This window comes from Lemur catta, chromosome 15, assembly GCF_020740605.2.
Source record: "Lemur catta isolate mLemCat1 chromosome 15, mLemCat1.pri, whole genome shotgun sequence".
Classification (NCBI taxonomy): Eukaryota; Metazoa; Chordata; class Mammalia; order Primates; family Lemuridae; genus Lemur; species Lemur catta.
Genome location: NC_059142.1, coordinates 37,803,120 through 37,933,588, shown reverse-complemented (window position 1 = coordinate 37,933,588; position 130,469 = coordinate 37,803,120). Strand labels below are relative to the sequence as shown.

The 130,469-nt window shown below is 53.4% G+C and overlaps 8 protein-coding genes, 1 long non-coding RNA gene and 1 other non-coding gene across 18 annotated transcripts; 4 read left to right on the top strand and 6 right to left on the bottom strand.

Annotated features, from left to right (window-relative positions):
- Positions 1–10,829: 10,829 nt before the first annotated feature.
- NR1D1 (nuclear receptor subfamily 1 group D member 1) lies at positions 10,830–18,404 on the top strand. Its single transcript, XM_045526411.1, has 8 exons — positions 10,830–11,484; positions 14,140–14,475; positions 14,745–14,833; positions 14,937–15,081; positions 15,442–16,082; positions 16,390–16,575; positions 17,096–17,306; positions 17,908–18,404. Exons 1-8 carry the CDS (start codon positions 11,454–11,456, stop codon positions 18,105–18,107), a joined length of 1,839 nt encoding a protein of 612 aa, XP_045382367.1. The 5' UTR covers positions 10,830–11,453; the 3' UTR covers positions 18,108–18,404.
- A 163-nt stretch (positions 18,405–18,567) lies between these two features.
- THRA (thyroid hormone receptor alpha) lies at positions 18,568–41,328 on the bottom strand. Its single transcript, XM_045526412.1, has 9 exons — positions 41,127–41,328; positions 30,351–30,704; positions 27,890–27,957; positions 27,200–27,300; positions 25,094–25,241; positions 24,279–24,484; positions 23,194–23,340; positions 22,332–22,590; positions 18,568–21,880 (listed from the first exon to the last, which is right to left on the bottom strand). Exons 2-9 carry the CDS (start codon positions 30,401–30,403, stop codon positions 21,630–21,632), a joined length of 1,233 nt encoding a protein of 410 aa, XP_045382368.1. The 5' UTR covers positions 30,404–30,704; positions 41,127–41,328; the 3' UTR covers positions 18,568–21,629.
- Positions 41,329–48,781: 7,453 nt separating this feature from the next.
- MED24 (mediator complex subunit 24) lies at positions 48,782–70,087 on the top strand. 5 transcript variants are annotated; one of them, XM_045526408.1, is made up of 27 exons: positions 48,783–48,848; positions 49,235–49,445; positions 49,538–49,620; positions 55,417–55,455; positions 55,777–55,850; positions 56,215–56,447; positions 56,592–56,648; positions 58,076–58,187; positions 58,327–58,477; positions 58,718–58,831; positions 59,396–59,443; positions 59,845–59,927; positions 60,220–60,306; positions 60,955–61,066; positions 61,531–61,673; positions 62,524–62,561; positions 62,993–63,075; positions 63,470–63,648; positions 63,934–64,033; positions 64,349–64,524; positions 66,504–66,768; positions 67,131–67,312; positions 67,486–67,576; positions 67,933–68,032; positions 69,032–69,112; positions 69,365–69,513; positions 69,609–70,087. In XM_045526408.1, exons 2-27 carry the CDS (start codon positions 49,316–49,318, stop codon positions 69,723–69,725), a joined length of 3,027 nt encoding a protein of 1,008 aa, XP_045382364.1. In that variant the 5' UTR covers positions 48,783–48,848; positions 49,235–49,315; the 3' UTR covers positions 69,726–70,087. The 5 variants fall into 5 exon arrangements, with proteins under 5 accessions (XP_045382366.1, XP_045382364.1, XP_045382362.1 ...); XM_045526406.1 differs by having other exon boundaries at positions 68,936–69,112; XM_045526410.1 differs by lacking the exons at positions 69,365–69,513; positions 69,609–70,087 and adding an exon at positions 68,265–68,289 and having other exon boundaries at positions 48,782–48,848.
- LOC123621433 lies at positions 62,818–62,921 on the top strand. Its single transcript, XR_006729154.1, has one exon. It is a non-coding gene; the product is annotated as a small nucleolar RNA SNORD124 (small nucleolar RNA).
- Positions 70,088–71,376: 1,289 nt separating the features above from the next.
- CSF3 (colony stimulating factor 3) lies at positions 71,377–73,885 on the bottom strand. Its single transcript, XM_045526405.1, has 5 exons — positions 73,665–73,885; positions 73,353–73,507; positions 72,903–73,010; positions 72,666–72,812; positions 71,377–72,317 (listed from the first exon to the last, which is right to left on the bottom strand). Exons 1-5 carry the CDS (start codon positions 73,756–73,758, stop codon positions 72,153–72,155), a joined length of 669 nt encoding a protein of 222 aa, XP_045382361.1. The 5' UTR covers positions 73,759–73,885; the 3' UTR covers positions 71,377–72,152.
- Positions 73,886–79,363: 5,478 nt separating this feature from the next.
- PSMD3 (proteasome 26S subunit, non-ATPase 3) lies at positions 79,364–90,458 on the bottom strand. Its single transcript, XM_045526404.1, has 12 exons — positions 89,899–90,458; positions 86,852–87,042; positions 86,228–86,365; positions 85,020–85,156; positions 83,878–84,068; positions 83,622–83,725; positions 81,880–81,994; positions 81,659–81,778; positions 81,424–81,527; positions 80,985–81,140; positions 79,942–79,992; positions 79,364–79,819 (listed from the first exon to the last, which is right to left on the bottom strand). Exons 1-12 carry the CDS (start codon positions 90,116–90,118, stop codon positions 79,742–79,744), a joined length of 1,605 nt encoding a protein of 534 aa, XP_045382360.1. The 5' UTR covers positions 90,119–90,458; the 3' UTR covers positions 79,364–79,741.
- A 2,190-nt stretch (positions 90,459–92,648) lies between these two features.
- On the bottom strand, positions 92,649–103,267 carry GSDMA (gasdermin A). 2 transcript variants are annotated; one of them, XM_045526402.1, is made up of 12 exons: positions 103,180–103,267; positions 101,488–101,704; positions 101,120–101,300; positions 98,383–98,548; positions 97,491–97,587; positions 96,943–96,990; positions 96,513–96,539; positions 96,018–96,038; positions 95,229–95,383; positions 94,661–94,775; positions 93,688–93,761; positions 92,649–93,209 (listed from the first exon to the last, which is right to left on the bottom strand). In XM_045526402.1, the coding sequence occupies exons 2-12, from the start codon at positions 101,699–101,701 to the stop codon at positions 92,967–92,969; spliced, it is 1,341 nt and encodes a 446-aa protein (XP_045382358.1). In that variant the 5' UTR covers positions 101,702–101,704; positions 103,180–103,267; the 3' UTR covers positions 92,649–92,966. The 2 variants fall into 2 exon arrangements, with proteins under 2 accessions (XP_045382358.1, XP_045382359.1); XM_045526403.1 differs by lacking the exon at positions 103,180–103,267 and adding an exon at positions 101,887–102,141.
- A 1,053-nt stretch (positions 103,268–104,320) lies between these two features.
- LOC123620849 lies at positions 104,321–106,471 on the bottom strand. The gene is made up of 2 exons (XR_006728969.1): positions 106,271–106,471; positions 104,321–105,855 (listed from the first exon to the last, which is right to left on the bottom strand). It is a non-coding gene; the product is annotated as an uncharacterized LOC123620849 (long non-coding RNA).
- Positions 106,472–111,163: 4,692 nt separating this feature from the next.
- Positions 111,164–115,009, bottom strand: LRRC3C (leucine rich repeat containing 3C). The gene is made up of 2 exons (XM_045527012.1): positions 114,990–115,009; positions 111,164–111,980 (listed from the first exon to the last, which is right to left on the bottom strand). The coding sequence occupies exons 1-2, from the start codon at positions 115,007–115,009 to the stop codon at positions 111,164–111,166; spliced, it is 837 nt and encodes a 278-aa protein (XP_045382968.1).
- An 8,627-nt stretch (positions 115,010–123,636) lies between these two features.
- Positions 123,637–130,161, top strand: ORMDL3 (ORMDL sphingolipid biosynthesis regulator 3). Of its 4 annotated transcripts, none has more exons than XM_045526401.1 (4): positions 123,637–123,766; positions 127,035–127,225; positions 127,944–128,095; positions 128,520–130,161. In XM_045526401.1, the coding sequence occupies exons 2-4, from the start codon at positions 127,052–127,054 to the stop codon at positions 128,653–128,655; spliced, it is 462 nt and encodes a 153-aa protein (XP_045382357.1). In that variant the 5' UTR covers positions 123,637–123,766; positions 127,035–127,051; the 3' UTR covers positions 128,656–130,161. The 4 variants fall into 4 exon arrangements, with proteins under 4 accessions (XP_045382357.1, XP_045382354.1, XP_045382356.1 ...); XM_045526398.1 differs by having other exon boundaries at positions 123,638–123,766; positions 127,030–127,225; XM_045526400.1 differs by lacking the exon at positions 123,637–123,766 and adding an exon at positions 124,295–124,315.
- The last annotated feature ends 308 nt before the right edge of the window (positions 130,162–130,469 follow it).

Sequence of the window (130,469 nt, the reverse complement as noted above, 5' to 3'; positions counted from 1 at the left end):
TCCCCTCTCAGCATTGGGAACATTTGCCCTGGATGGGAAGAGCCCCAGGAGATCATGTTGGAGGAAGGAGTGGGCAGGGCAGCAAAAAATGAGTCCAGTGGGAAGGCTTGGTGCACAGAAAAAGGGAACTAACAAGGAAAAGCTAGAAAATAGGTCAAGTGAAGCCAAACAGAGGCAACTAATTTCCTTGGGAAAAATTCTAACGTGGGCTTTGTCCAGTTTTCACCTTACACCTTTCCCCCACATATGTGGGGTGGAGGGATTGGTAGGGAGTTGGGGTGATGGAATGTATGAGGTTGGAGGCCAATTGGGGAAAGGAGTTGTGAGCAATGCTCAGAGAAGGAAGGGTAGGACTAAGTAGTGCAGGCAGAGAAGGGTAAATTTAAAATCAGAATTATCGTGGGGCCATTTGTCCCTCCAAGGTCACAGGGGTCATTACTAGTTAATGGCCCAAGAGCTACCATCCTTGGAGCCCAAGTAGGGAGACCATCGTAGCCAAGAAACGCACTACCCAGGGACGCGTTAAGGAGCAATATGTGGAAGAGAATGGGAGGAGTCCTAGGGCACTGCTTTCAAGGGAAACAGTCCAAAAAGCGATCAAACTAAAATGTTGAGGACTGTGGCCAGGACACTTGCTCTCCTATAACTCAATATCTGTCAGCGCTCCCGTTACCAGGTGCTATTTCCAGAGTCCCAGGCTAAAGGGGAGGAAAAGGGAGAGGCAGGGGGAGACCCGATGGGCTCCTCCCCCAGCGCAACTGCAGTACCAGTTTTTAGCCACTCGGGGGCTCCCAAGCTCAACCACAGCCGCAGAGTAAGGGCGAAAGAGCGCTAACGAGCCTCCAGAGGACAGCTTGCGACGTCAGGGATGACCCTGAGCAGCGAGGTGACCCAGGGGTCATCTGCTCTGAGGCAGCAGACTCTTCGCATAGCCAATGGGAGGGCATCCAGCCTCAGCCCTTCTCTCTAAAAGAGACTTATGGCACTGAGAACTAACTCACCACCTCTTACCCTCACCGCTTTCTCTTTGTTCACCCCTACCCCCGCCCGCGCCTTTCCTTCCCTCCCCCATCCTCATGGTGGGAACCATCCCCCAGCCTATCAGAGTCCCGAGGAATGCTCGCCGCACCCTGGCTGGCCGCCAAGCTATGGACTTCCTGGGCTTTGGGGTGGGGCTTGGCGGAGGGGAAGCCCGTGTGACAGGAGAGCCACTCAGTTCTGCAGAGCCTGCCCATTTTCTCTCTCTCTGCTAAGCAAAAGGCTCATCTATCATTCTCTATCACCATCACCTAATTTCCTCCCCCTACAATAGGATTTCCTTGCCAGGGCAAAACATCCACAATCTGGAGGCAGCGGTCATCCTAAGCATGTGGTTTACAGTGGGAGAGAAGGGAAAGCACCTATTTCAGAAAATGCCTTCCCTGTTCCAGAAGGCCTGTAGCTGGAAGGAGGGAGTCAGTTGCCAGGGTTCTTAGGAAAGGAGTTTGTAAATGGTAATTCACATCTGGGAATCCTTCTGGATCCTTCTCAGAACCCTTGGGTCTAAAGAAGTACAGGGTCTCTATATAGTTAAGCCTGGGAGTAAGTGGATTTCTGCATATGTGACCTCTACTCAGCCTTCATTTCCCTGATATAAATCAGCTGAAATCTGAGCTCACTCTTCCACATCATCTCCCCAGCCCACTGCAGCAGACTGGGGTAAGTTCAGCAAGAACTGAGAGCAGACAGAAACTCCTCCCAGATCTCACACATAGAGTCCAGGCCTGTCAGGGACCTCTGGCTCCGATCCAAGGGGTCACTGCTCAGAAATATTTTTGCCTTTAGGGGAGAAAAGTCTTCTGATATTATCCACAAAAAAAGCCCTTAAATAACAAGGTGAGAATTCAGTCCTGTGGTGCCCCCTGCCTCACGGTCTCTCAATGCCACTTTTGCAGCCTGTCTGCCTGATGTCATCATCGGTAGACCTGTGCCAGATTCCCAAGTTCCTATCTTGAAATCTCAGCCCCCACACCCAGGGCCTAGGGGAGAGCTGATGTAGGTCACTGCAGCTGAGCTGCAGGGCTGTCTGCTCCTTGAGCCCAGAGCCTTTCAGGCACAGAAAGGAAGCCTTGCAGAGAAGCAAAAGAAAGGGCTCTATGAGAATCAGAGGAAAGCTTATTCCTCAAAAACTGAAGCAGGGAGAGGCCAAGAGTCAAATGCTCAGACTCGAGACAGTAACAGGATCTCTGGTAAGAGCTGCCTGTGATGGAAAGAAGGCCAGAGGAGAGGGGCTGGGCATAGCTTCCATCCCTCCTCCTCACCCCACATTTGCCTGTGTAAGGAAACCCTTTGGATCTGGTGTCCATTCCTCGTTCTCCACTCACTTTGCAACCTCAGGTTTCATCCTCAGGAGCCTTTGTGATTTGCCTTAGAGACCCTCTGCTTCCTCTGGCCACAGTTTCTGGGGCTCCCAAAGCTGGAATAGGCCAGGGTGTCCCCGCCCTCCCCTATTGAAAGACTTTTCCTGCTTGTTATCTGCTAAACTCATTTTGTCCAGGGAACTTCCAACCCTCTAGGACTGCATTCCTTTTCTTGGCTCTCCCTACCCTTGCCCCTGAGATCCAAAGGACTGTGTATTTGTGTGTGGGTATGTGTGTATGAGTGTGTATGTGTATGGTCCTCATATCCTTTTAGATAGGCATGGGGGGTCAAGGGCCTATGGCTGTAACTAGCTTGGGTCCTCATGGCCAGCAAAAACCGACAAGGGACCAATTTCTACCTCCAGCCTCAAAACAATTTAAACCACAATGAATTCTTCTAATAGGCGGTAAGATAGAGGAAGGGTAAACAATTACACTTCTATCCTTCTCTTTCCCTCATTTCTGCCCCCCCCATACCTTCCAATCCCCTTTGAGATCTCAGCTAGTCATTATTCCACTACTGTTGTGCCTTTTGCCCTCATTTCTGGAATCCTTGCACACAGGAGGCACTCAATAAATGCTTTTTACACTAAGTCAGACTAAATCTGGTTATGCTCTCTGGCCAACTTTGAGATGCAGCAGCACAAAGGGGGAAGGTAGATACATCCCCAGATCCTGGACTAGATCCTCCTAGAGGACTCATTTCAAGGCAACAAAGACCTAGAGCAGTGGTTCTCAGACTTTACTGTGCATCAGAATCACCCAGAGTTTCTGATCCAATCAGTCTGGAAATTTATGTTTTTGTTTTTTTTTTTTTGTTTTTTTTTTTAAGATATAGGAGTCTTGCTGTGTTGCCCAGGCTGGTCTTGAACTCCTGGCCTCCAGCTATCCTTCCATCTCAGCTTCCCAAAGTGCTGGGATTACAGGTGCCACTGTGCCCAGCCAGAAATTTACATTTCCTTTTTTTTTTTTTTTCCTTTTGGAGACAGGGTCTCACTCTATTGCCCACTGGCTCTTGCTCAGGCTGGTCTTGAACTTCTGACCTCAAGGGATCCTCCCACCTTGACCTCCCAAAGTGTTAGGATTAAATTTACATTTCTAACAGATTCCCACGTGGTGCTGACCCCTCTGCTGATCCTGAGAACTGTCTTCTTAGAGAATCCCAGCCCTTGCCCCAGCGTTCACCAGGAGGACCTGGTTGGTTCTAAGTGAGGAAGGAACAAGTGAGAATTGTGAGCACGTGACTCCTGCTCAGCCCTCTACCCTAACGTGTACCCGGATCTTAGAAAGATAGGCTAAGGGCAAACAGAGTTAGTCTCAGACTGATTATTCGTTCTATCTCTTTTTAAATAGTCCATTGACTCTATCCTTATTGAATGTCACTTCCCAAAAACATGTTTTGCAGGAGCACTAGGAATTTCCTGTGGCAAGGCTGCGCCAGTGCCAGGGAGGGGTGGAGGCAGTGCTGAGCGAGCGCCTTCCCTTGGCTCGAGCAGGGCCACGTGCCCCACCCCCTCGCTTGCACATGTCTCCGCCGCCACCGCCGCAGCAGCCGGGCTGTTTATGAGCGAGTTGTTGTGGTAGAAATGGAGCAGGCTGCACATGCCCAGGCCATGTGACCCCAGCAGCCCGCGTGAGCCTCAAGCCGGCACAAACACACTGGTCCCCTTCCTCCACCGGCCAGAGAAACAGGAGGCAAGATGGGGAAGGAGTGAAAGGGCACTGGGCTCCCTTCTTGCCTCCTTGTTCTTTATCCTGCTTTTGTCTCCTTTTGTCACTCCTGAGCCACCAGGGGAGCAAACACCCAGGAAAGAAACATGATTTCCCCAGGCATATTGTCCTCCCAGGCAGCCCCTTGGTGTTAACACCACCCAGAGCCCTAAACCCCAAAAGAACAAAGGGCCTCCCCAAGCCACAAGCACAGAATGGCCCACCCAGCCTCACATTGACGTGCTAATGTCAGCCCAGAGCCAAAACTTGGTTTTCCTGCACCCTGGGCTCCCCAAATGAGGCTACCCTGTCCCTTCTTTCTAGGAAGAAGGATGCCCTCCTACCTGTCCCCCAACACACACACACACACACACACACACACACACACACACGAAGCAAGTGTGCACTCCCGGATTAGAAAAAGGAGGATTCAGGGATTTATGGGCTTGGGGACATGAAGCAAAGGTTCTGCAGCAGTGGTCTGCAAGGGAAAGTCCCTCTGCCAGTAGGGGATGGAGAAGAGCTGAGGGTGACCTGGAAGGGCTTTCACACTAACCCCGGTGCAGCTGGAGAACAAATGTGGGTGTGCAAGGCAAATTCAGCTTCCACCTCTCATGGAAGCGTCCCGTCCCATCCGTCTGGCCCTCCCAGCCCCGTGGATCCTTTGTGGCACTCTAACTTCAGACCCCGATTTCCAGCCCTCTGCTTCCGCCCCCTACCCGTGACCCTGATTCTGAGCAGCAGCGCCTCTTGCTGGGATGTGAGACTATACTGGAGTCAGGGGGACAGTAGGTTAGCAGGAACAAGCAAATGAAATGAGCACGACCCACATTTCCTCATCGCACCAAAACTTCGCAGATCCTGCATTGCAGAGCTAGCGATTTTTTTTTTAATCTCCACTGGGCCCCTACACACGTCTGCATTTTTGCAACCAGCACAGATTTTCTTTTTCCAGGGTGCAAACTGCGCATTCTAATGAGCCAAAGCTCCTTCCTGCGGCATCGGCATCGAAAATCTCTTTGGCAAATTGCTTCTTCCCCCCTCGCCCCCCCAATTTAGAAGCGGGGGAGGGATCCCAAATTTGCAAAGTCGCATCCTCTCTCTCTCTCTCTCTCTCTCTCTCTCCTTCCACTTCCCCCCTCCCCCAAGATACCGCAGTCTTTCCAGCCCAACTAACAGCTGCAGACCAGGGGAGAGGAGTGGGAGGAGGGAAAGTGAGCCTTGTTCCTTCTTTCCACCCAGGCTGAGCTGGCGGGGCGGGGGTTGCTTTTTTTCCTGGGCAGCCCATTGCAACCCCCCTTCCCTCCTCATCCCAGCCAGTGTTTATGTAAGCCTCCCAGAAACTACACACGGGCCCCTAATGCCTGCCCAGCCACAGCGCCTCCAAGGTCCATTCTGTTCACGAGGACTGTCATGAGCCTTTGGCCTCCCCAGGCAGCTGCATGGAGATCTGCAGAGGCCCAAGGAATGGGGAGATGCTGGATAAGAGGAGGGTTTGAGATGGAGCTTGGGGTAAGGGGTGGAGACGGAGGTAGGCACACACATTCCCCTGCATCTTAGTTCTGCAGCTCAAGGACAGCCAATGGGCAGGTGCAGGAGCCTGAAGATAATACCGCTGTGGGCTCCGGCAGCAGCATGGCAAAGATTGGACAGGAAGCCTTGTGGCATAGCATGTACTGGATGTCACTGCCCTGCAACCCAGAAAGAGGAACCCCATGCCTGAAAAATGGTCATCTAGGGCTTAATCTTCCACTGCCAAGGACAGTCCATGCCATCTCTAGGATCCTGTGATGTGAACTGGATCCTGGGCTCTGAGAGGGGGACCATCCTAAGCACTGGCCCAGGATGGTGGCTTTAGGAAGCGTTGGTTTTAGAGGTGCACATCGCTCAAGCAGGTAAATAGGGAAGCGGGATGTTGTTTTCTTAGAGCTTTTTATACAAAATTTGTCTATCTTTGGTGGCCTTCTACATTCTCTTTTTCTTTCTTCTTTATTTTATTTTAAAGGCTAGTCAAGTGAAACAGTGGGAGTAGAGAGGGAACAAAGAAATCTGTAATTGGTTTTGATCAATTAGTTGTAAACACCATTGCACGGGGACCAGCTCACACTCTCTTTTAACCAATCCATTCTTAATACATCCCCTGGAGGGAAGCATCATGGGGTTTTAATGGGCCCTGACCCACCAGCCCCACTCCCTTCATCACTAGCCGCAGACCCCAAAGTCAGGAGTGCGGGTAGAGGAGAGAGTTCAGATGCCCACTTCAGTTAGTCATCTCTATTGCAGTCTATGTGGAATTTTCTTTCAGTGGTTGGTTTGGTTTTTGCACCCTACTCCAGACCCCTTCTACCTTTAGAACCCAGATAAGGGGAATGTAGTATGGAGAGAGGGAAGAGTTTAGAGGAAGAGGAAATATGGGGTTAAAAGAGAGGTTCTGGGAAGCTGAGGTACTTGTCGGGGTGGGAAAAAGTGGTGCTTCAGGCTTCTGTTCTTGGTGCTACACCTCACTTCCAAGAACCATCATTGCTTGGGAAATACCAGGATCAGTTTGCTGCTCAGAAATTCCCCCCAGAGTAATCATTCTCTCTAGGAAGAACAGTCTTGCTAGTAGAAAAAGTTTCCTCTTCAGGCCTGGGGTTGAAGCCCCAGCGCTGCCATTTTTATTGTGACAATGATGGTGGTAGTTCTAAGAGGTGGCTAGGGGAGCTTTAGCCCATCCAGTAATCTCCGTCATTCTTTGATGTGACATCTTCTCAGTCGTCAGTAAAGTGCTATGCAAATACAGCTTCAAGATAAATTACCTAGTCCCTCTGGCACCCTGGGCAAGTTAATAATCATCTCTAAGTCTCAGTTTCCCCACCTCTAAAATAATAATGAGACCTACAGCATAGGATTGTTGTGAACATTAAATGAGATAATGTGTGTAAAGCACTTAGCACAGTGCCTAGTATATAGTTGGTACTTAATACATACTTATGATTTCCTTTCCTTGGAAAAAGTAGTAGTGAGGTAAAGATAGAATTTAAGACAAAGCACAGGCTGGGCGCGGTGGCTCACGCCTGTAATCCTAGCACTCTGGAAGGCCAAGGCGGAAGGATTGCATGAGGTCAGGAGTTCGCGACCAGCTTAAGCAAGAGGCCCCGTCTCTACTAAAAAAATAGAAAGAAATTAACTGGACAACTAAAAATATATATAGAAAAAATTAGCTGGGCATGGTGGCACATGCCTGTAGTCCCAGCTACTCAGGAGGCTGAGGCAGTAGGATTGCTTGAGCCCAAGAATTTGAGGTTGCTGTGAGCTAGGCTGACACCACGGCACTCTAGCCTGGGCAACAGAGTGAGACTCTGTCTCAAAAAAAAAAAAAAAAAAAGACAGAGCACACCTTGGTTTATGCCTCTCCCTCTCTTTCTTCATCTCCCCCAAAAGCAAGTTAGCTCAGACTTTGTACCTCCTGTGGCATGTTCTTAAAGTTCTCCCCAAGACATGGAGGCTTTGGGTGGGGTAGGAAAAGCTACCTGGCCTTTTAGAGACAAGGAAAAGGATGTAGGAGGTCAGGGAATGAGTCTTTCCTAGGTACATGGCTGGTTCCCTGATTCAGGGGCATCCCCAGTGTTTCTGGGCCAGGTTTGCCTCACCCGGGCAGACAGGTTTTTACCCTGGGCAATGGTTCCTTGGTGAGAAAGCAGGGGGATGGGAAGGCACCTACTGAAGCCTGACCTGTTTTTAGCAAGGACCCACCCTCAGTCAGTCAGTCAGTCAAGCAGTCAGCCCAAGATTTAGGCCACCCAGAATTTGCACAGGGCGTTGCCTTATTACCCGGAACAACCTACTGGCAAGGAGAACAGACCTTAGATCAAACACACACACATATATACGTTCACAGCATTCACACTCACACTCAAACAAGCAGTCTCACACTCGCAATCATACAATCACACACACTTACTCTGACCAGCACTTAGAGCTCTCAATCCCTTTCCTTCCTCTATTCTATCTTTGCTGTTCTCCCCAGTCCAAAGAAATCAAGGAGAATTAAATACAGGATCCAAAGCTGGCCCTAATGGTGAGGTCAGTCCCCAGAATCCCAGACTCTGAGGAATCCAAGTGGAAGGGTATACAACATGGAACCAGGGCTGTGCCTTGCTGTGCCAGGTCTTGGATATGCATCTATCCTCCTGGATCCAATCTGAGCCCTGTTTTTTAAAAGCCCAGCCCTTTCTTGTGCTTAATTTGGCTATGGGAGGAATGGTGTATTTGTGTGTGTGTGTGTGTGTGTGTGTGTATGTCTGTGTGTGTTTAGAAATGAACTGGACTGCCCAGCTAGTGGGTGGGGGAGGGAAGTTGTGCTGAGATGCACCTGTTGTCTTAAAGTCAAGGTTGAGGTCAAAGAGAAGCCAAGATTCTACTCCAGGTTCCCAAGGGCCAGACAACCCAGCCTTTTCCCCCCTCCCTTTGGTGGCTCTGGGTCTCATAGCCTCTGCCCTTCACCCAGCAGCTGCTGGTAGAGAAGGAAACAGGGTAGACAGACTAGAAGCTTCTAGAGCCAAGGGAGAGCACTGCCTTTTCATTCTGTATCCTTCTCACCAGTTGTAGAAGAAAGACCCCAACATAACTTCTTTCTCGGGGGGAAAAGGTGGAGCCCTATAAACAGCACAGAGGAAGGAGGAAGCAGAGGTAAGCCCCCTCCTCTGCCTCCTCCCTCCCAGCCTTTGCCTTCATACCACACACAGGCTGCAAAACAACCCAGCTTGCCAAGAGCAGTTAGGCTGACTGAATTTCAGCTCCCGCTGCCTCCTCCCCCCTCCTTCTCACTGGCTGCAAACTCAGGGAGGGATCCTGACCCCTGGCCCTCCTCCTGTAGGGACAAACACCCAGCGAATAGACAGGGGGTGGGCAGGACCCCCATAGCAGCAAATGGAGCTGTAGGACACGGGGAGGACCCCGGGTAAGTACCAGGAGTGTGCCAATGGTGATGTTGGGGCCGGTGGGGAGCCAGATGTCATGCCAGGGGCTCTGATTTTGGGTCCAACCCTGACAGATACCTGGGCTCTGGCCTTGGCTCTGATGAAGAGTCAAGAAGGTCGCACAGAGCAGGCCAGAGCAGGACATGGCAACTCACCTCCCACCTTTCCCTCTGGAGCCCAGTGGGGAGAGGGAGGGAGTAGAGGGTGACCTCAGAACCAAGTTTTCCTGAAAAGCCTCTTTCCTTGTCTGTCCTAGTCCCTCCCAGCCCCTCCCACGCTCTGCTGCATCTTCCCAGCTCTGGGCCACAGGGCCTGGGCAGGCTAGGGAAGAGCCCACTCTCTTCTCTCTCCCACCTTTCTTTGGGGCAGGGGAAGAAAGCTGAAGCCTAGCCCGCTCTAGCCAGGCCATCTTCTGCAAGGAGTCAGAAGGCCCATGGTCAAGCCAGCTGCCCTGCCACCTTCACTGCAGCCAACCTCACTGTCCTCACTAGTCAGTTTACTCCTTCCTTGGGGCCCATATTCCTTTTCTCTACCTCTTTGGTGGCTGTTGTGTTTCCAGGCATCCATCAATACTGTCCCAGTGGCTGCCTGTGAACAAGCCAAGAAGGGCTTCTCGTGTGAAGAAAATCCTCCCTAGAATCCCTGGGGCAGAGGGGGGAATTAGCAAGGACAGTAAGTGGGTCAGGCTCATTTGGCTGCTTGAAGAAGCTTCCATCTCTCCTTAGAACCCAAGCCTTCAAACAGGATAGACCTCTACTTTAGATGTGTTATTACTCACGGGACAATTGCTGCTCTGAAGTGAGATGCTGGCTGTTTCTAACCCTGTTCAGTGTTTCACTTGCTCATCTACCCATCTCCCTGATGTTCAGGGTGGGCAGATGAAACTAGCAATGGGTATCTGACCTTGGGCCAGTCACTTCTTCTAAGCCTTATTTTCCCCACCAAAAGGAGGGAGGCTTAAGATGATCCTCATGTTCCCCTCTGAGCAGTTACCTTCCGTGGAATCCACATACTACCCTCAAGCATGGGGGGGGGGGGTGTCGCTCTGCCCCAGACCCCTGCCTCACCTCTGCCCTCCTATTTTAGGACCTCAAAGCACTTTCACCATCAAGTTCCCTCTGTTGTCCTTTTTATTTCCCACACAAAGGGAAATGACTCACTCCAAAGTCACCTCCAGTGGGTGGGATGGTGTCATACAAGCAAACAGGGAGTCCCTAGGGATATCCCCACCTCCACAGCAACTCCTTTCCCTAGAGGTGTTCTCCCTAAGGGGAGTAGAAGGGAAAGGGGGTCAGTTCTTCAGTTCTTTTGAGTTTCAGGACTTGGCCCCGAAGCAAAAGGCAGCCTAAGCTCCTGACTCCCGGGAAATCTCCCTCTCCTGTTTGTCTCTCTCTGGTCACCAGTAACCTCAGGGTGAGGTCAGTCCTGCAATCACGTGAAGCCCTCACGTTTGCAAGGTTTGCAGAAAGGGCCTCTCAGCTTTGATCTCCCGGGGAGCAGCCAACCTCTGTAGTCCCTCCCCAGGAATTCACATGCCTCTGCCATACAGACTTTCCGAACACGCCACCCTGACTCTTCAGCGCACTCCACCCCACCTCACTTAGCTCCTCCCGAGTCCCAGCAAGCGCTTTGCAAGGCAGAAAGAGGAAATATACACAGTCCACCCACTTTGTCCATGGACTACAAATCCCGACAGTCTAGTCGTTGCGCAGGCGCACGGAGCTCAACGTGCCGGCTGCTGGAAAAGTGTGTCACTGGGGCACGAGGCGCTCCCTGGGATCACATGGTACCTGCTCCAGTGCCGCGTGCGGCCCGGGAACCCTGGGCTGCTGGCGCCTGCGCAGAGCTCTCTGTCCCAGGGAAAGGCTCGGGCAAAAGGCGGCTGAGATTGGCAGAGTGAAATATTACTGCCGAGGGAACGTAGCAGGGCACACGTCTCGCCTCTTGGCGTCTGGGTGCCCCGCTTCTCCCCATCAGCTGCTTACTTCCTGGTTGCAACCTCTCTCCCTCTGGGACTTTTGCACAGGAGCTCCAGATTTGCTACCCTGCAGCGCTGCGGAGCCGGCAGGCAGTGGCAACCCGAACGCTGCAGAGACCGGACACTCCTTGCTACCTTCTAGCCAAAACTGCAGGCTGATCCCTCCACACACTCTCTCTGCTCTTCCCATGCAAAGCAGAACTCTGCTGCCTCAACGTCCTACCCTTCTGCAGGGCTGCAGTCCGGCCACCCCAAGACCTTGCTGCAGGGTGCCTCGGATCCTGACCGTGAGCCGCGGGATCCGCTCCTCGCCCTCAGCCAGTGCCCAGGGGGCAACAGCGGCAATCGCAACCTCTAGTTTCTGTCAAGGTCCAGTTTGAATGACCGCTGTCAGCTGGTGAAGACATGACGACCCTGGACTCCAACAACAACACAGGTACTGAGATTCCTTTACTATCATCTTCCCTCCTCTGTCACTGTCTCCCCACCTTCATTTAGGCCTTACGACAAGAGGAACTTTGTAAGGGACTGGGGGACTCCCTCTGCCCGGAGATTTGCTAGCATGCTGAGGGGCTTTAGGGTGGGATTTCCAGAGCGGGTTGTTAGGGCTGGGAATGCGCCCAGAAACGCCCCCCCACACACACACCTAGCGTCCCAAAGCTCCCTTGAGCCTGAGGGACTCGGATCCCGGGCGGGAGGAAATGGGAGGCGGGTGCGAATGGTGAGATGAAGAGTTTAGGGGGACTGAGAGTTTTGGAACAGTGCTGTGAAAAGCCTCCATCTGTTCACCCCCTGCAGTTGTGGTATGCTTGGCCTCGGAAAAAGGACCCCCTGCTTCCCGTCTTCCCCTTCCTGTACTTCCCGCAGGCTCTGGGGAATCTGAGAAGCGGTGGCGCGATCGGGGCTCTGGGCAGGAGGGGCTGGGCCGGGAATGGGTCGGATCTCACTGGGGAATCCTCAGTGACAGGAAGGAGCGGCACTTGAGCAGTCCGGAGCGTGGTGCCCGGCCCGAGGGAGGGCACCTACAGCGCCCCGGCCGCCGGCAGGGCTCACATGGCTGCAGAGCCGGGCCCACGTGCTGCGTTTGTTTTCATTCAGTTGGAGCCGTGGCCGCCACCCCATTGGTCGGTGCCTCCCGGCCCCGTTACATAATGAGCTCCGCCCCCCGGTCGCCCCGGCAACGCGTGTTCCCTTCTCTCCTCCCCTCGGTTGTCCCGGCCCAGCTCGCGTTTTGGGCCCAGCCCACCACCCGGTCGCCGGGGAAGGGCGGGGCGGGGGCGGGGCTGCTGCTCCCGATTGACGGGAAGCGGAGAGGGTGGGGCCTAGAGTTCCGGGGTTCCTCGTTGGGGAGCCACGTGCGAGAAGCACACGTGGAGCGGGGACGTGAGGCCGGCTGAGGGCCCGGCTCCCGCCCCGCCCCGCAGAGATCTGGGTGAAGCTGGGCTGACTCACGGCCCCCGCCTGCCTCCTTTTCCTGTCTGCCTGCCGGCTCCCCTCCCCCCATCACCGAATCAGAGTAAAGTGGAGCCATCCCTGACCTCTCATGGCCTTATGTTTACACTCCCCAAAAGACCTCACACCTAACCACCCTTCTCGTCACTTCTTTCCTCTTTATTCTTTTTGCACCTATTGCACCATACTGCATTTAGAGTCAGCCAATCCACATTCCAAACTCTCTGTGCCTTAGTTCTGCAAGCACTATCTTCCTTCCACCTCCGCCAAATGAGCAGCAGTTCGCCTCCTAAGGACTTCCCCAAAACCACTATCCCGGAATCATTGCTGAAACCATTATCGTCTTTCTAGATCCCTTTCTGCCCCTGCCCCCTTTTCTCACTGAAAGGAAAACGGAAATCCAAAGAGTGGAGTTGATCTCCTCTAGGTCACAAGTCGGTGGCAATGGATCTAGACCTAGAACTAGACTCTTTTGAGCATGCTCCTCACTTTCAGGTTGGAAGTCTCTTTGGATGAAGGTTTCACTCCCCTTTTGGGGATGGGTGAACTAGGTCAAGTTCATTTACCACCAACTAAGTATTCCATCCCCCACCTCAGTCCTCAAACTGTAGGAGCTGATCTGTTGTGCAACTATTTTACAAGCAGCTGGGTTCACCCTGACCAACATTGAGCTATTTTAGGGCTGCCCTGCCCAATTTAGTGTGTGTCAGTGGGTGAGGAAGACATGTGCCTCTGTAGTGGCATGGCATATGTCAGCTCACACGTGTCCTGGGATCCTCCCTTCTCCCACCCCGCCCATGGCAGGCCAAGCTAGGTGCTTGGCAGAGGTGTGGCAGCCAGGTCACCTTTTAATCCTGCTAATACCACGGCAGCACAGTCACCTGGTTGGCAATGTAACCAGAGGGCCAAAGTCCCTGAGTGGCCAGAAAGCCAAGGTCGTTTTTACCAGGCTGAGATCTGAAGGGGGAATTCCAGAGTCCTGGGCTGGACAATTTGTACTTTACTTCCACCTCCTGCAGCTTGCGCTGCTAAGTCCTTCCTGGACTCAAAGATAGAGTCCACTGTGAGTCACTATTGGAGGCCAGGAGAACCAGGCTGGGCAAGTTCTTTCCCTTCAGTTCCTTTAGAGAATATGTCTCCCAGTTTGGGGAAAATGTAACTGGCTTACATTCTCTTCATGGCTAGCTGTCCCCCCGTGGTCCATAGAATCGTCTTGGTGCCAAAATCAGCAGCTGGTTTGGGGGTTTTTTGTAGCACTGGGCACTGTGATGTGCTCGGCTGGTAATCTCATCCCCAGTTCTGCCACTCACAACTAAGTCATTAACTGCAGTCAGTATTACCAAGGGAGGTGTATAGGGAAGGGGGACAGGTGTGTGAGATGCCCACAGGGGTCATGCCTCACACTTAAAGCAGATTCTGAATGTATCCTGCAAAGAGTCATGTGTGTTGGTTGGCCATGCCACATCTAGTATGTGTTGGGAAGTTGTTTATTAACTCCAAGATTAGGGGCTCCACATGGTTAACTTCTGTGTGACCAGCGGGCGGTGTTTTGGGGAGACAAGTGGAGGATGAGCATGGTGGTCCCCTGGGTCCAGACACTTGGTGGCTGAGACCTCCTTCCCTTTTGTTCTCCCACCAGGTGGTGTCATCACCTACATTGGCTCCAGTGGCTCCTCCCCAAGCCGCACCAGCCCTGAGTCCCTCTACAGTGACAGCTCCAATGGCAGCTTCCAGTCCCTAACCCAAGGCTGCCCCACCTACTTCCCACCATCGCCCACTGGCTCCCTTACCCAGGACCCAGCTCGCTCCTTTGGGAGCATTCCATCCAGCCTGAGTGACGATGGCTCCCCTTCTTCCTCATCTTCGTCATCCTCGTCCTCCTCCTTCTATAATGGGAGCCCCCCAGGGAGTCTACAAGTGGCCATGGAGGACAGCAGCCGAGTGTCCCCCAGCAAGAGCACCAGCAGCATCACCAGTGAGTAAATTTCCAGCTGATACGGGGGAAGGGAAGCAGGCCAGGGCTAGGTTGGGAGTGAGTTTTCATGTGACGGAGTTACTGCCAGGGCCTACCCTCTAGGGTTGCACCAGCCCCTGTCCAGCCCAGTCTGGTCACTCCAGTGCCCCTAGACATTGGAGCTCCTACTTAGCTTTTTCCTCCCAGAAACTCCAGCCCAGAAAGCCTCCACACCTCTGGCCACTCAGCCTGTCCTCTCCTGTTCACCTGCTGCCTGTCTCCCCCCACAGAGCTGAATGGCATGGTGCTGCTGTGCAAAGTGTGTGGGGACGTTGCCTCAGGCTTCCACTATGGCGTGCACGCCTGTGAGGGCTGCAAGGTGAGGCAGCTTGGGGGTAAGGGCAGGGGCAGGTGACCCCCTCCCCCAGGACACATAGGCCCAGCCGAGCTGGAGGTGCTCACTAGCTGCCCCTGCCTTCCAGGGCTTTTTCCGTCGAAGCATCCAGCAGAACATTCAGTACAAAAGGTGTCTGAAAAATGAGAACTGCTCCATCATCCGCATCAATCGCAACCGCTGCCAGCAGTGTCGCTTCAAGAAGTGTCTCTCCGTGGGCATGTCACGAGACGGTGAGGCAGCATCCCAGCATCCTCACATCCTTCCCCTTCCTTCCACTTAAGCATTTCTGAATTAATCCCTGCCTTAAAAAATAGTCCCAGACTAAGACACATCATACTGTGAATGAATCTCCTTTGTGTGGGGGATGTCCATACTTTGTCCTCTCGGGTCAACACACTTTTTCCCATTGGTTCCTCTGTTCACCTCCTACCTGCAGTCCCTACTTGGGAAACCCCCTTGTTGGCATGGCCGTGCTGGTTTTAGTTTTGTTGTGGAACCCCGAGCTTTCAGGGCCTCACCCTTTCAGGAGGAAGGAAGGAAGAGAAGCATGTATATGAGAACTTCCTGACACTGCTCTCATCCTGTCACAGCCGTGCGTTTTGGGCGCATCCCCAAACGAGAGAAGCAGCGGATGCTTGCTGAGATGCAGAGCGCCATGAACCTGGCCAACAACCAGCTGAGCAGCCAGTGCCCACTGGAGACCTCACCCACCCAGCACCCCACCCCAGGCCCCATGGGCCCCTCGCCACCCCCAGCTCCAGTCCCCTCACCCCTGGTGGGCTTCTCCCAGTTCCCACAACAGCTAACACCTCCCAGATCCCCAAGCCCTGAGCCCACAGTGGAGGACGTGATATCCCAGGTGGCCCGGGCCCATCGAGAGATCTTCACCTATGCGCATGACAAGCTGGGCACCTCGCCTGGCAACTTCAATGCCAACCATGCAACGGGTAGCCCTCCAGCCACCACCCCACATCGCTGGGAAAATCAGGGCTGCCCACCTGCCCCCGATGACAACACTTTGGCCGCCCAGCGTCATAATGAAGCCCTAAATGGTCTCCACCAGGCCCCTTCCTCCTACCCTCCCACCTGGCCCCCTGGCCCTGGCCACCACAGCTGTCACCAGTCCAATAGCAATGGGCACCGTCTATGCCCCACTCACGTGTACGCAGCCCCAGAAGGCGAGGCACCTGCCAACAGTCCACGGCAGGGCAACTCCAAGAATGTTCTCCTGGTAAGGGTATGGGAGAGGAGGCCAGGGGGCCTGGAAGGATGGACTTAGTATAGGGTAGCTGGGTGTTTCTAGAGGCTAAGTGTGGGGATAGCCTCTTCTCAGGAGAAGGTGTCTTGTCCTGCAGTTTGGGCTCTGGCTGGGAATCCCTGATCTCTACCTGGCACCTGATTGCTACTTTACCTGCAAGACCCATCCTCCAGGGCCACAGCCCATAGTCCAGGCAGAATCTGGGGCCCAGCCCTAGCGGGAGAACCCATCTGAGCCAGCCTGGCTCACACTTCCCTCCCTATATCCCTTCTTCCCCCAGGCATGTCCCATGAACATGTACCCGCACGGACGCAGTGGGCGAACCGTGCAGGAGATCTGGGAGGATTTTTCCATGAGCTTCACGCCCGCTGTGCGGGAGGTGGTAGAGTTTGCCAAGCACATCCCCGGCTTCTGTGACCTTTCTCAGCATGACCAAGTCACCCTGCTTAAGGCTGGCACCTTTGAGGTGAGTGACCCTTTATGCTCCATGCTCTTGACCTTGGGAAGGATCCAGGGGGAAGGCTTGGTGTCTGGAGTGGGCAGAGGCTCTCAAAGGCTTTGGAACCCCAGTATCTTTGTTCTTATAGCCTCTGACTGATGGAAGGGGCCGAGCCCCTCTCACTCCTGCGTCTGGATGGCTGGACTGTCATTTCAGGGTGGAGTCTAATCATACCCCGCTACATTAAAACAACACCTTAGGGTACATTGCTGCCCTGTTCTACACCCGAGATTAACTTTGGTGAAGTACCTGGCCCAGAGTCACAGGTAGTAACAGAATTGAGACTCAGACTCAGGCCTGTTGCATTCCAGAGCCAGTGGGATGCTGCCCATCCTTCCACCCGGGCCCCCTTATTATCCATTCAGAAACAAGCCCCCCTCTACTTCGGAAAGCTAAGGCAGCACCAGTAAACCTTTGGCAAACTGTAGGGGCAATTTGGCAAGTGCTCCTCCCACCTCACCCAGGATGACTGGCCCCCCGCCTTCAGGTGCTGATGGTGCGCTTTGCATCGTTGTTCAACGTGAAGGACCAGACAGTGATGTTCCTAAGCCGCACCACCTACAGCCTGCAGGAGCTCGGCGCCATGGGCATGGGAGACCTACTCAGTGCCATGTTTGACTTCAGCGAGAAGCTCAACTCCCTGGCGCTTACCGAGGAGGAGCTGGGCCTCTTCACCGCGGTGGTGCTTGTCTCTGCAGGTAGGTCAAGCTCTCGCCTGACCCGGGGGGGAGGAGGCAGACGCAGTTCAATTCAACACACCTTTTATGGAGTACCTACTCTATGCCAGGCCCTGCACCGGGCACTGGGGATACAGACATGATTCAGACACAGTCTAGCTTGGGAAACAGACTCATGCCCGACTAATTATAAAACAGTGAGATAAGTGTCACAGTAGAAGCATGAACCAAGGAAGCACAGACAACTATTTCTGCCTGGGGGAGCTGGGGAAGGTGACACTTGAGCGGGGCCTCAAAGGGACAAGTAAGATGTTGCCAGGCAGAGGGAACTACAGAGCAAAAAGCAAGGGAGCCCGGACATGTTTGGCCTGTTTAGGGGAGGAGGGTGGTCTGATGGGGTGGGAGGTGGCCAGCCCTGCTGAGCCCACGCTCCCAGCATTCAGGCACCTCCTGCTCTCGGGGCAGAGGCCTGGGAGAAGGTATTGCGCTCCTTCTCCATCCCCATCGGCCCTCGGAGGGGCTTCAGGGAGAGGCCGCATTGCCTGCCGGGTCCTCGCAGGCCTCCGGTTCCTCGTCAGAGGAGCTCAGGGAGCCTGCCTCACTGCTGTCGTCTTCCCCACAGACCGCTCGGGCATGGAGAATTCCGCTTCGGTGGAGCAGCTCCAGGAGACGCTGCTGCGGGCTCTTCGGGCTCTGGTGCTGAAGAACCGGCCCTTGGAGACTTCCCGCTTCACCAAGCTGCTGCTCAAGCTGCCGGACCTGCGGACCCTGAACAACATGCATTCCGAGAAGCTGCTGTCCTTCCGGGTGGACGCCCAGTGACCCGCCCGGCCGGCCTTCTGCCGCTGCCCCCTTGTACAGAATCGAACTCTGCACTTCTCTCTCCTTTACGAGACGAAAAGGAAAAGCAAACCAGAATCTTATTTATATTGTTATAAAATATTCCAAGATGAGCCTCTGGCCCCCTGAGCCTTCTTGTAAATACCTGCCTCCCTCCCCCATCACTGAACTTCCCATCCTCCCCTATTTAAACCTCTCTCTCTCTCTCTCTCCCCCCCACCCTCCTCTAGCCCCCTGATTTGTTCTGTTCCTGTCTCAAATCCAATAGTTCACAGCTGAGCTGGCTTCTGTGGTGTGTGCTCGTTTGGGGGGTGGGGTGGAAATACTGCCAAGGCTGGGGGGGCACCTCTCCATCTGGTCAGTTTGTGGGGCGGGTACTCTGCCAGCAGATGGGAGGATATAGGGAAACAGCACACAAGTCTAAGGGGGGTGCCAAAGGGGGTTATTTTCATCATATATTTATTACATAAATATATAGTAAAATAGACGAGCAACAATTACCATAAAAATATCTTTCTTTAAAATCCTGACCCAAAACACAACGGGGTGAAAAATCGCACATAACAGACATACTGATTGTCAACGTGGGGCAGGAGTAGGAGCCCCTTGAGTCACCCCTACAGCTCTCACCCCTCCCTGGGGAAGGGACCTACCTCCTTTCCTGTTTCTGGCCACAACCCCCCTCCCCCCACCCCAGCACCAGCTTCTCATACATTCAGTAGCGCCTCTGGGCAGTGTCCCCCTCCCCCCACCCAGGAGTTCCCAGGGCAGGAGATATTGTCCCCCTTATGGACGGTGTCTCTGTCACACACCCTGCCCTCTCCCAGCCCTGCAGACCCGCCACCAGGGGAAGGGGTGGGGCTCCTCCCCCACCCTCCCCAAGTCTGAGCACGGAGGAGGCTGGATGAGGTATGTGTGTTATGAGTGATGGGAGGGGGAATACTGAGATGGAGAGGCGGGTGGTGGGGGCGGGGTAGTGGTCATGGCTCTGGCACCCCCTTGTCCTGGCCTGGCCCCCTCATCCTATTCCCAGCAACCTGTCCTCCCACCAATACTGCACCTGCTGCCCCACCCTGCCTGCCCTAGTGCCCCGGGCCAATACTGGGGGAGGCATGCTAAGCACCCACGTCAAGGCCATCCCCCTCATTAGCACCAATGGCCCCCAGGAGAGGGCCCTGTCCCCTACTTCCTCTAGAGCAGGTGCGTGGCACTCCTGAGTCTCCCTGGCTCCTCCCCTACCACGTGTACTCATTCACACATTCACGCAGAGAACACACACACACAACCCACATCACCAAGAGGGAGGGGAGGGGGGGAATCACAGCTCATATGATTGGGGAGGGTTGGGGGGAGTCCCAGGTGCCTGTAAGAGGCCAAGGCTCTTCAAGGCCCTTTTTTCCACCGTGTCCATGGCTGAGGATGGGGATGGAGGGGTAGAGGTGGGAAGGGAGGAGTGGGGGAGACAGTAGACAGGTCAGGAATTCCACTGGGCCCCCAGGCGTGGGAGGAAGGTACAGGAGAGCCTACCCATGGGACTGGAGTAACACAGGAATCGGTACCCCAGGAGAGAGAGAGAGGATAGTCAGACAAAGACAGCTCGGCAGCCCAGGGCCCCAGAGCAGGGTGGGACAGGCACATGCACAGGTGACAGTGGATGCTCCTCCAGGCCCTCCATCCCTGTTGGAACACCTGAACAGGGTGGGAAGGATGTTGCCCTGATGGGCAGCATAGCACTGCCTTCCCATGTGTGCGTGCGTGCGTGTATGTGTGTAGGGGCTGTGGCAGGCTGACGGTCAGGGTGGGGTGGCAGGCTCCCCACTGCTTAAGACATTTTTGCCCCAATAGTGCAAAGCGCAGGAAGCCCTGGCACCCCTCCCCCCGCCCCCTGCCCCATTCCCCATGGCTTCCGGGGGCATCTATGTCCACCCATCCATCCCTGCCGACATGCAGCCCTGAGCCCAGGGCCCTCTGGTCTGCTCTGTCCCTCCCTCCTCCCTTTCCCCCCTCCCCTGAGAAGTGGGGGGCAGCCAAAGGGAGGAGGAGGAGGGCAGCTCACCCAAGTGCAGACCAACAGAGCACTCCCCACCAGGAGGGTGGGAGGGGGCTCAAGCCAAAGTCCCTGAATTAGAGAAAAGAAGAGGGAAGGGGGTCCCCGGGGCAGAGGGGCGGTGGGCCTAAAGAGCTTTAAAGAAAAAAGGAGCACCAACCACCCCTTTGCCCAGGGCCCCAACTAAGTGCCATTTATCTAAACCCCCCCAATCTGGTGCCTGCCCGCCCAGAGTCTGGGTTAGTGCATTGAGTGGGAGTGGGGAAGGAGGGCAGAGGTTAGAGAGAGCCCAGAAGACAGATGGAAAACAGGGAAACAGAGACCTAAAGGGGTGAGGCTCTGGGGGACACTCACGCACAGCCCCCCCAACCCCCCAAGTGCAGCAGCATCTGGATTGTAGCTAATACTGCAGGATATGAGGTGGGCAGGAGCCGGAGCCACAGTTTTTCCTGTTTGGCTGCCAAGGTGGGGAAGGAGGAGGGGGACAGGGAGAGGCCCCTGGGGCTGGGCACTTGAAAGGGTAGCTGTGCGGGCAGCAGGGCAGGCTGGTGAGGGGCCAGCTGGCATCCAGCATGAGAGGTAGATGGAACTCAGCGGGCACGAGCGGCAGAGAGCAGAGGACGTACTGGGGTGGGGGTGCCGATGGGCACAGAGGGTGGGGCAAGGCAAGGGGGTGGCCAGGACCCTGTTGTGTTCTCACAGCTCTGATCGGCAGCCCTACCCTTGGGGATCTGGTGTGTGGGGCATTTCTCTCTGATGTGGGGGTGGAGGGGCAGCTCTCAAAGTGCATGGGGTGGTAAGGGGGGTCCCTCCCCTCTGGCCAGCCTCAGTTAATAATTTAATATCATCTCTCTCTCTCTCTCTCTCTATCGCTCAATCTCTCTTTTTTGTCTTTTTTCTCTCTGTCTAGTGTTTCTTCATTTATCTTTTCCCCTTGCTTGGTTTCCAAAGTGCAGTTAGAATGACTATAATTTTTAACCTCCAGGGGAGGAGCCAAGCCAAGCCTTTCTTTGCACCCAGGCATCTGGGGAAGTAGAGGGGCCCCAGCCTGGAGGGGAAACTGAGGCCAAGGAGCTGGGTGGGGGGCTCTCTCTCATGTGTGTGTAGGGGCTGAGTGGAGGGCATCTTCCCCCATCCCACGTTCCTCCTTCCCCTACTACGGTCAAGATGGCTTGTCCCTCTAGGTTCTCCCTCCCTTCCCCTACCTTCTGAGAGGACGGGGTCCCCCAGCCTCCCACACTGTCCTTTTCATAGCAAGTTCATTTGTTTGCCCTGTCCCAGGGCTGGAGGTTCTGAGGAGGGACCTGGGCAGTGCGGGTGTGTGTGTGGGAGCTGAATCTATCCAAGGGCGAGAGGAAGGAGAGAAGAGGTGGGGGGTCTCCCTCAGCCCCCAGCTCGGCCCCTTCTCTCCAGGCTCCTCCCCACCAGCTCCGCACACCCTCTGGCCGCCTGAGGCTTTAGACTTCCTGATCCTCAAAGACCTCGAGGAAGAGTGGGGGGAAGAGTTCGGTGGGGCACTCGACTTTCATGTGGAGGAAGCGGCTGGCGTGGCAGGCCCCGATCATGCGGAGGTCAGTCACCTTCATCAGCAGCTTGGGCCAGAAGTGCGGAATGTTGTGTTTGCGGTGGTTGACGTAGTGCTCGAACGCCAGCAGGTACGCCTCCTGACTCTTCTCGATCTTGTCCACGCACAGCAGGCCCGAGCGGTCTGCGGGGAAGGACAGGCGTGAGGGGTGAGTGGCTGCAGAGAGCGGGCTGGGAGTGTGCAGGGACACATAACCAGAGGGACCGAGGGGCAGCGGGGCAGAGAGAAGTGGGGTGGGGATGGGGGTAGGGAGGGGACTGGTTGACAAGAGGAGGGACCCAGGAGGGCTGAGGATAGAAGGTGTGTGGGAACAGAGGAGAATGGGAGTGACAGAGAAAAAATGAAGCAAAGACAGGACAAGGAGCAGAGCAGGGACTGGGGGTGAGATGGGCCTGGGAGCAGAGTTGGGGGTGGGAGACAGAGAGGGACCCTGGGGGGAGGGTGGCTGGGCAGGGAAGCTGGGGAGCAGAGAGAGTCTGTAAGATTAAGGGAGGAGCAGAGCTACAGGCCCAGGTCCAGCCAAGCTCTGGGGCCCCTGGAAGCTTCTGAGCCCTCCCGGCCACTCAGCAGGTACCTGTTGACATTAGCAGCACAGCCTGCAGCAGAGCCACTTCCGTGTCATCCAGGTTAAAGGCAGAGAGTGACTTGCCCAGTTCAAAGATGGCGTCAGAGACTACGCCCAGGCCGCCATTCTTGAGCTGCTCCCGCTTGACGGCCATCTCCCCACTCAGCGTCAGGGTGTCGCTCTCGGGGTCATAGCGGACGGCCGCCCGCAGGGACATGATCTCCATGCAGCACCCCTTCAGGAGGATGATCTGGTCTTCGCAAGGCAGCTGCGGAGTGGCAGGGCCACAGGAGCACTCAGCACACCCCTCCCTACGTCCCTGAGTCTCCCCTGTGGGTGTCCTCTGAGAGCTGTGAGGCCACTACTAGCCTCAGCCAGAAACATGGACTCTAAAGAGTTGATCATGTGCTGGGCCACATGCAAAGCCTATGTCATTTAAACTTCACCAGTATGCCTGTGAGTTAGGTCCGATCCTTATCCCCAGCCCACTCCAGATGAGAAGCTGAGGTACAGGGGATTTAGGTCACTTGGCCAAGGTCACACAGCTAGTAGGGCTGCCTGTCTCCAGAGCTAGTGATCAGTAAAATGAGAACTTCCAGGCTGCCTGGAGTTGAGATGGCCACATAGACTTGAGGGTCAAGGGGCTAGGGTGGTGGGTGCCTGGAGCCAGCCAGTTCCTCAGATCAGCGAGCCCTGTGTGTGTGTGTGTGTGTGTGTATGTGTGTGTGTTGTGTGTGTGTGTGTGCACACATGTGTGCTGGGCGTGTGCTGATCTACGAGAACTGTTCCCTGTCCAGGAGACCTCAGATGGGAGCAGCCCCAGGTTTCCCTCCAGCACGGCACCACGGCTCCCCTCCCATCTGCCACTCACCTCGGAGAACATGGGCAGTTTTTTGGCAAAGTCCACCACACGGGTGATGGCCGGGGTGATGATCTTGGTAAACTCGCTGAAGGCCTCTAGGTCCACCTTGTCTCCGTCCGGCATGGAGACGATGGGTGACTGGCCAATGTCATCCGGCTAGAGGGAGGGGGGCGGTTAGCCGGGGTGCAGACCCTTTTTGCCCTCTCGCTGGGACTGCCTGCCCACCAGGGGGAGCTCCAAGGCAGCCTCGGGAAGAGGGGCCGCCAGTAATGGAGTCCCAGCCCTAAGGCTTTCCCTTCACCTTGGGGCAGAGGATAGACCAGAGCAATAACAACAATGGTAATGACAAATAGCAGCTCCAGTGATCAAATACTTAACATGTGATCAGGCATTAGGCTACATGTTTTACATATCTTATCTCATTTCATCTTCACCACTACCCTAAAAGGAAGATACTATGATTATCACCATTTCACAGGTACTGAAGCTAAGTACCAAGGTCAAAGTCACGTGACTAGTAAGTAGCAGAACCAGGGTTTGAACCTCAGGCAGTCTGACTCCTGACTGTTACACACATATCTGCTTGGTATCGGAGACCATGCTCTTAACAGTGCACCGTCCTGCTCCATGGCACACTCCACCAGGAACCAGGAACCAGGAGCCACACCACATACCACCAACTGTCCACCTCCCCACAAACTGACCTGGAAAAACCTGGCAACCAGTTTTACCAGGGCCTAACACAATGCCTGGTGCCCAGCAAGTGCCCCAAAATATTGTTACATGACTGTGTCCTTACCCACCCCTCACCCTGGCCACTATGGGCAGGAAAAAGAAGAAGGTCGCCCCTGCTCACTGGAAATTCGATGAGGAAGGCAAGGCCCTGTCCTCATGGAGCTCCTAATCAGATGGAGTAGGCACAGAGAGCAAGAACACATACACAAGTATACAGAATCAGGACTGCCAACGTGTGAAGAGTGTCAGTTTTGGGTCAGATTAAACTAAGAAGGCTTCCTGGAGGAGGAAACACTCTGAGCTCTCTCTCCTCTCCCTGCCACTTGGCTGCCGCTCTCCCCAGGCCCCTCTCTCCTTACCAGGAATTTCCGCCTCTGCTTCCAATGGCTGCCCTGGGCATTGGTGCTGCGATGGGCTTCCGTGGCAACGTGGATCAGATCCCACTCTTCAGGAGTGGGCTCTGGTCTCTGCTGCAGTGATCGAATCATCTCTTCCTTCCGCCGACGCTCCCGGTTCTGCTCGATCAGCTTGCGCTTGGCCACCCGCTTAGAGTCATCTAGAACCACTGTCAACAGAGAGGCGTGAGGTCCTCTGCATAGCACCCTCCACCCTCTCCACAATCCTTTCAGAAACCACTCTTCCTAGTGTACAGGTTGGGGAAACTGAGGACCAAGAGAGGTTAAGTGACTTCCTAAATCACCTAGCAGTTGGGTGGCACAACTCAGATCATGATTAATCCCTGGGACCATGTCAATGACAATTTGGGCTGCTCCAGATGAGTATCATGCTCTGGTCTAATGGGTTATGGTATAGGAGTTATTAGAAGATCCTGCCACATAATTCCTGGCTAATGAAGGATGCCCTCTCTCATCCAGAAGCGGGGTACCTTCCCTGGTAGTCAGAAACAACATGCTAGGGTGGGTGCCCAAGGAGCTCCTTCTACCCAACAACTCTCTTCTCTGAGGCCCTCACATGGTGAAAGGCATGGGGGCCTATGGCCAGGGCCCAGAGAGGAATCGTTTCCTTTTCCCCAGGGCTGAGGGATGCAGGCTGGTCTGCCACCAGCCTGACCTGGACTGGACTGTCACTCTGCCCTGTGGGCCCTGAGGGTACCCTGGAAGGGAGCTGCCACCTCCACCCGCCTGGCTCCACTCCCCCCACCCGGGCCCCTTACAGTCCATGGCCATGCCGACAGCGATGCACTTCTTGAAGCGGCACAGCTGGCACTGATTACGGGTGATCTTGTCGATGACACAGCAGCTGTCATATTTGCAGGAATAGGTGGGATGGAGGTTCTTCTGGATTGTGCGGCGAAAGAAGCCCTGAGGTAGGGGGAGACGGAGCAGTTTGTGATTATGACCAACAGTGCGGTTCACTGGGGCAGGGGTGGGTTTGTGAGGAAGGCAAGATCGGTGAGGGAACCTGGCATCCTCCTGACACAGCCAGCCCGGGATCACTGGGCTCTGCCAGGCCAAAGGACCTGAGAAAAGTGTGCCCTCAGCCCCCACGCTGCTGAGGGGTGGGGGGTGCCTGGGTAGTGGAGGTGGCAGAGGTAGGAATGATGACCACGGTGGGCAGCTTTGGCCCGGGACGGTGTGAGGTGCTATGATGCCTAAAGGAATAGCAGCTTTGGAAATCCAAGTAATGCCTTATTTTCCATCTTGTTAAATGACTCTAAAAACAGCACTGACCCAAATATCACTCTCATGTATGATGCCTGGTACCCATGCAGGTGGAATTCATGAAATAGATGGACCAAAAAAGTCAAGAAAAGGCATTGGGTATGAGTCCTAGTAGCTTGAAAAGAAAGATTTCAATTCCATAGACTGCCATTGGCCTTTGCTTTAAAGGAAAAACCTCAAGAATCAAGATCGTCACAATAATGAAAAGCTAATATTTACTGAGTGCTTACTCCATGCTGAGCACTTAGTAAAAATAAGGCTTCTCTTTCAAGTGGCATCACATGGAACCCTCAGGGCAACCCTATGAGGTAGGAACTGCTACTGTCCCCATTTTGCAGAGTAGGAAACTGAAGCTTGGAGCAATTCGCCCAAAGTCACATGGCCAAGTGGGCAGCAGAGCCAGAACTGGGCCTCAGGTAGGGGACACCAAGGTCTGAGCTCTCAGATTCCGGGGGTGCATTAAAATCATCTAGGTCACTTACAAAAGATACAGATTCCTGGGCCTCACTCCAAAACTACAAAACCAAACTCTATAGGGGTGGGGCCAAGGCTTCTCTGTCTTTTTAGGGCGTTCCCCTGGGACTCAGATGTCCTCAGGGGTAAAGATCCTCCCTCTATGCTAAACTGCTTTTGTACTGCTTCCAGGAACAATGCTCCAGCGCTTTAAATCCATGGTGGTCTTGGTTTGGTTGACACTACGAGAGAAACTTCAAGCCTTAACGTATTTTCAAATGATTCTGTTTCTTGGAAGGTCTCACATTTTCAGGAGGTGACCCTGGAAAAGCCACGCAGGCTGAAATGACCAAAGTGAAATCTAAGTAGCCCTCCCCAAGTCTATGACCTTATCACTTCTGCCCAGGAGGAACCTGCCATCCTCTTCTCCTCCATGCTCCTACCATGCCCCCCAGCACTGGCTCTCACACTTTCAGGTACATTGGAAATACCTGGGGATCAACACTTACGTGCACATATAGTAGTAACATTCATTGGGTGTTGGGCAGGTGGGAGGGGGAGGAGGATGGGTATATTCACACCTAACGGGTGTGGTGCGCACCGTCTTGGGGATGGACGCTTGAAGCTCTGACTCGGGTGGGGCAAAGGCAATATATGTAACTCAAACATTTGTACCCCCATAATATGCTGAAATAAAAAAAAATACCTGGGGAGACTGTTAAAAGGCAGATTCCTGGGCTCCACCATACAACGGTTCTAAGCAAACAGTGGTAGAATGAAGCCTGGGAGTCTGCATTTTAATGAGTACTGCAGGTGGTCCAGAACCACATTTCGAAAACCACTGGTGTCTGTTTCAATCTTTCTCTCTCTGGTAGGCTGTGAGCAGCGTGAGGATAGAGCATGTCCTGTACCTCTCGCACCTAATACGCTGAACGGATGGATGACAGCTGACATTCATCGAGTGCAGAGCAGGGATGATGAAGGAGCGAATGAATGAATGAATAAGAGAAGAGAAATGATGGTGTAACATGTGGGCTTTAGACTACATGTTTATAGAGCTTGTCTGTCATGTCAGTGCTGAGGGACTTAACGGGAGTGAGAAGGGGGCTCTGGGGGTGGGGAGTGGCTGGAGATCGCTTCCGTACCTTGCAGCCCTCACAAGTGATACAGCGGTAGTGATAACCAGTTGCCTTGTCCCCACACACGACACACTGCTCGTCTTTGTCCAGGTAACTAGGGATATACCCTGGGAGGAAGGAAAGGATGCAGGCAGGCATGGCTTGGAGTCCCAGCAGAGAAGCTCCTATACTTTCCCCATCCACCAACTTTTTGTTTCTGGGCCCACCTCCTAGCCCAGCTTCCCTGGAGGGTTCTTTGTCTCTAGGTAGAATCCTAGAGATACATTGGGAAGTAATCCTGTCCATCTCCTTCCCTAAGTATACAGAGTATATCAGTTCTTCTCACTGTCCACTCAGGGCTTTTTTTCTTGCTGTATCTAAAGGGCAGAGGATGGAGGAGAGGGAAAAACAAATGTCCCCAGCTCATCTCAGGAGAACACAGCCCCTTGGAACTTCAGCTCAGCCCCTGATTCTAGGGGGCCTTGAGTGAGGGATCATGGGAGAAGAGAAGAGGCCCTTCCTGACCTAATCAATCCTTGAAGGTGGGTCACTCCCCACATCACCCTCCTCACCCCCAGATAAGTCCACCCCAAGCCCTGTAGGATGCTCTCCCCACGGAGCGCAAGAGCTGCCAGTACATGCCCAGGCCCAGAGCAGGCCTTGCTTGGTTTGGTGGGCTTGGGGGCAGGAAGAATGAGCACATGTAGACAGGCTCACCTGACATGCTGGTTTTCAGGGAACATTGGCCGTTCTTTCTTTTTCGCTTTCCATCTGGTGACCTGGCACTGGATGGGGGCAAAGTGGGCAGAATCACAGAGCCGTCTTTGGGCAGCCCCCTTCTCTTCCTAGAGGCTTATACAATCCCCCAGGTCCAAGTCCCTCTGTGTCCTCATTCTACCTCCCACCCCCCACCCCCGGGTCAGCTGACAATGCTTAGAAGGGTCCAGCTATCTGGAAGCTACAAGGGAGAGAGATAAGGGGCTTGGCTGTAGCACAAGCATGTTCTAGAACACACACATACATACATACACACACACACACACACACACACACACACACACACACTGCAGACCTTAAGTAACCAGAATCTACAGGACATCCATATATTTAAGCTTTCAGTAAATGACAAATATGCTGAAAGAACCCTCAGGATATGCTTAAAGTTATGGAATATTTAGAACACACATATACGTGCAACATAACAGTGCATGTGAATCACCATGCAGCCTTCAGCATAAACCCAAGCATGGTAAACAAGCACCAGGACCTACATACCTACGTAACTTTTAGGACATTCTGAAATGTGTTATATGATCTCTACAATATGCCCATGTGTTACGAAACCCTCTGGACAGGCACCTACTAATGCTACCTCTCTCCCTCCAGTGTGAATATCATGTTTGATTTCCGGGCATGCACATATGCTAAATAACCCACAGTGACTAAAAACACAAAAGTTACCCTGTTCATGGCCTCCGTTTAACAGAGCAGCAAACTGAGGCCCTACTTGTGCCTGGTGACACCATGCACTCGGGTCGGAGCCAGGGCAAGGACCCTGAGCCCCTCCATGCAAAGTATTAATAGCAACCCTCAGTCACTACACATGTATGTCGCCTGGCTCTCCACATACATGTTACATAACCTCAGCACACACAGGTTACATAAGCTCTCTACATGCATAGGAGTATTGTATAATCTTCCACACCCACCCTGCTCGTGGCATGTTGCAGGGCCCCTCCTCCTGGAGCAGAGGCAGCTCCCAACACACTGACACAGTGACCTTGGCCAGGGTCACAGCCACAGACAGCCCTGTGTTCCGTGCCCCCTGGGGATTACCCCTGTCTGGTTCTTACAAGGCTGGAGGGTCAGGTCTCCCTCCTGCCTTCCCAAGGGGTGGGTGCAGGGGAACCCAAGCCACCTAGGCCCCAGTTGAGCTGGCCTCTTCACAGCAATTACCAGACTCTTAGCCTCTGGGTGCAGTCCCAGAGACAGCCACAAGGTGGCGCAAAGACATGGGGGAGGGGAGGATGATGGGGGAGGGGCTGCAGTCCTGGGGTACTGGGAACTGGCATTCCTGCCTTTCTCTAAGCCTTAGGGGCAGACTCTCCCAGACCCACAGTAGTCTGAGCAGCGAAGTACAGGGGCTGCAAATGACACCCACACAGTGACACGCCAGATCATCCTCAGAGTCCCTCCTGGGTTGAGGCTTTGGGGGAGGGTGGTTACCCAGTGCCCTACCCAACTGCCAGCTCCATGGACTTCCTACACCCCTCCAGGGACCCAGTCTTTGGCCCTAGGGCTTTGCCTGGCCAGGCCTGTGGCTTCCTGGCTCAGGATCTGATCTCCTAGGCAACGCCAGCCACACTGCTCCCCATAGCACCCCTACCCCCACCCTCTCCCCGGCCATAGGCACAGGCTGTTCCCAGCTCCCGGGGTACCATGCCAACTGGGACAGAGCTCTGTGCCACTTGGAGCCAATGGGAAAGGCAGAGACCCTCTGGGCTCCTAAAGGGCAAAGCAGATCACAGGTAACCCATCCCTAGATTTATGTGCAGGGCGGACGCCTCACCCACGTGTAAGCAAAACCTTCATGGTTGGCATGCACTTCCACTTCCTGGGAGGAGTCCCATGGCAGTGCCCGCCCTTGACCATGAACAAGGAAGAGCTTGTAGGACTCCCAATAGATTCCAAATATAAGCGTGGGCTGTGACCAATAGTTACTGGTGCATATGTCCTGAAATGTCATGTTATGTGAACCACAGCTTGTAGACAACATGCTTGTGGTGAGATGGTAAGCGGACTGGTAGGCAGAGGATGAAAATGGCAAGGCCATTTGGATCCTACATGCTCAGGTGAGGGCAGCAACGACAGAGGGGACATGGGGAGCATTTGAGACTGCCCAGCACTGTCAAGGGAGGGGCCATGTGCCTGCTGCCTGTAATTACTCTGCTCCGTATCACTCCTCACTTCAAAATGGGCAACTCTCAATCCAAGCACCTAATTCTTTGCCACATATGAACTTGACTTTATCTCCTGGACAAAGGTAGGCAGAAGGCTTGCTGGCCCCAAGTCCACCCTCGAGAGGTGCTTAAAGGTTCAGTTCAGCTCTCTTTTGCCCAGCCAGGTGACCATGCCTGCTGCTGGGGAGTTGGCATGACCTAGTTGCCGCACCCATTACCTGTTCTCCTCTGGGTCTGACCCACACTCCACCTTGCTTGGCTTCTGTTCCATTCACTTCAATTCCATCCAGGATGCCCTCCAGCACGCCAAGAGACTGGGGTGGGCACACTGGCCCCCCCGGCACACCCACAGGCCACCCACCCCCCGCCACCCAGGCCCTAGGGCACAGCACCCATGGTACCCGCCTCAGCACTTGGCCTTTCACACCATGCCCTGCACCCCAGCGGGGGCGGGTGGTGGGAGGGGCCAGGGAGTGGCAGGTGGGAGGGCTGGGGGCAAGCTGGGTCTGCGAGGGGGTCTGGGGTTCTGGGCTGGGGGAGTAGCTTCGGAGTCTTGTCCTGTTCAGAGATCCCTGCAGAGAGAAGAGAGAGGCAGGGGTAAGAGGGTGCTACGGCAAGAGCGTAGGTAGGATTCCTTTGGTGGCAACATTTGGGGCTTTATGGGCCATAACAAGATGGCAGTGGGCATGGAAGGTAGGCGCAGGGAGAGGACCAAGTCGACCCCTTAGATCACAGGTACAGCAGGTAACATTGGAGATGCACATCTTAAGCCCACACATGGGGAGGGATGGAGGAAAAGAATGAGATCATTCATGTGCTAGGTAACACGTCTCAATCCTCACATTCAAACAAATGCCTGCGCCTTAATGAGTGTCTACTACACATTAGCTATTGTTACCACCCCTCTAGTCAAGTTTTCCTAAAATTCATCAGTATTATAGGGGTGAGAGGAGACCAGAGATGAGCAGTTTTCAGCACAGTCACAGGGGTTCCAGTGAAGGAAGGGTTGGGCATGGGGCAGCACGCTGGGATCGTGAATGTCCATCTCGGTACCTTAACAGAGAGAGACGCTGAAAGCTGTGGGGAGCTGACCGACCTCCCCTGCTGCTGGCTAAGTTATGACACCTGACCCTGGCCCCCCAGGGACTCCAGAGCTTCCCATACAAGGTCTCAAATCCCACCCCCCACTTGGTTTAGCTGAGACCAGACTTCCCAGTTGGTTTTGCTGAGCTGCCACCGACCAAGATGGCAAGGGGAAGAGGGAAGGAAATTGATGTGTGTTAACTGAGTAGATAGTATGTGCCCTCCAAAGGGGGCAGCAGAACGTTACAAATGAGGAAACTGAGTCTCAGAAAGCTTCATCATTCACTCAAGTTCACACAGCTAGCAAGCAGGTGGCTGAGGGATTAGAAACTCACAGCCTGGCTGTAACGCTAGCCTTGTTCTGCTACCTGGAGTCCAGGGCAGTGCCAACCTGGGCCCACCATTTCCTCTGCACGGCACCTCTGACCCTGGGCTGCAGACCTGTGGCTAACCGTCTACGTGCACACAGGCAGGTGTGGGCATGTAGGAGGGGGAACAAAGGGTGCAGCTCCCCACATATAACCTCCATCACGTGGCTGCTGTACCAGAGACCTCGCCCCTGGGCCCCCTGGCCCCACCCCCAGGAGCTGATAAGGAGCCAGGGTGGGAGGAGAAGGGAGAGATAAGTCGGGCCATGGGCAGGGCCTCTGTACCCAGGCGAGCCGGGTGCATGGGTGGCGCACAGAAAGGTGGCCCATTCTGCCTCTGATACCACCCACCCCAGACCAGGACTGGGCATTGGGGCCTGGACAGGAGACGGGGGCAGGGTACGAGTGGGGAGCCTTAGCCCAGGGAGCCGTCAAGAAAGTAGGTCAAGTTTTTCTTGGCTTGTGGAGAAATTCCTGTTATAAATTTATAATGGCGTAGCCAGCCCTAAGGGGTGGAGGTGGGGGAGGAGAAGGAGTGGGTGGGGATACCCAGGGGCTGGGCACTGGGGCCTGCTGCTCTCAGCCAGCGCAGTGCAGGGCAGGGGGCAAGGGCCCTCGTGGAGTGTGGGCTGGACACTCGAGGGCTATTTGCTGTTTCCACTTCTATCTGTGCCCAGCGAGGCTTCACTTGTCTGTCTGCATCTGAACATCTCTCTCTCTCTCTCTCTCTCTCTCTCTGGGTCTGGGTGTCTCCATCTCCCCCCCCAGGCTGTGCCTCGGTGCTTGGCACACCCTGGCTGCGGTGCTGCCCCCGCCTGTCTCCTGCCCGCCTGGCACACTGCCACCACTTGTTTACAGAAGCTGGAAAAATCCACTCGCCAGCCGGAGGCCCAAGCGCCCCCAGGGAGGGGAGGAGGCAGGCACAGGAGTGGGCATGCTGAGAGGGGGCAGCCCTGGGGAGCGGGCCCCAGGGGCAGGAGCAGAGGGCCAGTGTGTGCAGGAATGGGCATTAGCAGCTGTGGGCCAGGCTGGGCAGGGAACACCAGCAGCAGCCGCATGGCATGGGCAACTCCTGCCCCAGGCCACGGCTCTGGAGGACCCCCTCCCCCCACACCCCCGCCACTACCAGTTGCTACAGGGCAGACCTGGGGCAGTGCCAACCTAAGCCACCATGTTTATTTCCCCTTCCCTCTGCCCGGCCCAGCCTTAACTCCAAATGTGTCTGGGCACTGCCAAAGGCTTGCACGTGCCCGCTGGGGGAGGGGCAGGCTTGCTCTCTGCCTACCTCTGTGCTGAGCTGAATGGTGCCCTGCTGCCAATAGGTGCAGCCCAGGCTACAGTTGGCCCCCGTAGTGGGCAGAGGAGCAAGGTGCTGCCCTCACTGTCTAGGACAGCCTCACCTGGCACCTAGCAAGAGGCTGGAACCCCTGGAGACTCCCTAATATCTCTCCAGGGAGTACTTGGGCCTCTGAGGTGACACAGAGCAGAAGGGGAGGGCCCAGCACGCAGGGAGGCACAAACCACGTGAGCCTGTGTTAGCTGTGGGCAGAAAAAGATCAGCAAGGAAGGGGCATGGGGCAGGGATACCCACCCTGGAGGGCAGTCTCTGTCCCCTCCTCCAGGAGTGCAGCTTAATTCCCCAAGCTCCTTCCTGGCACCTGCCCTGCAGAGGCGCAGCAGGCTCGGCCCCCTGGGGCAGAGGGGGTGGGGCTATGGGGTTCTGAGTCTGGGCTGGACAGAAGGACAGCAAGGCCCACCTGTTGGCTGGCCTGGCCACCCACTCCCTCTCTGTCAGATAAGAGCTGCCGGGTGGCAGCGTGGGCAAGGTGCCTGCGGAGGGGGAAGCATTTCATTAAGCTTAAGTGCTTCTGCGATGGGGGGAACAGGGACAAGAGGCCAATGCGGCATCCATGGGCACCGTGCCAGGTTCCCACTGCTGGTCTGTCCCACTCCGCAGTCCTGCGGATCTGAGGGACACCCCCAAAGGACTCCTGGGGCCGCCAGAGGGGACTCTCTGCCCCCAGGATCTAGCCCCAAATACTGCACATGCTACCTCTCCTCAGTGTCTGCTCTCAGCTTTGGCCCTTTCTGGGGCCTCTGAACTTTGTCCTTAATGCTCTGAAGAAAGCCCAGCCCTACTTCTTGCCAGTCATAGCCAGACATACACAGAGGGGGGCTGAGAAAAGGGAGAAGAGGAGGAGGAGAGGGTAAAAAGGGTGATGGGGGAAGAGGGGAAGAAAAATGTGGGGGGACAAAGTGACAGGGCAGGGATGGGGGCAGAGCCAGGGATGACAAGGAGGTAGGGGGGAGGAAGAAAGGGGAGCAAGAGACTGGGGAGGGAAGAGAAGGGGTGAGGAAGGAAGGAGGGCAGATAAGGGGAGGGGAGACAAAGAGAGAAAGGTAACAAAGAAAGATGGGTGGGGGGTGTTTCATACCCGCCTAAGTCCCACCCCATGGAGGCTGGGGGAGGGGGGAGTAGGAATGGTTTCCACGGTGACAGCTGGTTCTTGGTGGCCTGGCATGTGGGCTATTAATAGTGCTGTGGGTAGGTTCACACCTCCCTCTCCCCTTCCCCTCTGCCTGCTGCTAGGGTGGGGGGAGATTCCTCCCCCACCACCCACTCCCAAGCAGCCCTGAGTCCACACCGTGGGAGCCAAGAAGGGTGATACTTAAGGGCCAGGGCAGCCACCATAGCCCAAACACACACACAGACATGCACAGGCAAACAGGCCTCTGTGTGCAGACGCTGCCCCGTGTGCCAACGTGGGCTCTCAGGGGCAGCCACAAACACCAAGGGCTCCTGGGAGTCTGTGGTGATGGTGGAGCTGCAGCAGCCACACACCCCCCCACACTGAGTGGTAGCTGCCTCTCTAGGGCTGGCACCTCTCTCTCTTTTCCCAGACCCCCCTGTTCTATCCTCAGGTATGGATTGAGCAGGGCTGCCCCACCCACCTCTCTGTTATCCTAGTGCCAGGGAGAGAGGAGGAGTGAAGGCGGGGAGGAGGGTACTATCTGGCAGGTGTGACGTGGCACAGGGGTACACACAGACTGGGGGCACCAGCTTGGCAGGCATGGGCAGAGGAGAGGGAGGCAGGTAGCACCCTTTGGTGAGCTCTCACTGGGCCCCCAGGAGGTGGGGTTCTGCAGCTTAAGGGCAATGACCCCTGACTCTGGTCACCTAGCCACTGTGGGACCTTAGAGGCCAGAGAATGGGAGATGGGGGTGGGGGATATTCATAAGGGGGAGACTAGTTAAACAAAGGATCTTCTCCACCCCCCCAAAAGAATATAACAGGAAACTCCCCCCTGCAGGTCAGAGACAGAAAGACATAAACAGCAGCCTTGACTCGGGCCAGCTGCCCAGTATTAACATCAAAGACTGTGTTTCCCACCCCACTCCCCCAGAACCTCACCCACCTGCTGCTCTCCTCGCCCTCCTCCTCCACCCCAGGCCAGCTCCGGGCAGGCACTAAGGTGGGTGCCCAGGTCTAGAGGCCTCCTTCTGGGTCACATCCACCCCCCGTGCCCACTGATGGGTGGCAGTGTCCACACCCGTGCTCGAGAGCTCAGCCCATAGAACTTCATGCCCCCTGCCCCAATTCCCCTCAGGAATTCCAATTCCCTGCAGGAGATCCAAATGGCCAAGAAGGCAGATTTAGGAGCACCCCTAAGCTGGGCATGGCACATTCTCCCCACCCTCCCCCCAGCAGCCAGCGGGTAATTGGAGCTGGGAGCTGGGGCAGCTGAATGCTAGAGGCATGAATGTCACAGGGCCAAGGTGCTGGCTGCAGATGGCACCATGGGCACAAGGCTTGGGGTCCTCCCTCCTCACTCCCCTCTTCTAAGGCAGTAGAAGAAGTTGCCTGCAAGCCCTGGGGAGCATCGCCCAGGAGGGGAGGTTATGGTGGAAGGGAAAAGAAAGGCTAAGATGTTCTCCCAGGCACCCCAGGGAGGCAGGAGCTAGCCCCCACCCAAGCAGAACTGGCAGAGGCAGAGAGAGAAAGAGAGGGACAGGGAGGGGCAGAGAAGAGAGAAAGACAGGCACAGAGAGAGAGACAGGGAGGGAGGGAATAGGAAAAGAGGGAGGAAAGGGGAGGGGGGAGAGAGATCGAGAAGGAAGAGAAAAAGAGAGAGAGAGCGCGAGAGAGCGTGAATGCAGCTGAGTCTCCGGCACACACACGGACACGTGCAGACACACACACTCACCCCGCATGCGCAGAGCCATAGGGCTTTGGGTACCGTTCCAGGAGATATTCAGAGCCCTCCCCAGCCCACACATGCACAAAAACACTCTCACATGGATGCGTGCACAACACACCCACTCACTGATGTGTACAGAAATGCTGAAAGCCACCAAAGCCTTGAGTCCCCGTGCCCTTCCCCTGCCCCTCCCCCTCATGCCTGGTAAAAGAGAAAATGAAATAGGCAGCTGGGGCTCTGGGAGCCAAGAGCCCATCTCCTCCGTAGAAGAGGGAGAGAGGAGGAATAGGAGGTGGGCCAAGGGCTTGGTCCAATCACTCTGCTCTTTGCCACTGCTGGGTGGTATGGCTGTGCCTTTAGTACTAACCTTTAACCCCCAGTCCCTGGTCCCCAGACTGAGTGCCCATTCCAAAGCACGGGAGCAAGTATAGCATTTCCTGGGCACCAACAACATCCATTTTGCTCCCCTTGGCTACCCAGCAAAGTTCTGACCCCTCCCTCTGGACCACCTCTCCACCATAGGAGAGAGGTGCCCTATGGCACCCCAACTTTGGGCTACCAGGTGGCACCAAGGTGAAACCACATGCCCCCGCCCCAGATGCCTCATTGAGAGACTGAGAACTGTCTCTGGTTGCAGGCAGCTTGCTCACCCCCCCACCCTGGTGTATGCCAGGCTTGGGAGGAGAGGAGAATCCACGGGCGTTGCTTAGGATGTCAGGTAGTGAAACAGATTGAGCACAGGTGTCATCGCACCGTTTATTATTTACCCTCAACCCAAATGAGATAGGCATCACTGTCTCAAGATAATGCAAACCTAGGCCCAAAGTCTTACAACTGGTAAATGATGGAAACCCAGCCTCCCCACTCCCAGCCATTGCTCTTCCCACCATGGTCACACCTGCCTCCCTTCCCAAGGGGCACAAAAGCCCCCCAAGCACTCTTGCAGACACAAGAACTAGAGTTGAGATTGGCCCCCACTCCAAAGGTTCCCAGGCCACCTTCATGGGGCAGTCCCCCATTGTCCTTGCTTCACCTTGAAGGGCAAGGGCCGAGTAAAACAGGTTTAGGGGAGAGGGGACCCTTATCACCAGACTCACAGAGGGAAAGAGGCAACCCAGGACAGACCCTGGACTTCAAGGTGCCATGCCCACCACACTGGTCCCTAGAGCCTCAGTTTCTTTCTTGCTACCACCTTTCTCACTAATGCCTGAACTATGCTGGGAGGAGAATCTGGCATCTGTCAGTCAGGTCTGGGTTCTTGTGGATTGAGAGCAGGTAACTGGGATGCTGGCCCCTAGGAGAGAGGAAGGCCACTGTCCCTTCCTGGAGCCCATGCTGTACCTACACATAAGAAAGCAGACGGGACTACTTTCCTTGTTCTCTTTCTCTCCCAGCCCCAGTGCTCCCTGCAGAGATGCAGTGATGCCCAAACGTTTATGCATGTGCCCCCTAGCTTGTGAGGTGCGTCCCAGGCTGAGATGCCAAAGGCTCCTTCTAAGCTAAAGGGTGAGGGTCAAAGGAGCTTGGGGCAAAGGGGCCTGTCTTGGGCTCTTTTCCAGACATTGGTCCCAGGTTACAAAAATTTGTGGGGGAGAGAGAGGTGACATGAAGGGTGAGGAGGCTGGAGATTGGAGACCCATTGCCCCCAGCCCAGTCCCATTCCTGTGGTATCTAGGAGACCCAATTCTCCACCAAGCCCCTCCAAGAAATCCAGGGGATCCCAGGCCCACAGCCTTCCACATCCATTGTAACAGCTAACACATACAGCTTATTATGAACAGGCACTTGTTAAAGCATTTTATATATTCTAACTCCTCCAATCCTCAAAACGCTAAACGAGGTAGATATGATCGTCCCCAATTTACAGATAAAGCAAAGGGGAAGTTAAACCAGCAAGTGGCAGAGCTAGGATTCAAACCCAGGCAGTCTAGGTCCCCAAAAAATCCCTGCTCTTAACCATGATAGCATAACACCTGCTAGGGGAACCATATCTTGTTCTGTCATCTGGCTCCGTGTCCCTGTGACCAAGCCTCAGTTTTCCCTCTGTAGCAGCCCATGGATTCTCTACAACGGAATCATTACCATGCCTCCTCATCCATGTAGGCGAGGCTAGAGGGAAGTGTGGCTTCTGGATGCCCCCGGGGCTCTGAGTCTCCTGCCCCAGTGCCCTGTGCTTAAACTCCAGAAGCCAGAAGAGCTGCCCTTTCTGCCCCCGCTGGGCTGGAACCTGCATGATGGGTGAGAGGGCCTCACTCAGCCCCACACACAGTCGGGCCAGCTGTGCCCTCCAAACCAGGCCTTGAGGCTGGACAAAAAAGACAGCTGTTGGGCATCTCTGAGGTGGTTCTCAGCTGCCAGGGGTGTGGAGAAAGGCCATTCTGAGTCCTGCCGTGGACCCAACTCAGCTGGGTCCTGCCAACTCCCGCCACTGCGCATGGGGCCCATTCTTTTCCAGCTTGGGTCACTGTGCTGGGAGCCTCTTCGCTGGCTTGTTTAGGAGCTCGCCAGCCAGCTGCAGCCTGCACACTGAGGGCGCCCACAGCACTGGTGTCCCTAGGAGGGGCCTGCCAGCCGCAGGGGTCAGCATGGGCAGAAGCTGACCCCCGCCCTTCCCCTATTCCCAGCCCCCAAATCTTGCTGGCCGTTAGCTGTAGCAGCAGCACTAAGGAAGCACAGGAAGTCCTGAGCAGCCAGCTGAGCCCCCCGCCCCCCACCCCAACCTTGCGCTGACCCCAGAGGCCGGTGGGCGGGGCCGAGGGGCGGAGTTTGAGTATTAACAACTGGAAAAGTATGAAGAACATCGCTGCCAGTCCCCAGCGCTGAGAAAAGAGGCTGTGGCAGAAACACAGACAGGACAGGGGTAGACTGGGGGAGCAACAGGGTAAGAGAGAGTTACAGAGGGGCAGAGAAACAAGGAGGGAGAGGGAGAATCAGACACCGCAAGACAGAGCAACAGAAAGAGAGACAGAGTTAGAGAGAAATTCCAAGTCAAAAATACACATCACTCACACAGACACTCGCCAGCATACGGCCTCTTAAGGAAAGCTTCCAAGTTTGGACAGGAGGACTGAGGTGGGAAAAGGGGCCAGACACATGGTGGGCAGCAGGAATTCAGCTGAGGGAGACTGAGTGTCCCCAGGAAAAGCCCAGGCAAATAACCCAGAGCAAGGGCAGCTAGATCCCGGTGAGCTTTTAGGGTAAGGATGAGAGCCACTCCCTAGGCACCAGCTTGCCCCAAGACTCCCCCTCCTCGAGAGGCTAGGACAAACCCAGCTGCTAGAAGTCACTGGACACTGTTTTGAGCCCAGGACTCGGCCCTCTGGAACCCCCCTGCACCCACTGTCTTTGCTTTTGTTTCTCTGTCCCTCCAAAAGAAAAAAAATGCCCATTCCCACACAGTGGCTGAGCCTAGAGGAAGGAGGCAGGAGGAAACTGGGGGGGAAATTCTGTGATTGTGTGCATCTAGGTGCGTGCCTGGTTGCACAAGCTACAGTGTGTGCATCTGAGGTTGTCTGGACACGACTGGTAGTGCAGACCTGCACCTGTGTGGACTCGGACTTTGTGGACCTTGTGAACTGGTTCTGCACAAGAGTTCATGGGACTGTGTGCAAATGAGTGCACCTGTGTCTGCAGTTCCCACAGTCAGTCAATTAACAAGTGTCTACAGAGCACCCCCTGTGCTAGGCTCTGGGTGGGATCCAGAGCTCTTCAAGTGATTCTCCTAGGTCTCAAGGAGCTCACTGTCTAGTAGGGTGGTATGGGAAGCAATAGAGACTGAGAACATGTTATCAGGAATGCATGATTTGCGCCATTATGCAGGAAAGCCTTTTCATACAGATGAATTTTCTTGGGAGCAGGGATTTTCTTGTCTATAGAACCTCAGAGCTCCACACTAGGAGTCCAAGAAAATACTTGTTGCTAAGTTGTGTATACATGTGTTGACGTGTAACTGCGTCTGGATCTAACTGAGTGACAGCGACTGTCACGGCAGGCGATGATGTCTGTGTGACTAGGCTCATGCGAGCACGTGTGTGCCTGTGAGTGACAGGGTCTTTTGTAATTGTGCGGCTGTGTGCAATTGCTCTGTGTGCATGCATGCATGCGATAGTGACTTTTTCTGTGTGGGTGACAGCGACTCCTCCTTGCCCCTGTGTGTGACAGCATCTCCGTGTGACCCTGTGCGTGGGTATGTGCATGGGTCGGTCTCCATGCTCTTGGTCTCCCGTGGGTGTGTCCCGCCCCTCTGAGCTCCATGGTGCAGCAGCAGCCTGCCTCTTTCCTTGTCCCCATGTGGGTGTGTCCAGCAGTTCCTGTCCTTGAGTCCACCTGGTTGTCCCTGGGTGTGCATGTGGCTGTCTGTGTGGGCATATCTCTGTGTCTGCGTCTGCGTGTCACCTTTGCTTCCCCCCTCATCTTGGACAACAGCCCCCTTCATCCCCTCCCCCTCCTGGGGCCAGAGCCAGCACTGGGGGGCAGGCTCCCATCTTACTGGCTTTCCTTCTGCATCCGCCACCCCCAACCATGGACTGGTGGCTCTCTCCATTGCCCCTGTCATCCCCCCTGGCTTTTCTTTCACACTGGATAAGGGAGGGCCTCAGATGGAGAAGGGGTACCAGAGACACGTTGCAAGGGGAGGGAAACAAGGGAGGGTGGTACATACAACACAGGTCCATTGCTTCTCTTCCCCAGCCAGCAACTCTCCTAATCATCTAGGGACCATCAAGCAGCCCCCAACACACACACACACTCCCCCTCCAAACAGCCGCGTTTTTGCAATTAGGAGTGTTGCAACCAGAGAGCCATGCTCAATTGGGGAGGCGGGTAAGGAGAGGGGGGACTTCCCTTCCTGGGGCCCATGCAAGCCCACCCTCCCACCGCACTCCTGCTGCCCTCCGCAACTGGAGGCAGCCTTGCAAAGGCCACTCGGCCTCCGAGGCTAGGGGTGGGGGCTGGGGGGGGACAGGCCTCCGGCGCACCGTAAACAAACCGCGGCGCGGAGGGCGGGGGAGCTCCGGCGGCCGACAGCGGGGCCCGGCCCGGGAATGCGCAGCAGACCTGCCGGACTGAGGCCGGGCGGGCCCTCGAGGGGGAGGCCCGGACGCCATCTCCGCCGGCGAACCCCGGGCCCCACCGACCTCCTAGCAACCTCCCTTCCCCAGGGCGTAAGTTGCAAGCTCCCAGGCTGTGACAGGGTCACCGGGGCGCCGGGAAAGGCAGGAGCTGGCAGCGGGCACCCCCCGGGCGCCCCCAGCCCGCCTGGGAGCTGGCCACAGAGCCCCGCGGCTTTGCATAATCAATCGCGAGGCATTTGCATATTAATGCCCCCTCGCTCCCTCCTCCTTACCTCGGCGTGGCGCGCTGGACCGGGCTGGGCAGCGACGCGGGGGTCTCAGCGCCCCGTGCCGGGGGCGTCCATGGGGGGCCGGTGGGGCCCGGGCCGCCCGCCTCCTGCGCCCGGGTGTGAGTGCGAGTGAGCGCGGGGGGGCGGGGGGCGAGTGTGGCGGCCCCGCGGCTCCTCCGGCAGAGGCGGCGGCCGCTCTGGCTCCTCCCTCCCCCGCCCCGCTCCGGCTGGGGCTCGGTCTCTGCGCGCCCGGCCGGCTCGCGGCTGCTCCCTGCAGGCCGCCTCGTCGCCGCCGGCCCCCGGCCCCCGCCCCCCGCCCCCTGCCGCGCCCCGGGACCCCGGCCAGCGGCCCGGCCGCCCCTCGGCCGCCTCTGCCCCGCCCCGCTCGGACTCGCCCTCCTCACTCCAGGCGGCTCCGGCAGGAGTGATACTTGGTGATATATTTTGGAAAAGATGTCATTAAAAAATAGCCTTCGCTTGCTGGGAGAATTGGGGTTTGGGGGTTTGCACCATGGGGGTGGGGAGGAAGGATCGATCAGCTGCCTGCACCTCATACGTGGGGAGAAAGTGTAAATACCAAACACTTGGAGGTGTGGAGTTTGTTTCGGAGTTCGGGTCTCTTCCCTACCAGTAACTCGCCGGGTGACCTTGAGCAAATCACCACTGCTGTCGGGGGTAGAGCTTCCTCAAGCTTAAAATGCCAGGGCTGGGCAGGTAATCCCTGATGTCCTTTGAACTTCAATCATCGTATGTTTTTAATCCTTTGGGGGGCTCATTCCTCCGTTACTTCCCCTTGCCTCTCATTTCTAACATCCACACCCCATCCCCTGCCTCCCCTTTCAAATACCACCCTTCTCCATAAAGGCTTTTTCTATTCACTGTCACCAGCCATTTCCCCAGCAATCTGCTCCCTCTGCTGAGCTCTGGGAGGGGGCAAGACTTGCCATACCCCCTCCATTCCTAGCTTCACGCAGGTGTATTTCCTCGCATGTTTGCCCCCACCAAAATGCAAATGGTACCAGGGCCGCTCTAAGGGGGAGGGTGGGCTGCATACAAATGGACCCCCTTCCCCAAAGGAGAAGTCTCCAGCATGCCAGCCCCACCCTCCATGCGTGTGCCCGCGCGCACACACCTGCATTCATGGACATAAAACCATCCCAGTGACGCCAGAGCCCCTTTCATCTCAGGATCTCCTAGGGCCAGGCAGAGCTCTAATTACCCCAGCACCCCCCCTGGCCCCACCGGTTCCCCTGCTGTCATTAGCCCAGTTTTACCAGTGGGGGCCACAGCCTTTCCACAGCGCTCAGGGCAGGGCCCTGTCTCCACAGTCTGCTCTTGGGGAGGTGTGTGTGTGTGCGTGTCTGTGTTAAGGGAAGCTGCTCTGCTAATCACCCAGTTTGCACGGGGCAGAATCACTTGCTGAGTGGGGGTTCTGACCAACAGCATATCCAATTTGGGGTGCCCTTTCTCATCTCTTAGTCTTAGCTACCTGCAGCCTCAGTTCTGTTGGAGCCACTTCTCTTACAGGGGGCATTGGGGTTTGCAATGCTTGGGGGAAGGGAGGGTACCTCTTTTGGGACCATGAGGATGAGAGGGCAGCTGGGATGAAACTCATGGGGTACAGAGCACAGTGGTGATGTTGAGGGGTGTGCAGTGGTGGCTGCAGTGGGGAACTGAGGCTGCAACATGATGGTCAGGGTGGAGTAAGTGACCCTGCGTTCAGTCTGGGCTCACGGTGGACATGCAACAACTGTAGTGTGGGGCAGGGTGCAGTGTGAGGTGCACTGAGGGTGGCTGTATGCCAATTGATGCCACCTTCTTGGTGATCAGGTTTGGCTGAAACCCTGGGGAGCAAGATTACAGTGTGTAGTGCTCAGGGTTTGTGCTCTACCCCGTATGGAAATAGTCCTTTGGGATTGGGCTGTCCACAGAGTTGGGAGAGAACCCCAATGCATGAGATACATTACATTTTGCCTTGACCAGGCAGAACCGGAGGCAATGGGGAGGGCCAGCAGTGACCTGGATCACAGCAGGGGTGATGGAGTCCAGAGGGGGAAGATGAAGGTGCTGTAGTTTTGTCTCCCCTCCATTCTGGCTTTGTCTACCACATCTCTCTTTGAGGCAAGGCCCTAAAATATTGGGTGGGGGAAACTTTCTGGAACCCTAGACCCAGAACCATAGAAAATGAAGTGCCTCCTGATCCACCTTTTTTCCCAAAGGGGCAGAGTGGGAAATCTTGAACTAAAAAACAAGGGCTCACCATTCCCATCTTTCCCTAACCTCTCTCCCTTTCTTGAGCTCCCAGTATAGGCTGGTGACAGACCTGGGCAGGGAGAAGGGAAAGGCACACTGTCTCCAAAGCAGGCATCTCACCAGATGCCAGGATCCAGCCAGGTCTGGGCTTCTAGCCCCTGTCCCTGTATTGCATCACCCCTCTTCCCATCCCACTCACCCTGCCCACCCATTTCTGGAAGCTCCTAGCTCTTCTCAGATTCAGTTCATTACCCGTTCCTGTTCCCTTCCTGCAATGAAACCCTCACCAGCCCTGTCCACTCCCATCCACCTCTGCTTCAGAGCAGTCCCTGTATCTGTGGGGAGAGAGGAAGGCAGCATGAGGGAGGATGGATAGACCTTCCAATGGGATATGTCTTATGGCCCCCTCAGGCTTAGATTTCAGTTGCCAAGGAAGCAGCAGGAATAGCCTGTTCTCTGGGCCCCCTTGGAGAAACCATAGCCAGAGCCCTCCCTTTCTCCCTCCCCTCTCTCCCTCCCTTCCTTCCAGACTGTTGCTAGGAAGCATCCCAAGAGTTCTCAAGGGTCCCACCCCTAGGAACCTAGAGATCCAGATATCTTTCTGAAGAGCTCTCCCAAAAGTCTGGCAGCTAAGACCCCACACAGCATTCTCTACTCCTGCCAAAACACCCTAGCAGTTTGGAGAAACAGGACAAACCCCTCTGCTGGCCACCCTGGAAGGAGCTCTGTGGCCTGGGCCTCAGTAATTCTCCTCCTCCATATCATCTTGACCTTCTGGACTCTGGGTAATGTCAGCAAGTGATGAGGTGTTCAGCATATACCCTTTGGCTCTGCAGACACAGCCCCACTTACCGGGGGTGCTCTGGAAAGACAGCAGAGGAAAATGAGGTACCACCAGCTAAGAGAACTCAAAACCCAGGTGTTTCACCCCTTAGTGATCTCCCAATCAAAAAGAGGTGGGAGTTCCAGGTACTTGGGAGGCTGAGGCAGGAGGATCACTTGGGCCCAGAAGTTCAGGGCTGTGGTGCACCATGAGCTTCCCTGTGAACAGCCACTTCACTCCAGCCTGGGCAACGTGGGGAGACCTCCCTCTAAAAAAGAGAGAGAGAGTAGAAATGAAGGAAAGAAAGGGGGACAGTTTGGAGATCAAGTGGCTGGCAAAGATGAGAGACTGGGAAATTGGCAATTACCCTGACAAGAGTGAAGTGGCCACTTAAGTCTCCCCTTTGTCCCATCAGGTGCCTTTGTTATGGGTCACAAAAGAGCCAGCCAGGGAAGGGACCAGGGCTGGCTGAGCCTTGGGCTTTTAGTAGCTGAGGCAAGAAGTGGAAAAAGCAGTTGACACCTTCTTCAGGTTGTCCTTTGGATTTCTCCTACCTTTATTCCTCCAACACTTTTTTTTTTTCTGGAGCCTTTTATATGTGCCAGGTATTGGATCCCATGAATGTTCCCAGCTTCTGGTTTCATGCACCCATAGAGTCCCCTCATTCTGCCTTTGCCAGCTGGACAGAAGAGAGGAGGGGGAGGGGCGCTCACCTGCCCGCAGCCCCTCCACCTCCAGTTAAGGAAAGGGTGAGACAGTCTGGCGAGGAGGCCAAGAGTCTAGAATAGAGTGGCTCTCAGGGCCTGCAGGGAGAGGCTGTACAGAGGAAATGGCAGGCTGGCCTTCCTTCCCTGCCAGCCAGGCCTTGGGATCACAGCACCTGTCTTTCATCTGTGCTGGGAGTGTGGAGAGAGAAGGCGTCTTCCAGGGTGTTAAGAGGAAACACTCTGAGGACTGGTTCAAATTCTGTCTTTCACTCTTCTAGGGCAGTGGGAAGACAGAGACGGGCAACTGTGGGGCGTCCAGGGGCTGTCCCTGAGGTGCAGCCACCTTGTTGGCCCCTTCCTCATCATCCGCTCCCCCACATAGATAGAAAACAGGGATTTTGATTTGGGGACTGGTGGGGAAGGGAACTGGTTTGGAGCCAGCTGTGTATGATTACGTGGGAATGACTTTCTTTTCCCATCCACCTGCTGCCCATAGTGGGGGGACCCAGGCAAGCTTCCAGAGGAAAATGTTCCCCTTAGGGGAGGGGAATGACTCAGTTTCCCTATGGAGAGGGAAGCTGAAACCCTCTGTGCCTTGTGTGCTTACCAGCGATTTCAGTGTTTCTGGGTTTTTGGGTCTGGACTCTTGCCACTTTTCCTTATACTCTTTTCTAGCCTAGATAAGGAATGTCCACTTCCCCTGGGGTACCCAAAACCCTGTTCCTCACAGCCTCTTACCCCACTCTGGCCTGGCTGCTTTTCTGCCACTACTCCAGATGTTGCCATGTCACTCTGCCTGGCTGGGTTCCACCTGTCCCTCTTTCCTAGTCAGAGCAGCCAACAGGATGGAGAGGTTGGGGCTTAGGGCTAGGAGGGCAGAGGGGGGAGCTCGGCCTCTAGAGTGCTGAGGGAGAGGAAATGGACAGCAGAAAAAAGTGGGGCAAGTAGGAGGGGGCTCTGAGAGGGAATAGGGGCCATTTTCTGCACACCCAAAGGGGACGTTGGCATTTCTTCTTTCACCCCTGGAGGATATCATAGAGCCCCATCCTTGAGGCAGGCAAGTCAGAGAGCTCAAGAGGATCCCTAGGAAGGAACCGTGGTGCAGCAGGAAGAGGTGGTGTAGGGAAAGGCCATCTCTGATATTTACAGATCAGAGAGGCGGGAAGGTCAAAGTAGAGAAATTAAAAATGGCCCTTTCCCAGAGCTAAGGGAGTCCTTGTACAGAGGAGGCCAGTCCTTGGGGAAACCCTGCCAAGCCTGGAGAAAGGACTGCTAGTGGGAGGTGGGGGGAATGGGAAGGCAGATGGCCTAACTACAAAAGCCGCCTCCCTGTCACTGTGAATTGGGGAGGAGGCACCTCCCTAGAAATCTGCCAGGCTTTCTGCCAGAAGGGATGGTTTGAGCTTAGAATATCACCATTCTCAGGGTCCAAATATTCCCCACTCCCATGTGGACTGGACTCAACACCCACTAACTCAGTCAAAGTTGACAGCTTCTTTCCAAGAGAGCCAGTGTGGGCCCTGAGGGATGGGGAAGGAGCTGCAGGATCCAGGAATGGCTCCAGGTGGGGGGCCTTAGGCTGCTGTAACAGGAGCAGAATGAGAGGTGGGGAGCAGACAAAGGGAAGGTGAGGGGCCTGGGAGAAGAAGGGAAGCCAGTTAGGTGAGAGGCTGAAGAGAAGCAGGGTTTGTGACAGTCTCAAGTGTCACTGGGTATGACTGGGGGGAGTCTAGAGGTTAAGTGTGAGGAGTCTAGGTTCTCCCTCCCTCCTGCTTTGGAAGCTTTGGCTACACATATTTGGCAGCTGGTTTGTATAAACACTATTCTCCAGTGGTGTCACTTGGGCAGGTGTAAAGGGAGCAGAATGGAGGGCGATGTAGGTGGGTGTTTAGGAAGGGAGAAAGGCCATAGGCTGTATCAAGCTCAGAGGGATGTCACCTGGCCCTCTTCCAGCCACACTCTCCCTTTTGGAACAGGAGTCCTTGACTCCCGGTTTATACCATGCTCCAGAAACCCACGATTTATTCCCTGCCCAAACGGCCACAAGTTTGCTTCCAGAGCCTTAGTGGGCTGCTCTCCCAGATTTGTCCTCCTGAGAACTGATTTTGCCATTCAGAGCCAAAAGATAGTTGTTGGGGAATATGGATGGAACTTGAACTTGTGAAGTGGGATATCAGGCTCCTTATGATATGAGATTAGGGGCTGGACACTGGCCAGGGGGCCTCCATATTTACTCTCTTTTTTTTTTTTTTTTGAGACATGGTCTCTTGCTCTGTTGCCTAGGCTAGAGTGCAATGCTGTCATCATAGCTCACTGCAACCTCAAAGTCCTGGGCTCAAGCGATCCTCCTACCTAAGCCTCCCAGGTAGTTGGGACTGCACACCATCGCACCTGGCTAACTTTTTCTATTTTTTGTAGCGACAGGGTCTCACTCTTGCTCAGGCTGGTCTCGAACTCCTGGCCTTAAGCAATCCTTCTGCCTTGGCCTCCCAAAGTGCTAGGATTACAGGTGTGAGCCATCATGCCCAGCTCATATTTACTTTTTTTTTTAATTTTTGTTTTCTTTTTTAGATATGGGGTCTTGCTATGTTGTCTAGGCTAGTCTAGAACTATTGGGTTCAAGTGATCCTCCCACCTCAGCCTCCCGAGTAATTTACTCCTATCACAGATTGTAAATGTTAGGAACAACCAGTCCGTAAGACAGGGCAGGGATCAGGGCTGTGTATAGGGAGGCTAAGACATTGGAGTTAGAGGTGGGTACGTTTGCTTTTGGGCTTCTCACTGGAGGAAAGAAAGGCTAATGCCCAAAGTCCTTGGCATAATAATTTATATATGGTTCTTTGGGATAAGCAAGATTTAAAAAAAAATAATCTTTTAAAAAAAGTTTTAGATTTACAGGAAAAAATGTGAAGGTAGTAGCAGGTCCTCACATTGGTTCTGCATCCAATTTCCCTTTTCATTAACATCTTAACAATTTGTAACAATTTGTAACATTTGTAACAATTAATGAACCAATATTGATACATTATTATTATTTTAAAAGACACGGTCTGGCTTTATTGCCCAGGCTGGTTTCCAACTCCTGGCCTCAAGCGATCCTAAAGCCTCGGCCTCCCAAAGTGTTGGGATTACAGGCGAGAGCCACCATGCCAGGCCTGACACATTATTATTAACAAAACTCCATGTTTAATTCACATTTCCCTAGTTTTTACCTAATGTTCTTTTTTCGTTCCAGGATCTTATTCAGAATACCACATTACCTTGTCATCACGTCTCCTTACCCATCTAGGCTATGACAGTTTCTCGAGTTCTCTTGCTTTTGATAACTTTAACCTCAGTTTCCTCCTTACTTCCCCCTGTATACAAGCAGTATGCAGGGCCAGGAGATTCTGGGAGGACGGTCAGATTTGGAAGTGGTGATGTATGTGCAACTAACCGCACCTCAGTGTCGCTTTTGGAATACAGGCGTGGAAATGACAACTCTGGTAATCCCCGGGATTTAGGAGAACAAAAAAAGGCCAGGAAAGAGAAAGCACCTATTGCTGAACGCCACACCCTTGCCGCACCTACTAACTAGAGGGTAAGGAAAGGGTGTCGGAATATGAAGGAGAAGCCCGGTCGAAAGTGACGTCATCGGGCGGTGCCTGGTTGCAAGCAGCTTTTCGCGCCCCGCCAGCTCCTGAGTCTCTGTGGTGCCCCAGCTCCTGGAATTCCTCCCTTACAGGACAGAAACTACGCGGGCCGTCTAGATTCGTTCTTTGGCTTTCTCTCCAGCGCAGACAAATATGATCCCAGGCCAAAGAACTACAATTCCCAGAAGACACCGTGGCTTTCCTTGCTGCATTTCTATTGGTTCATGTTTGTTACTCCCAGCCAATAGAAAATGAACTCCTTGATAAGTGACAAAATGGCGATGCCTACGCTCTAGAACTAGATTGTCCGGTAGGCTTAAATTTGAGGAGGTAGTGAATGAAAAGGAAATAGGGAATTATAGTCACAAGGTTCGGGAAGGTGGAGGAAATGGAGAGAAAAAAATCTGGACCTGGGGTGGTGATGGCTAAGGGACTTAACCAGAGTTAAGGGCGTAATTAGGCAACCGAAACTGGCTTAACTCCTTGCTGCCCTCTTTAGTCTTCGTATTTAGCTCCCTTTGATGCCATCTTCTTAGTGCCCCAGTTCAAGGAAGGATGGTTCAGGAGCGAAGAGCCTGACAGGATCTCTACCTTGTCCCATTCCACCTTTTTCTTTCTAGTTCCTGTGCCTTGCTTAAATCTTTCTGCATCTTCTCCATTCTATTTAACTCTGCGTTCCCCTGTTCTTTTCCTCAGAACCTCATTTCTTCTCTAGCTCCATTTCTCCCACCTCAAGGCTGCTGGCTGCCATCGGCCCCACCTCCTCAGAGTAAAGTCATGAAGGTGGTAAACCTGAAGCAAGCCATTTTGCAAGCCTGGAAGGAGCGATGGAGTGACTACCAATGGGCAATCAACATGAAGAAATTTTTTCCCAAAGGAGCCACCTGGGACATCCTCAACCTGGCAGGTCTCAAGTGAAGTGGGAAGGAAAGATGGGAGGGATGAGGGATAAACCCAAAAAGGTCGTAATCACATTCTTACTTGTCATTCCCCTTGCAGATGCACTACTGGAGCAAGCCATGATTGGACCTTCCCCCAATCCTCTCATCTTGTCCTACCTGAAGTATGCCATTAGTTCCCAGGTAAAGCGCCCCTCCCCACCGCCCTCAAGGAGTGAGGGTTTTGGAAGTAAAAGACATGGAATGCACTTGTCAACTTACACTTTGTAGATGAATTTATTTGAACAGATCATTTCTCTGAGTTTCAGTATTCCTGTAAATACTTCTTTTGTTGTGATGAATATTACATTTACTTATTTTATCAATAAATAAATATTCATTAATGGTTGCATGTGCCAGACAGTGCTAGGCCCTGTGGACATAACTGTGAACAAGACCTGATCCCAGTACACAAAGAATTTATTGAGTAATACAGACATGTAAATAAGCAGTGCGTCACAGAATGGGTTTATGATAAAGGCTAGGACAGAGTACAGATGCTCCTTTACTTAAGATGGGGTTACATTCTGATAAACCCATCATGAGTTGAAAATATCGTAAGTCGAAAATGCATTTAATACACCTAACCTACCAAACATCGTAGCTTAGCCTATCCTACCTTAAACATGCTCAAAATCTCTTACACTAGCCTACAGTTAGGAAAAATCACCTAACACAAAGCCAATTTTATAACTAAGTGTTGAATATCTTATGTAATTTATTGTCTGCTGTACTGAAAAAGCGAAAAGCAGTAATTTGACTCAGTTGGGGACCATCTGTACCATGGGAGTACAGGGGAGGGGCACTCCTCCTGTCTGAACAATCAGGGAAGGTTTTCTGGAGGAAGTAACATTTAAATCTAGACCTGAATATTGAGGAAGAGTTAGCCAGGCAGGTTGATGGGAGTGTGCAAAGGAGAGAAAAAGCATATACAAAGTCTGGGGGGCAAAAATCACATGATGTTGTTTAGGGGGCAAAAATAATTTGGTATGGCTAGAGCAGCAGTTTTGCTCCCAGGACCGTTTATGCTCTTAAAAATTATTGAGACTCTGAGCTTTTGTTTATGTGTATTATGTCTATATTTACCATCTTAAAAATTAAAACAAATTGTAAAAAATATTAGTAAAGTTAAAAGTAACAAAAAATAACCCATAACCCCTGTTATGTTAATATAAATAACATTTTAATGAAAAATAACCATATTTTCCAGAACAGAAATATCAGTGAGGAAAATGGCATTGTTTTACATTTTTGCAAATCTCTTTTAATGTCTGTCTTAACAGAAGACAGCTGAATTCTCACATCTGCTTCTGCATTCCATTGTTGCAACAGGCTGTTTTGCTTAAGTGTATGAGGAAAATCTGGCCTCACAAATCAGATGTTTAGTTTGAAAAGGGAGAAGTATTTTTAATAAGTTTTTCAGAAAACTATGGGTATTTTTCTTTGATACTACACTAAAATTCTACACTAAATATTACACTAAAATACTCCATTACATTAAAATCCATTAGTCTTTCTTGTGCTTTGGATAGATCTTTTACCTATCCATGAGTTTTGGTCATTTGGAAAATATGAGTTATACAGCTATTCCAATTGTTGACATATTTAATTATATAACATCATCACACATTATGGAGCTTCTGGGACACTCCACTATATAATTGGGAGAGAATTAGAGTGAAAAGGTAAATAATACCTTAGTAGTATTTTAAAAATAGTTTTGACCTCCTAGACTCCCTAAAAGGTCTTGGAGACCCCCAGGAGTCTTTGGACTGTACCTTGAGAACTGCTAGGCTAGCACTTCAAGGAGGAGAGTGGTTTAGAGAGAGAGAGAGAGAGGTAAGGTCATAAGGGACCTGTGGGTGATGTTAATGAGTTTGGACTTTATCTTAAGGTGACAAGTAATCATTTAAAGGGTTTTAAGTAGAAGAATAGTGTGATAGAATTTACTTAAATACATATATGTATATGAATAAAATACACAAATCTTAAGATCAATTCAGTTAATTTTAGCAATTGTATCTTCTAATGTCAACAACATCCAAAATAAGATAAAGAACATTTCTATTCTCCCAGAAAGTTCCTTTTTGTCCCTTTCTGTTCCACCTCCCTCTCCTGTAACCACTAAGTGATTTCTATTACCAATTATTGCCTTTATTTGGATTTCATAGAAATGCAATCATATAGTATGTACTCTGTATACTGTCTTCTTTTGTTTAACATAAATGTTTTTGAGGTTTATCTATGTTGTGTACGTCAGTAGTTCATTTTTTAAATTGCTGAATGATATTTCTCAGTTGATACATAATTCTTTTTTTTTTTTTTTTTTTTTTTTTGAGACAGAGTCTCACTTTGTTGCCCGGGCTAGAGTGAGTGCCGTGGCATCAGCCTAGCTCACAGCAACCTCAGACTCCTGGGCTTAAGCGATCCTACTGCCTCAGCCTCCCGAGTAGCTGGGACTACAGGCATGAGCCACCATGCCCGGCTAATTTTTTTGTATATATATTTTTAGTTGGCCAGATAATTTCTTTCTATTTTTAGTAGAGACGGGGTCTCACTCTTGCTCAGGCTGGTCTCGAACTCCTGACCTCGAGCGATCCGCCCGCCTCGGCCTCCCAGAGCTAGGATTACAGGCGTGAGCCACCGCGCCCGGCCGATACATAATTCTTAATACTTCCTTTTTCCTCTTGGCATTATGTCTGCTTTCTATGTTAGCACATATTGATTTACCTTAATCTTCTTAACTGCTGCATAATGTACGGTAATTTAGGTTATTTGTAACTTTTTACTGTTTTTTTTTTTTTTTTAGACAGAGTCTTGCTGTGTAGCCCAGGCTAGAGTACCATGGCATCAGCCTAGCTCATAGCAACCTCAAACTCCTGGGTTCAAACGATCCTCCTGTCTCTGCCTCCTGAGTAGCTGGGGACTATAGGCATGTGCCACCACGCCTAGCTAATTTTTTTTTTCTATTTTTAGTTGACTGGCTAATTTTTTCTTTTTTCTATTTTTAGTAGAGACGGGGTCTTGCTCTTGCTCAGGCTGGTCTCAAACTGCTGAGCTCAAGCGATCCTCTTGCCTCAGCCTCCCAGAGTGCTAGGATTACAGGTGTGAGCCACCACGCCTGGCCGTTTTTCTTTAAAGGACCAGATAGTAAATATTTTGAGCTTCAAAGGCTGTATTGTCTTTCTCACTGCTGTTCTGTCATGATAGCTCGAAAGCAGATATAGACAATCTCTAAATAAATGAGCATGGCTCTGTTCTAATAAAACTTTATATACAAAAAAGATGCTGAGCCAGATTTGGCTTGTGAGCTGTAGTTTTCTAACTGCTGATTTAGGCCATTGCAGTAATTCAGGTGAGAGATGACACTAGTATAAAATTGGGAAGTGGCAGCAGGAAAAAAGGATGAATTCAAGAACAATTTAGGAAGTGGCCTTGAGACAATTCGGTGATTAGCCAGATGAGGGGAGTGAGGGAGGGGAAGAGGTGAAGAATAATACTTAAGTTTCTGGTTTGGGCACGGCTGATAGCTCATGAGCAGACAGTGGAAGCAGATAGGACTGTTGTTAGAGTTGGCATGCGGGTGGGGATGGCATATTTGATTTTGGCCTTGTTAGATTTAAGGTGACTGTATGGACTATCAAAGAGAGGGTACTCAGTAGGCAGTTGAACATACTGTCTGGAACTCAGAAGGAGAGGTCGACACTGGAGCAACTAGTTTAGAAGTCATCAGCCATAGGTGGTAATCAAAGCTGTGGGCATGGACCATCTTGCCCAGAGAGAGTATGGAGTGTGAGTAAGGAAGTAATTCCAAAAAAAAAAAAAAAAATGACTCCAGCCGATTTCCTGAGGAACCAATCATATTTAAGAAACACACATAGGAAGAAAATTCCTCATAGGAGTCTGGAAAGAAGGGGCCAGAGGGAAGAGAAGAAAAGCGAGAGAATGTGGTATTAAGAAAAGTCAAAGGAAGAGAGGAGTGAAGAATGAGGGAGTGTTTTATGGGGTCAGAGGCTGCTGGGAAGTCAGGTAAGATCAGAAGCAAGAAGGATCCACCGCGTGTAACATCAAGAGTTTGTTGATGACCTTAATGAGCAGATTCCCGGGGTGGTCAGGACAGAAGTGATTGGAGTGGGTTGAAGAGCAGCCAGAAGGTGGGTGAAGAGCAGCAGAGAGAGGGTGGTGGTTAAATGGAAGTGTGGGGTCTGCAGGAAGCTCTTTTAAAAATAGAAGAATCTTGAGATGTGTAAACACTGATGGGAAAGGCAAGAAGGAGAAAGAGGCTGAAGTAACAGTGAGAGAGAAATAAATGGGTAGGAAAGACCTTCGCGACCTGTCAAGTGCTGTGCAAAATTAGTAATTTATTCTTCCTCCGGAGTCAAGAGGCTCTTTGGTCTGGTGCTGTGCGTGTAGAGGGCACTTAAGCGTGGCTGGGGGTGTTGGATATGAAGAAGAGCAGCGGAGAGGATTAGACAGCAGGGGCAGGCTCAGGTGGGGCTGGCCACAGGTGCGGTGGGCCACACACAGGGTCTCCAGCCTTGGAGCTGATGGTGTTTCGGAACTTGTATAGTGACAGAATTATTAAAACTGAAATAGGTCAGATCCTGCTGTGTTCACCACGTGGAAAGTATTTTTAGGTCTCTGGAGTAGCAGTGCTTTATTGATAGCAAAAATTTACCAAACAGAATTCAGAATTTGAAGACCATAAATTCATTTTGACTAATGGTATCCCTCGGAACATACAGAATTGGGGGTTTCTCTCCTGGTAGTTTGGGGTCAGTGGGAACGTCCTGCTCCCCCTACAGGTTGGTATCCTACAAGGTTCAGTTCTTTGCCAAGAGCTTGCTATGGGGACATCGGTTATGAATAAACAAACACTCGCCTGGAACTTTATGGTCATCCTACCCAGGCAGGCTCCCAACTTTCTGATCACTGTCAGACATTAGCTCTGGCTTCACAGTATGGTGATTCTGAACACTGATTACATTTAAGCCCTTTCTGTGTTTTGTGCCTGTTCATCCAAGATTATTAGTTAAAGTTGTCTAAACAGAGAGCAGTCTATGCAGGTGAAAGGGAAATTATGCATAGAAGGAAAAATTACCATTTTCAGGTGATTGAGGCTGACTTGGCTTTCTTCTTTCTTTCTTTTTAGAGACAGAGTCTTGCTCTGTTACCCAGGCTGGAGTGTAGTGGCACATGGCATGATCTTAGCTCACTGCAGCCTGGGACTTCTGGGCTCAAATGATCCTCCTGCTTCAGCCACCCGAGTAGCTGGGACTACAGGCGCAAGCCACCACGCCCAGCTAATTTTTTAATGTTTTTAGAGATGGAGTCTTGCTGTGTTGCCCAGGCTGATCTCAAACTCCTGGCTTCAAGTGATCCTCCCACCTTGGCCTCCCAAAGTGCTAGGATTACAGGCATGAGCCACCCTGCTTGGCTGACTCAGCTTTCTTCTTAAATCTTTGAAGGTTTCTACTTGAGCAGAGACAGCCTATGAGGATGGTGATTGTCCTGATCATTTCTGTCATTGTGTTCTGCTTTTTTTATTTTGGTGTACTTTGCCACTGATTTTGAGAATACCATCGTAACTACTTTCTATGGTATTATTCCTATTTTATCAGCATGCTATAATTATTTTTAAAAAATATAACAACTTAAAAGAGTGTCTATAGGTTTTAATTCCATTCAGAACAAATTATTTCTTTTGAACTAGATCTCCAATCTTATTATGGTGATGAATAGATTTTTACTAACAGAAATTTATTTTAAGGTAAAATTTTTTCGGAATGCAGTGTCACTACCTCTCTTAGTGAGTTGAGGAAGGCCTCTGGAAGAGGTTGAGGTTTCAGGAGAGCTGCAGCGACTTTAAGCGTCAGTGTTTGTTCTTTTCAACTGGGGGAGACTAGTTGTCTGAGTGTCACCTTTCTTCCTTCCCTCCAGATGGTGTCCTACTCTTCTGTCCTCACAGCTATCAGCAAGGTATGACCACAGCCACCCACAAGCTAGATGGGCCGTGCTAGACAAGGGCCCACCTCCACGGCTGCCCTGAGCGTGTGACCTCTGTGGCTGGATAGGCAGCACGCGATGCCTCTGGCTGGCATTGCTGGCCTTCCGGGTGGGGAGCGGGCCCGGGAAGTGGGGGCTGGCCTTTAGGCACCAATTTCCAGCGTTGAAAGGATGCTGAGTCTGAGTCCTGAGGTTGGAGGAAAGAGGCAGGAGTGCTGAATGCCATCTGCCTTTTGTGTGCGACCCAGGGGCTGACTGGAGCATCCTGTAGCATCTCCACTGTTCTTTCCACAGTTTGATGACTTTTCCCGGGACCTGTGTATTCAGGCTTTGCTGGATATCATGGACATGTTTTGTGACCGTCTGAGGTAGGGGCATGGGTGAGGGGCTCACAGTGTTCCAGCATTAGCTTAGTGCAAAGGAGAAGCTTCTGGCACAGAGACTGAGACACCTGTGGGCTCCTACATTTCTTCTCCCCACGTCTCCCCACATCCGCACCCACCCATCCCCATCCTTTCCTCCTTACTCCTTTAAGACAGAAAGCCTTTTCTCTGTTTGGAGTGGCTCATTTGAAATCTTGTCCAGTGGAAGCTGAAGGGCCTAGGTGTCTTCCCCAGGACTTTGCTGGCGTCTGTTCCCTAGGAGAGGAGTGCCAGACACTCTGGGGAACATCAGCGTGGGTCGGATTTCAGCCTTCGGAGCGGAGACAGATTTTACATCCTTTCCCTATAGCTGCCACGGCAAAGCAGAGGAGTGCATCGGGCTGTGCCGAGCCCTTCTCAGCGCCCTCCACTGGCTGCTGCGCTGCACGGCAGCCTCTGCAGAGCGGCTCCGGGAGGGGCTGGAGGTCGGTGCCCCAGCCGCGGGGGAGAAGCAGCTTGCCATGTGCCTGCAGCGCCTGGAGAAGACCCTCAGCAGCACCAAGAACCGGGCCCTGCTGCACATCGCCAAGCTAGAGGAGGCCTGTATGTCCCCCGATTCCCCTGAGCCCCACCTGCCGCTGCTCCCATGGTTGGTCCTTTAATTGAGAGGGGAGAGGCAGGATGCCATCCCACTTCTTTCCAGGAGAATCTGAAACCATCCCACTTCCTTTTTTTTCTCCCCATAAGCATTGCACACATCCCAGGGACTTGGGCAGGGTGGCACCCGAGCCAATCAACCAACAGGTATTTACTGAGCATTATTGTATGCCCAGCACTGTGCCAGGTGCTGGGGGCGGGGGGAGGGGGGCTACTAAAGGAGCATGTGGCAGGGTCCCTGCCCTCAACAAGCATACATGCTAGCGGGGAGTAAGGCTAGTATGTCATATACGCAGAAAAAATTAGAGGGCAAGACAAGCACACCGTCTATTCTTGTGTTTGTCTCCATGTTACTTGTCGTCTGGAAGCAGACGATTCTCGTATCTGAGTGTTCCCTAAAATGTCCCTTAAACACGGTGCCTGTCTGCTGTCAGGCCTGTTGTGTCAGATACCTCTTGACTCAGGTTCAGACGTTAAGTATTGGAACTTTCCAGAGCTTGAAAACAGACAGATCACCTGGTGGGAGGGAAGACTCTGGCATTTCAGGCAACAGGGTCCTAAGGCCAGTCTTGCTTGGAGCCAAGGTGGCTTGGGACCAGCTAAGGATTTCTCGTTCTCCAGTAACGAGAACGCTAGAATGGGTTTCACCCAAGTCTTCAGGACCTGGTCGGAGAGCTCGTTACAGGATTAGTGTATTTATTACTTCTCTAAATAAGTTTTGTTGCCTGTGAAAAGTCCAGAAAGATAATCATTGTGTAGAAAGGGACTATGTTGACAATATCTTACCTATCTTGGGCACTTGATAAATGTTTATAGGCTGAAAAGTGGATGAATGCTTAATTTTAATGGATCTCAGGTCTTTTTCCCCCCACTTTGCTCCATGGAGGTTAATGGGCTAGTTGGTGCCATTAGTCATCATTTCACCCTCTGGAATTGTAACTAGGATATGTGACTTATAATTAAGTGTTAACTGATGCAGCCTAGACCATGAGTGTGGGATTGAGGAGGGAAAGCTCAATGGTTCAGAGCAGCTGGGTGGATTGTTAAAGGAACCGGGGCTTGAACAGAGACTTGAAGCATGGTGGGGGCTGGGGAGGGTGCAGGAGAGGCATTCAGAAGGGGAGGGCCTCGAGCACAGGGCCCAGTCAAGGGAGCGGGTGAGAATGGGAAGGGCGTGAAGGGACCCAGCTCAACTAGAGGACAGTGACAGCCTCTGCAAGGCTGGCCTTTCAGATTGGCCCACTCCTGAAGGGCCCTCCTTGTTCCGACCACTGGACTCTCACTTCCTCTGCCTCTCTCTTCCCCTGCCTGTGTCATGCCATACCTAGTCTCTGCAGTCAGCTGGTGCATCCCCTGGGCCTTTGGGCATGGTTTCTAGGGGCTCCAGCCCTTGGTGCTCACTCCCCTTCTGGAAGCAGTGCATGCTGCCCTCAGGCCCCTGCCTCTGTGTCATCCTCAGGGGAAGCCTCCCTGCGTGGTTTCGTGGGCCTAAGGGGGTGCCAGAGTCGAGGAGTTTGGGGCCAGCTGTGCCGCCTCTTTCCCATCGCGTTTCTGTGTTTCCTTTTCCCTGCCAGCCTCCTGGACTGCCATGGAGCACTCTCTCTTGAAGCTTGGGGAGATCCTGGCCAACCTCAGCGACCCCCAGCTCCGGAGCCAGGCTGAGCAGTGTGGCAGCCTCATCAGGAGGTGTGGCTCCCTGGGCTGTGGTGGTGACGGGAGAGAGAGGGAGTGCCCTGGGGCATGGGGGGAAGGTGTGGCACTGGGCCCCGGCCCCTCCACTCTTCCCTTCGCCCCCCAACACTGTTCCCCGTGTGTGTCCCCTCAGCATCCCCACAATGCTGTCCGTGCACTCGGAGCAGCTGCACAAGACTGGCTTCCCCACAGTCCACGCCCTGGTCCTGCTCGAGGGCACCATGAACCTGACAGGCGAGACGCAGCCCCTGGTGGAGCAGCTGATGATGGTGAAGCGCATGCAGGTGGGAGGGGCCGGGGTCCCCTTTCCCCAAGATGGGCTGGCCTTTGGGGGCAGGAGGGAGGATTCTTCCGGGTTTCTCCTGCTCCTTGGTGGAAAGCAGAGGCTAGTCGAGCACACTTCTGCCACATGGCCTCACGTCCCTGGTTCTCAGGACTGGATCCGGGTGGCCACCCTGCTCTGCAGCGGAGCGGGTGAGAGGTGTGGGCAGCCTCTCATGCCTCACCCGCGCGTCTTCCCACAGCACATCCCCACCCCGCTCTTTGTCCTGGAGATCTGGAAAGCTTGCTTCGTGGGGATCATCGAGTCTCCCGAGGGGACGGAGGAGCTCAAGTGGACAGCTTTCACCTTCCTCAAGGTACCTAGGGACGTGGCAGCCACAGAGAGCCCAGCTGAGAGTGGGGAAAGGTGAGGAAAGTGAGGGAAAGCAGTGACACCCAGGACCTTTGCCTTGTGTCCCTCCCTGCTGGCATTGTGCCCAGCCTGCCAGGTATCCCAGCGCAGTTCCCATCGACTGTTTTCTCTGAAGTCCCAGGGCTATATTTAGCCCACTTGGCAGGACTCTTGTTTCTTACCACAGCGGTGCGGTTTGGCTCAGTCGTCAGCCAGATTGAGGCAGGACAGTGACGGGAGCCAGGGAAAGAGGCCCTCGGTCCTCCTTGAAACTGGGGTTCTATTTCTGCTTAAGGCATTTCTTTGTCGAGCCAGCAGAGGTGAGGGGTCCCTGTGACCTGTAGGCCAAGGGGCATCGGGTGCTTGGGCACCTCATGGTTTTCTCATGTAGCTCTGAGAGTGCTTTCCCTGCCGGGGCAGGGTGTTCCTGTGCCTCTGCCCAGAGGAGGGGGACAGGAGGATGCCTTCAGTGGTGGTTGAAAGAGAAAAGAAACTGATCCTCCTGTTTTTCCCCTTCCCCACCCACTAGATTCCACAGGTTTTGGTGAAGTTGAAGAAGTACTCCCATGGGGACAGGGTGAGTTGAAGAATTGGGATGGGGCCACGGGAACAGGTGAGGATATTTCTGCCCTGGAGAAATGAGGGCAAGGGGAGGTCTTTGAGGCCCTAGCTGGGCAGTAAAGCTTTCTTGTGCCCGGGAGAAGGCTGGAAGCACGTGCATCCACGCACAGGCACCCGGGCTCCAGACAGACGCCGCTGGGCAGCTTAGGCCAGTTGCTCCAGCAGGCAAGGTCCTCGAGATTACTGAGGCCAGGATGGCCGTGCAGGGGATGCCTCGTGCTTCTCCCCATCCAGCTGCTGGCAGCCAGTGGTGGGCACGGCCTGCTTGCAAGCTCTTGTATCCAGCAGGGTGTCACTGCAGACTGTGGGAGGAGTGGAGGACCTAAAAACCAGGTGGAAGTTTCTGACTCTTTTTAGGACTTCACTGAGGATGTCAACTGTGCTTTTGAGTTCCTGCTGAAGCTCACACCCTTGTTGGACAAAGCTGACCAGCACTGCAAGTACGCACCCCCCTGCTCACCTTGCTCTACTGGAAGGTGTTCTGGACCCTTCCCCTCCTCTTCTGTATCAGAGATGCCTCTGGAGACTTTGTCTCCTTGCTTACGCCGCTTGGCAGAGGCAGGAAGCAGCAGCCCATAGCTGCTGAGTACCCAGAGCCCCTCTGCCTTCCCTGAGGCCCTCCAAATTTTCTTCATCCTGAAGGAGGGAGGACCCTGGGCAGGGACTCACTAGTCATACCCCTCGAAATCCCAGCTAGGCGCCCGGTTCTCTCAGCATCCTTTCCCTTCACAGCTGTGACTGTGCAAACTTCCTACTCCAAGAATGTAGCAAGCAGGGGCTTCTGTCTGAAGCCAGTGTCAACAACCTCATGGCTAAGCGGTAAGTGTGGGTGCATTGGGGCTGCCCCAAGAACCCCTCGAGCTCCCTCTCCTACCTCCAGATGGGGCTGCTGCTGCCTTTCCTGCCTGTCGAAAGTCTGGGTCGCAAGTGACTGGGCCTGTGCCCAGGGGTACAGAGAACAAGAGGGAAAGAGGACATTGATGTCTTCAGACCAGAGTTTTACACTCTTAGTTGCTGCTTTTTAACTTTTTTTTTTTTTTTTTAAATAGTTGTCCAGCTAATTTCTTTCTATTTTTTAGTAGAGACGGGGTCTCACTCTTGCTCAGGCTGGTCTCAAACTCCTGACCTCAAGCAATCCTCCCGCCTCGGCCTCCCAGAGTGCTAGCATTACAGGCGTGAGCCACTGCTCCTGGCCTGCTTTTTAACTCTTGCCCACCTTTGTGATAAAAGTAAAAATCCTAAATCTTCCTTTAATCTTAAATGAACTTTCAAAATAGTTATAATGACATGACCAATTGCAGGGATTGCGGTATTGAATGCACGTTCGTAAACTTCGCCCTATCCCCAAGGGTTCTTATGTGCTTCCCACCTTCTCTGTCCTCTGCTTCTGGGCTTGGATGAGGGAGTGTGTCAAGAGCTTCTGTCTGTTCCTCTTCCCTTCTCTTGGCCACCTGGTTATGGCCTCAGCGCATTAGACCGAGAGCACGCACCCCAGCTGAAATCAGGAGAAAACGCCAACATCCAGCCCAACCCCGGCCTAATCCTCCGGGCGGAGCCCACTGTCACAAATATCCTCAAGGTGAGTGTGCCCTTCCCTGGCCACCAGGGTCTTCTCTTTCCTCTTTACAGTTTTCCTTCTACTTCCAGATAAATAAACAGAAGCCACAGACCTCTCTCTCATCTGGCTTTTGTACATAATTGCTTTGGAGGTAGAGAAGGGGGCGGGCAGCTACCACTGAGCACTGGCACTTGGGGGCTTCACTTGTACACCAGGCCTGTGCTGGGTACTTGCACCTAGGCCATCGCATGTGGAAAAACGGAATCCCTCAGCCATGACCTCACCCACCCCATGGTGGTGCCAGTGTTGAGAGGGATAGATCAGACGGCAAGGATAGGTGTTAGGAATGATTTTCCATATTGAAGTCAGAAAGATGTAGATTTAAAGATTAAATTGCAGGCTGTGGGAGAGAGAAAATGTGGCTAGGCTGGATCTGGGGGGTTCTTCAGTGTTCCTCAGGACTTGATTTCCTGTCCTGTCCCCAGACGATGGATGCAGACCACTCCAAGTCCCCGGAGGGACTACTAGGGGTCCTGGGCCACATGCTGTCTGGGAAGAGTCTGGATTTGCTTCTGGCTGCTGCTGCCGCCACCGGAAAGCTTAAATCCTTCGCCCGGAAGTTCATCAAGTGAGGAAGGCCCAGCTCTGACCACAGCGGGAGGCCCCGTATGAAGGGAGGAGTGAGGCACGTGGGTCCAGGTCTTGCCGGGAGATGCGCAGGCCCAGGCAAAGCATCCCAGCAGGGGAGCTCAGAGGAAGGGCCAGTTCTCTTGGCCCAAAGTGCTCTTTCCTCTTCAGCTGAGGATGAAATGAAGATGTTTAATGGGCCGGGCACGGTGGCTCACGCCTATAATCCTAGCACTCTGGGAGGCTGAGGCAGGAGGATTGCTTGAGGTCAGGAGTTTGAGACCAGCCTGAGCAAGAGCGAGACCCCGTCTCTACTAAAAAATAGAAAGAAATGATTTGGACAGCTAAAATATATATATAGAAAAAATTAGTCGGCCATGGTAGCGCATGCCTGTAGTCCCAGCTACTTGGGAGGCTGAGGCAGGAGGGTTGCTTGAGCCCAGGAGTTTGAGGTTGCTCTGAGCTGGACTGACACCCACGGCACTCTAGCCCTGGCAACAGAGTGAGACTCTGTTTCAAAAAAAAAAATGTTTAGTAAAGTGATGCGGCCTTGACTGGTGGGCATGGAGGAATTCCCAGTATGTCCAGCTATTCACAGGGGGCGCTCAGATTCTGTTACCTTTGTTGGTTGACAGAATTTGACATATAGAACCTTTTTCCATTCAGCGAGCCATTCTCTAAGCCTTGAAAATCTTTTAACGATAGATAGAATTAGTTGTTTTTTCTGTAGCAATGGTGTTCATTTCAAGTTTAGCTTGTCATTCGGACTGTAATGACCAGCCCTGAGCGTGTGCACCCCAGCACCCTGCTCCTGCCCTGGTCGATGCAGCCTGTGTCCGTTCCTTCCACAGTTTGAATGAGTTCACGACCCACGGCAGCGAAGACAACCGTAAGTCAGCTCTGCATCTGCGAACCCAGTAGGCCCCGACAGGGGTGTGGAGGGAGAGAACAGGGGAGGGAGGAGGGCACCTTTGCTCATGGTGGGGAGGCTGTTTCCTTCCTCCCCTGAGCCATGACTGACCGAAGCCTTGCCAGAGGGTAGTGCTGGAAAAGGATTCTTCTAAAACTATCCCTGTGTCTGTCCCACTCCGGCCCCCTCTGGGATTTGGTTGGGTGCCGGGGGGAGGGAGCGCACCAGGTGCCTTTGATTCTAAGGAAGGGATGATGTTTCAAATGAGACTCAAGAAAAGGATTCTGAGCCTCAGAGCTTTGAAGGAGCCACTTGGTCCCTGACCTTCCTGGAGGCAAGTCCTGATCCCCTACCCAGATGAGGGCTTTGGGCCCCTACCCTAGGCTGACGCCTTCCTGTCCTTCCCACAGCCAAAGCAGCCTCAGTGCGTGCCTTGCTCTTTGACATCTCCTTCCTCATGCTGTGCTACGTGGCCCAGACCTATGGTTCAGAGGTGAGAGGAGAGCAGGCAGGATTAGGGTGCCAAGTGGGCGGGTCGGAGGGGGAGGAAGCGACCAGTAACTCTCCCACCACTTCAACTCCCTGTCGTCCATCAGTCTCAAGCCAGAAAGTTCTGCTGGCCTCAGAAATCAGGCCCCTACCCTGGGCGAAGTCTAAGTAGATGTGCCCTTGGTCACATCGTGAATCCTCTGGTGCCATGCTCACACCGACCACTAGGTGGCAGCATAGCCCCCCCCATCTGCCTCCCTCAGACCATCTCACCGCAGGTCTTTAGGCTGGGGAGGGAACAGCGGGTGGCAGGAAACCGAGGTGTGGACAGTCCCAGGTCAGCTCTGGCAGGCACCGCACCCGCTCCACTCAGCTGGTGCCTCTCTACCTGCTTCCAGGTGATTTTGTCTGAGTCACGCACAGGAGCAGAGGTCCCCTTCTTTGAGACCTGGATGCAGACTTGCATGCCCGAGGAGGGCAAGATCCTGAACCCTGACCACCCCTGCTTCCGGCCAGACTCCACCAAAGTGGAGTCCCTGGTGGCCCTGCTCAACAACTCCTCAGAGATGAAGCTGGTGTTAGTGGCCTGGGCACCCACTCCAAGGGCGGTGGTGGGGGCAGGGTTGAGCCAGGGGTGGGGGACCTGCAGCCTCACGGCCACGTGTGGCCCTCCAGATCCTCAAGTGTGGCCACTCGACCGAATCCAAACTTCACAGGACAAATTGCTTTATTAAAAGGATTTGTTCTGGAAAATTTGGAATCAGTCGAAAGGCCGCACTCAAGGATCCAGAAGGCCACATGTGACCCAGCCCCCGAGACCCTCTCGCTAAGTCCATCCCATGCTCCCACCCACACCCCGTAGGCAGATGAAGTGGCACGAAGCCTGCCTCAGCATTTCAGCCGCCATCTTGGAAATCCTCAACGCCTGGGAGAATGGGGTGCTGGCCTTCGAGTCCATCCAGGTACCCCACCTTTCTGGCAGCCTTCTTCTTTATTCCCTGAGACACAGAGCCAGTCATTGGTAGCTTGTTATATTTGTAAGAGCAAGAAGACCCTAATTCAGGAGTTCACGCTTTGGTATTGATCTTCCCAATAATTATAGTCTCAGCCACTGCTTCCTTCCCAGATAGCTCTGGGAAAATCAAACTTGTGGCAGAGAGAGGTGTAGAGTGTGGTCTAGGACTCCACCTGCTGCACTTAGCTGCCCCAGAGCCTGGGAAAGTGATGTCCAGGGAAGGGGCCATAGTAGCCCGTCACCCTTTCCCCCCCTCCCCCAGAAAATCACTGATAACATCAAGGGAAAGGTATGCAGTCTGGCAGTGTGTGCTGTGGCTTGGCTTGTGGCCCACGTCCGGATGCTGGGGCTGGATGAGCGTGAGAAGTCACTGCAGATGATCCGCCAGCTGGCAGGGCCACTGTGTAGTGAAAACACCCTGCAGTTCTACAATGAGAGGTCAGTCACCTGTCCCCTCCCTTCTCAAACCCTGCAGGTGTGTTGTGAGAAGTCAGCACCTCTAGTAACCAATACCCCTCTCTCTTCTCACCTTCCTGGATGCGCACTGCTTGCTCACTCACTTCCTCTCTCACTTACTTTCTTACTGACGTATTCACTCAGCTGACTCAGCAAACATTTAGTGTGTGTCTCTGTGCCAGGAGTGTTTATAATCTAGCACCCATTCTGTGCCAGAAATACAGACCCCAAACAGTTATGATTCCTACCCTCCAAGAGCTCAAGTTCTAGAGAACTCACCCACCAAAAGAACAAAGCCATGTCACTGTCTAGGAACTGTCAGCCCATTTGTAGATTTTATAGGCTATCCCTCTACCCCCAGCTGTCTCTTGTGACAGTTTCCTGCTCTGGCCCTTCTGAGGCTTGGAGGACCTCCCTGGTGACTTCAACTATGTTGAGGTCAGTGGTGTTAGTTCGTTCATCCAACCAATAAGTTGTTTTTAATTGTGGTTTAAAAAAAAAAAAACAACACATAAAATTTACCATCTTGAGCCAGGTGCAGTGGCTACACCTATAGTCCCAGCTTCTTGGGAGGCTGAGGCAGGAGGATTGTTTGAGGCCAGGAGTTCAAGACCAGCCTGAGCAACATACCAAGATCCTATCTCTGAAAAAAAAAAAAGTTTACCATTTGACCACGTTTAAATGTAGTGTTGAATAATGTTAAATGTACTCACATTGTTGTGCAACAGATCTCCAGAACTTTTTCTTCTTGAATCTCTGAAATTCTGTACCCATTAAGCAACTTCCCATTTCTCCCTCTCCAGCCCCTGGCAACGGCCATTTTACTTTCCGTCCCTGTGAATTTGGCTGCTTTAGAGAGCTCATTTAACTGCAGTCATTCAGTATTTGCCTTTTCATGACTGACTGATTTCACCCAGTGTAATGTCTTCACAGTTCATCTGTGTTGTGGCATGTGACAGGATTTCCTTCCTTTTCAAGGCCTAATAACACTGTGTTGTATGGATATACCACATTTTGTTTGTCCTTCATCTGTGGATGGACACCTGGGTTGCTTCCGCCTCCCGGCTGTAGTGAATAGTGCTACTGTGAACACGGGTGTTCACCAACCAGTGAGTTGTGGGCGTGGAAGATGTCTGATGAGGGAGAAGCAGGAACATTTAGCTGAAGTGAGGTTTAGGAAGGGTCTGTAAAATCACATCTCCCATTTTCCCCTTGCCTCTTCCTTTCTTCCTTTCTTCCTTTCTTCCCTCATCCCCCACCCCCCAGCCAAAGGATGGAGCATTTGCTCTGACATAATTCAATCTGAAGACCCTAAGTCCTGTCTGGGTGAGGGACAGTGGGACGTTTGGCTCCATTGTGCAGGTGGGAAAAGTCATCACGACTTTCCCAGAGCCACCAGCATTCCAGGAACACAGCGCTCAGACCCCGTCTGCCTTCGCAGCTGAAGACTCTTTCCTTGAGAAAATTCCTGGACATACGTTTCTATTTGCCCAGCTAAGGAGGGCCGGGAAGAGTGCTGTGGGGCAGCCCTCGGGCCCTCCCCTCTCCTGGAAGTCACAGTTTACTTTGGGAGGAGGCCAGGCTAGGCGGGGACCCCCCAAGCTCTCCGCGCAGGGGGAAGTGATTATATTTATTTATGCCACAGTGCTGGCCCGGCCCAGGCCTGGGGGATGGGGAGAGTTGGAGAGTGAGAGAGAGAGAAAATATGAATATGTGGCTGGAACGGGAGTGGCCTGGGGGAGGAAAGCCCCCACTAATATGCCCTGGAAGAGAAAGCCTGCCAGGAGCAGGAACATGGGGGCAGGTCTGCTGGGGATTGTCTTCTCCCCCAGCATGGAACAGGGTTAATGCCCCAGGGATCTTTCTGTAACCCAAACCCATGGGAGAGTCCGGCTTGGACTTTTCCTCCCCTCCCTTCCCCGCTGCGGCACCTGGACCTTAGGTCCTCTCCACGTCCCCAGGGTGGTGATCATGAGCTCGATCCTGGAGCACATGTGCGCTGACGTGCTGCAGCAGACTGCCACGCAGATCAAGTTCCCCTCCACGGGGGTGGACACGATGCCCTACTGGAACTTGCTGCCTCCCAAGCGACCCATTAAGGAGGTGCTGACGGACATCTTTGCCAAGGTGCTGGAGAAGGGCTGGGTGGACAGCCGCTCCATCCACATCTTTGACACCCTGCTGCACATGGGCGGCGTCTACTGGTTCTGCAACAACCTGATTAAGGTGCTGGGGCTGGGGTGGGTGTGGGCCAGACCCACGGGCTGGGGGAGCAGGTATCCTCGACGTGTAGACGTCTGAGGAAATGCCTGACCGGTCCAAACTCCGTCCCGTCCCCTGACTTCCCAGCACCCAGCCTGGTCAGCCGGGCTTAGAGAGGCTGCAGTGAGCCGGGCGGCCTCGGTCCTCGCCTTGGAGTTGTCTCCTCCGGGCAGCTCTGGCCAGAGGCTGGGATTTGGCCTGCGGGATGGCGCGGCACCCCGGGCCCCTCTGGCCTTCCCAGAGAGCCAGGCTGGAAGGGTCCGGGCGTCAGAGCCCCAGGTGCAGGGCCCCCAGCTCCTAAACTGCCCCCTCCCCTGTGTCCCCAGGAGCTGCTGAAGGAGACACGGAAGGAGCACACTCTGCGCGCGGTGGAGCTGCTCTACTCTGTCTTCTGCCTGGACATGCCGCAAGTGACCCTGGTCCTGCTGGGCCACATCCTGCCCGGCCTGCTCACCGACTCCTCCAAGTGGCACAGTCTCATGGACCCACCGGGCACGGCGCTTGCCAAGTAGGCTTCTCCCCCGGGCCTGCTCTGCTCTCACGCCACAGCCCCCAGCCCAGAGCCCACGCCCCTCGCCTGGCTGTGGGGGGCCCTGTCAGAGGGGCCTGGTCAGTATGGACACAGAAACCCCCTTGGGGATCCCTCTAATTGTACCCCCTTTTGCTGGAACCCTTCGCCAGGCTGGCCGTGTGGTGTGCCCTGAGCTCCTACTCCTCCCACAAGGGACAGGCGTCTACCCGCCAGAAGAAGAGACACCGTGAAGACATCGAGGTATCCCCGTGTTCACTCGTTCACGTGTTTATTCGGCATTTACTGGTACGCTTCCCAGGCGAGGGGAATCAGACGTGGTCCCTGCCCTGGGGGCAGTTGTGGCAGGGTCTGGAGGGGTGACCGTGTGGTCCCCAGACTGCGCTTGGTGAGAGGGTCCTGTAAGGTGCTCTTTGCCCAGCAAAGGACCGAGGGAGGGGTGGGCGGAGGGGCTGGGACCCTGCCGGCAGGGCGCACGGAGGGCTGTGGGGCTTTGACGACTCCCCACTCAAATCTGAGCTCCAGTCCTCTCTCCGGTCCCCTGATAGCTGGCAATTTGAGATTCAGGGGTGCGTGACAGTGACTTTCCTGCCCTCCAGGATTACATCAGCCTCTTCCCCTTGGACGACACGCAGCCGTCGAAGCTGATGCGACTGCTGAGCTCCAATGAGGATGACACCAACGTCCTCTCGAGTCCCAGTGAGTGTGGGCAGGGCGGGCAGGCTGCTTCCTCTCCTGGCAGCTCACCTCCTGGTCTGCTCTGTCCAGGCCCAGCAGGCGTCTTTGCTGGTCAGAGAGGGTGCAGTGGGGGCTTGTGCCGTTCTGTCCCCTGTAGGGGGGTCTCTGTCTCCTACAGAGGTTGCTGTCTCTTCTCTGCCCGGGTCCCCGCCCAGCTCACCATTATCTCTGCCCCTCCCCTTCCTTCCCACAGGGCTAAGGGGTTGACAAGCCACCAAGTGAGTTCACTGCCTTGGGCACAGCCTGTGCCATTGACTCACCAGCTCTGACCTTCCTTCCTTGCCCCAGACATGCCCTGAGAGGCCCGGGCTGGGACTTGGGGCTACCCCCGCTCTTCCTGCCTGAAGTGCGCCCCTCTCCACCCTGGCTTCCCTAGACGGCGCTGCCTTCTCACTTTCCTCCCTCCCGTCAGACTTCTGCCAAGGGCTCCTTCTGTGGCATTTAATTTTTCCTGTTTCCAGAGATTTCTCCTGAGCCTATAAGTTTCTCTGAAGGCTTTTAGGGACTAGGGGACAAACCACATGCTTAAGCAGAGGAACGATGCTGAATCTGCCACCTATGCTGAATCTGCCACCTATAAACCCTGTGACTTAGCTGCTTACTTAGCAAGTGTGCATCTCAGTTTCCTCGTCTGTAAAATGGGCTATTGTGAGGGTGAGGCCTGTTAGTCCATGTGGTGCTGGTGAAGTGTCAGCTCCTCTCTTTCATGGCCAGTCGCCTGGGCTAGAGTGCAGTGGCATCAGCCTAGCTCACAGCAACCTCAAACTCCTGGGCTCAAGAGATCCTCCCACCTCAGCCTCCCAGAGTGCTAGGATTACAGGTGTGAGCCACTGCACCTGGCCCCCTCTGTGCTCTTGATCTAAGGATCTTCCCCGGGCCTCCGTGCACCAGTTAGCCCGTGGGTGAGCGACAGGGTGCGGCGGGCAGTGCCCTCAGCACTCCCTCCGCTCCGCCCTGCAGCCGACCGCTCCATGAGCAGCTCCCTCTCGGCCTCCCAGCTCCACACGGTCAACATGAGGGACCCTCTGAACCGAGTCCTGGGTGAGTCCCCACCCCTGCTGCTGCACTGGGGGCTGCGCTGGAAAGAGCCTCTCAGCTGGAGGGGCTCCCCTACCACCCCTCCCCACCCCTTCCTCCCTCACCTGGGCTCTCTGGCTTCCCCTCCTCTCCCCGAGTTTCCTCTCACACCCTGTTTTGGGGGCACTCTCAGCACTTTTTCCATTTTCAGCCCTATCTTCTGCCAGAGCCTGACCCCTTCTTCTCACCCCCTCTCGCTCTCCCCACTCTGCGCAGCCAACCTGTTCCTGCTCATTTCCTCCATCCTGGGCTCCCGCACGGCGGGCCCGCACACGCAGTTCGTGCAGTGGTTCATGGAGGAGTGCGTGGACTGCCTGGAGCAGGGCAGCCGCGGCAGCATCCTGCAGTTCATGCCCTTCACCACCGTGAGTGCCCTGGGGACGGGGCCCCTGCCTCCCCACCCCACCACACACCCTCCCTGGGGCGCCCCCGTGAGCAGCTGTCTGTCTGTCCGTGGCAGGTGTCGGAACTAGTGAAGGTGTCGGCCATGTCCAGCCCCAAGGTGGTTCTGGCCATCACGGACCTCAGCCTGCCCCAGGGCCGCCAGGTGGCTGCCAAGGCCATTGCTGCACTCTGAGGGGTGGCGGGGAGAGTCCCGGCGCCAGGCGCCTCTGGAGGGAGCAGTGAGGAAAGATGAGACATCGTTGCTCACATCCACGTGGTGTAAGAGCCCTTCGTCAGTTTCCACGTTTCCACGTTTCCGCTGCTCCTGACTTCTGACCTCTAAGACGGCTTCCGGTCCCTTCTTTTGTAATTCCCCGTCCCCTTCGCTGGCACCTGGAGTGTGAGCAGCCCGGTTCCCAGCGGTCACCCCTGTTCCGGGAGGGGATGCTCCTCTGAGGACCCGTGTGGATGCGTAGTGTGTGTGTAGATATATATTTTTGTAATACTTGAGGGGAAGTCCACCCCCGTTCACTTGTAAATAAAGATCCTCGTGGATCCGTTTGTGGCTAAGTGTCAGCGCCTGTGCCAAGTGGGGCAGGGAGCAACAGCTTCTCCCTGGACTCCCTTGTGCTGTGGCCTGGGAGAGGCGCAGTCCTGTGGCTGGGAGGTGGAGGAGGAGGGGGAGGAGGAAGAGGAGCGGCAGCAGCGGAGCAGCGCAGGGCTCAGGTTCCCGTGTTTGTCCACCCAGCTGGGCGGGGCGGGGGCATGAGAGCGGCTCCCCCCTGAGTCAGCACCACCTGCCGCCCCCTCCGCCAAAGCCGGCTGTGCCCTGGAGAGGGAGGTTCTGGCTGAGGGCCCGCCGCTGCCAGGGCAGAGTGTCCTGCTCCTCTGCTGCTCAACCCGGCCTGACCGCACCCAGAGCCTGACTGGCTCAGATTTTGATCTGTCCCCTCCAGAAAGAGGAACGGAGGGGCAAAGGGCAGGAATGCCCTGTAACCCTTCCTTGTTTGCTGTGCCCAGTGCCGAGCCCCAAAGTGGAGGACCCTGAGCCGTGCAGCAGGTGCCACTGACCCTGCTTTCTAAGGAGCCACGTGGGGAGGGGAGGAGGGAGGTGGCCGAGGAGCTCAGGATGGGTTTGGGTGGCCGGTGGCCTGGGGGCTGGTGGGGGCACCCGGAACCACATGGCAGTCTGTGGCTGCAGGGGCGCCATGCACCTGTGGTGTAGACACCAGCCCTTCTGCTCACCACAGCCCGCCACCCTCCCGGCCCCTTCACCCCTCTCAGCCCACAGGGCTGCGACCGTGGGGAAGTGGCCAGCCGGGGTGAGGGCAGAGGCTGAGCCTGATGAGAAGTTCTGACCCCAGTGGTCACCCTGAACTTGGCTTCCTCTGTTGTTTGTGGGTGACTTTGTGGATGGGCACAAGTTTAGGGAAGATGGCAAAGTGACAAGTCCTGTGCAGATGTCTGAACCCCCTCGGGTCAGCCCTGCCTGGCAGCGTCTGGCCTGTTATGTGCACCCCCACCCTGTCTCTCTCCTCTCCCGCACCCTTGGTCCCTGTGCCTTCTGTCTCCCCCTCGAGGCTGTGTCTGCCTTGTTCACTATGTCCCTAGCACTTCCCCCAGCGTCTGCACATAGTAGGTGCTCAGATAAACACAGTAGAGGAATGAATGTCGCATGAGCTCGTGAACCCCCCTTTTCCTCCCCACACCTCCTCTCCCCTTCCTTCTGGCCTCTCTCACCATTCAGCCCTACCCGCCCCCCAGCCCCTGGCCAGGCACCAGCTGGACTCAAGAAGGAGGAAGGACGTTTGCTGGACACACACTTTATTATTGTGAAGCTTGGTTACAATGAGAAAGTGGGGGCAGAGGTGGAAGGTACACGGTTGCGCTTCCTCTCACACACACCTGACATGTTCCCTCCCACGTCCCCAGTCCCAGCCACCTGCCCAGCCCTAAAGAGAGTCAGGGTCCTGCCCCGGTGGGGACAGGGCAGGTGTCCCAAGGGCACCGAGAAAAACCACCCAGAGAAATGGGAGAAACGTCACTGATGCCTGAGTGCCTCGTGCTGGGAGTCAAAACATGTCCCCCAAATCTTAAGAAAAACTAGATTCCCCAGCAAATTCATGGGACCCCAGGGTCAGCCCCCCCAGCTCTGCCGCCCTTGTTAGTCCAGGGACTTGACGCCCAAGGGACGCAAGGCCTGGCACAGATGGCCGAGGCCAGAGTGAGGGTAGGAAGACCCAGTTGGGGAACACTGCTGTTTAAATATTAAACAGGGATGTCTTGTCTCCCGTGTGGGAGACCTTCTGATGCTCCCAAGGGCCCCACGGTGGGTACCCTCGGGGGAGGGCTCACTGCGGCTCTTCCCAGGGCCCCGCAGAGCCAGGGCAGGGAGCAGTCACAGGAATAAATACTTGGTATTTACCTATCCACCTCCCAGTCCAGGGGACAGGAGGACGGAGCTTTTTCTCACTACCACAGGCAGGAGAATGAAACTCGGAGACGCAGGGAAGGACCCAGAAGTCTGGGGCTTCATTCTTCTCTTCCCTGCCTTTAAATACAAGCTTAAATAGGCATAAATATTAAATAGAGATAAATACTCCGGAGGGAAAGGGCTTGCTCAGGGCTGGGCGAGGTAGCGCAGCACGCGGTACGCCAGCTTCAGGAAGCTCTGCAGATGGGAGGTGACCAGGACACCTCCCGCTCGGCGCTGGAAGGCAGAGGTGAAGGTGGGCATGGTGCCCTGGGTGGGCTGCAGGGCAGGGGCCACCCCCAGGTCTTCCATCTGTGGGCAAAGATGAGAGCAGTGGTCAGGCCCGCTGAGTGGGTGTTGGTTGGGTCACATGAGGAAATGCTGACACCGACTGTGGGAGATCACTCGGATAGTGGAGCCAGGACTTGAACCCAGGTCGGTCAAGGTCCCGTGCTCTGTCTCCTGCTCTAGCTAGGGGACTGGAGGAAGACCAGCAGGAGGAGGGTCCTGGGATGGGCCACATACAGGCCCCCAAGAATGCTCCTGGCCCCAACCCTAAAGACTTCCAGGATCCCCAGCCTGCTGTGCTGGGCCTGCCAGCACAACCTTGGGAACCAGCTCCATCTGGCCCTACTGCCCTCCTCCCCCAGCGAGTCTCACCTGCTGCCAGACGGTGGTGGCAAAGTTGGCGACGTCCAATTGCAGCATGTCCACGGTGGGGGCCAGCTCCGGGGAGACCCCCGCCAGGGCCTGCAGGAGGCCCTGGTAGAGGAAGAGGCCGCTGTGCAGTTGGCTCAAGCAGCCCGTCTGGGGACACAGAGCAGGGCAGTTAGGGCTGCTGCCGGGGACACTCCTGTCTTCCTTGCCCCATCACCCTCCTCCCCTCCTGACACTCACCAGCTGCAGGGCCTGGCTGGGGCAGCCACTCAGGGGAGTCCGGGGGATGCCCAGAGAGTGCCCCAGCAGCACTAGCTCCTCAGGGTGGCACAGCTTGTAGGTGGCACACTGGGGACAGAAGGGTGCTGGGTGAGAACCGCCTGGCCAGGCTGCTGCTCCTCCTCCCCGGGTCTTCCCCACCGGCTTCCTGACCTTCCCCCTCTGTGCCCGTCCTGCCACGCTGTGCAGCCCCACTCACCACCCCTAGCCCATGTCCCTCGATGTCCTCCCTGGAGGTTCTGTTCCCCAGGTTCCTTCCCAGCCTTCCACGTTGCCACCTCTCCTAATTTTCTCCCATGTGCCCCGTGTGCCTCCCTCTCCCATGACCCTTCCTGAGGGCGTCTTCCACACGGGTTCACTCCCTTCCCCCCTTCCTGTCCCCGCTCAGCTGTCGCCACTTCTCCCACTCACCAGCTTCTCCTGCAGGGCTGCACCGTCACTCTGGATCTTTCTCACTTGCTCTAAGCACTTGAGCAGGAAGCTCTGGGGCAGGGAGCTGGCAGGGTCCAGGGGGCTGGCTTCTTGCACCGGCCAGAGTGCGCTGTGCCAGAGCAGCAGCTGCAGGGCTGGGGACAGACAGGGCTCAGAAGGCATGCTGCCTACTCCCACCTGGGTGTCCCTAGTCCCCATTCCCAGAATGGATATCCCCAGCCCCTCTGCCACTCCGGCCTCCCTCCTGCGTCCGGGGCAGGCAGCACTCTGGTCCTGGGCCAAGAGACTCACCCATCAGCTTCATGGGGCCAGCCATGGGTCTGGGTGGGTCTGGGCGGCAGGCGCCAAGCTCTGTCGGGCCCTGCTCTGGAGGGCCTTTATACATAACCCCATGGCGGTCTGGGAGGAAATTACCTGGGGCTGCAACTAAGGCTTAGTAATAACTTCCCAGGATTTATGCAAATTTAGTGTCCAGGACAATGCAGGGGGGTTGGAACAAAAAGCTGTTTGCGAAAGTTTTGTGAAATTGTGGAATCTCTGATCCTTCTTTGACGTCTTGTCCCCCCTCAAACTCCCTTCCTCCCCTCCTGCCCCGCCCAGGCCTGAATTGCCCCGGGGTGTTTGAACAGAACAATAGCAAAGGCTGAGCCTCCAAGAGAAGCTGGGAGGCTGGTCAGGCTGGTGGGGAGAGGCGGCCTCCAGATGGGCCTCCCTTCTCCGGCGGATGTCCTGGGGCAGCCTCCTTTGCCCCCTCCTCTGGGAGTCTCAAGCCACCTGCATCCCAAGCCCCCAAATTCTAAGACAGAAGGGAAGAAGCTAGTTGTCCCCATTCCTAACTCCCAAGCTCCCTGGAGGCTGCCTTCCTGGGTCACATCCTGGGGACCCCTGGCCTGAGACAGGGACACTGGGGTCTTGTCTCCTGTCTCCATGCCACACTTGGATAGATACCATGCCAGGTTCCAGGCTGTCCTGCCCGAGCTGATTAGCTGGAAACTCCCCTCTACCCCCCCATGACTCATTCCTTTAAGCCCCCGGAGTCCCGGGAGAGACCAGAGGAAGCCGGATGTCTGTCCTGAATGAAGCAAGACTTTCGAGGCTCTCAGCTCACCTGACCTTGCCCTTCCACCTCCTCCAGCACTACCCCAATAGCAGATCCCCAGGGCTTTGGAATTAGGGGACTGGAACACGTGGCTTCTCTGGCCATTCACTGCCCAGGGAAGAGGCTGCCAGCCAGAGTGTGTGCAGTCCGGAAGCAGACTCGGGCTGGGAGTGAGGAAGGGGGAACTGACCTCATCTTCGCATCCTAGAACCATGCCATGGGTGCCAGGTTCCAGCCCTGTGAACTGGGCCAGAGAGGGAAGGGCCTTCCCCAAGGTCATGGTTGACAGAGTCAGAGTACAACCAGGCCTCAGTCCTGAGAGCTTTCCACAGGCCGGGGCAGTCTGAATGGCCGCGCCCAGGGCTATCACCTTCTGTCCTAATGTACCCCACAGTGTGCGCCAAGAACCAGAGACCTGACTGCGCGGCGGGCCATCTCCGGGGCTGAGGTGCCCCCTGGTGGCCACAGCTGGCAGGGATGTCACCTGCTGCTCTGTACACATCCTGCCATCTGGTCCCCCCATCCTGTGGAGACACTGGCCCAAGCACACAGTCCCCACTCCACCTCAGCTGGGCAAATCCACCACCTTGCACCGTGGGGGCCCAGCTCTGTGCCCGGCTGCTCGGGAGCAGAGGGTGGCTTTAACAGAACCGCGGAGGGCAGGAGATTCGCGTTCTTAAACATGCTGGCTGGCAGTTATTGGGTACCTCTTATACGTCAGGCACCTTTGTTACAGTCTTGTCATTTCTTCCTATTAACCAGCGGGTGTGTTACAGATGAGGAAAGGCCGCAGAGAGGTGAAGAGACTTGTCCAAGATCACAGAGCTTGTCGGTGGCAGAGCCAGGCAGGATTTGTGGTTTTGTCAGCGTCCCAAGCCCGTTGTTCCCATACACGAGCTCCCTGTCCAGATGGCTGAAATCTCGAAAAGTGGCTCAGCCCAGACATCAGCCACACCCAGGGAAGAGTAAAGACCAAATAGAGAGCAAGGGCTTGTTGCACCAGCCCTGACACACAGGGCTGAGGGGGACGGGCAGCTCAGAGAGCATGACGATCTGCCGAGGGCCCGGCTGCAGAGACCTGTGCTATCCATCCTTCCACCTTCCAAAGGCTCTCCCAGGTATTTCTTTTCTTTTCTTTTCTTTTTTTGAGACAGAGTCTCATTTTGTTGCCTTGGGCTAGAGTGCCGTGGCGTCAGCCTAGCTCACAGCAACCTCAAACTCCTGGGCTCAAGCGATCCTCCTGCCTCAGCCTGCCGAGTAGCTGGGACTACAGGCGTGTGCCACGATGCATAGCTACTTTCTTCTATTTTTAGTTGCCCAGCTAATTTTCTTTTTCTATTTTTTAGTAGAGACGGGCTCTCACTCTTGTTCAGGCTGGTCTCAAACTCCTGGCCTTAAGCAATCCTCCACCTGGGCCTCTCAAAGTGTTTCGATTACAGGTGCGAGCTACCACACCTGGCCATGACTATCTAGAAAAGTGAATCCTTAAAGCTATCTAGAAAAGTGAATCTTTTCCCCAAAATTTTCAATTTACTTTGCCCAGATCCATCAGAGGAATCACTATCTATGGCAGCAATAGCCTTAGGAAATGTATTTCTTAAATAAAAAGGCTTGAAAGTCGAAATTCCTCCTTGATCCACGGGCTGCAGAATGGATGTTGTCTTAGCAGGCATGAAAACAACACTATTCTCCTTGTGCCTCTCCATCAGAGCTCTTGGATGACCAGGAGCATTGTCAATGAGCAGTCATATTTTGAAAGGAATCTTTTTTTCTGTGCAGTATATCTCAACAGCGGGCTTAAAATACTTAGTAAACTGTGCTGTAAACAGGTGTGCCTTATTGTTCCGTTTATAGAGCACAGGGAGAGTAGATTTAGCATAATTCTTAAGGGCCCTAGGATTTTTGGGATGGTAAATGAACGTTGGCTTCAATTTAAATTACCAGCTGCATTAGCCACTAACAAGACAGTCCTGTGATGCTTTGAACCCAGGTGTGCTGTTTTGACTACACTGAAAATCTCTAGTTTAGTGCAGTCACCTTCATCAATTACCTTGCTAGATCTGGACAACTTGCAGCTTCTCCATCAGCACTTGCTGCTTCCCCTCGCACTTGTATGTTATGGAGATGGTTTGCTTCTTTAAACCTCATGAAGCAACCTCTGCTAGCTTCAAACTTTTCTTCTGCAGCGTTCTCACCTCTCTCAGCCTTCACAGAATTGAAGAGAGTTAGGGCCTTGCTCTGGATTAGGCTTTGGCTTAAGGGAATGTTGTGGCCAGTTGGATCTTCTATCCAGACCACTGAAAGTTTCTCCATATTAGCAATAAGGCTGTTTTGCTTTATCATTTTTTTTTTTTACATCATTCTATTTTTCAAAAAAAAATTTTCTTTTTTTGAGTCACAGTCTCGCTCTGTTGCCCGGGCTAGAGTGCCGTGGCGTCAGCCTAGCTCACAGCAACCTCAAACTCCTGGGCTCAAACAATTCTCCTGCCTCAGACTCCTGAGTAGCTGAGACTACAGGCATGTGCCACCACCCTGGCTAATTTTTACTATTTTTAGTAGAGATGGGGATGGGGGGGTAGTGTCTCACTGTTGCTGGTCTCGAACATCCTGAGCTCAAGCGATCCTCCTGCCTCAGCCTTCCAGAGTGCTAGGATTACAGGCGTGACCCACCGCACCCAGCCTTTTCATTCATGTGGTCACTGTGTTAGCACTTTTAATTTCCTTCAAGAACTTTTCCTTTGCATTCATTATTTGGCTAAGTGTTTGGCACAAGAGGCCTATCTTTTGGCCCACATATATTTTTTTCTTTTCCCATTTCCCTTTTTAAAAATGAATCTATCTTGGCTTTTGACATGCTCTCCTCACTAAGCTTAATTATTTCTAGCTTTTGATTTAAAGTGAGAGATGTGTAACTCTTTCTTTCACCTGAACACTTAAGAGGCTACTAGGCCGGTGCAGTGGCTCACGTCTGTAATCCTAGCACTCTGGAAGGCCCACGGTGGAGGATTGCTCGAGGTCAGGAGTTCGAGACCAGCCTGAGCATGAGCGAGACCCCGTTTCTACTAAAAATAGAAAGAAATTAGCTGGACAACTAAAAATATAGAAAAAATTAGCCAAGCATGGTGGCGCATGCCTGTAGTCTCTGCTACTCGGAGGCTGAGGCAGAAGGATTCCTTGATCCCAGGAGTTTGAGGTTGCTGTGAGCTAGGCTGACGCCACAGCACTCTAGCCCGGGCAAAAGAGCGAGACTCCGTCTCAAAAAAAAAAAAAAAAAGAGGCCACTACAAGGGTATCAACTGGCCTAATTTCAATATTGTGTCTCAGGGAGCAGGGACACTAGGCAAGGAACAGATGGCTGGTGGAGTAGTCAGAACATACACAGATTTACTAAGTTTGCTGTCTCACATGGGTATGGTTCGTGGCTCTCAAAACTATAGTAACATTAAAGATCACAGATCACCAAAATATATAATAATGAAAAAATTTGAAATATTGCAAGACAGGCTGGTGTGGTAGGTCACGCCTGTAATCCTAGCACTTTGGGAGGCTGAGGCAGGAGTGTGAGACCAGCCTAAGCAAGAGTGAGACCTTGTCTCTACAAAAAATAGAAAAATTAGCTGGGCATGGTGGCCTGTGCCTGTAGTCCCAGCTACTTGGAAGGAGGATTGCCCGAGCCCGAGTTTGAGGTTGCTGTGAGCTATGATACCACTGCACTCTAGCCTGGGCAAAAAAGTGAGACCCTGTCTCAACAACAATAAACCAAAACCAAAACAACAACAAAAGAAATATTGCAAGAAGTACCAAAATGTGACACGGAGACACTAAGTGAGCACATGCTGTTGGAAAAATGGTGCCAGTAGACTTCCTTGACGTAGGGTTGCCACAGACCTTCAATGTGTAAAACACCATAGTATCTGTGAAGCACAATGAAACAAGGTGTGCCTGGACCGGGAGATGACAATCTGCAGCTGGTGACTGCACGGTGACCTTTCCTAACAAGACTTCATGGAACCCACAGTGTGCCAGACACCACGCAAGGCCAGGGAGGACACTGGAGGAGCTTCCGACTGGCGGGAAGGCAAGGCATTCACAGCAACCATCTCCTAAGGGAAGCGTTTGCTCATCAGGCGAGTGGCCCTAAAACCAGGGCCTAAATCAGTCATTGTGCACCAGGAAGCCTGGAGGATGTGTCGGGTTCAGGTGGGGAGGGCAGGCAGCTAAGGAGAGGCAGAAACCGGCAGGTATTCTTCAGATGAGAGAGCTTGGCAGGAACAAAGAGGACATGTACAGCAACGTCCCAGGTGCTAGCAGAGAACGCATGAATAATTCAATGACCCAATGCGGGGAGCACTGTGGTGCGTGGCGGGGAGGAAGGCTTGTAGTCCAGGGCAGGCGTGTTTCCCACTGTGCGCGGCTGCAGTTGATGGGTGGGGGCCACAGGGAGCCCCTCCGGCCTGACCCCACCAGCTCCGCTCAGCGAGGAGCCCAGCCCCCACAGCACAGGGCCAACCGGGCCAACCCTGCCGTCAACCTCCCGTGCTCTTCTCTACGCACCTCCCTGACGGTCAGCCTCTTTCTTTGAGCCTCTAGAAGTCTAGATTCTTAGTTTTAAGAGCCAGAAGTCACTGAGCATAATCCTTTATTGACAGATGTGGGAAAGGAGCCTGAGAGGTTAGTGGCCTGCCGGTATCTGAGAGCCACACACACAGAACAGTAAAACCGGGCGCTTCCGCCCCAGCCCGGGCTCTCTTCACTCTGCCTGGGCTCCCTGCCACTCTGCAGACCCGTTCGCCCTCAGTTACACCTGGGCGAGAACGCCAAGACCAAGACAAAAACATCGCCCTGTCCATATTGCTGCCATGAGCACCAAGTATAGTAACTGATGCCCAAAGAGCTTTGGAGAACTTTTTATTGTTTAAAAATTGTAATTGAAGCTTCAAAAAACATACAACCCAACATGTCCCAATTCCAGTGCTCTCCTCCCTAGAGAGCAGCACAAGGCTACTACCACCCTCCTGCTGCCCACACCACCAGCCAGGACCCTGCCCTGGGGGGGCCACCTGCCCGCCCTCCTGTCCGCCGTGTGCTAAGTCACTGGCTGGGAAGGGGCCCTGGGTGAGGTTGGGGTGGCCGGCTCCCAGCACCCCTCGCCCCCTGCAGTCTGTGAGCTGTGTGTGTGGGAAAAGGGGGCCAGTTCCTCGAGCAGGGGACCCCCAAGGGGGAAAGAGAGCCGGTCCCCACTCACCCCACCCCTCCCCAGCCCCCTAGCTCAAGGGAAGCTGTCGTCGTCATCTTCCGCCATCTCTTTGGCAAACTCCAAGTCTTGCTGCTCTCGCTCACGCCGCTCCTGCGGAGAGAGGTGCTGTGAGGCCAAAGCTCCGGAGCAGCTCCCAGCCCTAGCAAACACGCCCCCCTGCCCTGTCTGTGTGCAAGTCTGACCTTTCGGCCCTGCCCGGGAAGCAGGCTTACCTCTGCGGACTCCAGGTCCTTGTTGTAGGATTTCGGAGGGAACCGCATGGCCTGGAACATCGCAGAGAGAGGAGCAGGTGAAGGAGGGCAGGAAGTGGAGCAGCCCGTGCTTCCCCGACTGCCACACACCGACAGGGAACAAGACGGGCCACTCTCCAGTCTAGACTAGTGGGGAGCTCGGCACAGAAAGGACCTGTTACAATACCCTGTGGTACACGCTAAGAGGAGAATTAGAATTTGGAGGAATAAATGAGCAACCCTCTCCAGTGGGCAGGGAGGAGGAAGAGGAGGAACCCACTGCCTGCGGGAATGGGAAGAGGCCTTCCAGGCGGAGGATGCCACACGTGAGAGGCCTGGCCTGGGGTTGGTGGGGCTGGTTGAGGGAGTTGGGGGGGCAGTAGGGGAGGGGAGGTGAGATCAGACATAAGGGACCAAATGGCCTTGTGCGTCATGCTGAGTACGGCTTTGCCGGATTTTAAGCAAGGCTGGGATATCCCTGGTTTCCTGGGACCAAGAGACTGGAAAAAAACACGGCAACCAAAGAGTAACAGCATCAAACTCAGTGCCCGACAGAGGACAACGGCTTACTAACCTTTTGTGGAGCCAGATATCAGCCCATTTTACACAAATTAGACTTTGTTAAGTGCCCCAATACAACGATTTCATTTAATCTTACCAACCCTGCGAAGCAGGCAGGACAGGGAATCCCTCACCGTCAGCTCCACAGACGGAGAAATAGAGGCTCAGAGAAGTTAAATGGCTCAAATTTGGAGACAGATCTAGAACTTCAAACTCTGAATCCCTGTCTGGTCCTACCTGGTGACCACATCCCTTAAAAGCACTAAGAGTGCCCACCCAAGCAACTGGCTGTGGACCCTTGCCAAGGCCCTTCCTCTCGGTAGCCCGTGCCCCGCCGCTCCGTGACTCTACAGCGATGGCTGGGAACTGGGCCACGAAGCCGGCCGGCCTTCTCTGAGGCGGCCATGGCGTGGGGCCCGGGCACGCTGCTGCCCAGCTGGATGCCGCGGCCAGGGGCGTCTCACCTTGACGGACATGTTGTGGATGTCCAGGCAGAAGGAGATGCGCTGGTGGAAGGCCAGCTGGGGCTCTCGGGTGGAATAGATGTCGATCATCTCCTTGGACTGGACGTAGCCCTTCTCGTGGTTGATGCTGGCCTCAATGACGCCATCCCGGATGGCCTGCAAAGCCCCAAAGGCAGGGAGGGTCACCAAAAAACCATCTTCTGAGTCTGAGAACATCACGTCCCATCCTATTCCTCTGTCCTCACACTCAGACACTCACACGCACTCTCATTCTCTCTCTGGCTACTTACTGGCTTCATGGCAAACGACCGGCACTCCCTAAAGGACTACGCCACTGCTTTACCTATTTCCCTCCGTGGCCAATCTCCTCCCACTGCCACTGCCTGAAATTGGCAGGACGGTGACAACCTGGCCACTGTGGTTCCCGAACCAGCCCCACCTTGGCAACGATGAACTCTGCATCTTCGGGGCTATCCAGCTGTAGTTTCTGGGCGATGTCGGCCAGGGAGATTCGGGAGTAGGAGAGGCTGATCATGCGTACACCTGGGAGAGGAAGGCGCAATGAGGCGGACAGGTTGGGCACAGATCCTTCGCCTGCCCACTTTCACCTGCAAGGCTGGTGGTCCCAGCCTGGCTCCTGGTCCTCCAGCGGCCCCCGAGACCCTGATCCACACCTGTCTTAATGACATTGTGTCGCAGTCGGATAATCAGGGTGTAGGTCCCATCTGCTTGAAACTTCTCCCCAAACTGATCCAGGACCTGGTTGAACTTGGCTAGGTTTCCTGTCCTGACAGCTGCAGGGAGACAGGAGTGGATTAGATAATGCAAACGGGCACAGGTCCCAGAGGCCCCAGTGGAAGGGGTCTGGCAGGCTTGCAGGTACGGACAGCCTTACCTTGGGTGAGGAGGAAGTAGGGCATGAGCGAGCGCTTGAGGGAGGGCTGACGGAACTGCAGCCGGTCGGGGATCTCCCCCAGCAACAGCTCCACCACGATAAGAAGCTTGTGCACCTGGACAGCGACACAGGAACACAGCGGGCGGGGAGCCCCACCGGTGGAAGAAGAAAACGAAATGGGGCGTCAACTCAGTGAGACGTACTGGGAGATGCAAAGGCAGCACCGTGTTTAGGCCCAGAGAGAGGAAATCCCCTGAAAATCTGTGCTAGGCAAGGAATCAAAGCTCTGCCTTTAAGGCTGGGCGCAGTGGCTCACGCCTGTAATCCTAGCACTCTGGGGGGCCAAGGCAGGAGGATCAATCAAGGTCAGGAGTTCGAGACCAGCCTGAGCAAGAGTGAGACCCTGTTTCTACTAAAAAAATAGAAAGAAATTATATGGGCAGCTAAAAATATATATATAGAAAAATTAGCCAGGCATGGTGGCACATGCCTGTAGTCCCAGCTACTTGGGAGGCTGAGGCAGGAGGATCGCTTGAGCCCAGGAGTTTGAGGTTGCTGTGAGCTAGGCTGACGCCACGGCACTCTAGCCCAGGCAACAGAGCAAGACTCTGTCTCAAAAAAAAAAAAAAAAACAAAAAAAGAAAAACAAACCTGTCTTTCTCTGAACTTCTGAACACAAACAAAATGAGGTGTGTGAGAGAGACCTGAGTGTGGTGGTGACTTTGTGAGTGTGGAGGCCTGGAGGGTGAGAGTGAGGCCGTGAGTGAGAAGGGAGACTGTGTGTGTATGTGTGTGTGGAAAAAAAAAAAAAGAAACAAAATGAATTTTCCACTGCACTTACCTAATCATTACACATGTTTCTCCCATTCCCTGTCAAGGGCACCATGGAGGTGGATGTCGTATTAAGGCAGGAGCAGAGCTTTGGAGTTGGGAAGATTGGGTCCAAATTCTGGCTGGGCTCTGTGATTTTACATAGGCCCTCAAGCTTTCTGAATCAACAAAGAGAATTCTTTATCTATTTCTTCAAAATATTATCTCTAATCATCACAGCTCACTGTAACCTCAAACTCCTGGGATCAACTGATCCTCCTGCCCCAGCCTCCTGAGTAGCCGGGACTACAGGCACGCACCACCATGGCTGACTAATTTTTCTACTTTTTGTAGAGACAGGGGTCTTACTTTTGCTCAGGCTGGTCTCGAACACCTGGCCTCAAGCAATCCTCCCACCTAGACCTCCCAAAGTGCTAGGATTATAGGCATGAGCCACTGCACCTGGCCAGAAATACCATTTCTGATCCTTCTTTCCTGTCCCTCATGGCGTCTAACACCAACATCAACACTCAAAATACTTGGTGCCTGACAGTTCCTAGGTGGCCAAGGTTTATCTACACTCGAGCCAGTCACCTGTATGGAGATATTCTGGGTTCCCTGGCCCCAGACAGCACTGCTCCTAAATGGAAATGTGAGGGACCGGTAAGAGCCTGCGGTTTATCAACACGATCCAGGCCCACACCTGGAATACCTGTCAGGAGTACAGGGAATCAGGAACACACTGAACACCCCTGCCAGAGGTGCAGGTAATGCCTGCTTCATGTGGTCTGGAAAATGATGCCCACAGACAGACACCTGAAGCAACCTTTTGGATAAGGAAGACAAAGGATGCCTTCCTGGGCCCCTTGTACAGGGGTAAGAGATAGTACCAGCTAGTAAGAGGCGATGGAACGGTGGTAACCGTGGCTCACCGTCTGTTTGAAGCCGACAGCTGTGTGCTGAGGGGCCTTGCGAAGGGCATTGGTCATTGTTCTCCGGGCCTCTGAGTACTCCAGCTGGATGGCTTTGATGCGCCCTGGGTGTGGAGGAAAGGAGAGTGGGTCAAGAGGGTGGCATCACCCATAGCAAACCAGAGTGCCAAATGGGCCTCTCATGCATCACCCCTAAAAAATCTGCACCAAGTGAGGCCGAGCCACCTTCTGACTGTGGGCTGGGCCCTCTGCTCACCTGTGTAGTAGAGGTACCTTGCCCACTCGTTGTTGTTGGCCTGCTCAGGGAACACGGACTTGGACACCAGCTTCTCGGCCTGGTCGTACAAGCTGTAGTGCAGGTAATTCCGCAGCAGGAGGTTCAGCAGGGTGGCCTGCCCGTCTGCGTCATGCCGCAGGGTGGCTGTCCGGAGCCGAGCGTGCAAGAAGCTGCAAGGAGGAAAGAAAAAGGATGTCAGAGGCTTCAAATTACAACTCTTTGAACTGCCTTTGAGTCTTCATTCGCTCTCAAGCTTGGCTTCAAAAAAGTGATACAAATTGCTTTTCTAGTTATTTACTGAATAGTCAACTACTGACTGCCCACCGTGGGAAGCACTATTCTAGGTGCACAAAAAGGACAAAACCCTGTGCTCAGGAAACTCAGTGGAGAAGACAGGCAACGGTCATGAGGAAGTATACCACATGGCATGACAGAAGGTGGCAGGGGCCGTGAAGGGGTCAGGGTAAGTGTGATGAGGAACGCAGGAGGTGAGAGAGACGGGGCTGTGCATCTCAACAGCTGGGTCACTGCGGGACTTGCTAAGGAGGTAACAGTCCGGCGAAGGCTGGGGGAGGCAGCGAGACAGTGCTCTCAGCAGAGGGAGAGCCAGAGCCAAGGCTCTGAGGAAGAGTATGCCTGGCACACCAAGGAAGAGCAGGAGGCCAGGGGGCCGAGAGGAGCCAGCTGGGGGAAACAGGAGGTGAAGCCAGGGAGGCTGTGACAGGGCAGAGTGTGTCGGGTCTTAAAAGCCATCGTGAGGACTTTGGCTTTTCCTTGAAAGAAAGGAGGAGCTACTGCAGGTTCTGAAGAAAGAAGTAAAGTGTTTTCCAGCCTGTCCTTCCACCCCTAACCCACTACTCAGTCCTCCCCTGATGTGGGGTGAAGGGAAGAGTCTGGGGGACAGTTCCTAATCGCCCAACAGTTAGCCATTTGTCATCTAGAATCAGTCTCTCTCCTGAACCCCTCGCACGGCTCAGGGCATGTTAGCCATGACCCCTATTTCCTGCAGGGCACCTCACATCTGCCAGCTCACCGCCCTCTGCAGGTTCACTGCTCCGTGGTGGTGACTCATCAAGTCTCTGACCCCAAGGGCCGCCAGTGAGCCCCTGGGCCCCCTGTACCTGCGCACCACATCCAGCTTGTCCAGGAACTCATAGACCCGGGCGTGATAATAGTAACACTTTGCAGCCACGAGGTCCAGGGCCCGGCGGTTCTGAGTACTGATCTTCTGCATCAGGTCGTCAGAGATCTTCTGTGCCTGGGGAGGAAGCCAAAGGCCATCAATGGCAGTTTCTCACAAGGTTAGGCATGGAGTTATCATATGCCAGCAGTTCCCCTCCTAGGTTTATCTCCAAGAGAACTGGAAACGTATATTCACATAAAAGCTTGTATATGACAAAAAATCTAAAAAAAAAAAAGGAAAAACAAAACTAAAAAAACCTAGTACACAAACGTTCACAGGAGCATTATTTATAATCACCAAAAAGTAAAAACAACCCAAGTGTTCACCAGCTGATAAATGGATAAAGAAAATGTGGTTATATCCATGATGGATCATCATTCAGCTATGAAAAGAAATGAAGTACTGATACATGCTACAACACGGATACACCTTAAAAATGTTATGCTAAGTGAAAGAGCCAGGCTGCTGGGTGCAATGGCTCCTGCCTATAATCCTAGCACTTTGGGAGGCTGAGCTGGGAGGATCACTTGAAGCAAGGAGTTACGTGACCAGCCTGGGCAAGAGTGAGACCCCATCTCTACTAAAAAATAGAAAAAATTAGCCAGGTGTGGTGGCATGGACCTGTAGTCCCAGCTACTCAGGAGGCTGAGGCAGGAGGATCACTTGAGCCTGGGAGTTTGAGGTTGCCGTGAGCTATGATGAAGCCATGGCACTGTAGCCTGGGCGATAAAGAGACTCAAAAAAAAAAGGTAATGCTAACAACAATTTTATAAGGTAGGCATTATCATCCTCATTTTACGTAGGAGGATATGGGAGAAATTAATTTGCCTAGGGTATAGCTAGGATTGGAACCCAGGTCTTTGTCTTCAAATCCCCTACTTCCCCCAAGAGAATCTACAACAGTAGTATCATAGCACAGGCAGGTACAGAGTGAGCACTGCCAGCCCGTTCCCACAGCGCCCAAAGCAGGAGGGGAGGGGCCTTCCCAGATGTGACGTCAAGTGCATACCCCCATGGGGGAAGAGTCTGGGGGACGGCTCTTAGGAACCCAGTGATTATCTCCACTTCCTCACCAGGGACAATCTCCCCTGCAAACCCCTTGCACCGCTTGGGGCTCATTAATCGCTCGCACTGCATCCTGGATACCTCTTTGTAGCGCTTGCTGTTCATCAGAAAGATGACCATGAGGAGTTGGAGATAGGCTTCCACCTCAGGCAGGAGGGGTGCCGATGCAGCTTTTCCTGTGCGGGGCCGGAACTGTAAATCGGCTTCTGTGTCCATGGGCTAGGAGAGGACAGAAGTTACCATGGACAAGCTCAGTCAGGTCAATCAAACCAAGAATTTATTGAGCACCCACTGTGTATTTCAACATATATTTATTGAGTGTCTACTATGTGCCAATATTTTCCTAGGTGCTGGGGATACAAACATAAAGACACAGTCTTTCCCAAAGAAGTCAAGGAGGCTGGCAATACGATCATCCAACAAAGCGTTACAGGAGTGTAACAGACTCCTTTGCAGAATCTAGTGGAGACATAAAGGGTGATGTAAGGAACCCACAATCAAAGAGCCCACAATCTAAGTAGAGAGATTAAATCACCACACCTGACAAATACTCATTTGTCACTGGGCAAATGAGTATTAAAATGGGCTGCTTTGGCTTCACTTTTTGTGCTACGGTAGTGAGACAGGTCTTCAGGATGGGGAATAATTCTATCCCGGGGGTCTGAAACCAAGCATGCACCCTTTAAGTTGGCCCAACCCATTCACCTCTTCCAGGAAGGGGAGCAAGAAGTCTCGAGTGGCATTGTTTGAGGTGAAGAAGCCATGCACCGCTTTGTACAGAACATAGTGGTTGAGGCGGCGTGATGTGGAAGGCAGCATCCGCAGGGCCCGCAGCACGAATCTCGGCTCCTTGCCCGAAACGGCCTTCTCCAGCTGTTTCACATGCTCCTTGATGTCTGCAGAGGACCAGAGGGGAGAAAAATGATGTTACTTCCCACTCGCCCTAGTGCCCCACCACCTTAGGCAAGTAGATCTGTGGAGCCTCTTACAAAGGGACAATATGTGGCCGGTCATCTCTTTTGCCCTAATGGGGTTAAGCAATATTTACAAATTCCACACATTGATTTTTACAAACATAATCAAGAGGCAAGGAAAAATATAGCTGGGGTGGGCGATGGGGTAGAGGCTGACAGAGGAAGAAAAGAATAAATAAAAAACAAAAGAAATAGGTGGAGATTTATCAGATCTCGAAATAGGAAAAGACTTTCTAAATGTAAACAATGGGAGAAATCACATACACACACAAAAGATTGATGAACTTGACTTCTGGATAATTGGATAAACAAAAGAAAAATATTTGCAACAAATGTGATCAAAGATTCACATTTTCATTCTACAAAGAACTTGTATAAATGGTTAAGAGAAACTATATTGCCGTAATTTCAAAATAAAAATGGACATGAACAGACATACATAGAAGAGGAAAGATAAACAGCTAATAGGCTGGGCATGGTGGCTCATGCCTGTAATCTGGGAGGCTGAGGCAGGAGGATCGCTTGAGCTCAGGAGTTCGAGACCAGCCTGAGCAAGAGTGAGACTCTCGTCTCTACTAAAAATAGAAAAAATTAGCCAGACAACTAAAAATAGAAAAAATTAGCCGGGTGTTTATTTTTATCTTTTATAACAATAAAAAAATAGCTAATAGACAAACTGTATATTTCAGTAGTACTTGAATAATGGCAAGCGGAAACATTTTTAAACTACCAAATTAGCAATATTTTAAAAATTACAGAATACAGTGAAAAGTACATTTCTTTTGGTATAATGTAAATCAGCATAGTTTTTCTGGACAATATCTATCAAAAACCTTAAGAATGTTCACCTTTTTTGATCCAGGCATATAGATTCTGGGAATCTATACTAAACAAATAATAACTTGGGCACAAAGTTGCAAAGCTACTTGTAACAAGAAGAAACCAGAAACAGTTTAGATGTCTAGCAACAAGGGAATGCTATCAATTGGTTGTTTCTTAGTCACTTTTGTTTATTCAGCACTTAGCACAGGGTGTCTGGGCCACATTAGTGATATAATAATAACAGCAGCTGATATTTATGGAAGGTTTACTATGTGTTCACCATGTGCTACACACAGTTCTAAGCATTTTAATGTTTACAACAACCCAATAAAGTAGGTACTATCACTCTCATTCATACAGATGAGAAAACCAATTCCAGAGCCTGTATTCTTAACCACTATATTAAGTATTCAATAAATGTTTCTGAAATAAATTGAATGCTGATTATGTTTATGGATATGTTAAATGAAAACACACAAAATTCAAAATCATCTGTATTTTGGCACACTCTGATACAAACTGCATCAATTACACGAGAGCAGCTTAAATATTCATAGGACAAAAATAAGCCATGATTTTTTTCCCTGCTACTTCTGACTTCTCATACTTTACAAAATTGCTACAATGAACGTGAATTACTTTATAATAAGAAATTAAAGTGTTCGTAATAAACATACCCAGTAGGTAACGTTAAGTGGCACCTTTGCCACTGGCTATCACTATTGGTAAAAGGTTATCGCTAGAGGTAAAACGATCTCTGTTAGATACTGATCCTGTTGCTCAACTTTAGAGTATGAACTGATGCAGTCAATACTATCACATTATCAAAAGCACCATCTAGGAGCATAACTTTGCTTATCTCGATGTTTTTGAGCTAGTTTCTCATGCAGTTAAGTAAAAAGAAAACCCAGTAAGGCCAGGTGCAGTGGCTCACACCTGTAATCCTAGCACTCTGGGAGGCTGAGACGGGAGAATTGCTTGAGCTCAGGAAGTTCAAGTCCAGCCTGAGGAAGACTGAGACCCTGTCTCTACTAAAAATAGAAAAAATTAGCCGGACATCTTGGCATACACCTGTAGTCCTGACGACTGGGGAGGCTAAGGCAGGAGGATCACTTGAACCCAGGAGTTTGAGGTTGCAGTGAGCTACGAGGACCCCACTGCACTCTACCCAGGGCAAAAGAGTAAGATTCTGCCTCAAAATGCAAAAAACAACCACCAAAAAACCCAATAAATAGTCTGGTTCCACTTGATCCAGAACTAGGAAAACAGAACCAGGATCACAGTAGGAAGCTCTCACTTTACCCACTTCAATTGTAGACAGGATGCTCTAAGTGGGAAAAGCCAAAGGTAAATATTGAACTCAAAGATGACACCTAAAAAGTTTTAAGTGTGTGTTTAAACTCTCTATATACAGTAGGAGTAGGAACTGAAGGAAGAGGAAAAGAGCAATGGGATCGTTTGGGCACTTCAATTAGGTAAATTATGAAACAAGATACTGGGTCGAAATGGTTCTTTTAGGGGAGTTTGCTTAAAGGCAGTTAGGACCACAGAAACCTTTTGTACACTCTTAAAACGCAGGGGCCAGTAGTCTGTGCCATCCCGGCCCTCCTCACAAACATAAATACAAACACTGGTTTCTAAAGGGATCAATCATATATATTGGGGGTGCTAGAATCAGTGGTGTGAGATGCAAATGGAGATCAGAGGGGAGGGCTTAGAAGACTGAGTCCCCAGGCCCACTAAGACCTAGATCTAGATACAACCCCAGATCGGGGAGCGGGGGGATGTGAGGGGAGTAGTTCCCGGGCCGGAGTTGGGAGTGTCAGGTAGCGGGGGCAGGCATCTAGGGGCGACCCCAAGGAACTGCGGGGGGAGGCAGGGAGGAGGCTGCGCTGGGGTCCCAAGGAGAAGCTGTCACCCGTGATCGTGGCACGTCCCCGGCCCAGGCTACCCTACCCTCCAAGGTGACAGTGTCCAGCTCTCGCTGGGAGTGCTCAGCCGCTGCCGCCGCCGTCTTGCCGTCTGCCTCCCCCGTGGATCCGCCACCCGCTGCCGCCTCCTCTTTCATCTCCACATCCTGGGGGGCCGGGGGCGGTGGTGGTTCTTGTTCCCCTCCGCCGGGCGGCGGCTTCGTCTTGTCTGCGCCGCGGCGCCGCGCCGAGCCCTCCTGCTTCATGGCGCCCGGGGTCGCGGCCTAGATCAGGGGCCGGGGCCGAGGCCGGGGCCTCGCGTGAACCCTCGCGCCCGGGACCAGGAACCGAGCCGGGCCTGCACACGAGCGCGGGCTACCGTCAGGCCGCACGATGACGGAGCAGCTACAAACCCCCTCCCAGCGCTGGGCTTTCTGGGTAACGCCAGGCCCGGCGGGCAGATGGCCGACTCAACAAAGGGGAGAGAAATCAACAGCCGAGGTACAGGATGGAGGCGGATCTTCGAGGAAGGAGCGGGGAGGAGCCTGTATGGGTTTGTGGGACTTTCTTTCGAGTACTTAAGTGTGTTGATTTTCTTTTATGTTCCTCTGGGGTGCATTTCTGTGGATGTCCACGAGAGGTCCCCTCAGGCTCCAACCTGGGTTACAATGGACTCTAAGAGCACCCCGACCGGCGTGGAGTTGGTACCGCCTATCCGAGCGCCGGGCGAGATGACGTCATGAGTTGCTGGGAGGGTTTTGCTCCCAAGCTCGCTCAGTTTGCCCAGGGCCTGGGTCGCCTTCCAGATCCGCTCGGCAGGTGCTCAACGGCCGCATCCGGCGCCAGGGAAGGAAAGAAGGCTGCGAAGGAGGGACGTGGAGCTAGGGACTGTTGGGCTTAAATTAATAAACTGAACTGGAGAGTAGGAAAAGCCCTATGGGATCCAGACTTCCTTGTCAGATTTTAGCTTAGTGCTGTAAATAAGGCATAACATTTCTGCAGCCCGGGAGTGCGCCTGGTGAAAAGGATGCATTTGTGCAGAAATCACTCCAATTTATTAAAAAGAGAGGGGTCCATCCTACATACGGCCCAGGGCTAGCCCCTCTCTGGGCTGCGGTGTTTTGTGAGGGTTGGGGAAAGAGGGTGGAAGCCCGTTGAGGGGGCCTTTGTACATCCAGGCAGACACTGTTGTGAAATGGGGAACAGAATCATGGTGTACCTAAGGGGAAGGAAATTGGACCGGAAACCCTGCCCACTTATTTTTCAAAGGACTCCCCCACTGATTCTCTGCAGTGTAGGTGAAGCCAGGAGGTGAATACAGCTCCCAGTTTATGAAGACACAAAACAAAAACTCTCTCCCTATCTTGCAACGTTCGTCTCTCCCATAAATGGAGGTCCTGGGTTTTATACCTTTGATGGACTGTACGAGACAATCTAGCCCTGTTGTAAGGACCTAGAGGGCAGGGAATATGTTTTGACCATATCCTCCTTTTTGTATAAATGATATCCTATATATTCTTTATGTATATATGATATCCTACATATCTTTTGTATTCCCCTTTTCATATGATTGCAGCAAATAGTTCTTTGCATTACACAGCTACTTTCTAAATGGAAAGATGTGTGCTCCAGTTTTAGGGAACATGCCTTGACAAATTCCTCCTTAACTGTCCTCTTACACCCTCCTCCCCTCCCTCCCCCCCAGCTGTGGGATGGATAACAGGACTTTTGAATCATCACTGGAATAAACTCACTAGAGCTTCTTCATAACACTGTATCTGTAACTGAAGGTGGGCGAGAATAGTAAGGAAGAAAACAGACGAGATTTATTGTTTATCCTTAACAATCAAAGAAGTTACTCTTCTGGATGGTTAGCATGTTAGCTCACCTCTCTATTAAGTTTACATCACAAGGAAAAAACAATGAAGTCAGCAGATAACAATCGAGTACGTCCATGAGCAATGCAGTGAGGCTTTGGAAGATGCCCAGGGTGGGGGAGGATGGATTTGCACAAAGCCTTTGGCAGTTGGTCATGAATTCTTGGTGAATGAGGGAACCAGCTTGGGCAGGGGGTGGCTAAGAAGGAGGAGAGTCTGACTCCTGGGGCCAAAAGCCTTAGAGAAATTATGCCACCCATAAAACTACTTTAAAAGAGATTGATGCAGGATGTTCAAACCCAGCTTTAGGCGGAGGAGGTTGATATAAACACAGCTGTTTGATGAGATTGCAATATACATATTAGCCCGTCCATATGCTAAGCCTACTCGTACTACTTCCTCCCACAACCACCCTGAATTTCAACAGAGAAAGGTGAAAGAAGATAATACCACGATTTATTTTTAAAAGGTTTGGGTCAGTCTTATTCTTGGGGCTCTCTCTCTTTTTTTTTTTGGAAGACCCATCTGCATTTTCTATTCAACAGTACTTGAAAGTTGTCTTATTTTTGTTTTGGGTTTCTACCACATATCTGTAGATCTTTCCCTCAACCCAGCACTAGAGGACCCCCAAATGCTCGTCTTTGAAGACAAGCTGCTTTGATGATCTTCTCACTTCAGAATCTAGATCCCACATTCTGCACCTTCACAGTTCTCTGAGCATCTTCCAGCTCACCTGAGGGCAGAAGAGGGTAATGTTTATGTACATATGATCTATATGTAGTATGATGATGATAATTTCTTTTTCTGGCACAAATTAAGAATTTCCTCATGATAAATTCTTTAAACAAAAATACCAAAAGACACCTCATCCTAAGATTGACATATTATTTTTCATTAATTTCAGTGAAGCTTGCTTTTTGGAAGTACAAGTAGGAGAGATTAGGACAGAAAGTTAATTAATTTATTTGTCCAGTTTTGCTGAAATGGCTCATAGGTTTAAAAGTTTGAGTGCTTCTACTTCCAGAGGATTTAAGCAGATGGGCTTAGTGGGTTGCAGGGCTGGAGGGACAGGGAGAGATACATGGTTGAGTAGGTGGAAATTGGTTATCATTGGTGACCAGCTAGGATTTCAGTCATCCTCAGTCTGATGGCTCTGAAATGCCCTTGGGTGTTAAGGACACAGCACGATGAGGTTGGGAAGATATTTGGGAAGCATGAGGCAGGTGGAAAAGGCAAGTTAGGAAGCCTTGGTCAGCAGCTGAAGGAGGGAGAGGCTAGCGTAAAGGGCGCAGAGGCGAGGGAGGGTGTCTGGGTCCCATGTGTACTGGGGGCCCGATCTCTGCACTTCCAGGCCACTCAGTCCCACTAGGGCCTCTGTGAGGGTCAGTTCTTCTTCCCCGAGGGAGGAGAGCAGCTCTGGTTGCAGAGGGAAAACACTCTCTTTATCCTGGAGGAAATTCTGTTCCATTGTGCTCTCCACCTAGAAGGAACCAAAGCAGCATGAAAAGAAAGAACTGGAAAACTCTCTTCCTGTATCCTAACTCATAAATAAATCACACCAAGGCTACAGTTCTCTGATTATAACCCCTTACTTTACCTTACATTACAACTCCATCTGGATCTTTTGATATCTTTATATAGTGAACAGCACATTTGTTTTAGCCCCATTTTACAGGGGAATAAATTGAGATAGACACATTAAAAATTTTGCTCACATTATTTGGCTAGGAATAAGCAAAGCCAAAATTTTCTGTCTCATCTCCCAAGATCAGGATGATAAACCCAGATCCCAGAAATTTAGCCTTCTACCTCTTGCATGGAGAGAAAGAGGTGTGCATGAGCTCCTGGGAAAGGATAGGAGCCCTCTCGAACCATTCTATCATTAAGCGACATCTGCATCTTTCCACTGGCTGTACCTACTCTAAAACTCTCCCAGCATCTGCCTTTTTTTTTCTTACCAGCTTTAGCTGCACAGGTAGGATCTTCTTCTCCATGGATTTTACCAGAAGTTTCTGTTGGGCTTCACTTAGCTCTGGAGAAAAAAGAAAAGCAGAAATAGAGATGAGTGTTGCTGGTGCAGAGTGGACTACAGATTCCAAATAGTGCACTTCCAGAATTTCAGCATTCATACATTCATTCATGGTTGAAAGCCTGCTCTATGCCAGGCACTTTTGCCGAGTGTTAAGTGAAAATCGTACTCCCTTCACTCAAGAAACTTGCAGCCTGGTGGTGAAGACAAAGTAATGTGTAATTACAATGCAGGTGTTAAGGGAGCTGGAGCTGAGAGGTCTACTTTGGTCATGGAGTTGTATATTTCAGTTAACATCTGAAGGAACAGAGTTTTTCCAAGAGGGGGGATGTTTCATGCAGAGGGAGGAAGAGAATTTAGGGGCAAGATCAGAAGATGTTACCCCCAGAAATTAAAGCTAATGGGTATCAATATAGACAGGATGAACTTAGCTATATGCAGAAGTTTCTTTGGTTTTTTTTTTTTTTTTTACTTTTTTTTTTAGAGACAGGATCTCACTCTGTCACCCAGGCTGAAGTGCAGGGGTGCAAACATAGCTCGCTGTAACTTCAAACTCCTGACCTCAAGCGATCCTCCTGCCTTGGCCTCCCAAAGTGCTGGGATTACAGGTGAGAGCCACCGTGCAGCCTTATGAAGAAGTTTTAAATATGTGGCTGATAAAACTAGGGTTATTTTTGAATCTCTATTAGCAGACTAGGCTGTCTTCTCAGACCATCCAAGGTGACCAAGTGAATTCTAAGGCATGAAACCAATTTTTAAAAATGTAAATATAAACTACTTAACTATGGTATATTTTGTCTGTCATTCACTCATCCATTTATTCATGCATTTGGGAACTCATTCAAGTCATTCATTCCTATCACTGAAAAGGTCTATAAATGAAGACCTTATTCCCCACTTGCCTGTTAGTGCTCCCAGGAAATAGAGGATGGCACCCATAGCCTCCTTTGATGGCAGGACGTCTTTTGGGAGTGCCTCCAGCGTCACTTCATGTCCCTTGCCTAGAGCCCCTTCAAGCTGTGGGGAAAGATAGGCGACTATTGAAGATAACATGGGTAAAGGGCCCAACTTGGTGCCTGGCACATAACAATCCCTTGTCACATGTCAACTCTCTCCCAGTTCCCCGTTTCTTTTTCAAGGTATCAAGATCTGAAAAGTATTGGACTGGAAAGGGAAAGTTCCAGCCCCTTCCAGCAGAGGGCCCTTCTGGCCTGCCGCCTGTCCTCTGTCCATCAGAGGGACCATGTGCCTTGGAGGAATCTGCACTGTTTGCCCTTTTCCAGGGGACAGAGGGAGCAGCAGTGGCCGGGCAGCCTGAAGGCACTTGGCCAGCCTTGGGGAAGGTACCCCCTACTGACTCCCCTGGCCACTGACCACCTTCTGCCACTGTCAGATCCCCCCACCAACTGCAATACCCCACCCCCAAACCTGTCTTCTCCCACATCTCCCATCCTTCCACTGGGACCTCACCTCAAGCTCAAGGTCTTGTAGTTCCTTTTTCTTCCCTAGAAGTTTGTGGAGGGAGCTGAGCAGGGAGCTTTGCCCCACCCGGCTCAGCTTGTCCACTTCTTGGGTCTCTCTCTGAACCTCTTCTTTTAGAGTCTTGAAGCCTTCGTGTACGTCCCCTATGGGGACAGTGAATGTGACGCACGGTACTCCATCCAGCACCCTCCCCGTCCAGTAAGCATCCTCCCTGCAGGGCTCATTCACTCTCTGCCCTCCTCAGGTCCACGCACCCTGCCCCCAGCTGGAGCCTGGCCTCTTTCTTCACCAAGGAACGAGGTTATGAGGATATCCACTAGCCCTTACCTGAGGGTTGGGACCAGGACCTATAGTATCATCTAACCCAACAGTTAACCTTCCCTGAGACCCCAGGCCTCATCCCGTAGCGGTACACAATTGACTTTGCGTTCGCTAAGATGTCAGCTAAAAGTTGAGAAAGAAGGTCTATTTCTTCTTCTCATGAGTTAGTTTGACAAAGAATGACTCTGGTGACTGAGTGAGGGCCAGGATGGGGCTGTTCCAGAAAGCAGTGCATGTATATTCAGGGATGTGGGTGGACCAGGGAGAGCTCGAACCTTAGCCTGGCTCAATGGGGGCCTGGCATCCTAAGAACACGTCTGGCCTGCTTTGGAGAGAGTGGCTTCCCAGAAGTGGCTCCAATCCCTGGGACCCAGGACTCAGACCTTCCCTTCCCTTCACTCCACCTCCTGCCACCTTCATGCCAAAGTCTTGGGAGAAACTCACAAAATTCCTTACCAACATCAGATGCCTGGATAACTGAGAAAATAACAAAGAAACAAAAACGAGTAAGAATGTAATCTTTCAGAGTGGCAGCCATACCCAGGGGATGAGACACCAAGGAGGATGAGGAAATATGTCTTGTCTGTCTCCTGGGAGCTCCCAGCTATCTTAAGGATACTCTTGCTCCTGACATCACTGTGACTCAGTGGTTCCAGCCCTGGTTGCTGGGTGGCAGAGTTGCAGGTGTGTATGTGTAGCAGGTGACAGCTACTGAGGCCTTTGGTGACAAAGGTTGAGGCATCAGACCACCCGGGCATCTCGTCCAAAGACTTTCCCCCTCCACTGCTTTTTCCCAAGCTATTGGAATTTCTGCCATGTTTCAGGGACAATTGTTAGCTGAGACCTGCTCTGCCATCTTCCCTGTCAGTCCCACAGAGAAGGGAAGAAAAAAGATTGGAGTTTTAAAATTCTGAGTCAAGAAAGTTGCAGTGAATGAAAGGAAACACTTACGGATGAACTTCTCCTCTCCTGGCTTTTCTGAAGACAGAAACAATGCACATCTGTCAGCATAAAACCCATTTTTGCCTCTTTATCTAAAGTAGTTGTCAAGGCAGCGTTATCAGCGATCGTTATAAAAACACATGGAGATTATGTCAGCTCATCCGCCCCCGCAATTTGGGAACACTGTCTCCAAGTCTCATTTCTGCTTCCGATTGTACCTCCTGGTCTGTATCTTTCTGTTTTTCTGTCTGTCTTGGGCAGTATTTATGTGCCTCTATCTGTCTTTCCTAAAGTTGAGGAGGGACATTCTTAGGGACTTGGGAAACAAAAACAGGGGCTCCTTGGGGGATTATAGTATGAGTGGAGGGTTTAGGATTTTAGCAGATAGTGTCAGCGTCAGGCAGAAGATGGGGGGGAGTCTATAAGCAATTTCACTCACCCCCGGGAGGGAAGGTTTCCATGTTGTCATTGCAGATGTGCGGAATATCTGTGAGGGGCCAGAGAGGGAGAGCAGGAGGTTGCTTAACAGCTGCTCCACGTTGCCTTCCCAGTCTCAAGCCCAAGGGATCTGAGAAGGGCTAGGACCCTGCCCCCAAACGCCCCCTCTAATTCCCTGCTCAGCCTCCATTGCTGGAAGCAGTCTTTTCTTCCTGTGTAAATTCTCTCCTACGTTAACACTATTTTCTGCCTTGCATTCTAGTACTGGTGTCTGTGTCTCTTTCCTCTTTTTGCCACAGACAAATGAAAGCAGAGGCTGTGCTTGTTCATTTTTGTACCCCCTCCCATCAACAACCACAGTGCCTGGGACCCAGGAGATGCTCAGAACCCAGGAGCCCCTTCACCCCTCTCCCCAGAGCCGTCCCTGTCACTCTGTCTCCGGCAGTTGGACCACCATACAGTACACTCCTTCGCTCATTCTCTGACATTGCCACAAGGGAGGACCTGGATGCCTCCGTATTCATGTGCATAATTCTCGTCTCTGCTTACCCCACTCATCTTTGCCTTTGACTATCAGCTGTCTCACTCGAAAGGCCAGGACGCAGCCCTTGGGGATGGTTACAGCCTCCTTGTGGTTTACAGACCCCTAGGATCAGACAATGAGGATTTGTGAATCCGAGAGATCCTAAGTATGAGACATCGGGAGTGGGGTGGGGACAGGAGCAGGGTCAGAGCAGAGAGCATTTGTGGAGGTAAGAAGTTGGGAACTTCAGTGGTGTCCCCAGTCATCCCTCCAGGGATCTGTATCTCTCTTCCTGGTTCAGACACGATCAGGGAACTGGGCAGACCTGCTCTATCACCTGCCTGTGCATCACCCTGTCCCCCCTTAGGGCTTCCACCCAGGCCCCGACTCATTCTTCCTCTGTGCCCTCTGTCCCATGCTCACTTTGTTCAGGAAGCCTTCCATGACTAGCCCCTACTGCTCGCTCCCAATTCCAAACAATCCCTTGAATATTGATACTCAATAGCTATAGATTTGTAGAGCATTACTTATTTCCATCAAATTTTCCAAACCTGTGTTCTCGGGGCTTTAAACTATGTGTCTCCTCCATAAGGCTGAGAACTTCCTGGGAGCAAGGATGCCTTCTCTTCAGCCTGGGAGCACCATGGGGGAAAACTCATGAGTTTGAGTTTCTCTTTTTCTAAAAGTTTCCTGTGGCATCTGGCACAGGGATCTGCCTACACTGGGCACCCCTGACCAGAGAGGGGATTGTGTCTGGCCAGCAGGGGGAAGGAGCGTGTCCTTTCAGTGTCCTCTGTGGGCACCGGTCGTGCAGAACCAACGAAGCCTCTGACAAGGGGCTGAATGTAAACGCGCGCGCGCGTATGTGTGTCTGTGTGTCTGTGTGTGTGTGTGTGTCTGTGTGTGTTTGAGCCAAACCTGTAGCCCCAGGGGGGCAAAGAAGGGCAGGGAGAAGCAGCCCTCTGCCTTGCCGGCTCTCTCCAGGGTGACCTCCTGCACCGTCTCCACCACCTCCATCACCACGTACAGGTTCTCTCCCTGATCTCGCATCTCCTTCAGGAACGGGTGATCGGCCACCAGCTTCCTGAGACAGGAGGACATGAGGGAACCGTTCAGAGCTTTCCCTGCCTGGGCCATGCGCTACTCCTTTCTTCTGTCGTTCCTAGGAACTAGACACTGTGGTGGCGGGGAAGGGCTGAGGACTCTGGGGTAAGACTGAGGTTGACGCCCAGACCTCCTGCTCACTGGCAGGGCGGCTTCCCTGAGTCCTAGTCGCCCCATCTGCAAAATGAAGACAATGGCGCCCACCTCCAGGGCTGCTGGGAGATAAACTGGGAAGTGCTCTGGTGACCCTCCTGCCTGGAACAGGGCTCACGGGTGTGTCCTTCTCCCCTTTTCCTTCTGTCCAGGGGCAGATTCTCCTCCCTTTCCTCCCCGTTCATCTCTTCTGGGATCCTTTTTCTCCATCTCTTATCCTCTGGCACCATTAACACGGGTTCCTCCTCTCTACTTGCTCCTGTATGTAAACATGTCCCTGATCCTAACAAATTCACTCCTTTTTTCCCCTGATATGTAAAGAGCTTAGAAAATTCACTTTCTTTGATCTTGCTACTCTCTCAAATTACCACCCTGTTTCTTTCCTGCACTTAGTTGGCAAAGATCTCAGAAGATATGCCCACGCCTACTGTCTACTTCCTCACTGCTCACTCCTGAATTCTCTATCATTTGCCTTCTGTTAGCACTCCTCAGCTGAAATCACAATGACCTCTGACCCGTCAAACTCAATGACCTTCCCTAACTCTGCAGTGCTCGACCCTGTTGTCCAAACCCTCCATGTGACACGGCTTCTCTTGCCTTCCAATCACACTGTACCACCGTGGCTCTATCCCATCTTCCTGATGCTAAATCTTATTCATTCTGTCTGCATCTCGTTTTCCAGTTACTTGGTTCCCTCAAATTTTATGTTCTCTAAGATTCTGTTCTCACTCTTCTATTCTCTGAACTCCCTCCAACAGCACCCCCATTTCTACAGCTTTAATCTTACATTGTCACCACCACGTGTGTGTCTTCACCTTGACTTTTCTCCTGAGCTCCAACATCTTATTTCCAACGACCTGGCAACCATCCTCAGCCCGTGTGTCAGCAGAGCCACACACTCAAGGGAACTCACAATCTCTTTCCAAATCTACCTCTGACCTCTCTCTTTCTGTTTGTCACCTGTAATGTCACCTTTAATGTCCTGTAATGAATGCCACCACCTGAGTCAGATCTCAGTGTCATCTTTGACAAAACCGCCCCCCTCATCCTGCGATCGGCCACCACGCCCAGTCCATTCGATTGCCGTTTGCAATAGACTTTGACTCCGATCCCTTCATCCCTACGGCTGCTCCCCAGCTCGAGTCCTCAGCTTGCCTCACTGACGACGGTGGGACAGTGTCTTGCCTGGCCTGCTTGCTTCACAGCCCTGGATCCATTCCTCTATCTGACACTTCCTCCATCTGGCCAGATGAGTCATGAGACACAGCAGAGCTTTGTCAGGGTCTCCCTGGTGCCTCTAGAGTGGTTCAATATCCCTGACCTGGCACCTGGCACACCTGTCACCTGGGCCCACTCAACATCTCCCTCTTTCCACTCATACCTCTTCTGCTCCCCACAAACTGGCTGTACATGGTCCTTACTTGTTTTGAGATTTCTCACCCGTGTGCCTTGGTAATACCTGTCTTCCAGCCCTGCATGTCCAATTTCTGCTCATGTTTCAAGGTCTAGGTTATAAGCTGCCACCTCTGTGAGGTCTTTGCTTATTTCCCCAGCCAGAAGTCCCTCTGACCAGCCACAAGACTTAACAGAACCATTCCTGTGGCTCTTACCACTTCTTGCCTTGGATTATAATTACAGTTGTAGGTTTGGTTTGTTTTTTTCACACTCCTGGATCCCAAAGTTCTTGGACAAAGGTGTACTAGGTGCACCCCAGCATGTAGTAGGGTGCTTTGCTATGTAATAGAGCTCTATAAATGCTTACTGGGTGACTTCCCAAGTCCTAGCCTTTCCTTCCTGCCTCCCCAGTTCTCACCTCCTTCTTTCAACTACTACTTAACTACTTAACAGTCAGTTTCCCGTCAAGCCAAACATCCGCGGTGCCCAGCATCAACGTGGCACCTGCCACACCCTTCACGCTGTGAGGCAGCATTCCCAAGGGCGTGCCTGGTGTGTGGACGGGGCCGGGGGAGGCTTCATTTATGGGAGCAGAACACTGTGTTCAGGCCTCAGCAGGGCACAGTGAAGACCCACCCCTCCCCTTTCCCAGTCTTAGAGTTGGAAGGAAACTCAGAGATTGTCATCCAACCTCATATTTTGCAGAAAAGATGAAGTGACATTTCCAAAGTCACACAGCAAGCTAATGTGAACATCCTCCTCCCTGTGCATGTGTGGTAGTTGAAGGTGGTCCTGGAGGCCGTGGGAGGACTGGGAGGAGTGGTTAGGGCAGGGCCTGGATGCACCCATAGGGCAGAAGGGTCCCCTTCAAGAGCCCCCCTGTAGTGACTACCTTGGTGAAGGCCAGTGTGAAGGCCCCACCTTTCAACTCAGGGCCCAAAGCGCCCTTTCCATGCACTGGCCTGCCCCCTCCCGGTCACCTCTCAGCCCTGTCCCCTCTTACCTCTCCCCCTGCAAGGTCTCCAGGGCCTTGGGAGCCACGCTGAGTGTCTGGACTTCCAGGGTGCTGTTCTGGGACAGCCCTGCGGTCCCCCTCACCTTCACTGTCTTTGGCACATCCACCTCGCCCTCCACTCGGGCGTCCAGCATATTCTTAAAGCCAAAGCTCCCAGTGTCTCTTGGATCTGTGGGAGGAAGAGGAGGGAGGAGCTGGGCTGAGGGGTATTGCTTCCCCCCGGCCTTCTCAGCTCCTAAAAAGGGCTTTGGCTTAGATGATTCCCACCCGCGTCTGGGCAGAGGGGGCTTTGGGGTCCTCCTTGTGGGCCCCCATCCCTCAGCATCCCTCTACCCACCCCCATGCCCGGGGGTGACCTGAAGGGGAGCTGCCGGGCTCCAGCACGTCCAGGAGGGTGTAGTCAGTGCGGACATAGCGGGCCCCCCAGAACAGCGTGCTCTTCCTCTTCCTCAGCACCAGGCAGAAGGGGTGGAAGCGCTTAAAGTCAATGAGGCTGTCAAGTGGTGTCAGGTCCCCTCGAGGGTTTAGTTGCCTGGCCAGGGCCCGGGTGACATTTTCAAACATGGTCATCGTCTGTGTGGGGGGTGGGAAGACAGGAGAGAATCAAGGTGGCTGCCGAGGTGACCAGGACCCGGTGAGGCCCCTGCAGGGAGGGCTCACTGGCTCTGGGGCAGGGACAGCTCTCAAAGGTGCCTGGATCCCCCAGTGTCAGAGCTGGAAAGAAACAAAGGCGTCTTCATTTTACGATGAACAACCTGGTGCTTGAGAGCTCAAACGGCTGCCGGAAGTCACACAGCTGGCCAGAGACGCCAGTCCGCCCCTGTCTTTGTTGAGGGCTCTTTTGTCACTCCACACTCATTTTCTCCACAGACGCAGAGCCCGGCTGGGGCATTTCATCAGCAGTGGAAGTAAAGCTTCCCGTCATGCCAGAGAATAGTGACAGCCAGGACCTGGGGACACCAGGGAAGGGAAGCAGCCACCATGGGTGCCAAGGGCCTGGGAGGCAGAGCTGTTCACCTGGCCCAGTTGTCGTTTCTTCAGATGGGGGACACGTCCTTGCACTCTGTGCTTCCACTGTGCCACCTCCCGGCTCACGGGTATGATGGGCCCATCTCCCTCCAGGCAGCAGCCCTAGATCCAGGGGTTCTGACAGTCTTCACCTTCTCTCCCTCTGCTTGCAGTACTCCCTTTCCAATCTAAAGAATCCCTCGCCATCCTTTGAGACTCAATTCAGGTCACCTCCTTGTGACCTCTTCTCTCACTCCTTCAGGCAGCTGGTGACTCCACCTGTGTCCCCAAAGCACTTTGTGCATCCGCTTCTGAAACACCTGCACTTCATACTGTTATGCCCTGCTCACCTGACTCTCTCGCCTCCTTGACGGAGACTTCTCAGAGGGCAGGAAATGGGTCTTAGTCACCTCCACAGCATCAGCACCAAGCACCGTGCCTGGCACACAGTTGGAACTTGACAAATGGGTATGGAAGGAAGGAAGGAATGTGGCCCTGGGAGACATATGCCGGCTGGGGTGAGAGGGCACTGGAGAATGTGGGGCCCGTGAGAGCCTGAGGTTCACCACCGTAGGTCCCTGTCTTTGAAGTTCAAGTCTAGGTGCTCTGGCTGGGTGGCCAAGTGGCACACCCAGATTATCCCTGTGGGTGGAAGAGGACACACCAGCTGGCCTGGAAGAGCCTCATCTCCACTGTGGGTACCTCACAGCGGCAGGGAAGCAGGAGGCACAGGCATGGATGGGGCTGGGGCCCTTCGGCCAGCTCCGATGTGATTTTTTCACCCCCTATTCCTGGGAGGGCCAGGATGGGGCAGGACAACCTCCAGGGCCAGCTGGGTGAACCTGGGAAGGGCTCAGGCGACTTCAGTCTCCTTTGCTCCAGAGAGGCTCTCACAGGGCCACCTCTCCCTTCCCTCCCCAAGGCCTATCAGATACCTACCCCACTGGACTCCAGGGGAGCCCCATACCCTCCTAGTCCCACCCACCTCCCTATATCCCCTGAACACCCCCCAGCCTCCTCTGTTGTCATCAAGTTCTTACCAGGGAGAGGGGCTAGGTCCTGTCCAGCAGTTGGGTCTGGGGTGAGGGCCCAGGGCTTGCTTGGTCTGTAGGTTGAGAGAATGACTGTCCCTTGCCAGGACAGGCTGCTTTATGCCTCTGTGGAGGCAGGGATGAAGGCGTCCAGGGACCCCGCCTGCCCCGGTGACCCCGCCTGCCCCAGTGACCCCACCCCCCTCCCACTTCACTTCCGGGAGAACAGCATCAACCTGTTCCATGTGTGCCCTGGTCTCCTGAGGGCTGAGGGGGTGGATGGGGAGCTGCCAAGCAGGTGCCAGCGTGGGTGGGGGGAGCCAGGGCCGAAAGAGAGGTGGCGACTGAAGGTTGGCTCTGGGTGGAGAGGAGAGGAAGGCGGGAACCTTCCAAGGGATGCAGAGAGAGGCAGTGAGAGCCGGTGTGTGTGTGTGTGCACGTGCGTGTGATGAGGGAAGGCATCTCTGTTCTCTCATCTCTTCATGGTCATCAGAAAGCATCTTAGGTTCATGATGGGGTCTGTAGGTATGATGTGGGGATAAGAAACCCTGTGTTTCCACAAGTTCCAGCAGAGAGCAGAGCAGCGGAAATGCCATCCTCCCTCTTTCTGCCTGTCAGCCTGCATATCACTGCCTCACTCCATTTGTTCGAGCTGCATAGACATATCTCTGGTACTGCTAGAAGCATATGTCTGAGTAGGCAGAGATGGAGCTAGACCAAATGGTTTTCTGTTGTTTAGTGTTCAGTGTCTCTGCTCCTCATGGAATAGCGTACACACACACACACACACACACACACACACACACACACACACACGCATTTGTATTGGCAGAGGCACAGCAGTTTTAGGGTAAAATCCCAATAAACTTATTCCGGAGATTCAGATGTCTCAGCAGAGGTCACTCAGGTCCTGCTCCTAAGTCTCTGCCTAGAAGGAATCTTAAAGGGGATTTACACACACGGCCATGTCTCTATAGGACAGATTAAGGGATTTACAAGGGAGGCTCTCAGTGGTGGGATATAGGCTATGTTTATGTGTGTGTGACCTGGATACACTCGAGCCTTGCTGCTCTCACTTTGAGGCTCTTCTCAGCATCACTCATCGGAAAAAACAAACAAACAAACAAAAAACGCCTCCTGGAACACCAGGAAGAGTAAATTTGATTTTTACTGGAGGTTTTCTTGAGGGAATGGGGCGAAGGGGAAGATTAGACCATACCATACTCTATAAAACTCCCTAAAAAGTCACTACTCCACTTCTGTCCCTAAAGTCTCATTCAATATGACGGATGCTCCCAAATATCTCTTCTTTAAGTCTTAAACCCAAACCAGGCTGGGCACAGTGGCTCACACCTGTAATCCCTGCCTTAGGGTTCAGAGGCTCCTCCTCAGAGTCCTGGCTTATGTTCGGGGGACTCTGGGACAGAGTTTAAGTTGTGCTGGAGGATATTTAAGTTAGACTAACATGCGAGGACTCTTTAGATCAATTAAAAGCCCCTTAATGCTGAAGCGGGAGGCTGCGGGGCGCCTGGTGCTAGGCGGGCGGTAGGCTTTGCTCTCTACCTCCCTCTGGTGGTCGGACAAGGTAGTGATGGGCGATAATCACCCCTGATTTGGGGATCAAGCTTGCGATTGGCCGGGGTCTTGCTAGGAGACGGGGATCAGGAGAGGGAATTGACCTAGAGGAGGAAGCCCCAGCCACCTGCTCTCTGGCAACCGTCCTGTCTCTCTGACCCACAGAGTGCACTGCAGACAGACACAGGCATTGGGACAGGGCGTTATTTCCTTACCCATTTTCCTTTTTATTACTGTTGATTTTCCCCTCTGGAAGGGGCCAAAGAGGAAAGAGTGAAGGGTGGGCTACGGGAGTCCAGGCAGGTGGAAGGCACTGACCCTCGCCAGAATGGGAAGAAGCTAGCAGTCTGGGAGTTACAAGGGCAAGTAGAAGGTTCAGGAACACACTTGTAGGATGTGGGACGACTGGAGCTTTTGGGGAAGTGAGTCCCACACAAACATATTCCCAGACCTTCTCTGAATGAAAGGAAGCAGAATGGTTAGGGGTGAAGATGGGGGCACAACCACCTGGATGAGGGGCAGGAAGAACGCACCCCAGGGCCATTGGTTTTATATCTCACATGGTAGACTGGCAGTTTTGGGGTGCAAGTCATAGATCGTGAGCTATACTTCCATAAATTCTCCTTTCTGAACAAAGTAAAACTCTCACACTCTTTTCTTATCCCCTAAAAAGCTTTGAGGTTTTTTCCCAAATTCCCATATCAGCTTTGGAGTCCAAGACATCCCCAAACTCCTGGGTAAGTAGATAGAGATGTTCAGCTTGAAGTGTGTCAAATTCAGCATCAAGCTTCATGATGTCAGCCCTCGCTGCCCCCAGCCCTCCGCTGCCAATCCATCCCCCTACCCATCAGGCTGGTTTGGGCAAGGAGGCCACCGCCAGATCCCAGCACAAACTCAGAGAAGCCTCCTTTGTCAGCTGATCCTCTCAGCATCCCAACTCTTCCCGAGTCCCCCGCTGATGCAGCAGGACCAGGTGTTGGAGCTCTCGTCCACCTCGTGGCTGAGGGGAGAGGAGCTCTCCTCCTCAGCTGTGATTGCCGGGCACTCCTGATGGGACGGCGCTCCCAGGTCCTTGTTAAAGAGACTAGGTCCTTTGACCACAGAGGAGGTCTACAGAATAAAAAAGGAAAGAAAGAAAGATTTTAAAAAGAGAGAGAGAGAGACTGGGTCCCAGATGGAGCGTTCGAAGCTACAGAAAGCTTGGAGCCAAAGCTTCTATTTTCACCAGATCCCCCGGCCCGTCCCTAAGTCCCGCTCTGCTTTCTCTGTTTTCCCTTTCTCTGGTTTTTTAAACAAGGAAGCCTGCATTTCCGTTTGGCACTGGAACCCATGTGGTAGCTCCTGCTTGGTGTCACTGGGCCTAACCTAGTAGACCCTGACCTTCAGGGACGGCCCACACCCTCCCTCCCGACCCCTCACTACACAGAGCCCCAGCAGGTAGAGGATGTTCCCAGCCAGGGTGGAGCTGAGTTTGCTAGAAGTCTCCTGCAGACTCTGTTCCCGCCCCCCGCTCCCGTCCCCCTACCTAGAACCACTGGCTCCTTAAGATCCAGGGCCGGATCCACCTGGAGACGGGAAGTGAGGAGGTATCTAGATATTCCTGAAGTTAGAGAAGGAACTTCCTGAAGGAGGGGAAGGTCTCCCTGCAGAGTGGGCATTCTCTCAGGGCAAGGGCCCAGCCTCTCCTTCAGCCGGAAGAAGCCTCCTCAGGTGGGCAAGCTCCCAGGAGAGGGAGGCGCCTCAAGTCCCATCTAGCCCCGCTCCGGCCCTACCTGTATGTAGCCCCTCCCCCCGCCGCCTTAAGCCCCGCCTCTCGACCCGTAGTCCTGCAGTCAACACCTAGCTCCGCCCCCGACACATCCCTGCCCGGCTGCCCGCAACCCCGCCCACTCTGCCAAAGCCCCGCCCACTTCGCCCCGGCCCCGCCCCCGGACGCACAGCCCCGCCCTCACCGTGCCTTTGAGTCCTGCAGACCTGTGCCCGGTCCAGCTGCGCTCGTCACTCGCTCCGCAGGCGGCCCGCTGCCAGAGTCAGGCCCTTCAGCACAGAGCTCATCCTCCACCTCAGCCTGCAGCGCCCGAAACCCCATGTGCTCCCTGGGGCTGTCTCAGGCCCGAACTGAGCTTTGGGTACAGGACAGTGGTGACTGGGACCCTACTACTCTCCACTCGCCTCAATAGGACTTCACTCAGCGGGGTCCCCACTCCCAGGCACAGAGGTCCTTTTCTGGGGTGTGGCGGTCTGCTCCCTCTCTCAAACTCTCCTGGCCAGGGAAAGATGATCAGGGCAGGGTCTGGGGTGGGGTGTGTGGGGACTCAACTCTTTTTTTTTTTTTTTTTGAAACAGAGTCTCACTCTGTTGCCCAGGCTAGAATGCCATGGCGTCAGCCTAGCTCACAGCAACCTCAAACTCCTGGGCTCAAGAGATCCTCCTGCCTCAGCCTCCCGAGTAGCTGGGACTGCAGGCATGCGCCACCATGCCCAGCTAATTTTTTCTATATATTTTTAGTTGTCCAGATAATTTCTTTCTATTTTTAGTAGAGACGGAGTCTTACTCTTGCTCAGGCTGGTCTTGAACTCCTGAGCTCAAACGATGCACCCGCCTTGGCCTCCCAGAGTGCTAGGATTACAGGCGTGAACCACTGCGCTGGGCAGGAAATTCTTTCTCACGTGCATCACCTGCTCCCTCCTTCTGAGAATGGACACTCCAAGATCTGACCTTTTCTGCAGGTAACCCAACATCATTGGGATTAATATCATGCATCTTGCCAATGCCCATGAACTCCTCTGAGGCAAGGAGAATCAGTTTTCCACACAGGACCACGTAAGACACACTAGAATGCCCTACTGCCTGGCGTGTAGTAGGAACTCAAGAGATGTTTGTCGGATGAATGGGTGACTTGTGGTGGCACCCACTTGGCAGCTTGGGGGCCTTGCTTGGTTTTGCCTTTGCAAACCTTCCTGGTTTGGGGCAGGGTTCTTTCCTGGCGGAAGAGGGTGCTAATGGCTGAGTCTCAGAGGGATGCGGTGAAACCGTTTCTATTAGTTTGAACGCCCCTGTCTGTGGGGAGGCGCAGTCCCTCTCTTGGGAATGAGCCTCCTAGGTTGCCTCTGGCTCCAACGTAGACATGCCTCACTCCTGGGAGAGCTCAGCCTCCGTGTTGTGCTTGAAGCGTCTGCCCAAGACAGGAAGGGTGGGGCCTCCCTGCCTCCCTCAGTGCGGTGTACTGGGCCTGCTCTCTACCCGTCTCCCTGTGTAGACAGTGAGGCTTTGTCAGGGCTTACGTCTCGTGTCTGGGGTATGTCTTGGTCTTTTCAGGTTCAGAACTCCCCCAAAAGAAAGAACCCTGTTTCTTCCGTTAGTCTGGGGGTCTCCCGAGCGTTAGGTTCCTATGGTTCTCCCTCAGCCTGGGGGAGACTGAGGGTACTGTCTGCTTTCTCTGCCGCTCAAGGCCTCAGCTCCATGGGGCAGGGAGAAGCTGGTGGAGGATTCCAGGCCACCCGGATTCTTGCCTCAGAGCTGGCCAGCAGCTGGCAGGGCTCTCGTGATACCCGGCAGCTGCGTTCTGGGTGCCAGCACATCCAGTGGGAGAGGTTGGGCTTGATGCAGTGACAAGAGTGTACCCTTTCTCTTCTTCTGTACCAGGCACAGGGGCCAGGAGCGGACAGCATCACTGAGGCTATCCAGCTGCCTCAGCAGGGCCCATCCTACGGTCCCTGGGCCCTGGCAGAGATGAGGATGGGGGTGAAGCCAGTTATGCCCCCTCCTGCCTGCCCAGTGGACAACCACAAGCCAGAGGCCGGGGTGCTGAGGGCAGGGCCAGGGGTTCAGAGACTGACGCCCCAGGCAGGAGCCTCTCTGAGTGGGTGGAGGCACAGCCCTGCCAGGCTCCTGTGATGGGCTGAGCCGAAGCCACAGCCTTTGACATCCTCCTCCCTCCAAGTTTTGACTCAGGGACGCCAACTGGCTGGGGTGGAGGGGTCTCTTCCTGGGAAGGGGAGCCAATGAAACATCTGCCTCGCAACCTCCCCAACCCCTCATCTTCTGTCCCACTGGTCCTCCCTCTGCCTTCCCCATGCCCTGGCTTGGAGAGGGAAAGAAGTCCCTGCCAGAGCGAGGCCGTGAGGGGAAGTGGTGGAACGTTTATTATCCAGGGCCCTGATTCCTGGTCTGAGCTACAGGCAAAACTCTCTTCCTGGATCCTTTCCTGCCCCATCTGAGAATTGGGATTAGGTGTCAGGACTGGTGGAGCTGGCTCTCTGCAGGCCTTAAAGGTGCAGTCTCTGTGGCTCAGGACGTCAGAAAGTTGAATGAAGCTCCAGCAATGGAGCCAATGATGGAAAAACAGGGCCCTGCTGTTCCCCAGCCTCCCACCCCCACAGGTCTGCATGATCTGTTTCCCAGAACCCAGTGAGGCGTGTCCCAATCTGATTCCAGTAGGGGTGGGTGGCAGAGTGGGACAGACTTTGAGAGTGACAAGGGAGGGATTCAGGGTAGGTTTCATAGGGATGGGGCCAGGATCCCAAGGCCCAGGACAGGGTGTGGCTGGGATGAACGGTCAAAGCTACAGCACAAAACTTCCCATACCCTAGGTCCGAAAGAACTGAGCAGACCTGGAGGTGGGGAGGCCCAGGTCACCTGAGAAAGATGATGGGGGGTTCCCAGGATTTTCTGAGATGAGTCAAGGGGCTTCCTGGATGATATTAGGGAGCTGAGACTTGGAGTGACGGACAGAGGAGGGGTAGAAGTGGGGGACCTAGAAGGATATAGGGAAGTCAGGACGAGGCAGAGGGACCAGGGGAGGCAGTGGGTTCCTCTTTGCCACTCCTTGAGTGACTGACGACCCATTCTGCCCCTGTCTCTGTTCAAATAGGGTGGAACCTGGCTCAGTGGTTTTCATTCATGCTCCCATGAGCTTCCCAAGAGCAGCTCTCTTCCACGAAGGCCACGTGGGTGGGTCGTCCTGAATGGAGGCAGGAGACAGGGTTAACTCCTTTGGGTTCCTTGAGAAGCCTGTTTGGTCATAGGTCATAGGACTATATCCTCTGGCCCCCTCCTTCAGCCAGCTGGGTCTCCCCCTCCCTAGTTAACTTCGCAGGCATCTGGTTTCTCCCTATACCCTGCTCTGACTCCAAATGGGAGAAAAGACAGATCACCAAGAGGGTCACAGCTTCTCTGTCCCCTTCCTGGGCCCCAGGGAGCCTGGCTGGGCCAACAGGTTGCAGACTGTGGAAGGATGACCAATGCCTGGACCCTGCCCTCTCTCCTTCCTCCCTGTTTGTTGTCCCTCGAGGCTCCCTCTCATCCTCCATCTTTCCAGTTCCATCATCATTAATTTATAGGTCCTGGCTTCCCAGCAGAGGGACTCTGGTGTCAGGAGCTGGGGGCAGGAGGGGAGAGAGGACGCTTGCATTTGTCCCAGCGGGAGCACCCACCACAAAAGGGGTGGTGTAGGCTGTGGGGGAGAGCTTGGCACCTCCCGTCCTCCTCAACGCCAGGCCACACATGCCCAGTAAATGAGAAATAAGAGATCAGGGGCATTCATAAAAGTGACTTTATTGAGTTGTGCAATGATGCTCTGAGGTCTTCCTCCTGCCCACGGCTCTCTAGTCACCTGTCCCCAGCTCAGTCATGGAGGAGAACACCTCTACCCCAGGAGAAGGAGCTCTGGAAACCCGTTGGGGCATAAAGGAGAGGGCAGAGAGATGGGGAGTCTCTGGAAAAGGAAGCAGGGGACTCTGAGCTGGGAGGGGGGCAGTTGAGGGCCCAGGAAGAGGAGCCTGGGGACATGAGAGGCAAGAATTGAGGAGGAGCTTCTTGGAGGCAGAGAGAGAAGGGAAGAAGAGATCATGGGTCCTTGTAAACCTGGCTGCACCCCGACTTTCTGCCCTCACCTCAAGCTTGGTCCTTTCATCCCCTGGCCCTTCCTTGCACCCTTTCTTCCAGCCTTGGGGTCGGCCTTGCTGCTGCCCAGACACTCCACGTTGTTTTGCATCGTCCTTGCCTTGTCCCTGACCTTTCTTGTAGGGTCCCTCCCTCTCTTCTGCCCAGGGAGTCAGTTCACACGTCTCTGCGGTGAAGCCTTTGAGATGGCCCTTGGCCAGGGGCACTTGTGCCCTCCTCGGTGCTCCCCCAGCTGCACCACCTGCTGTCGTTCTCTGTTCCATCACCACACCCTGCACGCCCACCCCAGCCGCCCGTGACTTTGGACTCCAGAGCTTTGGGTTTTCTGAGTCTAGCACAATCCAGGCACAGGAAAGACACCGAAAACTCCAGGTACGAAAGATGGTGTTGGTTGAGAGACAGAGAGAGCAGGTATTCAGGGGAGACAGGGAGGGCGGGGCGGGGCTGCAGGGGGCCAGAGGGAGGGGGCAGAGGAAAGGAACGGCATGGGGTAGGAGGGTGGGGCGCACCCTCGTCAGACCACCGTGCTCAGGGTGGAGGACACCTCCACTGTGCTGAGGGTGGCGCGCACGGGCAGCACGGGGCCCTGCTTGAGGGAGCGCCGGGTCTCATCCCGGTTCTGCCACACGTAGTGAACCAGATAAGCCACCACCAGCGTCAGCCAGCCCCCCATGGTGACCAGCAGGGCCACGTCTGTGCCCCTCCGGGCCCCACCCCGCCCCACCCCACACAGCTCTTCCTCCCGGGCCAGCAGCAGGAACTCCTGCCCCACGAGGTCTGGGCGCGCTCCTGGGCCACACACGATGCCTGTCCCGGTGCCCGGCGCCAGCCTCACCTGCCTGAGCACCTCCTGGAGGGCACAGTCGCAGTGCCACGGGTTGGCAGACAGGTTCACTTGGATCTGCAGCCCCACGAAGGCCTCCACGGGCACTGAGGCCAGCTGGTTGGCAGAGAGGTCGAGGTGGCGCAGAGTGCCCGCCAGGCCCTGGAAAGCAGCCCCCGAGAGGTGGGCAAGGGCGTTATGGGACAGATCCAGCTCCTCCAGGACAGGCAGGTGCTGGAAGGCACCAGCTGGCACTGATGCCAGCTGGTTGGCATCCAGGTAGAGCTTGCGGGTGTCGTTGGGGATGCCGGTGGGCACAGCGCTCAGGCCCGCCTGGCTGCAGCGGAATGTCCGCTCACCGTCTTCCTCCGCCACGTAGCAGCCCCGGGGAGGCACCCGGGGGCTGGGCACGGTACCACCTGTGCCTATCACCAGCAGGAGGGACAGGAGGTGACTGGCTGGTGGGAGCATGGCCACAGATTGGCATAGTCCTGGAGTGGAGTAGGATCTGGGGAAGAAAAGACCACATAGAGGAAGAGTGAGTGAAGAGAATTCCACCCCTCTGCCAGCTCTCTCTGTCCGAGGTAACTCTTTTGGGGGTTCTCTCAGATCTGGGTGACTTTCTTACTTCCTCCTTGGGGGTCTCTTTTGATCTAGGGCTCCTCAATAGGGCCCTTTGGGAAAAGAATCCCCTGGGCCTGAGGCTCATAGGGTTTATTGATTCCAGAAGGCCGATTTCTGAGGGTTCTTGGTCCAAGGCCCTGTTGGTCATTCTGGGTCTGGGGGTTTCTAAATTGCTGCCTCTGCCCACATATTGATTTCTCTTGCTGGGGTAAAGTCCTTCCCCTAGCTATTTGGGTGGCTGCCAGGTGGGCCAGGGAGGCACCCGCAGGTCTGGCTGGCACTAGTGTGCTGGAGAGAAGGGGGACAGATCCGGGATTGGATTTCAGGGCGTCCAGCTAGGCTAGATGATTAGGTAAGATGTGCTTCTGGCGCTGCCTTCTAAGCCCATCAACCTCTTTTCTGGGAGCACCCACCCCTCTGCCTGCCCCAGTTCTGTCCCTTCTGCCCTGCTGGCCCTCCCCCTCCCTCTCCCTCCTCCTCCCAGTCTCTCACCCCTGTTGGTGGCAGAGCCTTCTCCTGGCTGCTGCCCTCTCCCCGGAAGTAGCCTCCCTGCTGCTCAGCTCTGGAGACCCGCTTCCTCCTCCAGAAGCCCTGTTTGCTGTAGCTGTGGGAAGTTGGGGGCTGGGGCCCAAGAGTGTTGGGTTTCCTGGCATGTGACTCGGGGCCCAGGTGTCAGATACCTGAGCCATGGCTTGGCTGGGTGATGCCAAGAGGAGGCAGATCCTGGACCCTGATGAACTCTGCCATCAGAGGAGACCAGGCCCCATTTCCATTCCCTGCCCCGGCCTCCCCTCGCAAGGCCTTGATGTTGTCACCTTCCATCACCCCTCTTCCCGCTGGGGCTGGGACTCTGCCTTCCAGAACCTTCCTCCTTGCCCAGAGCCTGACTGGGCAGAAGAATCCCCAGGTGGCAGGCCTGGGGGACAGAATTGGGTGGGCCCTGTTGTACATTCATTGCCTCCAGCAACCTGTATCCCCACCTCCCTCCCTCCCCCTACTCTCCTCTGCCCTCCTACCGTGTCCTGTGGCACCTTCTTCCCTGGTGAGCCAACTTCTCTCAGCCTTTTCCTTGGAAAATGCCTCTCTGAGGCCTCATCTCCTGGCTCCTACCGTGCCCAACCCTCCTGCCTGCCGGGGGACGCTGTGGCTCCATTTCAGTTTTCTCCCGTGCTGGGTTGTGGCCCCTCTAAGAGTTGGAAGGGGTTCTTTGAGGTGCCTCAAGTCTGATAGGGTCGCCTATGAGTTTTCCAGCTGATTTTGTGCTCTGGGTTGGAACTGGCTCCAGTTTTCTCAATTTGCTGGAGCCCTTGGCTCCCAAGTTGGCACTTTGAACTCCTCTTCATGCCAGGAACCAAAGAGGGCTTGGACCTGCCCAGGGCCTCCAGATCCCAACCGTCTTCACAGCCCACGCCGCCTCTCCTAATTTCACTGGGTGGTGGGAAGGAAGGATTTGAAGCCAGAAGATGAGATTTGTCTTTGACTTTGGGTGTGTCACTTCACCCACTGGTCCCTGGTGTCTTAGCAAGTGAGAACACTGCTTCATGCTTGAGAGGACATGAAGGTGCTTTGTGAAGTGCTGCACAAATGCTAGTTTTTATGCTACTGTCTTCCAGAACACACTGCAGAACTTCCTCTGTGATTTCAGTAGCTAGGCCAGGCTTTTCCTCTCCACCTCCTCTCCTGTGCTCTGCAGGGGCAGGGGTGACAAGGGATCATGAATGTGAATATCCACGTGGATCCATCTAATCCCCTCCTCCCACCCCCGCTTTTATTTCTGAGACAAGTTCTCACTCTGTCCCACAGGCTGGAGTGCAGTGGCCCGATTATAGCTCACTGCAACCTCAAATTCCTGGGCTCCTCAGCCTTCAGAGTAGCTGGGACTACAAGGTGCACACCACCATGCCTGGCTAATTTTTAATTTTTTTTTTTTTTTTTTTTTGAGACAGAGTCTCGCTCTGTTGCCCAGGTGAAAGTACAGTGGCATCAGCCTAGCTCACAGCAACCTCAAACTCCTGGGCTCAAGCAATCCTTCTGCCTTAGCCTCCCAAGTAGCTGGGACTACAAGCATGTGCCACCATGCTCGGCTAGTTTTTTCTATATATTTTTAGTTGTCCAGCTAATTTCTTTCTATTTCTTCAGTAGAGACAGGGTCTCGTTCTTGCTCAGGCTGGTCTCAAACTCCTGACTTTGAGCGATCCTCCCACCTCGGCCTCTCAGAGTGCTGGGATTACAGGCGTGAGCCACCATGCCTGGCCTAAGTTTTAAATGTTTTTTGAAGAGATAGGGTCTCACTATGTTGCCCAGGCTGGTCTTAATCTCCTGGTCTGAAGCAATCCTCCCACCTCAGCCTCCCAAATTGCTGGGATTATAGATATGAGCCAATGCACCTAGCCTGATCCATCTAATTCCTTAGCTCATGATGGCTTATCCTCTGTAATTCCCTTGACCTTGAGGTCCAACCACATCTGCTGCCTTGGCCATCCCATAGCCTAACCTCCTGCAGAACCAACCTACCCACACCGTCTCCTGGTGCTGGGGTTTAGAGCCTCAATGATTGACAGATGGTCCCCTCAAAGGAAGGGACCATCCAGTTTAACCCTCTTAATTTGTAGATAGGTAAACTGAGGCCCAGAATGTGACCAGAGTTACACAGTGGGCCAGTGTCCCTACCAAGATCAGAGCCCAGTTTCCTGACTCCTTGTCCAACCACTCCCCACTGCCTGCTGGCACCTGTCCTACCTGCACGCCACACTTGCCAGTGCCCGAATCCTTGCCTTGTGAGCCCTGATGATGCTCACAGTACTGTACGGAACCCGGGGACCCTCCTGCTAGGTCAAGAGGTGCAAGAGAACAGGAAAGTGGGTGTCACAAAGACTAGAGAGGAGAGACTTGCACAAAGGAGGATGAGGTCATATGCCGTGGAGACCTTTCTGAGAAGGAAAACCGTGCTGGATTTTATAAGAGACTGTGGGTGACCAGGACTGGACACATAATTGAACAGCCCAGCACAAAATGAAAATGTGGGGCTCCTTGTTCAAAAACTGTTAAGAATTGCAAGATGATGACAGCAGGGTATAAAAACAAATACACAGCCCTCCCGAGCACAGGGCGAGAAGTCTCTGCAATGATGCAGGCCACATGCCCATGAGGCTGCCCTGTAGGTTACTTTTTTTTTTTGCTTTTTAGCGAGGAGTGGGTGGGGGAGCCGTTGCACCGTGGGAGGGGCGGCCTGGCCCCCTCCCCAGTAGGTTACCTTTGAACGAGCAGTTTCAGAAGTGAGATGGGGCCAGAAGCAGATACCAGATGATACCATCTCTGAGGATGTACTCACCACTGCCTCACTCCTGTGATGTCAGCACAGGCATTTCATAGACTCATGTTCGTCCCAGGAATCGGATAAGATGAAATTTTCTACGCTTGGGCAGGAGAAGCAAACATTTTCTGTGTGTTGCTGGTTAGTTGGGCCGGGCGCTCTGCCACTGGAGACTTGGGTGTCCCTCTCGGGATGGTGGCTGAGGGATAGAAAGCTCGTGGCACCCTCCCCTCCCCCTGCTCCCCTCTCACACCAGGCAGGAGGTTTAGCTAAGGGAGAAGAGTTAAGCCTGACTCTCGAAGAAGAGTTACTGCCTCACATGAGGGCAGCTTCCAGGAAAGAGTGGGACCGGGCTATGCGGCACGGCTGCTGCGGGAGCGGCAGGCAGTCTGTGCACGTATGTGAGCCATCGGGGGCTGTGCACGTGGTTAATTAAGGGAGGCTTATTAAGTGCAAGACTCAGCAAAGAAGGGAGATCTGAGGGAGGCAGGAACCACGGGTAGGACAGTGCACACTGCAGGCTGGGGAGTGACAGGCTTGGAGCAGAAATTCTTCTCTGCCATTCAATCACTGGCTCCTTTACCAGTGAGGATTTCCTGTGAGCCCTGTGTTCCAAGTTCTGTGTTAGTCAAAGGGACTACAGATGCTGTTCTTAAGGTGGCGGGTGTGCAGCAGGGGTTCTCAAAACTCAGCCTGCAGGTTAGACTCACTTGGGGAGCTTTTAAGAACTAGTTATGCCGGGGCTTCATCTGGGCCAATTAAATTGAAATCTCTGTGCAAGGGGTCTGGGCACTGGTATCTTTCAGAAGCTCCCCAGGTATTTCTAATGTGCAGCCTAAGTTGAGAACTGTCCGTCTGGAGGGAGACAAAGACATGTTAACACATGTCTTCACCATGCATTAATGTGGTGTCTGCCCTACCTGGCGTTTGCACCAGGAGCTTTGAAGCACAGAAGGAGAGTGAGTAACGTGGCAGAACCTGCTGGCTGCCTACTCAGTAGCCGTTCCGGACCTCCTTCGGATAACACACACGGCTCTGGGAGTAGCGATGTACTTGATGATTGAACCTGATTGGCCCTCTCAGCCCATCAGAAATCCTGTTGCCCATGTTTCCAAACTTTGCAGCTCAGGGTGGCCCAGTTCTGGTCAATGACATCTAAGTGGATGTTTGTGGAAGGGGTTTCTGGGACAGTCTTTGATTTGCTCGTTGGATGGGGCTGGGCCCTGCTCTTCCCCCTACCACCTTCTCCCTGCTTTGAACATGAAAGGGTCAACTGTAGCCATCTTGTGACCACGAGGCTAAAAAGCAGAAAAGAAAAGTGAAGAGACATTGGTCTGGAGGTCACTGAGTCACTCAACCAACACCAGCAACCTCCTACCTCTAGATTCATTATGTGAGACAGATAAACCCCGATTTCAGTGGTTCTCCACCTGGTTTCACATTAGAATGTAGGCAGCTTTGAAAACTACTGATGCGTGGGTCCCCCCACAGAGATTCTGACTGAGCTGATCTGGGATGTGTCCAGTGACAGGAATTTTAAAAAGCTTCTTAGGTGAGTCTACTGGCAACCTAGGGTAAGAAGAATCATTACTCTATTTGGGCTTTCTGGTACTTTCAAGTTGTGAGCATTCTTAACTAGTACACTAACTTTTCAGGGTTTCAGGGAAGGCTTCACCAAGGGGTGACATTTGAGCTGGGCCTTCCAGGCAGGGTGCATCAGGAGGAGAAAGAGTGTGTGCAAGAGCAAGGAAGCATGAAACAGCTCGGCTTCTAGACCACAAAGTGGATGGTGGGGGTGCCGGCAAAGCCTAGGGCTAAAGAAGCGAAAAGGGACCAGGTCTTGTGGGCCTGCTTACCACGTTAGAATCGGGACTTGATTCAGTGTCTGAGGGTTTGAAAATTAGATTTGGTATTTGGATCACTCTGTTGGTTGTGTGGAGGACGTATTGGTGGAAGGAAAACCAGTTATGGTGACAGTCCAGGTGTGACATGACAAGGGCCTTAGTGGATGCCGTGCATGGGACTGGAAGAGCCACAACTGGGGTGTCCATACTTTGCTGTGGCCTGCGAAGTGCGTGGGAAAACCCTTGGGCCAGGCCCGACACCATCAGACATTTGTGCCACCACCTCCTTCCCTAATTCCCTTGGGCCTTCAGTGCTCTGGAACTCACAGTCCCTGAGATCCCTTCTAGGCTGATCCCAAGGTGTCTATGATGGTGGGGCAGGGGAGAGGCTTAGCATGGCAGGGCCCTAGCTCCCAAGTTCAGGGCCCAGGACATAAGCCTCTCAGACCCCCACCCTTGGCAGGCTGAGTCATAGCTCTTCCCTTCACGGGGTATTAACGACATATCCCAAAGATGTGACCTCAGGGGAAAGAAGTTCAGCAGGCCCTCAGGCCCTTTCCTCCCTGTTGCTGGAGACCCCCAGGGCCAGCCTGGGTTGGGGGATAACTGAAAGGAAAGGAGGGGGGAGCTGCTTTATCTGTCACGTCAGCCAGACACCCATCTAATGCCAGGATACTGGGCAGTTTCGGGAGGAGGGCAGCAAAGGCCTCTGCTATTCTTGTTCCTTGTGGAAAAGGGCAAAGGGTGTATACACCTCATGCTCCCATCCTTGCATGTACTCTCTCATTCATAACACACATCTGAGCACCTACGGTGTACCACAGCCTCTTAGGCATTGGGGATGCATAGAGAATTAAATATCTCAGGCTGGGCACAGTGGCTCATGCCTGTAATCCCAGCACTTTGGGAGGCTGAGGTGGGAGGATAGCTTGAACCCAGGAGATACGAGTTTGCAGTGAGCTATGATCACTCAGCCTGGGCTACAGAGCGAGACCCTATCTCTTAAATCAATCAATCAATCAATCAATCAATCTCTTGGGCAATGGGGGAGGACTGGTGTGTGCACACATTCAGCCACCTGATAGCCTAGGGTTGGGCTGGAGCTGACGTGTTTGCAGGGGTCAGAGGAGCCTGGAGGATGAAGCAGTGGACTGTGCCTGGACATGGGGAGGGCTTCACAGAGAAGGGAACAGGTGAGCTAGGCCTTAAGGATGAACAGGAGTCTACCAGATGGCAGAGGGTAGGAAGAAAAGCATTGTAGGCTGAGACAAGCACAAGAGAGCGAGCACGGTGTGTTCTGAGAATGGCGAGTAGATCATGTGGCTGTGGTCTGGGATATGTGGTTCAGGTACATACTTCAGCTAACATTCATTGAGAATCTGCTCTGGGTAGGAACTGCAAATGTGAACAAGACATGGAACAAGCCAAGCAGCTTAGCAGGAGAAGTGGATCTGTAAGAGTCACACATAAAGCCCTTTGCCCAGTGTCTGGAACACAGCAAACACTTAATGATCTTTGCTGTGCTACTCCTAAAGGAGGAGCTGGCCTTGGCCAAGAAGAAGGTGATCTGGGGGCAGTGGCCACCCAGAATGTCCAGATAGGTGAGGCTAGGAACAGAAACTCAACTGGAAGGAAGCCAGGGGGTCTTGTCTTGAAGCTGCTGTTCTTACATCCATTGCCCTTTTGGTCTGTAATATTTTCAGCTTTCTAAACTGCTTTTATTCCTGGCAGAGAACGTCAATTGTCCATATCAAGGAATATGCAGATTGGGGGGTTCCTAAAGTAGCAGCCTGCCCTGGGTTGCCAGAGGAAGGGAGGTTCTGGTTCCCAGGCATGGGCTCCTGGCTGGCTCAGCCCTTTCTCTCCGCAGCCCAAAATAGCCAACCATGGGACTGGGCGAGGGAGGCGGGACGGAGTGCCCACTGGCGATGCTGCCAGACACAACACCCTTTCCTGGCCTCCCACCCGCTCCTAGTTCTCAGGAGGTTCACTCAGTGCTCCTTTGTCTGTTTAACATCCGCCCTCTCATCCTCTGTCCCCTCCCCACCACGTGCCTGGGGTGTCCCCACACGAACAAAAACAAAAACCAACTGTCAGTGAAATAAGCAGCTCTTTCCTTCCTTGCACTTGCTTTGAGTGTGACTCAACGCTTAGGAAGCAGGGTCGGGGGGATGAGGGAAGGAGCAGAGAATAGTAGGGGCGGAGGGTGGCATTCTCTCCCCCAGGCATCCTTCTGGGCAAGGGGCTTGCCCCTCCTCCTTCTCCATACTGCCCTCACCCAGGGAATGTGTTCCCTGTTTATCACCCTGCCCGTGTTTGCTATCTCAGCCAAGCAGAGGCCTCACCACATGGAAACACCCCAAGGCTGGGGAATGTGTCTATCTCAGCAGACTAAGGAGCTCCCAGAGGGCAGGGAGAGCCTATAACAGAGGCTCACTTTGTTTTGAAAACACATTCATAAAAATTTTATTTCATTTTTTTTCAGCGATGCCATCCTTCAAAATAGAAAACATTTAAAAGTATTAAATAATATCACATTACACAAAGTTTGAAATTAGAGAATGAAAATGATCACCCTGAATCCCTCCAACCTGATACAAAGTCTGTTTTTATTTTATTGAATCTCCATAGCCTAGTAGATGCTCAAATATCATTCAAATGAGGAATGAATGAATAAAAGGCAACACACACAGAGCACTTAACTATGTGCCAGGAATTGTCTCAAGTGTTTCACATTTATTGACCCATTTAATCTTCACAACGTGGGGTGGGTATTATTATGATCATCATCATCTCCATTTAGAAATCAGGTAACTGAAGCACAGAGAGGTTCAGTGACTTGTCTAAGGTCACACAGCTGGTAATGAGAGGAGCTGGGAGTTGAACCCTGGCAATTTGTGCCACAAACTTCCCAGTGATGCTCTATTTTTGCTTATCTTAATCGTTAATGGATGTACAGGTTTAGAAAAACTTTTTGTTATGAAAAATTTCAAACATAAAAAAGTAGAGAAAATAATATAAGGAACTTCATGTCCTCATTACCCAGCTTTAATAATTATCACCTCATGACCCATCTTATTTTTATAATTTCCCCATGTCCCCAGCCCAGAATATTTGAAGGAAATCCAGTCATTGTATCATTTCATCCACAATTTTTTTTTTTTTTTTTTTTTGAGACAGAGTCTCCCTCTGTTGCCTGGGCTAGAGTGAGTGCCGTGGCGTCAGCCTAGCTCACAGCAACCTCAAAGACCTGGGCTCAAGCAATCCTTCTGCCTCAGTCTCCCGGGCAGCTGGGACTACAAGTGTGCACCACCATACTCAGCTAATTTTTCTATTTTTAGTAGACATGGGGTCTCACTCTTGTTCAGGCTGGTTTTGAACTCCTGAGCTCAAACGATCCTCCTGCCTCTGCCTCCCAGAGTGCTAGGATTACAGGTGTGAGCCACCTCGCCTGGCTCTCACAAATATTTTAGCATATATCTCTAAAAGGAAGGTTTTTTAATTAACAGAATCCAACCTTACCACAATACTATATCATGCCTTAAAATTTATAATTGCTTAATATCATCAAATACCTGGGCAGTATTCAAATTTTCCAAGCAATTTAATAAAATCTTTTTTTTTTCTTTTAAAGTAGGTTTGCTTGAATCAGGATCCAAATAAGGCTTTTGGTTGATATATCACTTAATATATTTTAATTTAAAAGTCTCTTTCTGTCTTTTTTTTCCCTACAAATTTTATTTGTTAAGGGAATTTGATGTTTGTCCTAGATTCCCTCATTCTAGATTTTGCTGACTACCTCCCTGGGGAATCCTTATGCTCTTTTTTATCCTCCTCTTTTCATATAACTTTGCAAACCTTTCCCCTACTGCCACATAGTTTTTGCAACCATATACTAAATGGCTTTTGTACTATTCCATCCAGTGGATGTACCAGAATTTTTTTCTTGGGCATTGAAGTTGCTTTCGGTTTTCCACTACTATAAATATTGCTGGAATGAATATCCTCGCATGTGGCGGCTTTTCCTGTACACGGGATGACTTCCTTAGAATGTGCTACCAGAAGTGTAATCATGGCTCTGAGGCAAGAACAATTTTTCAGCTTCTTGGCACATGGTGTCAATTGTTTGTCCAAGGGGTTGTGTGTCACCCAGCACCACATAACAGTGCTGTCACTCATTCTGAACAGCGCTCAGGCCTACTCACCGCTGGAGGATGTCTGGTGAAGACATGGTAATTATGAGGGCAAAGAGTTAGAGAAGGAGAAAGATGATGACAGAGACAGGCTAAATAAAGCAAAATGTGATCTGCAATTTACACAAACCTAGAGTGAGTCAGAACTCTGTTCATTCCCATTGTGAATCTGGATAACAGGAGTTATTAATAGGATGTGACATGTCCAGTAATCTTTCTGTTAGACTCTGCATTAGTCAGAACCTTATTTGAGATGTGGATCCAGTCTGGGTCACCGAACTTTGTAGAGATAGGAGGAAACTGGCAACGACACAGCTCGATAGGAGACTGAAAGAATCCCAGAGAAAAATTAAAGGCAAGTAGTCTCACTTTGGAAAAAATAGAGACATCTTTCTTGCCTCAATGCTGGGGAGGTTTCTGTGAGAAGGACAACACTCAGTTGCTTGCTTATGTCTGCAGAAGGTTGTCTAGAAGGAAAGGGGCCTCCACGAACCAGGAGAAACTTCTATAGGGCACAAGGTAGAACTATTTCAGACTCTGGGGTGATTATTTAGATCTTGGGATGAGCCCTCTTGGGCCACTGTCCCTGAGAATATTTGAGAAGCTACCTGTCCTCCTACTCTGGGTAGTTCAAATACACAGCTGCCTGGTACCCACTAGGTGCCTCTGGGGGTCCCACTCTAGCTTTGTGACAACTGTTTCCTGTCAGCCCCTGGGGAGGGGTGTGTGAGGTCTGAGGGAAGTGCTCCCCAGTTTCCCTGAGCCAGCTTTTCTTTCCTGTCCCCTCACATTCAGTTCAGGGTGCCTTTACAGCCAGTCAGGTTGGGATGCCACGACATCATCTGATCCTGCTACTCCAGCCCTACCATGCATAGAGTGGACTTAGAAGCTGGGTGGGGGAGTGGAAACTACACAGACAAGGCCCTCTTGGTGACATGGAAAGCGGGAGTGACCCAGGACACCTCAAGAGCCATTTAGTTCAACCTCGTACAATAACTAATAGCTTCCTACAATGCAACAGGTGCTTTACATACATTCTTTTGAATTTGTGCAATCTTGGAGGTAGGGTTTCACAGGTGTAGAACTGGAAATTAAGACCAAGGTAAGGGGCCAGGCACACTGGCTCACACCAGTAATTCTAGCACTCTGGGAGGCTGAGGCAGGAGGATTGCTTGATCTCAGGAGTTGGAGACCAGCCTGAGCAAGAGGGAGACACCGTCTCTACTAAAAATAGAAAAATTAGCCAGGCATGATGCTGCGCACCAGTGGTCCCAGCTACTTGGGAGGCTGAGGCAGGAGGATTGCTTGAGCCCAGGAGTTTGAGGTTGCAGTGAGCTAGGATCATGTCACTGCATTCTAGCCCCGGCGACAGAGTGAGACTGTTTCTTAAAAAAAAAAAAAAAAAAAGGCCAAGGTATGTAATTTGTCCAGGGTCACACTGCCAACAAAGGAGTGCCTACATTGTATCTACCTGGCAGTAAAATCTGTGCCCTTGCCTTTAGATAATGCAAATGTGAAAATTGCAGACTGGAGCCTCCCACCCAAAGCCACACAAGCTGACCTGAGACAGAAACTAGGTTCCTTACTATTCATTACAGAGTCTTTTTACCACACATGGCCTTTTCTGACGTCTGACGTGAGGAGGCCGAGGACGTGGCCTGGTCCAGGCCATCTTGGGCCAAGTGTAACTGAGAAGCAGTAGGTAGGCTCCCTCCTCTGCCCTCTAGCCCCTCACCTCAGCCAATGTCTCGAAAAGCCAGCTCCCAAGGGGGCCCAGTAGGGCAAAGGGCCGAGCTAGTCTGTTTCTGAAGGAGTCAATCTGAGGCCAGGGCGGAGGCGCAAGGTGCAGTGGAAAAAACCTGCACTTGGGGTCAGAATATCTGGATTCTGGTCCAGGCTGGGACCCAGCAGGGACCTACGGCAAGTTACTTTAAAAGTCCGAGTTTCTTCATCTGCAAAATCGGGGAAAGAGTAAACCACACGTGAAGGGCACAGATGCAAAACCTGGAATTGTTACGCGTCACAACTAAACGTTCGCCCGTCCGTGCGGCCCCAGAGACGCCAGGGGCGGAGCCCGGCGGAAAACTACAACTCCCAGCAGGCGCCGGGCGGGCCGCTGCTGAGGCAGGGGAGAAACTACAACTCCCAGGAGGCACCGGACGGGCCGGCGCAAGGCGGTGGCGTAACGGGGGTGGGGCGCTGATTCGGCCGGAGCTGCCAGCGGGGAGGCTGCCGCCGCGGGTTGTTACAGCTGCTGGAGCAGCAGCGGCCCCCGGCTCCCGGGCACCCCTCCCGGGCCCTCGACCTCCGGCCCCACACGGTGAGTCCGGACGGGCGTCCTCAGGGTGCCGGAACCGGGAGGTCCCCGGGGCTGGGGGGGGGGCGGGAGAGAAGGTGGGGGCTGTTGGGGAGGCGCCCCGGGCTGGAGGAGACCAGGGCAGAGTGACTGGGGGTGGAGGGGGTGCATCAGTCGAGGGGGTGCATTAGCTGAAGACGTGACTAAAGAGGAGAGTGGGAGCGGGAGGCCGGGGGTGGACGTCAAGGAGGAGCTCGGCTGGGGGTGGGAGGCAGGGAACGTCTGGACTTCGGGGATAAAGGTTTGGCAGCCTCCAGAGCTGGGTGAACGCGTGAAGATGGGGGTGAGGTCCCGGCCCCGGCCAGGCTCCAAGTACTAGTTTCCAGGCTGGAGAGCAGAGCGGGAGCCCTTCCCCCCACCCCCGGCCGGAGGTCTTACTCAGAAAACCCCAACAACAGTGAGGACTCCGCCTCCTCGCTCCTCCCTCTCTCCGGATTAGTGAGGGTTAGCCTCGGTACTCACTTTCTGCTCTCACCGCCTTCCCGAGTCGGAAGGCTGGCCCGGAGCGGAGAGGTGAGCAGCTGTTGTCCTGCACGTTGTAGGGTGGGCAGAATGGAAATGGCATTGTGGCGTGCTGTGCCACGGACTCTCCGTTGGGGACCCCATCCACATCTGGATGTTTGTGGTCTTCACCCAGAAAGCAGGAGGTTTGCTGTTTAAAGGGCTGCCCTTAACCTGGGGGAAGGACTGGGAAGGGCCCACCTGGTGGCTGCTTTGGGGCGTGCTCTGGCCTTGGCTTGAGTGTCTGAAATACTGGCTGGAGCCAAGGGGGAGGGGAGGAAAGAACGGGGAAAGAACTACCTGCAAAAAAGTGGTTAACAGAACAGAGTTGGTGCAGGCTCTGGTCTGAGGCAGGTTATGAAACCACACCAGGGGCTGGCACTGGCAGCCACCTGCCAGCTATTTCAGCAGAACTTTTCGGCCTCAGCTGCTGCAGACCTACTGCCAGCCTCCTCTCCCTATTTCTCCCCATCTAGGAGAGGGGTCAACTGATTGTTTTGCTAGTGAAAGTGATGTGTGCCCATAGCAACATGAAAGTCTCAACATTGTTTCCTGACTGCCACTCTTTTTCTTAGTTTGTTGGTCTCTTCCGTCTTTATGAGAAGTTTCCTGGGGTTTTCTGCTCTCAGGGCACGTAGTGTTCAAACTTCAGGAAGAAGCTTCACAGTGTGTCAGCTGGGACCTGGTCCAGGTCCCTCCTAGGCTCATCAAGCTTTGTTGGATGCCCTGTTAAAGCCAGAAGTGGGTGTAGGGTCTTGTGATCTGGGATTCAACAAGGCTCTTGGCGCTCCTGGACAAAATACTAGGAAGGGCTAGAGGTCTTTCGACACCTACACCCCTGTAGGTCTGGGTTATAGAGAGGGGGTGGGGCAGCAGTTTCTGGTCACACGTGGGCAGCTCTTTCCCTCTCCTTAGACGGTGGTAAGTCAAGTCCTTCAGAGCCCTCACTTGGCAGCCAGACACTCCCCCTCCTCCCACAGTGGAAGCTTTGCATAGTAGGTGTCCCAGGGGCTGTGTTAGGGTAACTGAAGCCCCAAGGCCCTGGGAAGGTAAACAACTGAGCCAGCTCTGGTTTTCCAGTTCCTTGGGTTTCTGTTAGGCCCGATTATCCAGGCTGTTGGGCTGGGCCGATGGGCCCCTGGAGTATCCCTTCAGCCAGGGAGTACCCCATGCCGCTTCACCAATGTCTGCTTGTTGGGATGCTGTGTTGTGGGTCACAGATCTTCTGAGGTCCCTAAGCTCGGAGCTGTCTGAAAAGAGGACACTTGCTCCTGTTTTCCTGGAAGTAAGGAACTGACTCCTGAGGATTCTGGCTCCTATGCAGACTTGGCTAGGCCCCTAGTCAGAGGCAGATAACATCTGAGTCTGAGGGTGTTGGCTGTAGTGGGATGATGGAGGTGGCTGGCTGGGCACTTCTAGAATATCTCCATCTGGGACTTCTTTCTTTCCCAGGAAAGATGGGGCTGTTACCTTAGTGATGACTTTAGGGTCTTTAGCAGGCAGGACCCTACTTCAGATAGGTGCCATCTGTTCCCACCTTCTCCTGCTCACAGGGACCTCGGGGATCTGGGGACAGCCAAGCGATGGACAAGGGGCAGATCATTCTCTTCCCTCCCTTCTCTGCCTCCCTCTGCCCAGTCTTGGTTGCTGCCGCTGTTGTTTCCTGGGCATCCAGGACAGCCCTCCTGGTTCCTCCTGCCACAGGGCTCCTGCCATTGGAGCTGGGCAGGGGAAGGCCTGGTGCTGACTTACACCCAGAAGCAGCCTGGGAAGGGAGGCTGAGGTGAGGACGGGTAGGGCAGAGAAGAAAGGGGGCAGGAGGGAGGCCACAGGTACAGCTTTGTGCCCTTGGGAGGGGTATGTTGATACGGGTTCCAGCTATCTGTGGGAGCTGTAGCTATTGGCTGTGTTCTCTATCCTGGCCTCTCCTCTGCTGGCAAAACAGTCCCTGGTGGTTTGGCAGCACAGTGGGTGGCATCACAAGGTTTAGCCTGAGCGGGTGCCAAATGGATAAAACATCTGGATGAATTGTTTGTGACCAAGTGTGGGAGCCTTCCAGGTCTGGGGAAAAGTTGTCCTTAGTGTGTTTTCTCGTTTCTTCTTCTCTCCCTCTTTCTACCCTGTTAGTCCCCTGGGTTAGGGTTGGGGGAGATCCAGGACTGAAAAAATTAGGGGAGGTGGGTGGAAGCAACACCCCAAAATATTTTATCCACTGCTGCCTGTGCCCACAGGCCTTGTGTCCTTTTACTCCTTATGGGAAGAACTTAAAGGGGGGAGATGTCCCACACTAGGCCCTCAGTGAGACAGTGCAGCAGGGGTTGTGCTGAGGGACAATTCATAGGGGGCAGGTCTCTTCTCCTCTCCCTGGGCTTTGTGGAAAGAGGGCCCTCGTGGGAATGCCACAGGGGATAAGTTGGGGGTGGACGTTGACTTCTCTGCTCTGGGGCTGCATGCTTCTTGATGACCTGTCCTCCCAGGCACTGCCGGGGCACTGTCCCGACGGGAGGGTGTGTGGGGCAGCCTGGTGTTTATCCCAGCCCAGCAGCAGGAAATGCATAGAGCTAAGGCCACGTGGACTTTCTCCAGCCTCCATGCTTGAGATCCAAAGCAGTAGGACTGCCTGGAGTTCTCAGGGAAAGCAGAGCCTGCCTCCCTGCAAGCCTTGGAAAGTGTGAGGGGGCAGGGAGAGTGGTGTGACCCATCTCACCCATGCTGCTTGTTTGCAGAACAGCGGAGAGGGGCAGCAGGATGAATGTGGGCACAGCGCACAGCGAGGTGAACCCCAACACGCGGGTGATGAACAGCCGCGGCATCTGGCTCTCCTACGTGCTGGCCATCGGGCTTCTCCATGTCGTGCTGCTGAGCATCCCCTTCGTGAGTGTCCCTGTCGTCTGGACCCTCACCAACCTCATCCACAACATGGTGAGAGCCTGCCTGCTGCCTGCCCCGACCATGTGGGGCTGAGGGACAGGAGGAGCCCCCGCCAGACATGGGCCAGATGTCACAGTGACGTACTGACAACATCTGTCGCCAGAGCCTGGGTCCAGCTCTTATCTCTCTGCCTACTCCTCCTTCTGCTTTCCAGCCCTGCACACACTGATGAGAAGAATCAAATCTGCAGATTTTTCCGTGTCTGGGGCGGGGTTGCTGTGGGGATGGAAGATGGGCCACTGAGAGCTGAGCAAAGGGCTTCAGTGCCTAGCCTGGTGCAGAAATGCCCCTTTCCAAGTTAGGACCTCCAACTGTCTTCCATTCCTGTCCTCTCTGCTCCCTCAGCACCTGCTGCCTTGCGCTCTTTCGTTGCACTCTTTCGGTGGGCAGCAGGGTTAGTCCCTACCATCAGCCTGCCTCCTCCCGGCTGGCACAGGGGGGCTGCGATTGGGCTGCGGGGGAAGGGGGGGAAGCTTGTCTTCACTGTGTGCTCTTCTCCTGCCAGACCTGCTGTCCCCCACAGGAGGTTGCCTTGTTCTTCCCCCTCCGGGCTCCCAGCTGCTCTATCCTGGCCACCAGCCCATGTCCGCCTGCCCGGCAGAGGGAGGTTCCATATCACCTGGAGCCACTTCTGTCTGTGACTGGGTGGAGGAGCTGAGCTAGAGGCCTATTGCCTTTTGTGTCTTCTAACAAAGACCCCTTCCTCCAGGGCATGTACATCTTCCTGCACACAGTGAAGGGGACACCCTTCGAGACCCCGGACCAGGGCAAGGCAAGGCTACTAACACACTGGGAGCAAATGGACTATGGGGTCCAGTTTACGGCCTCTCGGAAGTTCTTGACCATCACACCCATCGTGCTGTGAGTGCCTGGGCTACGGGAGGACGCCAGCAGGCAGAGCAAGTCCTGGGGGACCCTGGGGCCCAGCCAGGCATATTAACCCCCCCCTTCCCACCCCCCAGCTCTGGCCCCTGACATAGGGATGAACAGAGGAAGGGAAGTTGGAGTGTCCCTGGGTCCTACACTGGGCTCAGGCCTTGGGCCTCCCTGGCCCTGCCTTTCCTTGATTGGAGCTTCCTTCCTGCTAGGGAGATGGGGTGCAGGCCTGGGGTACAGCAGGGGACTGGGTCTGGAGGGGCCTCTTTAGCCTGGGAGATCATCTTCTGGTCTGAGGACCTCTCCCATAGCTGCTCAGCTGTCAGGAACCTGCCTCTCCCACCCAGGAAGTGAGGGAAGAAGGGGTCCTCCAAACAGGCTTTATATCTCTCTCCAACCTTCCCCCCAGGTACTTCCTCACCAGCTTCTACACTAAGTACGACCAGATCCATTTCATCCTCAACACTGTGTCCTTGATGAGCGTGCTTATCCCCAAGCTGCCCCAGCTGCACGGAGTCCGCATTTTTGGAATCAATAAGTACTGAAGGCGCAGCCCCCGCCCCTGCCCAGGCTGGCGGGGGGAGGGCGGGAGGCCTGCGCTGGATGCCGAGATGGAAGGAGCCTCTGGACACTGCCGGAGATGGGGGTTGAGCCGCTGGGCCTAGTTTCCCCCTCGCTTCCCCCAGTAGCCAACCTGGAGTAGCCTGTAGTGGGGTTGGGGTGGGCCCCCCTGGGCTCTGACCCCTTCTGATTTGTTTTTTTTTTTTTAATCTTTTCCTTTTGCCTTTTGAATAGAGACTCCCTGGGGGTGGTCATGGAATGGGCTGGGTTCCTGGGCTGAGCATGGACCACCATGGGACAGGAGGCCAGGGAAATACCCCTGCTTACTTGTGTACCCGCAGGCAGCCAAAGCACTTTAACCCCTGCGAGGGGAGTGGAGGGGTGGTACAGCTTCTGGACTGTTCCGCTTTGATTCTTAAGTCTTAGCATGGCACGCAGCGTGTGCTTGTATGTACGAAAGCAAGTGTGTGAGGGCCTCACCCCTCTGGGTAGAGAGCTGCCTAATCCAAGTCTCGGGCTTCCGGCGGCTTCCCTACAGCCCATCCTGGGTCCTGGTTGGGAGTGGGGAGGATGAGGAGCGTGAAGGCGGGGAAGAGTGTGGATGGCCTGGTCCCAGAGGTGAGGCAGCCAGGGCTGCTGCCATCCTGGCCCTGGTGTAGGTTGGGAAGTGGGGTGGGGGGGATAGTGAGTTGAGACTTATAAGAATGGGGTCACACAGCAGCAGAGGATTGGTGTAAGGGAGGGGGCGGGCACAGAAGTAGACTCTGCTCTGGGATGCGGGTGGGGAGGGCAGCCAGGCAGGGAGGGCAGCAGGCTTGGAGGGTTAATTTACCCACAACTGCGATGGTAATAGGGAAGGGAGGCCGCCGTGGGCTCGAAGCTCCTGGACTGGGTGAGGGAGTGGACAGGAGAGGAAGAGGCCCACGAGTCATCGTAAGCACAGGTCCTGTTTGGCACTGTCTCCTGCAGTGGTGTGACGGGTGTGGGGAAGCTGCGACAGAAATGGTGGATGGTGCCGCCCTCTGCAACCACTCGCCCCCTAACCTCCTCGTGCAGACTGGCACCGAGGCAGGGCCTCTTGTGTGGCATGCACCTGGTGGGCTATCAGGCCACCCCCACGCGGGGCTGGTGGACTAGAGAGTCCTGTAGGACTGCTGCCCAGCAGGGCAGTGGAGGGAGCAAGGAGTGGCCTGCGGGCTCCGTCTCTGCAGCCTGAGCACGGGCTGGAGAGGAGCCTTCTCCCCTCCCCAGTCTGCCTAGGGGTGGTGTGACTTTTGAGAAGGTGTGGGTACCTGTGTCCTCACCCAGGGGCCTGAAGGAGGAGGGGAGGTCACTCGCCCTGTTTTCTGTCTCCTGGCCCTCCACCTCCCACCCCATGTATCATAGGGAACTTTCACCTCAAAATCTTTCTAAGCAAAGTGTGAATAGGATTTTTACTCCCTTTGTACAGTATTCTGAGAAACGCAAATAAAGGATAATGTGTTCCGGTTTCCCCTGTCTGGCCTCTGCTTCCTGGAGGGCCGGGGGAGGGGGCAGGGGCGTGGGCTCCAGTGAAGCCCTCTGACTGGATGGCAGGAGGACTCTGGGGCTGCTGGGCTTTCTGCTGCCCCCAGCGGAGAAATCCCTCAAGGGGCCTGTGAGGGAGCAGAGGTCTCTGTGCCCTTGCCTGGCTGTTCCTCCGGCAGGCCTTGCGCCTCTGGGCTCCACAGGCTGGGGTGGCCTGTGCCATGGCAGGTTGGGGGTCAGCCTTGCAGGGGTTTACAAGCGGAGCCAAGGTCCTGAGGGGTGCCCTGTCCTT

Bases quoted from the DNA above. Each gene is read 5' to 3' on its own strand.
- NR1D1 (XM_045526411.1), top strand. From the start codon at position 11,454: ATGACGACCCTGGACTCCAACAACAACACAG. The intron at 14,834-14,936 runs GTGAGGCAGCTT...CCTGCCTTCCAG, and splicing joins ACGCCTGTGAGGGCTGCAAG to GGCTTTTTCCGTCGAAGCAT. The intron at 17,307-17,907 runs GTAGGTCAAGCT...TCTTCCCCACAG, and splicing joins GGTGGTGCTTGTCTCTGCAG to ACCGCTCGGGCATGGAGAAT.
- THRA (XM_045526412.1), bottom strand. From the start codon at position 30,403: ATGGAACAGAAGCCAAGCAAGGTGGAGTGTGGGTCAGACCCAGAGGAG. The intron at 22,591-23,193 runs GTGAGTGGCAGA...GCCACTCCGCAG, and splicing joins AACTGCCCATGTTCTCCGAG to CTGCCTTGCGAAGACCAGAT. The intron at 21,881-22,331 runs GTACCTGCTGAG...CCTTCCCCGCAG, and splicing joins TGTGCTGCTAATGTCAACAG to ACCGCTCGGGCCTGCTGTGC.
- MED24 (XM_045526406.1), top strand. From the start codon at position 49,316: ATGAAGGTGGTAAACCTGAAGCAAGCCATTTTGCAAGCCTGGAAGGAG. The intron at 60,307-60,954 runs GTAAGTGTGGGT...TTATGGCCTCAG, and splicing joins AACAACCTCATGGCTAAGCG to CGCATTAGACCGAGAGCACG. The intron at 61,674-62,523 runs GTGAGGAAGGCC...TTCCTTCCACAG, and splicing joins TTCGCCCGGAAGTTCATCAA to TTTGAATGAGTTCACGACCC.
- CSF3 (XM_045526405.1), bottom strand. From the start codon at position 73,758: ATGTATAAAGGCCCTCCAGAGCAGGGCCCGACAGAGCTTGGCGCCTGC. The intron at 73,508-73,664 runs GTGAGTCTCTTG...GTCTGTCCCCAG, and splicing joins TGGCCCCATGAAGCTGATGG to CCCTGCAGCTGCTGCTCTGG. The intron at 73,011-73,352 runs GTGAGTGGGAGA...TTCTGTCCCCAG, and splicing joins CAGCCCTGCAGGAGAAGCTG to TGTGCCACCTACAAGCTGTG.
- PSMD3 (XM_045526404.1), bottom strand. From the start codon at position 90,118: ATGAAGCAGGAGGGCTCGGCGCGGCGCCGCGGCGCAGACAAGACGAAG. The intron at 84,069-85,019 runs GTACAGGGGGCC...TCCTCCTTGCAG, and splicing joins AAGCTGGATGTGGTGCGCAG to CTTCTTGCACGCTCGGCTCC. The intron at 83,726-83,877 runs GTGAGCAGAGGG...CTCCACACCCAG, and splicing joins AAGGTACCTCTACTACACAG to GGCGCATCAAAGCCATCCAG.
- GSDMA (XM_045526402.1), bottom strand. From the start codon at position 101,701: ATGACCATGTTTGAAAATGTCACCCGGGCCCTGGCCAGGCAACTAAAC. The intron at 96,039-96,512 runs GTAAGTGTTTCC...TTATTTTCTCAG, and splicing joins AGGAGAGGAGAAGTTCATCC to TTATCCAGGCATCTGATGTT. The intron at 95,384-96,017 runs GTAAGGAATTTT...CTGTCCCCATAG, and splicing joins TATCCAGGCATCTGATGTTG to GGGACGTACACGAAGGCTTC.
- LRRC3C (XM_045527012.1), bottom strand. From the start codon at position 115,009: ATGACCTCATCCTCCTTTGT. The intron at 111,981-114,989 runs GCAAGTCTCTCC...TTTCTTCCCCAG, and splicing joins ATGACCTCATCCTCCTTTGT to ATCCTACTCCACTCCAGGAC.
- ORMDL3 (XM_045526401.1), top strand. From the start codon at position 127,052: ATGAATGTGGGCACAGCGCACAGCGAGGTGAACCCCAACACGCGGGTG. The intron at 127,226-127,943 runs GTGAGAGCCTGC...CCCTTCCTCCAG, and splicing joins CCAACCTCATCCACAACATG to GGCATGTACATCTTCCTGCA. The intron at 128,096-128,519 runs GTGAGTGCCTGG...CCTTCCCCCCAG, and splicing joins ACCATCACACCCATCGTGCT to GTACTTCCTCACCAGCTTCT.